Here is a 144,179-nt window from a genome sequence, read left to right as displayed (position 1 = left end):
AACACGCATGCCAAACAAAGTGAAAGGATAGTGAAGAAAGTTGGTACGATCGCCTTCATAATTGTTGCTCTATCTCAAAGTTTGAACTTGAAGTGAACTGAACACACAACTGACATCCAAGTGTGTCGGTTCTCTGCTTATCGTGATTTTTTATACTCTCCTTTGCACTAAATTTGAATTTATAATGGCGTGTTGAGAGTTTGATTTTGGCTACGACACTCGATGAATATGGTGCTCAACAACCACTTGAATATTTGGTTTGTGTGTCTGCTTTGTTCGCATGGGCAACAATCTGCAACTGCGCTGTTCATTCATTCAAATCTCCTTTGTAATGCTCAAGCATGTTGTTTTGATAATATTGATCAATTTTGTGTCGAGGAATTTGTTTAAAAGGATCTAATTTCATGATCAGATACAAGTCAATTGCAATAAATTGTTTAAATACCATCTTTATGCAAACTAGCAAATACCTGCACTAAAAGGAGTGGAGGTTTAGTTTGCGTCCACACTCCCCCTTGTCTGTATTGTGTAGTATCTTCACAATGCTTTCTTATGTTTGAGACTTCCGGAGATTCCTTGCAAAGATAAAGCAATGATAGGAGCACATGAGGGTGTTGCATCTCGAAGGCAGCCAGCCAGCACAAGATTTGATAGTTCAAACGATTTTACACGTCAAGACTCGTTCACGACGTACCGTTTTCGTTATAGGCATTTACATTTACATTTCTTAAATTTGGCCATAGACATCCACTCGCAGAGTGTGAATACTCATTTGGTGCTATGTTAATGTATGTACGCTGCAGGTCTGTGCTATATCACAACAAAGTTACCATTTAAGTATATTAAACTTATTACTAGTTTTAATATGCCATATAAGATTCCTCATTAAATCCCTGTAAAAACATGGGCTCGTACTTATTAACAGAACAACTTCCAAAAGCAGTAGTACAACATGGATGACTATACACTAGTATGTTTTCAGTTATCTTTATGATAATATTCAAATTCTCAACGCTTCGAAGAAAAATTATTTCACTACTTATGATTTTTGAACTCTACTTATTATACCATTCTTGTTTGATACATATATCACGAAACAATGGAAACGTCATGTTGCCTTCTACATCTAGCTGCACGTTAAAGAGATTTGACGCATGATTTGACGCACGATTAAAGATCTTTGTGCATGCAACTGAAGAGTGTGATTTTGATACAAATATGTCATTTTAATGCTATTAATTGATAAATGAGGAGATGAAAAACTTTGCAAAACTGAGCCTAGTCGCATATGGGTATTGTGGAGCGTTTTTCACTCAGATAATGAAAAAATTTGTGAAAGTTTAAATGTTCCTTTTCAAACTATTTGTAATACAATCCTCATAGGCTTTAATCTTGACTCTGTAATTTCATTGGATGACATATACGATCATCGCAACAAACGTAAGAACTCACTTTTAATGTATTTCCAGATATGCAGTGCCAGAGTAAAATCTGCTGGAATATACAAATAGAGACTTGAAACAAGTACAGTTTCTGTTTGTTTTATTTGTAACTGTTTTTTTTAGTTGTTTTCATTATTGCTGGTATTATTAGTACTTTTCATTATCAGTTATGTTGTTTGGTGATGTAGATATAAGCAAAAACATTACATTAATTTACAAGTCTCTTTAACTGTATTGCATGTAGTTTATATTTATTTACCAATGACCAGTCTTTGCTAACAACACCTTCCATTATCTACATGAATTACTGATCAGCTTATATCAACATAACAATAGCTACTTATGGTGACAATGTTTATGATCTTGTGCAAGAACATATCTTTAAGAAACATGCTTTTCCTTCATATATGTATCGCTAAACAAATATCACAAAATACAGAATACGGCATGTGCCAGTCACGAGTCCAAAATAATCGCGTCACCGGAAATTTGAATTTTATAACGAAGCATAAACTGGTGTTGCGTGAGTAGGAGCACGTCCTCTATTTGCTTGGCGCATGCAACAATAACGAAGTGAGGACTGAATGAATTCCAACCGCAAACTTAAGTTGTTTTTTCCGCCTTTTACTTAAGTGCTCATTTCCAAAGAAAAATATTCGTCTGTTTGAATATACTTCCTGTCAACGGTAAGAGGACAAACAATACAGTTTACTATATATGTTTGAAGTATTCCTTGACTAGGCGATTTCGAATGAATCGATAACTTGCCATTAATAACTCAAAATTGTGATTTTTTCAACTGATCAAATAATCTTCTACTTCACGTTTGCCCCGCTTTATTGACTACTGTCCTTCTAAAAGTAGGTTCCAGACAATGAACATTAAAGTGTTCATAGTCTGTACAGACGTAGAATAAAGCGAATGAAATCTTGATACCATCTGTGTAATGTAATTTTGTACGATATAAAAGATATGAGAATAAGTTGCAAAAAGAGATCAGACTTCTACCCAAGCGTCTACCTTCATATGAGATGTACACATGTGGATACCATCTGCAAAATATGGTAATCGTCCTTAAAAGAGTTTCAAACGATTTACTTAACTAAAGTAAAATAATAAAAGTCTTGGGACTTATTATTAAGAGATGTTATGTTCAAACATGCAAAAATTTAGTTTTGTTGCAATTAAGGAACGGAAGTAAATTGATCAACACAGATTTGATGAATACGTTTGGAAGTGAAAGGAAATGTCTAGTTGGAATACATTATGAAAGTATCTTAGATAATCTACATCATTGATCGATACAATATATGAGAGCTGTTACATTTTGAGCAGAAAAAAAGTCTGGCCCTCCAAAAAGAAGACACTTTATACCGATGACAATACCAATGTTGCATTTTTAGCCGCCTCCAAAGCTTTTTGGATACCTAAACCATGCGATGCTACTTACCATTTTTGACATGGAATGGGTAGAGCTACAAAGGAAAACGAAAACAGTTAAAGTTCCCGACAATGCTCAACAATGTAGTCTATGTGAATTTGGTTTAACTCATACAACAGGCGGTGAGTTATATGCGAACATCCGACGATACTTCAATAATGTCAATGAATTAGACACAATAAATTGATTGGTCTATTGCTGTGTTTGCATATCCTGTGCAAAGCTGATCTTAAACTAACCAATTAAATCAATCAATCAATTAAAGAGAATTTGCAAATCAATCATTTACAAATTATAGAGGAAAAGTTAAAACGCTTTTTTTGATTTTTTTGTTTCGAATTGTTATTTATATGCTTTTAAGTTCCCCCATGCAAAGGTCTGCGAAAAAGCCTTTGCACACCTAGTCAACATCTTTTATTTCTTAAACAATATATGACAAACTTTTCTTGTCGTCTTCACTTTTTCCACATTTACTTTTCGCACTGAACTCGTATGAAAATACGATTGTTTAGGTAGAAAGAAAGAAAAATATCTTTGCCCATAACACTAAATGTTTGAAGTGTTTATTGCGTACATTATTGATGCAAAATGCAAACCAACCTGAAATAGATTCCTGCTATCGTAGCAGGTTGTATATTCTTTATATTAAAAGGCAATGAAGTTTTTCAACGTCAGAAACAAAATCAATTGTTAGGCTTTGCAGAACAGTTAAGCTTTTAAAGCAAATGAAGATGTCGTGATGAGCGAATCCGGTATAGTGTAAATGCAGCCTAAAGAGCCCGTTGTTGCACCACGGCAACAATCACCAATTGAAATGTGTGCAAACTCTTAAAAAAGGTCCGGGTACTTGAGGGCTAAGGAAGAAAGATGTTACACAGAGGGGATTTAAGAGTCAATTTTTGCTTCCATAAATTAGTGCCAAACAATAGTGCTACAAAAGAGAAAAGTGCTGGTGTGCTTGCCTCAAAACCCATTTGACCACAGAATATTTCAAGTGTAGAATGAGGAAGGATGTACTTAATTAAAGTTTTACAGCGTTGTTGGCTCAAAACAGTAATATTAATTCAGAAACTTTTACGAGTAATTTTCTGCCGCAATTACCTTAAGCAGATTACTCATTAGGCCAAGCCTACAGGCCGCGGCTTTTGAGAGGCCTGTTGTATATAGACATAGTTAGTTTTTAATTTTTTCCACTGCGTAATACTTAAATGCTTTACTTGACCATTTGTGCTGTTAAAAACTTTACGATCTACTGTTCAAATGCAGACGCTCAGAACTCATGAATTTGTGGATCTTCCCAGTTTTAGTTTTATATTTATTTCTTCTTGTCGATACTTTGAGTTACAAAAATAAGCTGGGAAATGCAAAGGCAAGGAGCGCAAGGAACTCAAATGCCATCTAAAAACTGAGCTTAGTCGGAGGATTAGTTATCTGATTTAAAGACCAAAAATTTTATCTTTGTCTACAGGCCTTGTAATTAGTAATCCGCCACTAGTTTCTATAAGGTACTTAAAACTTAAAATTTTTCTTTTCCGCAACTGTAGATAAACACATTTAGTGTATAAATTTAATTGCTTAATGTAACAGCATGCACCTTAATTTCGGATTCATTTCTTTGTTTTGTGATATGTCGATGTGGACATAACGAAACTATAATGCAAATTACGTTTTGTTATTCTCTGTCAACATCCGTTTATCAAATATCGAGAGAAAGCTGCTAATTTCATACATGTCGCCTTGCCTAACTCAAAATTCACGACAATATAATTGATTCTCTGCGTTTCAATGATTTTGGCCCGATGAATTAATTAGGAGACTTATACAAATGGCTTCTTGCCCAAATAATCAAGAATGTAGAGACGAAGACTTGACAAATAATACCGCTGTTAACAAAACCTCTGACCATCCAAATCGCTACAACGTCGTAAAAGATGACGAAATATCCCTGGAAAATTGTTATGACAGTCAATGTTTTCCTGAATTTACAAATGTTAAAGGGGTTCCTACAATGTTGTACTCAAAGCAATGTTATTTTCATGGGAAAAGCAAACGAGACAAGATTGGACCTGAACCTTAGATGGATGAAATAAACCATATTATTTCTAATGACTTTAATACACGTGAGTCGATTGAATAAGAAAGAACATGAACACAGGATTGAATTAAATCTAAATTTCGTCGAATTATATTTTTAATATGCCAAAGTACATAAAGAAATGATGGAAAATGAAAGATATTAAGCAAACTCTTTCAACAATTACTAAAGATATGGAGGAAATGATAGCTGGGATTTTTCAGATTTTTGAGAAGATGAATATAGATAAGCATTTCACTCAAACTGTTGCTTACAAACAGAGCATTTTTTACATAGGAGGATATTATGACGATAAAGGAACATCATGTGATCTTATATGTGAATTGCAGGTTACTGGTATTAAATCATATAGTTTGAAAGTGTTGTGTCATATGCCTGAATCACGGTTGAGCCATGGAGCTGAGATCATTAATGATGAAATTTTCGTCTTTGGAGGATATGGAAAGGAAGACGAAATTCTCTCTAGCTTGATAAAGATTGATCCAAGATCTCTTAAAATTAAAGCAATGCCTCCATTTCCTCAACCATTAGCTGAAAAGGCAGCAGTTCGATGAAAAGTCATGTTGTTCTTTTTGGAGGCTACGATGATCGAGAAATACTTAACGATGTTATCATGGATGGCTGTAAGTGAAGGTAAGATCACTTTGTTACCCCCCATGAATGAAAAATATGGAGATTTTGCTTAGCTAAAACGGAAGATACAATTGTTATCATGGGAGGTCAGGTTGATGAGCACAGATATCTTAAATAAGTGGAGATTTTTCAAATAGGAAGAAGTACGATATGATCATATCTTTCTTTAATGAATAAACCACGATATGTAGCCATTGCTGAAGTTTTACTTCCTTGGTTCAAATTCGTTTAGAGAGTAAAATTATTTGTGACTGAATAGTACAATATAACATGTAGAATAAAAGATGGAGCAAGAAATCAGCTACAACCATGCAAAATATCATTAGATCATATTTACATAAGTTTTAATTGATTTTTCTGTACGTACAGTGAAATTAAAATTTTATCTAACTCTTCTCATCAGTGTTTATAAAAAATTATGACAAATGATAATTTACATATTTTAGTTGTGGCAAATTTGTTAAATCATCAATAAAGGGATCGGAAACATGTCTTACAGGTTTAAGGCCGAATTTTCATACAATAATTTCAATCGGTGCAATCATCTTAATTGATGCAATCGTCTGGTGTGCTTCTTGAAGGAAGATTTACCTGAAGTGATGAAACAGTCTGCCTTCTTATAAGGCTGGAGTGGATGCAGATCTTATACTACTTGACGTTATATGGTGAGATTGCAAATTTTCTAAGGTTTTTTATTGAACAAAAATTTTGTTGTGGATTATTCAATGGTTTTTTGAAACGTTTACTTGATAAATCTTTTATTAATAACTTATTCGTTTGTTCTTTTATTTTAGTTCCTAAAATTGTGTTTCGCCTGGAACGATTAAAAAACCTTTCAGGTATGTAATTTTATAGCTTTATATGATTAGCTAATCTTTATAGAGATTCAGTTGCATTAAGAGAAATATAAAACGGTGAATTTTAAATTATCGTGTATTGATGATTGTTTACACGAATATTATTTGTATATGCACACCATAGGAGTAGATTCCATTTTCAAGACAATGACGTAGGTAAATATTTTATTGACTCATGAGAAAATATGGCCGTCAAAGATATTGAATTGACCACTAGGTTGAAGGACAACAATTAACAATTGCCTTCATATGAAAACGTACATAAGCCCTAACACCAACAAAACTTAGTGCCAAAGATTTTCCTTTGAGATATTTTATATATGACAAATAAAAACATGAGCTGCCACTATAATTATCTTTCTTTATAATTGCCTCGCATTTTCCAGGAAGTTCTATTTAATTAAAAATATAAGCATCGTCATACCTGAACTTTTGAACTTCTTATCCTATATAGGTTGGTCGGGCAACGCTTGCATTTAGGACAGTGGATGTTTCAGAAATGACCTTTCACCAACGATATTTAATTCGATATACACACTTGCCTGGTTAAATACATTCTTGATTCAGCACATGCACGGAAGAAAATATATATGTTAATACACGGTAAGGGGATTAAAGAACGTAATAATACACGCTAAAGGGAAGAGAAAATATTTCATTAATATGAACTTGCTTCTATGAAGAAAGTATAAATGCTAAATAGATTCAATTTTAATAATTTTTCACACGCAGCGCGAAGCGCAGAGTATTCTTGATAAGCATAATTTGTCATAACGTGTTGAATGCTTTGGCAACGATTTCCCTAGTTTATAATGTTCGGCGTATTAAATGGCAAATATTCGATTGTTGTTTTGCTACTAAAGGAAATATTTTATTAAAATAAACTCCCGTCTATAAAAAAAAAGAATAGATGCTGAATACATTCAATAATTATTTACTCAACAAAAAGCGCAGAGTATTCTTGATGAGTATATTTTGTCATGGCATTTTAGACGATTTTGAGAAATATTTCCCTAATTTATAATATTTGGCGAATAGAAATAGAATGGCAAATATTCGATTGATGTTTTACTGTTAAAGGAGTGGTTACACACTACCTATAACATAGACAGTGCGCTAGTACTAAAGTCTCTCAAAGAAATAGAACACGGAAAATTATGCATACATATGGATTAGTTACTGATTAAATTAAACAACATTTTCATGACGGAATTTTTTTTTTCCAATACGAGACATTCTCTATTGCAGCTAAATTTTTTAGCTTTCAAATCGCAGGTTATTTTGTATTTCTCTTTTTTAGATAAATTTATCATTCTCATCAATTATGTATAAATGTGAGCTTAAACTAATTCAAACATAAATAATTGATGAGGATAAGAAATGACATTTAAAAAGGAAAAAAAGCACAATACTCTGCAATTTGAATGCCCAGAGTTCACGTATCTTTTAGCGAAATTTCCCGAAACTATGTCAGCTTGAACATCACGTGCCAATTGTTTTTTTGGGAAGTCATTTTAGTGCACAAGCTATTTGAAAAGTGCTTCTTCGAAACACAATTCTTACTCTAAAAACAGTTATTATTTGCAAATATACCATTAGAAGTCCAATCAACTATTCCACCAGTGATCTCTTCAGTGAGGTTTTCCTAACTGCTCAGTTTTTATACACCCTTTATATTTGAAAACAAATTTAAGTTATGTTTGATTTCATTTACGTACTGTCAAATAAATTCATCTTTCGCAAAAATGTAGTTTCTTCACGATCTTTATTCCTTCACGACGTAATATGGAATTTTTCCAGAAAAATACAAGACAATTTAAAGTTGAATTCATTGCTATCGTACTCCGACTCCAAAGATTAAGATGAACTTCATTTATATTAAGCAATAGAGGATCGCGTGACAGGCAGAATTTGTATGCTAACCAAACTGTAGTAGGAAGTGTGAAAACCACCAAACATACGACAAGCACAAAAGTTGGTATTTCTTTATGATGCTTTCGTTTTCTTATATTTTCAGTTGTTATTGTGCATGGAGTTCTCCTTTCTTTTGATTTGGCAATTTTATACATTTCAAAGTTTAAGTAAACAAGAATAACTGCTATCAAAGGAAGACAAAGGAATAACATGCCTGGTATTATTCTGAACCAAGCTAAACTTTCTAGTATAAGGATCAAACACTCCAGAATTGCTGTAAAACCTACCAACCTTTTTTTCGTTACTTTATTTTGATGAAAAAATGGAAATTTGATAGCCAAGAATCGTTCGACGTTTAGTGTCAGCAGCAGCAGAAGTGAAAGAGATTGCCCTAAGAAAATTACTCTACGAAAAATGATTTCTTTTACTTGATAACTTCCTCCATGTAATTTGGAAATAGCGACCCATTCAATAAACGGATGAGCAAGAACAACCACATGTAAGTCAGCACATGACAATAGAAATATTGCGAAATAACAAAATTTTTTTCGTAGTCGACATGATCTCCATATACTGATAATAACAACACAATTTAGAAAGAGTCCTGCCCAAAAAAATACAAAATTAAAAAGCAATAATAGAATAGTGCTTGTTAATAGAGCTGAATCCATTATTTGAAAACAAAATATTGTTTGACCAAGACTTCACACAAAACACTTATGTGTTCATATGCTCAAATTTACTCTATAAAAAATTTGCATAATTACTTAATACTTAAAAGTACTTTGAATTTAAAATTAAGCAGCTTTTATTTTATTTTGCTCGCTGCTGCTCGCTGTGACTACCCCTAGATCCGCTACTGGAATTAACAGGCAAATTTTGTATTTATTGGTGCGCGTAACGTATTTTATACGTTATTTAATACGTTATACGAAGAAGGCAATCTTTGTAGAAAAACGAAGACAAAAACAGAAACAGATGCATCAGACAATATTTTACCATATGAAATGTAAATATATTCAAAAATGTGCAGCAGTAATTTGTTTTCACTCACCCTAGATTCGCCACCGGCAAATCATAGTATAGCAATTAAAACGGAAACAAAATCGAAAGGGGGCTAATAAACGATGTGTTGCCATTGAACCAATTTCTAAGATTAGAAATTAAGCGTCCTTATGCATCAAGTTGTCCTATTTTTATCTAGCTGATTGTGTATGATTAGTCAAAATGTTTTTAAATGACAGAAAATGGAACTTAAACATCAAGTTCCGATGTTGACCTATCAAAACAAAAAATACTGCTTATCACAACAAATATAGATTAGCATTACTCTTAGATAAGAATTTATTCCACTTGGACGCATGCAGATGTTGACAGCTTTTAGAGTTATCATTGTTAAGACCTTTTTACCAATTTTATTTTATTTTGCACAAAGAAATTTACTTTTCCTTAATGCAAATAGCTGTTTTTCTGAGGAATTAGCTTTCTATCAAATAAAGTTCTTTCTTCTGTATCAACTCATTAAGCAGTAGCAGATCTAGGGATAGTCACAGCGAGCAGCAGCGAGCAAATTAAAGCTGCTTAAATTTTAATTCAAAGTACTTTCAGAAAAGCACTATTGGTTTTGAATTTCTAAAGAATATAATTTCACCAATGGACTTGTCTCTGAGCTAGGGCTTAGATATGTAAATATATTCCAAAATGTGCAGCAGTAATTTATTTTGACTAACCCTAAATTCTCCACTGTCATTACGTAAACTAAAATGTTTGTATTGTATTCTGTTCGCAATATTCGCCATTAGGTCCGTTTGAAATGTCGCATTTTTTAAAAAAAGCCGAATGCATTAATAACAAAAGAAACTGAAATAAAATTCCTCATTGTCATGGGTAAAATTGCATTGGATTCATTGGACTAAATGCGATATTTGAAACGATCTTAACTCTGCTTTCTATTTTAGTGATTATGCATAATTTTTTCATTTAAAATTCATACCCAAAAAGATTTGGAAGACATATGAGGACTCATTTGTCGTTCAGTAGAGAAGCCAGCCAATCGTTTATTCAAGCAATGCAAATTTTTTCAGGAAAGTTATTATTCCTTCTTTAGAAAATTAATTCCATTTATTGTTTTTTCAGTGATTGAACACAAAAATATTCGCATTGCAGAAGTAAAAAACGTGCTGGCTTCGTTACTGTTGTCCTTTCATGCTTAAAAAGTCCTCTCGTGTCCTCCCATTCATTTATGCCAATTATCTTGTGCGACAATTCGACAAAATGTCTGCGACTTTACAACGTGAAATGTTACTTCCATTTTGGTGATATGGAGTATTATTCCTCATGCGACATGGCGCGCGACACTTGTCGCACGCAATGTATAAAGTAGCCTTAAGCCACTGAAGTTTTCAAGCTTATTCAGGGTGACGGCAATTCGTCGTGACTTGTATCCATCAGTACTGTAACAAGATCAAAAATTGTGTGGACCCATATTCACTATATGCATGGTGCTGATTCGCACTAAACATTGCATTTCAAAAGGACTCAATACAAAATAACGTGCATCTATACAACTATGAGCCTCTGCAACTATCGACTTTCATACGTCATCGGTATCCACGGTTGAACTTTTAGAAGAAGGCAAGACTGTGGAGATCTTTTTACATAAGATGAGTGTTGAAAAGTATTGTAATGAAAACAATAATATCACAAAGCTTATTTTAAATTGCATTGACTGCATTGATGGACTACGATTGGCTGTACTGATAGACTGCGTATATTGTGTTTTATCCTTGTCAAAGGTATTGTATGTATGATCACGAAGGAATACTTTATAAATAATGTTGAGTATATACCAGAACCTAAGAAAGGTTACCTTGAATTTTTAAAGATAAACCAGATGAACTTAAAGAAAAAGAAATAAAAGGCCTTGACGAAAGTAAATAAATGTCTGATGAACCTAATCTTGAAAGTTATCTTGTTTAGATAATCATTTAGATAATTGACACAACCCAAATGCATCTTGTCATTGAATTCGTAGCTGGCTTAGTCAGAGACATAAAGAAAGCTAAGAAAGACGAAGATTCGAAAAAGCACTGTCATTATACTGATTAAATAAATATTTTGTTTGTACTCCCAATGTGACTGTTATAAATCATAACGATTTTTTTTATGAGAAGCCGTTTACCTTAATTATAGCTACATTTTAGAATTCTTCATGCATTCTGAACAACAAATTGCATTCAAAATGTATCGTAAATTAAAGATTTCTACCTATGACGAAATATATGTTTGTAAAGGATGATCGTCCAGGTTAATAAAGTCCTGAGAAGGACTGTTTTTGTTGTTGTTGACTGACGTTTCGACAACCTTAGGGGTAGTCATCTTCAGAGTCAAATGAGGAGTAAACGTCAGGTTAGCCGTATTTGTTATCTGGTTCTTACGTCATTGTATTGTGTGTACAGGAAATGTGTATTGTCATTGTGGATTAGTGTGAAGTGAAATATTTTATTTTTAGTTGTGATGTGTGATTTAGGTGTGACGTATTTAGTTGTAATGTGTGGGTGTCAATTGTGTATTGTCATTGTGAATTAGTTTGAAGTGTAGTGTTTTTAGTTGATCGTTTGTTTGTATTGTGAATAAGTCGTTTGTAAGGTGCCGGTAATTGCTGTGATCTGTTCAGGGGGGTTTGTTCCAAGTTGGTATACCAACTTTCTAATGTAAGCCGTTGTCTATAGTCAGTACTGTAAGTGATGCATTTTGCCGAATCCCAGTCAATGTTGTGCTTTGTGATTCGGTGATGTTCGGCAATATGATTAGTTTTGTCTTGTTTCTTAGTAGCTCGTTTGTGCTCAGTAAGTCTTATAATTAAGTTCCTGCCAGTTTCCCCGATATAGGAGGCGTGGCAGTCGGAGCAGTTTATTTTGTAAACTGCACCTTGTCGTTCGTTGGGTTGTTCTTTGTCCTTTATGTTCGTTAGTGCTTGTCGTAACGTTGTGATTGGTTTATGTGCGACACGTATGTTGTATGGTCGTAAGATACGCGAGATAGTCTCAGACGTACCTTTGATGTAAGGTATCGTTGCTGTTGTCACTGAGTTGTTCGTTTCGAAAGCACAACATTGACTGGGATTCGGCAAAATGCATCACTTACAGTACTGACTATAGACAACGGCTTACATTAGAAAGTTGGTATACCAACTTGGAACAAACCCCCCTGAACAGATCACAGCAATTACCGGCACCTTACAAACGACTTATTCACAATACAAACAAACGATCAACTAAAAACACTACACTTCAAACTAATTCACAATGACAATACACAATTGACACCCACACATTACAACTAAATACGTCACACCTAAATCACACATCACAACTAAAAATAAAATATTTCACTTCACACTAATCCACAATGACAATACACATTTCCTGTACACACAATACAATGACGTAAGAACCAGATAACAAATACGGCTAACCTGACGTTTACTCCTCATTTGACTCTGAAGATGACTACCGCTAAGGTTGTCGAAACGTCAGTCAACAACAACAAAAACAGTCCTTCTCAGGACTTTATTAACCTGGACGATCATCATTTACAAACATATAACGATACTCCCGGGTTCAAACCATTTACTTTATGACGAAATACATTACTTTGTTTTTGCAAAAATAATCTTTACAAGTCTGAAGCTTTGGTTATGCAGTAACATGCATAAAATTTTCAAATTAATAAGCGACTTCACAACTGCCGTACGTTTTCAAAGGTTTTCAAAGTTTTGGCATGCAAAAATTAGATCTGTGTGCTCTTTCATTTGTGGAATTGACAATTGTATAACATGACTATTTCTCAATGAAGGCAATGCAACTATTGCAAAGACAATGACGAAATCAGATCAACTAATAAATGCTTCTAGAAGGTTCCGTATAAAATAATGCATGAAGAAATACTTTATGATGTTTGTTTCCTTAACATCTGTTTTTGTCAACGCATTGCTCAAATTTTTTTTTGAATGCAGAAGCGTAACAAAATGTCGGTTTTATATTTGCATTATGCTTGGCAATCATAGCATTAAAAGAATTAATTTTTTTCCATAGAATGAAACTCTTCTAGATAAACGGGTAGTAATTATTTTTTCCTTATAACTATCTCACTTTATTTTCTTTAATTAATCGACAATTGAATAACTGCTTTCTCTCTTAAGCCTATTTTACTGGTATTTTTTACCTACATCTCCAGTGCAGTTTATCCTTCTAAAATGCTTAACTCTATTAATGTTTCTTCCAGATTAAATATTTCAGTAACTGAGCTCCCTCTCTCGTGCATGTTTTTTGCATTTTTCCTAAACATTAATATTCTTACTACTTAACAACACTATATCAAAGAAGAAACTTTAATTTTCCGATTACGTTCAGGTAAAAAAATGAAAATTGATTAGTTCAGAAATGCAGTTCCCCAACGTCTTTAGTCCTTCACGACGTAATATGGAATTCTTCCAAAAAAATACAAGGCAATTGAAAGGCGAGCTCATAGCCATTTTAGTCAAAGTCCAAAAGCTAAGATGGACTTCCATTATATTGTACGGTGACGAGCGTCTTACGTGAGTAATGTAAGCTGACCAAGCAGCACGAGGAAGTGTGAAAACCATAAAACATACAACAAATATGAAAGTTGGCAATGATTTCTGATGCCTTTTTGTTTTTAGACTGATATTATCCGTTGATGTAGTGGATGCAATACTTTTTCTTTCGATTTTGTAATTTTATATCCTTCAAAATTGTGGTAGAAAAGGATAACTGAGATCAAGGTATCGGAAATGTATAACGTGCCTTTTAAAGCACGAAAACAAACTAGACTTCCTGATAGAATGAGAAAACAGTTCAGAACTGCCGTGAAACCTACCAACCTTTTTTTTTGTGACATGTATTTTGATGAAAATATGGAAATTTAATCGCCAAGAATTGCTCGACGTTCAGTGTCAACTGTATTACAACTGAAGGACTTTGCACCAATTAAATGATAATTTTACTGACGAAAATTTTAACGTTATCTTCACGTAGATTCCAATAAATCATCCACGCAATGGACGGATGAACAATTACGACCACAGCCAAGTCAGCACAAGACAAGGAAATATCTTGAAATAGCAAATTTTTTCCCTTAATTGTGATGACCTCCGTATACTAATGATAACAACAGAATTTAGTAATGTTCCTGCATAAAAAAATACAAAATTAAAAAGCCAAAATAGAGCGGTGCTTTTAATTGAAGAAAAAGCCATTAATTGAACACTAAAATTTCTTTCACATTGATGCTTCGTATAGACAGCTCACATGTAGAATTTGTTTTTAATTCATATGTTAAGTTTGAGTTATGAAATTTGCAAAACTCGTGGTATTCGTTATTGATTTACAAACAGAATGAAAAGAAAGTAATTAGTGATTCTTGCGTTCCTGTAACATATATATTTTACAATTGCAAATCTTTGTGGGAAAGCGGTGACAAAAATTGAAACTTGTTTTAGCGATGTTTTACCATGTGATCAATATCCACATGCAAATTACAACCGAACAAATCTTATGCAACTATATATGTCTTATTTTTCATGTAACTGGTCGTTTAAATGCAGAATAAATCAAATACTCAATAATTGAACAGAATAGAGCACAAGTATGAAGAGCGCTTCGTATGAAATTTAATTAGCTAAATGTGGGATGGAAGATTGTAATTATACAATACAAGTATTCTAAAACATTTCAAAAACTTTACAGTATTGATTGCTGGACCGATTGTACCAACAATTTTAGTTTCACAAATGAATTGTATCTCTTCCACTTTGTTAGTGGCCTTCTCAATTTTGCTAATATTTAAGTCATTGAGATAACTAAAATGCTAAAATGCTAAAGATTTGATGATCGGTTTGTCAAGACGTGCCATTTGCTAAAAAGTTAAACGCACAATTTTTTGAACACAATATAAATGGCAAATTAAAGCTGCAATTGCGGAGAGGTTGCTCTGCTCTTAATGTTTTCTTTAAAATGTATGGAGTTCCTTAATTTTTAAATTGTCATGATTAAGTGCATTACACATACAAACTTCTAATTTAATAATGGATATAGAAATGAAGTAATTTACACGAGAAAAGGTCCTGCTTACGAAAACAAGGTTTCTGTTCAAATGCAACACAAGATATGCTTTATAAAAACAACGTCTTCTTCAGGTAGATACCAACCAAATATCTATACAATAAATAAGAAAATGATTGTTCACTGTTATTACAGGTGATGCATGCTCAGGCAAACTTTTTTTGTCAGGAGGAATCCTACATACTTCACAAAGTGTGTACAATGGAAAATTTAAAAATGTCCTGAAGACTATTAGTGCGTCTAAGTATTTTTGCGTCTTAAACCAGTATATATAACAGTAAAAACAATAAAAAAGTAATCTGGCAAACAGGAGGGCAATATGTAAAAGTCTTATTTTTAATCGGTTGCAGAAAGAACATAAATTCAAATTTGCGCAAAACAAATTTAATTTAATTAAAAAAAACAAAGTTAATTAAAAGGTATAAAATTTCTAAAGCTGTTCCTCATTGTTTCAAAATTTTAGAAAGTTTGATAAAGGTTACGTGCGCCGAGCAACTTGTCCAAATTTCACGTTTTTAACGCGTTTATTCATTCTCCCAATGCGTTTTATTTATCATATTTCCGTGCTCATTAATTATTGTTATTCATTTTCGGTACGTTATTCATACAATCATTCATGCATGTAATCATTGTTAATAAAAACTTGTTTCTTAACAATGGAGTTAATAACAAAAATGTCAATAATATAACAATTACAAAAATAACAATTTAAACATGTTACAGAACGAACTTAATGCTCATCAGATTGGATGCATTTGAAGTGCCATGTTGGAAATTTTACTGTTTAACATCATTGTTAAGTATTTTTGGTGGCCTCATAAACAGAAGCCTGCTCGAAGAACTAAACGAGAGCAAGAGAAAAACAGCTGCTAATCGAAAATTAATTTTCTTATGGTAGTTTGTCTTACGACAAATGAAAACAGTCTAATAAGTACTAATATGCGAAGACTTTATTGAACACGACATTTCTGTTTTCAGTAAATTGCAGATTTGAGAAGGCTTTTTAACAATTAATTGCTTGACGATATTAGCAACTTAAAGCTCATTTGTTGAAGATGTCATAAAATTGACGAAACATGGATGAATTAAAAAAGTTTGTATTTTACATTCAGGTTGTAAATTTTAGTGTGCTTTTATGAAATTAAAAAGGAAAGTATAATAGAGAATGGAAAGAATTGCTACAAAAATAAATTTCTTAGGTTGTGTTTAATAGATTGGGAAAATATCATTTTTTGGTGAATTATTTACTTCTTGTTTGTGTGTCTTAGAACGAGGCACCTAGATAATAGAAAAACACATTGGAAAAGTGATCGCATAAGAAAAAGGTAGCTTACATATCTTAATTTTATGTTTTGGACTTCAAAAAGCTCCATGCTGACTAAGTGGTACAAAAATTCTACCAACACTCTACTAACTTTTTGAAAAGTAAATGTTTTCTTCCTAAAGTGATGCATGCAACCTTTTATTCGTATTGCAAATGATGTCTTAACCGTGTATCTTTAACTGTAACGACAACAGTTAAATGTTATCTATTTAATTAAAAAAATCAAATCAAAAAGAATCTTTAATATAAACTGTAAAACAGTTTGTAGCTTGTCACGTGATAAAATGTGATTGGCTAACAGTAAAAAAATTAGATGAGAACTAACAAACATATTATCAGATTCGAGCTCCAATTTGTTTGTAATTATCTGCTTGATCAGAGTCTTCATCGCTACTTGTATTCATCAATTCAATAGCTACCGGTAAGGCGGAAACGACACAATCTGCATACAAAGTTTTCAATAATTTTCATTTATTTCTTGACGTTATCGTCAAGGATATAGTCAAAGCGTTAGTTTTCTTACAACATGTGTAAACTCTCCCTAATTTTCAGGAAGATTAAGTGACTGCTTTCTGGGCTTGACTATTTTCTTCAATGTTTTGTTATTAAACATCTCTTTGCTCGCTTTTTCACGTGAAATCTTTAGTCCATTCCATGTTTTCAACATTCAACATGCCGCAAAAATTCCTTCAGTGATAACTCGCCCTGCAGTTGGGCGGCTACGATGTCAATCAATGTCAATCTTACAGTGCTTGTAAGCTGAGGTAAAACTCCATTACAAAAAGCTGTGATATAACTATATTATAAACAATTCTGCTGGAAATTTTGCACCATAAAAGTTTTTCCGCAACACGGCGTGAATACGGCTAAACTACGGCAAAAATACACAGCACAAGCTTGGCACAAACATAACGCGATTATGGCAAAAGCATGACGCAATTGTGGTGCAGTGATAAATATAGTGATGAAGCTTTGAATAGTGAGAATTGCAAACTGGCTTGAAACTTGAGATGTCTAGAAATACCAGCATTATTATGCTAATGATCAAATTTCCATAAAACTCATTTTTATTCATTTATAGCAATAACTAACGTCATTGTAGTTTACTCTTTCCAAAAACGTAGTTTTGTGACGATCTTTAATCCCTCAAAACGTAACACGGAATTCTTCCAGAAAAATACAACGGTATTGAAAGACGAGTTCATCACCATTATCGTGCTACTCCAAAGTTCAAGATGAAAGAGCAAATTATTGTCAAGGGTTGACGCTTGTAATGCGTTGTTTGTGTAGGCGGACAAAGCAGCACGAGGAAGTGTGAAAAGCATTAAACATAAAACGACAAGAAATGTTGACAATGTTTTCTGAGACTTTTTTCTACACTTGTTCTTTGATGTCGTGGATGGAATTCTTCTTTTGACTTTGCAATTTTATACATTTCATAATTTAAGTAGACTAGAGCAATTGAGATTAAAGGGAGACCAATGAATACCGTGCTTCGTATAATTTTAAGCCAAAGTAGAATTTCTAGGAACAGTGGCAAACACCCAAGAATTATTGTGAAAGCCATTAGTCTCTTTTTGGTTACTTGCGTTTCGTGAAAATATGGAAATTTGATTGCCAAGAATCGTTCGACGTTGAGTGTCAACAGCATCAGAGCTGAGAGACCTTGTACAAAGAAAAAAACTTTAAAAAAGATGATTTCGTTGATTTTATATTTCTTTCCTTGTATTTGGGAATATGACATCCATGCGATGGATGGATGAACAATAACGACCACAGCTAAGTCAGTACATGACAATAGAAATATCGTGAAATAACAAAGTTTTTTTCGTAGTTGTGATGATCTTCGTATACTGATGATGACAACGGAATTTAGAAATGCTCCAGCACCAAAAACAAAAATTAATAAGGCACAATAAAGCAGTGCTTGCTAGTGTTGATGAAGCCATTATTTAAAAATGATAATCTCTTCTGCAAAAATTCCGAACAGATTAAAACCTGCAAAGCTTGTTGTGTAATTATATATGTTGTAATTTGTGTTATGAAAATTAGCATATTTTTATTGATGTATTAATACAATGTATGAAGGTTGATGATTGGTTAACAAAAAAAACAAATGACGAAGAATTGATTAATTCCTGATTTTTGCACCCACACACGCCATAAATTTTAAATGCTTAGCAAAGATTAATGCAGTCAAATCTAAGACATGCAGAAACCAAGACAGTTGTTAACAACACTGCGTTGCCATGTTACCATTGTCCAAATTGAAAACATTATTAAACAAAGAAACAGCGAAGCACGATAAGATTGCTATGAATTATTTAAAGCAGCCAGATGAATCAGCTGTCAAAGTTTGAAATGTCTAAACTATCGTCACTATACTTTTAATTTGATGAAAATTAAATTGTCTTACCTACCGTTCGAGCATACCTGCACGTTCGAGCAAATCTACACAAAAAAACGAGACAGAAACTGTGATAGGTGTTAATAATGTTTTGTTGCCATGTGACCGTTGTTCAAAACTAAAACATAATTAATTCAATGCATTTAGCAATCTTATTTATATACAACTGAGTGTGCATAGACGCAAAATCACTCAAATGACCTATAAATGAAAGAGAGCAAGTTTTAAATACCTATAGCTGCAGTTAAGGCGGCGTTAAAAGAAAAATATTTCCTTATAAGAAAGCAAAAGAAGACGAATATGAATTTAATAAATGAAGAAACAGCAGAACATGATAAACTACGATGAGAGTTGTTTAAAGCAGGCAGCTGAATCAACTGGCAATGTTAGAGTTGTCCGAACGATCGTCACAATATATAGTTTCATGCAATTCAAATTAAAGGACTTATCTTCCATTAATGCATATCTGCCTCCCTGAGTTAATAGCTTCTCATGAAATGAAGTTTTCATTTCACGTACTCATAAAGATAATTAAAATGTTTTTGTTGACAGCGTTCACAAAATTTTCATGAGATTTTACACGGTGAAATGTGCTGACTATTTTCCCCCAAACATATCAAAAGGGCTGCCCAACCTTCCCAAATTTAATTGGTCTTTCTGATGCGTATGATAACGTTAAGTGAACTTTCTTGCCAGCACAATATCTGTTTTCTATGGTGCAGTACTCTATATACTTTAGTATTGTAAGAGTATCTTTTTTCCACTATCACTGTTTCTGGCGCACGATTTTCTATTTAAGGGTTTAAATCAATAAAGAAATTTATAACATAAGTATTCTGTATTACAACGAAAAATTCTTATTGCATTTATGAATCATTTCCGTGAATGTAATTGAAAAGTGGCAATGTTCAATGAGCATGATCTTTAGCATAACAACAATGACAAAAGTATCCAATTAAATAAAAGTAAAAATTGCCCTCCAAAAAATTTCTTCACAATGAAAGATACGCTACAAATTTTACTAAGAGAGTCAATTAGAGAAATCAGATTTCTTCGGTAATTATGGCTGAGAGAACATATTGATATGTGTCTGTTATTTATTTGTGATATTGTTTGGTTGGTAAAATGAATGAAGCTGATGGTTCTTGGCAATTGCGTATTTTTCTATTGAGATAAAACTAAAGGGTTCAGTCCTTGCCCTTTGGAATTGAAACCTATCTGTTTTTTCTGCATTTTTGCTGTTTATAATTTCCTTTTTCTTTCATGCAAATCAAATACCTTAAATGCTTTCACACATGAATTTTTAAGCATTCTTTTATTAAGTTTGCTTAGCTTCATTAAAGCTACTGGTTGCTGTTTTTCTTTTAAGAAATTATTTATTTTTTCTAAAATGACTATCACTTAAACAACTATAGTCTATAAGTCTTCTGTCTCACGTAAGCCTACTTTTACTGTTCTTTTTAAAGAGAAATGGCAATACATATTTTTTATAATCATTACAGTATATTACCCAAAAACATGAATCAAAACAGCAAAATTCGTAATTACTGTCTTTTGTGTGGGAAGATTCGTCTCTTTTTGAATAAAATCATGACTTGTTCGTCGCCATCTTGTAAAGATTTTTGTTATTTTTATTTCTTCATGTTTTAGCATAATGACCTCACAACAGGGTTAGGGCTTCGCTGCAAATACAAGCCTTGTGTAAACATATAAACATATAGCCATATATTGTCCGGTTTATGGCGGCAGTAGCTGCACTGAAAAATCCTTTTATCCAAGATTTACAGTCTATATCTAAACAATACAATATTATCAGTCTTATTTTGGTATTAATACACCGTTTTATAGTCTTTATATTTATAAAATTTTAATTCGCAAATACAATTTGAGAGGATGAAGAAAATATGGTGGAAGACAAAGCATTGTATACCTCAAGTTCATGGAATAATGACTGCTGGATTATCGGCTCAGTTGCCAAACAGCACATGACCTATAATAAGAGCAATTTGATTGAAAATTTTCAATTTTCAAATCCATCAATTGTTAATCTTGGAGATAATAGAAGTATTCTTGCATATGGTAAAGGGGTTTGCCTTATAATAGCTGATGCAAATGAAAGACCTCAGATGATAAGTTTGCGAGATGTGCTATATGTACCAGGTCTTGGTAGGAATTTTCTTTCTGTAAGAGCCACGATAAAGCTTGTAGCATGTGTTACTTTCAGAGATGATCAATGATCATTTGTAACTAGACCTCAATGATGACATCGAAGTCATGGTTCACAGTTTAGTCACCAATATCCCGGCAACATCAGAGAAGATAGCTGAACTCAAAGCTGCTACCAAAGAAGATGAAACCCTTCAAACTCTTAAAGAGACAATCAAGCAAGGTTGGCCAAAACACCGACAGTCAGTACCAACATGCATCACACCGTACTGGAATGTATGATATGAACTGAGTGAAGCCGAAGGACTCCTATTTAAAGACAACAGACTCATCATCCCATTATCCATGAGGAAAGATATGCTACAATTAATCCATGAAAGCCATCAAGGCATAGAAAAGTGCAAGAATAGAGCTAGATCAGTGATATACTGGCCAGGTATGAATAATGACATTATTACTGTTGTATCTAACTGTACCGTTTGTGCCACCTTTAGAAGCCAGAACCAAAAGGAACCCATGATACCACATGAGATACCTGAGCTCCCCTGGCAGAAAGTAGCATCTGATCTATGCGAATACCAAGGTAAAACCTACCTTGTGATTGTAGATTATTTCTCAAAGTACATCGAAGTCAGTATGTTACCAAATAAAACTGCAAAAACTGTCATCACACACACAAAGTCAATTTTTGCACGTCATGGTATACCACAAGAACTCATATCAGACAACATGCCATTCAACAGCAGAGAATTTAGAGGGTTTGCAGAAAACTGGGGATTCAAAGTCACCACATCTAGTCCCACATACCTACAATCCAATGGGCTTAGTGAAAAAGCTGTGCAGACTGTCAAGAGGATTCTAAAAAACCTCAGACCTCTATATTGGTCTCCTTGAGTACAGGACAACCCTGTCACCGGTATGTCATATACACCATCACAACTACTAATGAGTAGAGCAACCTGGTCCAAACTACCTGTATCAAAAGAATTGCTACAACCCAAGCTAGCGACAGATGTTGCAAAAGAATTGAAACGATGCCAACAGACACAAAAACACTATTATGACCAGAACTCCAGACCATTGTCGCCACTCACGGAGAATGAAGGTATAAGGCTACGTCAGAACAACACTTGGGTCCCAGCCCAAGTACTATATCCCGCAACAACACCTCGCTCTTACAGAGTTGCAACACTGAATGGCCAAAAGTATCGACGCAACAGACGACATCTCTTGAAGACAGAGGCAACAGCCGATTTCACCACAACAGCCCCACCGAGCACAGATGATGATAACCAGGCTGAAGCAGAAACCACTGTTGACGAACCTGGAGCATCTTCACCCTTTCCTACACTTAGAAGGTCTACAAGAACCAGAACAATACCTACTAAATACAATGACTATGTAATGTCTTGATTACAAATATTAACACTTTATAGACTGTTAAAAAAAATCTCTTATCTTCCTGGTATTCCATTGAGAGCCTAGTTATGTTTATAATTTTGTCCTTTTGAAAGAAGGGGGATGTAATGATAGTTGCCCTTATGGGACACCCCGAAGCTTGTAGGAGTTGGTTGTTAGTTCAATATACAAGTTTACGCGACAACTCTCGTGCTTTTTGTAATACTTTACTACAAATGTGAAATCTTTAGATGTACAAAGTTGTTGGCAAGTGTTATAATGCTGAAAAAGCTGTATGTTTTGAAAATCATTGAAGGTGATTATGTGAATGTTGCAATTGATGATAAATTAATGTTATGGCATTATCGTTTTGATTATCTTGGAATGGACAATGTTTCAAAATTGCTGAATAATAGTATGATTATTGGCATGGATACTACGCATAAGGAAGAATCTTCGTGTGAGGGATGCATTATAGTTAAGTATCATAAATCCAAGTATCTCAAAAAGGAACCAAAACGTGCAACTAAACCGTTTGAATTTGTGCACTGTGATGTTTGTGGACCGATGTCAACAAATTCACTTGGTGGTTCAAAGTATTTTGTTCTTTTTATTGATGATTTTTCAAGGTACACTTATGCCTATTATATTAAGAGCAAACATGAAGTGTTGGATAAGTTTAAATTAATTAATGCAATGGTTTTAAACGTCGCTGGTTGTTCAGTCAAAGTTTTACGGATAGAAAATTTTGGGGAATATTGTTCCAAAGAATTTAAATAATCTTAAGCAGAAAGGAATTACACATCAAATTACTGTGCCATATAATTCCGCACAAAATGGTGTATCGGAACGAATGAATCGTACACTTGTAGAATCAGCCAGATCAATGTTATCACAAAATAATATGCCGCTAAATTTTTGGGCAGAAGAAGTGAATACAGCTGTCTATCTGAGAAGTCGAAATCCGACATTATCACTTAATGGAGTTACACCATTTGAAGGCTTGTTCAATGAAAAACTAGATGTTTCTAATCTAAGGGTATTTGGATGCCTAATTTATGCTCGTGCATGCCTAATTTATATTCTTCCTCCTCCTAAAGGGAAGAATATAGTAGGATGTCGTTAGGTATTCAAAGTAAAGCGAAAGGAGAATGGATCTGTGGAAAGATTCAAAGCAAGATTAGTGGCTCGAGGTTACTCTCGGGACCGCTAGCTACGACACTGGCGACAGACACATATCAAAGCGTTTGGTTGGGGAAGGGAGGGGCACTGCCCCCTGCTCCCTTTAGTTACGCCACTGTTTGTAATTGCTTTGATTGATAAGATCAAAAGGATATAATTAGGTGGCAATCACGAAGGAATTGTTATCACAGTGAGTCCTGAAAACTCGCATTTCAAAAATGTGACTTGCCGGAAACCACATTTTTCGTAAAACACAGAATAAGTAGCTTGTAGTGATAAGGGTATCATTCTTCGTGACGCACGCGCGGGAGACCATCGCAATGGTTTACAGACCTAGTTGTGGTCACCGTCGACGCCACGCACACGATATTTGTAGATCGAGCAACAATATCAGTAAGAATGTTTTAGTGATTTTGCTTTACACTGTCATTTTGGATGAAAACGGTTTGTGCTATTCATTGTTGGTCGCAACAGTGACGGATTTCAGACACCAGAGACAAAGGGGATAAAGGATAGGTTAGTAGAATCGTTTATTTTGCTTTAGATTTTAGTATCGTGCCACCTAAAGGACTTTCAATGAATGAAATCATTCAGTGTTTACGCATGTTAACAGATGAGCGATCATATCAAATAAAATAAACACCAAAATACAGAAATAAAGCAATAAACCACGCAAGCACCTCATGTAATATCAAGAAATTTTACCCAAATTAAGACAGGAACCATTTCCTGTTAAAACAATACCTAATGAATTAAATGTAAACATTTCGTTTGGGGCAATTATGTAATTATGTCCTCCTATATCATTTTAGAAAATTGTTTTGGTGAAACATCAAAACGTTAGACTTAATATGTAACCAGCAAATAGTGTAATTCTTGCGAATAAGTTGTCTTTTATAAATTATTCATGTTGTATTATATGACAGCGTAGATACGCGTGAAAGGTCAAATTCTTATATTAAAGCAAAACTCTCGATAGAATACCACTTCATCATCCCGCTTTTGTCCAAATTTCACATCACGAAAACAGTGGATCAAAATGATGAGTCTTTGATTGCGAATATTTTGAATGTATCAATTTCATCGTGAAGAACATGGCAAAAGGCATTTGAAATAATAGAACATCTGCTTTTCAAAGATGTCTTTGTTGTATTGTTCGACTAATTAAAACGACTTCATTCTGTTGCTTTTGTTGAAAGCTGACATGTTGTGGTTAAGGTAATTATTTGAGAAGAAACTATTTTGGAAAAACTCGCTGAGCTTTGTCTGTGGTATAAGTATGAATTTTCATTTGAAGTTGGCGTATTTGTTTGAATTTCAGATGAAAAGAAAACGTCTCTACAATGACCAAATGAAACTCCGTCGTTGAATTTACCTTAGTCACTGTTGGGAGCACCCTTGCTTTTAAAAGCTCGGTTGATTTTACAATTGCACTCAAAATATTGAACGAAATGACTTTATTTATTGTTTAGTTACTTGTCGCAGCAAGCATTCAGACTAGCTCTGCAGAGTGAGACTAAAATTGCCTTGATATCGAATTTTTCCTTTGCAAAAATTTCTTTTTTTCATGCAAGTTTCTGTAAAATAATCTATACTGACATAAAAAGAGCAATTAACTCGAGCAGATTCTAGTGAAAAACTGGACAACTACACATTGTCCCATGTTCAATTTTAAATACCCACTTCAGATTGCACTTCACCAAATATAAGAAAAGTCCGCGAAAATGCTTTCACATATAATATTTTGTCAGGTACTGACGATTTACTTGCTCTATTTCTGCTTACGATGACAAATATAAAAATTGAATTAAAATCAAAAGTTCTACAAAGACGAAACAATTGGATTGGTTGATATTACAGCGAAGTAATTTGATTGGTTTGTTTGTTGTGAACAGTTATTGCAGAATTCATTACAAGCAACAGTTTTTTTGTGTATTATGATCTAAGATTTATCATCTTTCACGAACACGCTCATTTCTAAATACCTTCTAGAAAATGAGTAGGCTAACTTCTGTACAGGGCGGGGGTAGGAAGTATTGATCAGTTTAAACTCTATAGTATTTTATGAGAAAGACATGATGAAACGCTTTCACAATTTTGAGCAGAAACTGTCAGTTCAGAAAACTTTAACATGAAATATTTAATGAGATGTTTTCGTTTTACGCAATGCTACAAGCAGAATGTCATATACAGTTATGTTTAATCTGTCTTGATCGATGCGTTACCCTAAAGTCCAACGTCCGTATTCTAGGTCTCTCACACTGGAATTTACTAAGTGGGGCTTCGAAATCACCCAGTTTTCGAAGACAGTATCTTCACTCCAATGATTGCTTGATTTGAAATATTTTAGGAAAAATGAGTAGAAGTGAGTATAACTCCTGCAGCATAAGGATTCTGGACGTATCAGGAGTGTCGTTTACTACCAAAAACTAACAATAGCACTTGCACGTAACGTTTGGTTTTATTGACAGTAGATGTCAACTAGATATCTACAGAAAATATACTTAGAATTAGATAGGAAATGAACAAACAAAACACAGAATATGAGTAGAGTACCATTACCGATTGTTCCCGCTTGTATCCAGATTGCAATAATTGATTAATTTGTATAGCTTCGAAAAAGAGCTAGAAAGTATTAACAGATTACGCGTTCGTAGGTTTACATTAACAATAACAATATTGTTTCGACTCTTGGGGACTGGCACTAGTGTCAGTTACAGTGAGTGTGAGTAAAATTTTAGAATGGCATAAGTAAAGAGATCATTATGTATGTCAATGATGATTGTAAACACTGAGATGATTATACGTAGTAACGTCAGTGAAAAATGTGAGAACCGAGATGATCAAAAATAACTATATAAAACTGGGCATATCATAGACTTTTGACATTGTATGAATATATTTCTATTTAGAGTATAACAAAGATGGAAAAGTGTCTTGAATATCTACCACTTAAGAGCTTTCACTCGCACGGACGTTTGATTCTAATTGTCTTTGGTGTATTTGGCACAATAGTGCTTTGTATTTCAATTGGTATAAATGTTGACAGCAATAGCTCCTTTTATTGCTATAACGAGGACATATCAAAGAAGGAACAAATCTCTCTTCTAAGAAAATCCGAATCCGATTGTTGGAGGCAATACAAAGAGAGGCTAACTTTCAACTACCCAATATTTCTTATCGTTACTTTGAATTTCGCTATTGTTTTACTTGTAAGTCTCATTTATGGATATTTGGTAAAGCATAGAGTTGAAAAGTACGGCCAGTTTAATCTAACAAGAAATAGAAATCATGTTAACGAAGCTCTTCTTCCAAGAAGTGGTCAATACAATCTTCGTTTGAGAAAAATCGGATTTCGTTTTTCCACGTTTTTCATTTACGTCGTTTATCTAGTTATTCGTCTAGTAATATTATCTGTCTTTGTGGTAGTACTATTCCAAATCCATTTTCCATTCGAATACTTCTGCTCATGGCATCCTAAAGGAAAAGAATCGTCTTCGTCGAATTACAATGTTTCTAAGTCATACAACGGCACATTACTTGATTGTAAAAATCCTAATGGTGGTAAAAGTGAAGCCTTGATGCAGGTTGTTGCCTGTGTGAATGTAAGTGTGACAATACTGACCATTTTGGAGCTTTTTTATCTTCTCTACGTTGCCTTCAACGATAGCTTTTTTCGAACTGAGCAAGAATTTTGTACAGTGTACTTGCTTCGGGAACGTAAAAGAATCCGAAAGCTATTAAAAAATATTAAAACCTCACCAAGCTTCGACAACGTGCTCCAAGTTAAAGACGATTTTGGTGAAGATGTGGAATCGTTGCGAAACTTAGATGAAATTTACGTCAACGTTGTGATGCAGACAGAAAGAGAGCGAAAGGATGCCTATCCAAACACGTTCAATAGGCATGAAATTTTTAGGTTTAGTCTGAAAATTTCTTCTTCATTCAAACAATTGAAAGGAATAATAGACATTTTTATGCCAAATGATGGTGGAAAAAGACGATCTTATCTACGATCTATATTAATTATCGGAAGACCAGGAATTGGTAAGACTATGTTGACAAAAAAACTCGTGTATGAATGGAGAAACAATTCTAAAGAATTTTGGAACGATAAATTAGTCCTTTGCATTCAAATGCGTGCATTTAGCAACGAAAAGGTCACTCTTAAAGAAATGTTGAGTTGCTGTATTGGTGTGGCAGTTAAGCAAGTGGAAGAGATTTACAATTTTACGTTGCTTTATCCAAAGAAAACCGTGCTTATTTTTGATGGTCTTGATGAGCTTACTGTTGATGGTTGTCCAGGAAACAATGTACAATAACTGATTTGGACGAGAAAATTCCAGCGTTTTCTATTTTGCGTATGTTCATCGATGGTAGGTTGCTGTATGGTGTCACCGTGTTAATCACATCGCGTCCTACGGCAGAACGTGCATTTAATGACCTAGAATTTGAAAAAACCGTGGAGATTCTGGGGTTTTTTGAGAGCCAGATTGAGAATTATGTCTTGAAATTTTGTGGTGAAGATACTTATTTAAAAAATTTGATTTGGAATATTATCGAGACATCTCCTGAACTGTTAAGCTTGTGTTATATCCCCGTTAACTGCAACATTGTGTTTTGACTTTGAAGGAAAGCGTGGAAAGTGATGCAGTTGATATTCCTAAAACTATAACTGAATTATACAAAAGAGCAATTAAAGTTTTACTATGGAGGCACCATCCACTGTGTAAATTAGGCTCAATTGGGCGTCCAAAGGGCTACCTTGTTCAAAAGTTACCGAAAGTATTTGGCAAAGACGTACAGGAAATGAAAAGCCTTGGAAGAAAGATAGTTGAGGAAGGAATATTAATTTTTGTGGAACCAAGTATTAGTGACTTTCATCATTTGGCCAATTGTGGCCTTCTACATCAAATACCGGACAAAAGGCGCAATCTTCTCTGTTTTTTACATTTGACTCTTCAAGAGTTTCTTGCCGCGTGGTGTATTGTTGACGATTGGCATTGCATCGCGAACTTTTTGGATGATCATGTGGAAGATTTTCAATGGCACTTGGTCATAGAATTTATTGTTGGTTTAGTCGGAGACCTAAAGAGGGAGAAAAAAGTCGAAAGTATCTGCCATATTGAAGAAAGGTAAATTTTATAGTGACAAACAATTACAATAATCACATTCATGTTTGTATATGAGGATCGTGCAGGTCAGTGCTAGTCCTGAGAGCATCAATACTAACAGCTCTTCTCAGCACTGCACTATCCTGAACGATGAACATCTAAACTCACGTGACGATACTCCCAGGCTCAAAGATTTACTTTCTTACAATAATAACGATAGTAATGATGATACAAGAGTGACAGAAACCATTACCAGATTAACAATATCTTTTGATATCTTGGGAAGTCAGGTGATTCAAATCACGTTTTCTATTCTTTGACAAAGAGGCATGCTTATTGTCTGCGTCAGCAAATATTATTCCTCCACAAAATCGATTTTTTATCAACCAAACATTTTATGCCACAAAAACAAAAAATGTAAAATGAAAATGATACTTATTTACACACCACAGACAATTGTTGTCCTTTTTACAAAAATTGAGGACGATTCGTGAAATGACCTTGATGCAATGAAAACAAGCTACAATTGCAGACTAAAGTTTGTATGATTTTTGATTGATCGATTTTTGAATCCTTTTTTTCTGTCTCATTTCTTTGTACGAGACACATATCCACATACCCTCAAATTGAATCTTGTGGTGGACTGAATGTACAACATATTTATCAAGACTTCATAAATTTGCTGCTTAAAGTAAAAAACAAGAAAACAGCATACTCATATGTATGTCTAGTATCTTGAGCTATGATATACATCATGCGTCACCAAATTCAGAACACAAGAATTTTATTTAGTTACCAGTTCATTGTTGTAGTTGTTACGTGCATTTATAACATTGTCTTAAATCATGAAATGATAGCTCATTCAACTATGATTGCATTTTTGCAGCTTGCAGTTGCAATAGATTTACTAACTTCTCACTATAAGCTATTTGCTGTCCTTCATAGATTTCAAAAGTGGATCATGCTTTTACAGTCTTATTCTGGAGATAAAAGGCTCGCTTTCCTTGGCATCCAGTGCTTGTACGAGTTGCGAGATGGAGATGTGATTAGATCAGCTTGCACAAAGTTGAAGCATGGCTCTCAAGAAATCTTTGTCAATAATATTACTTTTACACCTGTTTATTCTAATGCCTTGTTTCAATTTGCAACTGAATGCGCTCATATAACTAAACTCAATTTTCGCACCTGCCAATTGCTTGATAAGTATAGCTGTAATGGAATTGAAACGTTTTTGTCGAATGGGGCATCCTACAATTTGACCTCGCTGTCTTTTCATGGATGCAAGTTTAATGATAACTTTATGAGTCATCTAACAAAGGCTGTAAAAAGTAAAAATTGTAAACTGGCAGAATTGGACATTTGTCATAGCAATATAGCAGATCAGGGTGCAAAATATCTCAGTGAAGCTTTCAAAAGTGAAAATTGCTATCTTATTAAATTTATTATTCGCCATAACAATATAACAGATGAAGGTGCAAAATACCTTTGTGAAACCTTTGAAAGCAATATTTGTAAACTCAGTAAATTAGACATTGGTCAAAACAGTATAGCAGATGTTGGTTCCTTCCATATAAGTCAAGCATTGAAGAGCAAGAACTGTAACTTGACTGAATTAGATCTTCGTCAAGATAGTGTAACAGATGAAGGTGCTACGTTTTTAGGCTAAGCTTTAGAAAACGAACATAGTCGTCTGATGAAATTGGGCATTCGCCATAATAATATGACGTGTTTAGGTGTAAAAGACCTTACTAAAGCTTTAAAAAATGAGAATTGCAAACTCAGTGAGCTAGACATCAGTCATATTCAGTTAAAAGATAATGGTGCAAAATATGTCGCTGAAGCTTCAGAAAGTAAGAATTGTCAATTGAGAAAGTTAAATATTAGTTCCACTCAAATAACATTGAAAGGGGTGATATATCTTTGTGAGTCTTTGATAAATCAAAATTGTAAACTAATAGATTTAGACTTAAGCCGAATTAGATTTAAAGATCGGGAGCAAAGTATCTATGCGAAGCTTTAAAAAGCGATGGCTGCAAGTTTGCCAAAATGAACATAAACTTTAATGAAATAAAAGATCTAGGAGCAAAACATATTAGCGAAGCTTTAGAAAATGAAAATGTTAAACTTACGGAATTGGGTGTTAGTTGGAATGAGTTGACAGATGAAGGGACAAAATATCTAATCGAATCTGTTAAACATGAGATTTGTAAGCTAGCGAAATTGAACATTAGTGTTAATAAGCTAACTGAAAAAGGTGTGAAATGCCTCAATGAGGCTCTAAAAAGTGAGAACTGTAGACTTACTGAATTGGTGAATTTTAGCGGTTTAGCCATTAATACGTAAAACACTTCATAGAATATATAAAAACTAACAATGGAGATATTTGTGACAAATATGGCAGCTAAGTTGTGGTAATGGTAGAAAAGACTTTATTTACAAAAGTTCAAACAATTAAAGCTATGAAAAGTACGTGTATTCTGTAAATATTATTTTGTAAGTAGTTATGTTAGAATAGCATTTGTTTATAGAGGTGTAAAACACGTAAAAGAAGTTTTGAAGAAATTGCAAATAGAAAATTTTTCCTTAAATTTATAATGATTAAGAGTTATAAACCAAAAGTGTTAGACGCTTTATAAAATGCAGTCAAGTTTAAAGTTTTCGATAAAATTGTCACCAAAGCGCTTTGACCAATTTCAGAGAAACACAACAAAAATTTTCCTTCTAGACATGGGTATATCATTGATATTAAGACTACGTTTAAGTACTCTGGATCGGTCTAAAAACGACGCAAAAAATAACAGAAACGGGTTGCGTTTAGCTATATACCGCGTTGGAGAAGAGTTTGTTGAAAACGTCACTTTTGGTGGAGCATTACGACCACACTTTCTAAACGTGATCTATGGTGGCCTAGCGCTATCATCACAATTTTCCGTGTGTTAATGTTATTTTCAGTTGTATTTTCATTTCAAAAACAAGTTTTACATAAAACTTTACTTTAAAATGTTAATTTAAAATTAATTTCATGATATAAATACGAATTTTATTTATTTTCATTCTGAAAGCGTAAATGGAATTTAAAAGCACTTTGTTGTGCGTGGCCCAGCGCTATCATGTCATATTGCATAATTCTACACTTGCTAAGACGCCACGCCTCCTATCATGCATGCATTGTCGCGACAAAACAGGAAAATAACAAACATGAGATCTCTAAAATGAAACGCGTTAATAAGAAATTAAAAAGAAAGAAGACTGGGCCGAATTTGAAAGAGTTGGAAGGCCAAGAAGCTAGAAGGCCAAGAAAAAGTCTCGTGCAAGTGGTAATGCCAAAGTTCCCAGTGACGTATGTCGCCCACAGTTTCTGTTGGATTGAAGAAGTACGATCCGTTGGATACGAGAGGCTTGGTGCCTTTTGAAGATTACGATGAACTATCAACTTTTTGGACTCCTAAAATGATTTTTCTATAACCCTCTCTACGAGCTTTCAAGCTTTCAAGTAAACTACAACTTCCTGTGCACAATTTTCAATACACCATGCAAATTTTTAATTTTACAAATTTAGGCTCTTTCTGTGTCTGGAAATACTTTTTATGATGTTGATTACCCATTTTCATGCTGGTCCAAACAGCAGTTCAATGTTCTACGGGGCTCAATGATAGACGCAAAAACAGCGGCTTTTAGATTTATTTGGGGGATTGATATATACAAAAACAAACGATGCAATGGTATCGTTGATTTTTTTGTTTGCTTACAAATCATCTAAATTGTTTTGTATTTAAATCCATCTTTATCTTTTAGATTTTTACCATGCAAACTATCTTCACACACCTGTTTTTCTTAAATCATACACTCACTCAATTCGTTCCTTTTTTGCTCTGAACATTTTCCCGATAGATTCCTCTTATCGCCAGCTATCATAAACACTTCTGCATTCGTCCTCTTTCCCATCTAGCTGACTTTTTGAAACTTTTTTAAAATCATGCACATTGTAATGTCTTCTCCTTTCGATATTGACGTATCAAATACGCATAATAATAGGCTTCAACGCTTATGCTTCATGCTTTTAACAGTTCTTTATATCCAGCTACTAAAACTATTTTTGCCATTACTCTTGTTGATTTTATCTCGTAAACATAGCTTTCATTATCTGAATCAACGCACCTGAGTTACAAAGCTGTGTTATCTGTTCCATTTAATAACTCATTCCTTCAATCTTACATTCATCTTGCCAACATATGTTGCCTAAAATTATTTGTTTAATTATATGAGATGCAGCCTCTCTTCAGTCTTTGCTACTATTTTTTGGTTATCTATACATCTTATTTCCTTCAGCAACTATACTAGCTTTAACTTTAACACCTTAGCTAACACCATTTAAAACATCAAACTGTTCGAAATCAAAAGCTTAAGATTCACAGAATATTCCAGATATTAAGATATTTCATTCATGTTGTGAAACTGTTGGCGAATCATTTATCTGCGCTTTTCTTCTAAGTATATAATTATATTACATATAACTATTATATTTGATTTGGTAATGTAATGAAATCGTGAGTTTATTGCTCATATTTTGTCTTAGATTATTGTATTATAGTATATCATCTCAGTCAGGCGTATTCAGACGTGTATAATGAAATCAAATAACTTAAACATTCGATATTTCGTATTTTTTGCATAATATAACCATAAATTATTGTTTATTGTAAACTGATTTGAATCAGCAAGCTCGTAGTTTTGATAAGATAACCTAATTGATTTTGGATGGTTATATTTATTAAATAAACATCAAACTTAGCACGTAATATTTCGAAAGTTACCTTTGTATACTTTTCAATCATTAATTGACATGCAGCGAACATAGATTTAAAATGATGGAGGACATGTATAGCTCAATGTATCTCGTATGATCACATAGCTTATTCTTTTCAAAAAAGAATGAAAGAACCTTAATGTATTACTTTAGACATCATTCAATTCCTATCATGTCAATATAGAATGGTTAAAGTCTATAACTATATGTACATTAGCATGCTGTGATGTATTATTAATTCAGGGTGGGAAAGCTGTCATAAACATTCAGGCATAACATAAATGAAATATTTTCATATATCGCTTTAAGCTCGTGACATCCTTTGATTCTTGATAGCAACTCAACTTCTCGTGCTTTAATGTTCCCTATGAAATTCTTTTGTCAAAGAGCGCTATCGAGCGTTACTTGGAGAAGAAGTTTCATCTCCCTGTCTACATTTATTGCCAATTTATAGCTGCTTAATCTTCAGTCATCAAATGTTTTTATTGTTTGTCAATACTCTAGATATTTTCTTCATCAGAGATTTGTGTCAATACTGATCAGTTTAATAAGACGTGTTTTCGAACCTGTCTCTCAAAGATTTTAAAGTCAACGAAGATTTCGAATAATGAAACTTATAAAGATGTACCAAAAATATCGGCAATAGCATTTCAAAAGAAATAGCAACATTACCAGGAATTAAGAGTAAGTTATTTGCTGTCACGGTGATTCGGTTTCCTGATGATAATTTCCTGATACCCACCACTTTTCTTGCAATAACCGGACGTTCATTATGATTTGTTCTTGTTTCATTTTCGAATGTTAAAATTATTTTATGAGAACTACATAAGAAGTTATCCTGACACGACTTTTATGATGTAATTTTCAAGATTGACGTTCAGTTAAAAATATGTTATTAATGTATCGCCAAATATACATTCATGGAACAATTTTAGCCGTACTTAGCTTGAGATGTTGTGAAATAATGTTCTTCTAAATCTTGTTTCAAGGCCGATCTATTTGACAAGACCTGATTTTTTACATGATTTCAAAAACATTGGAAACTCAACTAAGACAATTAAATTATGACAAAGTATGTCTCTATATAAAAATGACGAAAATGACAACAAGTAACAAATTACCAGGAAAAAGAAAGCTACTCTTAACGACAGAGTGCTTTGGTTTTCATTTATTTTAATTAATTTGTGCTAAGCTTGATTATTATTATAATTGTTGGACAGTAATCATAACATTTTAAAATCTGTTTCAAAACTGTGAATAGTTTTGTGATGTACCCAAACAAAAATTATGCTGATACGAAATTTATTGGTTAACACACTTGGTGCTACCCACGCATTGCCTTAAATATAGGACTCGATTCCGTTTTACTTTAGTCTTCATCCTTTGATATAAAAGTGGGTAGTAAAGAAGTTTATTGGCCTGGCAAAATATAAAAGAAATTTGTTAGAATCTCTTCAAGAAAATTACGAAAATAATTTGAGCAGAGGTGAGTAAAATGCTGTCCTAACTATTCTTTAAAGTATAGGTATGCTGTTAAGAACAGCGAACAAATAAAATAAATTCATACATCATCTCTAAAAACCAACAAAATACAATAAAGGAACAAGTCAAGTAAATAATAACGATATTCGGGATATTCGGGAATGAAATTTTAGAAGGGTTTTATCATAGGTATAGTCTGACTACAAGTATTTTGTTCTAGGCAATTTCTAGCGAAATCGTCATTCTTCTGGAAGGAATTCACAAAAATATTTTGTCTGTAAAAGGAATATGAGTTGTGGTTAAGTCATTTCTTTCAGTTGAGGAGAATAATATGATATTTTGGTAAAGGGTAGCAGCTTCTAACATTGTTTTTGTTTTTCGATGACTTACACAGTCACTATTTGTAATTGGTTAAGTATATAAATCATTATTTTGCTCTATGAGTGTGATAAAAGCTTTGGATGATTGCCTCACAAAAATTCCAATCATTTTCTTTACAAAACTTTCCAATGAATTTATTATAATAGGGTATCATGCGGTTGATTATACAAACGTAATAGTTTAACGCAATCTTTTGTCTGAGAAAGAGAAAGCCTAGAAATTAAATCATGTGTTCATGTCATTTAGTTAAGTTGTGTAAAAAGATCATAATCAATATTTGTAAAGAATAGCAGCTTTTAGTATTGTCAACGTTTTTTTATTATTTAGCGAATTACAGGTTTATTCATAATCACTAAGAAGGCATAAATATATTTTTATATATGTCTGTTTTAAAAGCTGTGGAAATGGCTTCTTAAAAATTTGCCATCATTTTCTTGATAAAACTAACTAAATTTTTGTTATAATTGGGTATCATGCATTATGCAAACGTTTTTTTTATCCAGTCTTCATCCACAACAAGAAAAAGCTTAAAAATTAAATCATGAAAATATCATGCTATGGCTTGGCAACCAAATATAGGAATATATTACTATATATGGACAGAAATATAATCAGTATCAAATGTTAATATTGATTTTACTGTTGTCAAATTGTTTCGGAAAATCTAAAGAGTTTTTACTATTGTTTTTCTATAAAAAGAAACATATCGATGGTAATATAAACAAACAGAATAGATAAATACACAGTGCAAAATTGGTAAACAGAAAGGCAAAAGTTTTTTTAATTATTATGGGTTTTTTCTACTTATTCTAAATACAATCAGTTTATTTTCATAATCATGAAAGTATTACCATGACTACCGTAAATACCATAAATACCATAAATACGTGCTTATTAACATGTACATTCTTTCTCCGTGTCGACAACACTTCCTTATGTATCATTGCCACGAGAAGTCAAACAACATTTACAAGCTATAAATGTACGCAAACATTAGGAAATATAGAAACAAACAACTGTCCTGTATTGATATTTTATTGTTGTGTTGATTGGTGAAAAATAGTTTTACGAGGTATTTCGATGGTTTACTGTTTTTAAACATCATGTGAAGTTGTGAGCATTCTTGGCTTGTTTCAATTATTGATGTCTTCATGAAAAGATAATTTTCTCTTATTTTCCAGGAAAGATTTTTGTAAGATTAAGCATGGATGCAGACCTTAAGGAGACCAAAACTAGTGGCAACCTTTTTGATCCTACGGTAAGATTATTGATGGACGTACTCCTAGGTAAAGCCGTCCTTTATACGTTAGTAATTCATTAGAGAAAGTTTGCTATTATACTGCACTTGTGTGATGCTGTTTTTAGACTGTTTATAGCAAAAGCTTAAGTGAGGGAGTGTGAAATTTGCTCATGTTTAATCGAAGTCATGAATTTGGTATAATTACACTTATAACTTACTTATAATCAAAAATATGATTCCGGGGGAGATCTAGGGTAAGAAAATAGGCATGATACAAAACGAGTGCTAGACATGGGAAAGTGGAGACATGTTCCAACAGTATTTTTAAAACTTAGACCTTCGGAAACACCATTTCTTTTAGTTTGACTATAATCTCGTAAAAAAACGCTAAATTTTCCAAAATCATTCATTTAAAAATCATTTTAGTAACCCTTGTCCTAGTTACTATTAATATTGTCGTGTTTGGCAGAATTCTATTTTTAACTTTTGACAACGATTGATTACTCTTTTTATTCGTAATAGAAAGGGAGAAGAAAACGAATTTTGCTAAAAAAATAGAACACAGAAAATAAGAACAATTAATGCTTCAAGTTTAAAAATTATGCACAATTAGGGGTAGAGATGTATTTAAAAATAACAGGAATAACACATGCATCGTTAAATAATGAAGAAAACTATTAAGCCCTGATTAACCGTGCTTGAGGTCTTTAAGGAAAAATAAAGGGACCAAATTTTTTTTGTAAAGATCATTTTTTGCTCCAAGATGACAAAATTATATAGTTTGGTGTAATGTATCAGCTGAGCTTTATAAGTATTCATCACTTGCATCGGTGAGCTGATCTCCGAAAAAAATCGCCCAATTTTCTATAATTCACCACAAATTGTTAATTACGATGTTTGATTTTTAACTGTTTTTAATTTGCTATACATACCGGACAAGAAAAATTACAGTGCTTAAATTGACAAATAATTTAGTTTTCTAGTTGAAACCAATTTCAAAGTATATAGCCTATTAAATGGACAGTGTAAACAAAGTTATAACCAGTAAAAGAATATTATGACTAGTGCATTTCCATGCATCGGTTGCATCATGCAGTACATATATGCCAGTAAACACAAAAATTATGAATTCCTTTGGTGTTTACCCTCTTCTTGTCTTCTGCAGTTATATCTATTAAAGTTTTTGACTAAAACCATTTTTAGCCGCAAATGCGGGAAGCAAAAAATCTTCAAATCTTTAATATAAATGGAAAAGGCTTCCTGAAAATGGAACTAAACAGTGATGGGGGATTTACGGTGACGGCTACAGGGACAGTCAACGACCCTTATGGTAACTCTGTTTTAGCTACGGTTTATATGTTAAATTTTTAAAGTAACTTGCTTATTACGGTTTCTAGTGACAAATCAAATCACCAATGACAAATAAGTCAATTTTCTCTCCTGTTGCATTGATCAATTTTAATAAATTATAAAGATAAATTCATCGTTTTTCAGTTTTATGACTTCAAATTTTGTCGTTATGTTTTTTAAATACATATCAAAAGAAATTAAAAATGAGTTAATAACATCCTTAATACAATCATTTTAATATATTTATTTTTGGGTAGATGCAACATTCTTTCAGTATGAAAATGATATCGTTATGCATAATGAGCATTAAAAAACGTGTTTTTGTCGACAGTTAGCATTGAAATATCTAACTACTGCATCTTTATAAATATTCATCTAAATTCATTAAACTGTTGTATTTGTTTATAAAACGTTCTAAAGATGTGGAAGAGTGGTTAATGTTCTTTCCAAGATAAGGAAGCTTATTTGTTCACGATAAAATTTTGTTTTATAAACATTTTAATTTTGTATATATTTGTTGTTGACTTGCAGCAAAATGGACAATTCACTATTTGGCTTCTGTGAATGAGTCATGTCAGGAGACATTTATTGAGAATGAGAAATGTTCTGAAGACCAGGGCTCTCCGTGCGTTTTGCATACAAAGAAATTAGCCGAATCCGAGGATTTTATTCTGAATGGATCAGTAAGTAGTTAAGTTTATTTGTGTCAATCATTCATTGATTTTTTAATTTGAAATGCAAGGTAGCGTATAAGAAATAGAAATGGTCATTTTCAAATTCAAAAATTCCACTGACAAATTTTTTAGTAGTTAATTTCTGCAAAAAAATTTTACAAAAAAGCTTCTCTATAAGGAATTTTATAATAATAACTAATTAATGGATGACGAGCGGCTACAGTCTTAACTTTTGAAACATGATTGTTGATAAAGTTTAGCAACTACTATGATTATATAATAGTTTTATTATTTTATATGCGCGTATTTTATGTAGTGGGACCTTGTTTTCTTATATATTTTTTGAATGGTTATGTTTTCCAAAATTATTATTTGTTTTAGCTGTAGTCGGCTCTAAAAATTATTTTAAAAGAACTGTTTCATTCTTTTAAAACCCTTATGTTATTTGGCCATTCACCATATTTTTAAAACAATTTTAAAATTTTCTTCACGAGGATATCTCTTTATATTTTACTAATTGTATCTGTTTATCTTTAAAGTGTTTTAAGCAATACAAAGTTTTTGCTTTGTAGAAAATTGACAGAATACCTGCTTATCTTGAGAAAGATCATCATTCTATTGGATTTCGCAAATGTGCAAAAGCGTGGGGAAGCAAAATAATGCGTTTCTCGTCTTTGTATGACACTGATGAAAAGCCATTGTACATTGGATTTGACAAGCAAGGCCATTCTATTCCTCTTAATAAAGTTAATCCACATTCGCCAGATTTTCAGTCGTTATTTGAAATACAGTAAACTCAGCCATCGATTTTCTACTTTGCACACGTATACGCACAAATCGTTATAATTCTTTTTTATAATATGCACATAATTAACATATTTAATGATCGATGAATTTCGTTGTTCTTTATAATTTTTAATTGTATTTTATTCACATTTGAATACAATTTTAGAGTCAAAAACTGTTTCCATATCAATTAATTTCTGTGTTCGCTAATAAACGAAGTTAAAATTTGAGCCAATAGATACTAAAAAGAAAAATAATTTATATCTCGTTGTATAAACCTTATGTAGTTTTAAAATACATATGTAGCCGTACAATTAGCATTTTGTTTTGATTTCTAGTTTATGTTTTTCTGTTTACAGTTTTTTTTATAAATGAACAGAAATAAATAAAAGGCGCAATGCTATTGACTGAAATTTTAACATCTGAAAGTGAAACTGTCATGTTCACATGATATATTCCCTAATATAGCAAAATAGCATAGTTTTTGTGAAAAATATCAATATTAGATAGCTTAGAATCTCTTTTTTGCGCTTTCCACCAACTTTTCGGGCACTCAAATATCTACTGTTCCTACGACATTTTAACGTAGTAGACAGATTCCCATTCTCATTAGGTAATTACTTCTAAGGTTGCTCAAAAGACCAGGGGACAGGGGCTTTTTTGGAAAGAAATCTTTGGTAAAGACGATATTATAAATGCCTCTTAACCATTCGATGAAAGGCAATCTGCTCAGCGAAGTATTATTGCATAGTAGTAGACGATATGAAACATATTTGCTACTTGTTGGAAGCTATTACCAGTTGTTTTGCAAAGGATGACTCGTTAACGGTTTGAAAAGCAGACAAGCTATGTATACTGCACAGGAGTTGAAGCATACCTCATCAACCGTTTATGTTTAATGATACAGTCAAACTTTAGAAATGATAAATTACGTTCAGTGGATAATTTTTCTTATAGAAATGTATTTCAACAATTTGTTTGTAAACATAGTTTTTATTATTAATCTGGTAAATCATGCCGGCGTTGTTTAAAATTTTCTAATCTTTTTTTGTGTTTTCACAACTTCATTTTATATACTTCCAAAATATATAGCGACAAGCATGCAACAACCAAAATGAGAAAATAATTGGCAAATACGCTCTACTTTTAAGTATGATTTTATTATTTGAATTAGTCATTAAATAAAGTTGTGATTTCGCCCGTAAATCTTATGTTATTTTTATTTCTCATATTGTTATTATAGCTTTTAACTCAGTCGTATTTAGACGTGTTTAATCAAATGCAATGATTTAAGACACTCAAGATTTCAAAGTTTTTTTATAATTTACGGAACAATAAATTATTGTAAGGTGATTTGAGTTAACAATTTAATACTTTTAATAAGATAATCTGATCGCAAGGGCGGATCCAAGCTGGTGCAACTGATGCGAGTGCATCAGTCATAAAATTGAATAGTTAATATTTCGCAACATTATAACTTACAATCAATACGAGCAAAATGCAAGAAATATATCATATTAGAACGTTTATAGCTTGTAAATGCTTTAAATACTTTAACGCTGACAATATATTGACAGCAGATGTACATTGATGATTGAGAAATATTGTTTAAAGCCTTTGTAGATTGTTTACATGTGAGTATCATTTTGATTATGGCCGCATTATTGAAAAATGGGACGCTAAATATGGCGTTTTTATGTGTCGAAATTTTTATCGAAACTTTGTTTCATCTTCCAGCTACACTGAGCTGAATTTGTATTACTACGTCACGGTGGGTAGATAGTGATGACTACGTCACGGTGGGGGAAAAGTTCATCAGTTGGTGCAACAGTCCTGAGTCTCTTTGGCCGAGTGAACCACCTAAACTTCACGAATTTCATAGTTTTTTGGCTACGTCACGATGGGAAATCACTCCTGACTGTTGCACTTAGCCCACGAGCACTAAAATTTCATTCTAACTAATGCACTTGAGCCAGCGTTATAAATCTTCAAACCTTCAAAATTATAATTACATGACTATGGCATTTGGCTTATTCATATCATAGAATAGAGAATATATAGAAGTGCAACTCGCAGTGAAACGCGTGGCATATTTTCTGTGCGCATGCGTTAGGTCCGCCATTACTCTGGCCAGTAACTTAACGCTGGCGTACTATAAAATAATATTAGAAAAGTGCGATTTCGGGATAATAATCGCCTAAAACGCAAACTGTTTTGGAAGATCATGGAATTTTGTGACAAAACGTGAAAGAAAAAAGGTGAGAGACCATTATTTAATTGCTGGAAAGTCCGTAAAGATTTTTTATTGGTAAAAATTACATGTTTCGATGTAGGGTGTAAGACTGATAGGTGTAGGTTATTTTACTGCTATAGAGTTGTAAGACTGATATCTTGGCTAATGCAATAATCATATATTCACGTTGTAATCCTTTGAAAACAAATGATTTTAAAAAAACTTAACTCGGCAATTCATAAATATACGAATATTGATCTCCCCAAATTGTCAATCTTCACACGCCGATGTGTGTGGTAAAGAGGTGGAGTCTGTTGAATATTTGGCGAGTGGTTCTATTGTCTTGGCGAAAAGAATGTATAAGAAACGGCATGATGGCGTGAGCTTAAAGGGTTTATTGGGAGCTGGATAGAAGATATCGAATGGAGTTTGGTAATGTTTGGTGGAAGATGTTCAAAATAAAGTGAGGATATAAAAGAAAGGTAAGGTGAAATTATGGTGGGATAGAAATGTCAAAACAACACAGAAAAATGGAACATATGCTTCCATATGTTGCTGTGTTTGATGGAGTAGCTCAGGGATGGACTTTAGTGAGTTTTTCTGTTCCGTGGGATAAAAATAGTCGGTGCAAAAAAGGAGTAAATAATGTTTATCTATTCTCCTTTTGCAAAAGAAATTTTGAAAGGCAGTATTATTGAGTTTTATATTTTTAATAACTGGTATGTTTCGACCTACTAGCCATCTTCGGTGCGAATAAATACGTTCTTTACAATGTGAGTAAGATACATAATATAAAAATATGATAAGTGATGTCATCTAAGTGAAGCCTTAAGTGTTTCTTAAAACATTATGTAGCACTAGCAATGCTCCATTGTTTTCATTGGTAATTATAAGAAAATAAAAGTATCTAGTTAGACACACTAGAAAATTGTCAAGAATAGTTTTTTTCTATAAAATGTTTCTTTGTATGAATTTTTAATATGCTGTATATCAACTTTTTGGACTCTTAAATGATTTTTCTAAGACCCTCTTTACGGGCTTTTAAGTAAATTACAACTTCCTGTTCACAAGTTTCTATACACCACGCAAATTTTTAATTTTACAAATTTTAGGCTCCTGTTTCTGGCACTAATTTATGTGATGATGATTACCTATTATCATGCAGGTGTAAACAGCAGTTCACTGTTTTACGGGGCTCAATGATAAACGCAAAACAACGGCTTTTAGATTTATTTTGGGAATATTGTAATATAGATACAAAAACAAACGATGCATGTGTGTCATTGATTTTTTTGTTTGCTTACTCATCATCTGAATTTTTTGTATCTATACCCGTCTTTGTCTTTTAGATTATTACCATGCAATCTACCTTCACACAACTCTTTCTCTTAAATCATACACTCACTCAATTCGTTCCTTTTTTGCTCTGAACAATTTCCCTACAGATTCTTTTTGAGTCTTCTGATCCATGAAGCTTTTTATTTTGACAATTTGACTGGAATCGTATTAAACCTGAGTATTTCACATACATGAAATGTTGTCCCATGTCACATATTGTCCCCTTTCCTAACTGAACACCTCATGTAGAGATGTAAAGGTGTGTTAATCTACGGCTCATACCAGATTGTTTGCCATAAATTCCAAAGGGCTATTGATGTATGAAAAGCATTTTCTATAAAGTAAAAATGTCTTTCTATGTATGCAGGTAAACCTTGAAATTTGGCAAAACAGCAAAGTATTTTTCATGATCACTAGGTAATTTCTTTGATAATCATTATAATTTCTAAACTAAATTATTTCAGATTTACATTTATACGAGCTTTGATCATATGAAAATATATTTATCATAACCAGTAAGCATGACACATGAATCAATTTTAACATTCATATAATTATATAATTAAAGACATGTTGATTACATTCTGTTTGTATTTGCAAATACGATGCTACTAGTGATTGCTATATAGCACACCTTGCATATATTTACAGAGGACAATAGTCTAGTGAAATGCCTAATAAACATTTATGGCATTAAGCTGTCCTTAACTGCAAATTTTAAGTTTTGGCAGAAAACAATTTTGAGTTTTTTCTCAAAAAGTGAATTTGCTGGCATTGATGTCGAGATGGGTAAAGGGTTACAATAAACTTGCATGGTTTGAAGTCTGAGCTTTTCTATATCCATGAACTGTCACTTGTAGTACCAAATTTCTAACTTAACTCATTACATAGAGGTTTGAATGGGGGTCTCTTGGAGGGTCTATGCCTGACATCTTGGTAGAAATTTTTAAAGACTATATCTGTTTTTGAATAGCATTATTGTAAAATAAATTTTACGTCCCTAAACATGCTAATATCGGACCAAATTTTTTTCTTAAAGATCATTATTTGCTACAAGACGACAAAATTATTTAGTATGGTGTAACGTATCAGCTGAGCTTTATAAGTTTTCATCACTTGCTTCGGTGAGCTGATTTCAGAAAAAATCGCCCCATTTTCTATAATTTACCACAAATTGTTAATTACGATGTTTGATTTTTAACTGTTTTTAATTTGCTATAGATACCGGACAATAAAAATTACAGTGCTTAAATTGACAAATAATTCAATGTTCTAGCTTAAACCAATTTCAAAGTATATAGTTTATTAAATGGACAGTGTGAACAAAGTTATAAGCAGTAAAAGAATATGACTAGTGCATTTCCATGCATCGGTTCCACTATGCATTATATGTGTGCCAGTAAACACAAAAATTATGAATTCCTTTGGTGTTTACTCTCTTCTTGTCTTCTGCAGTTATATCTATTAAAGTTCTTGACTGAAAACATTTTTAGGGACAAAAGAGGGATAGAAATTTTCCAATCTTTAATATAAATAGAAAATAATTTCTGAAAATGGAACCAAACAGTGATGGGGGATTTACGGTGACGGCTACAGGGACAGGAAACGATCCTTATGGTAACTATGTTTTAGTTACGGTTTAAATGTTAAATTTTTAAAGTAACTCGTTTCTTACGGTTTCTAGTTACAAATCAAATCACCAATGACAAATAAGTCAATTTTCTCTGCTGTTGCATTTATCAATTTTAATAAATTATAAAGATAAATTCACCGTTTTTGAGTTTTATGACTTCAAATTTTATCGTTGTTTTTTAAATGCATATCAAAAGAAATTAAAAATGAGTTAATAACATCCTCAATACAATTATTTTAATATACTTATTTTGGGTAGATGCAACTTTCTTTCAGTATGAAAATGATATCGTTATGCATAATGAGCATTAAAAAACGTGTTTTTGTCGACAGTTGGCATTGAAATATCTAACTACTGCATCTTTTTAAATATTCATATAAATTCATTAAACTGTTGTATTTGTTTATAAAACGTTCTAAAGATGTGGAAAAGTGGTTAATGTTTTTTCCAAGATAAGGAAACTAATTCGTTCACGATAAAATTTTGTTTCATAAACATTTTAATTTTATATGTATTTGTTGTTGACTTGCAGCAAAATGGACAATTCACTATTTGGCTTCTGTGAATAAGTTATGTCAGGAGACAATTATTGAGAATGAGAAATGTTCTAAAGACCAGGGTTCTCCGTGCGTTTTGCATACAAAGAAATTAGCTGAATCCGAGGATTTTATTCTGAATGGATCAGTAAGTAGTTAAATTGATTTGTGTCAATTCTTTCTTTCATTGATTTTTTTAATTTGAAATGCAAGGTAGCGTATAAGAAATAGAAAGGTCATTTTCAAATTCAAAAATTCCACTGACAAATTTTTCAGTAGTTAATTTCTGCAAAAAAAATTACAAAGTAGCTTCTCTATAAGGAATTTTATAATAATAACTAATTAATGGATGACGAGCGGCTACAGTCTCAACTTTTGAAACATGATTGTTGATAAAGTTTAGCAACTACTATGACTATATAATAGTTTTCTTATTTTACATGCGCGTATTTTATGTAGTGGGACCTTGATTTCTTATATATTTTTTGAAAAGTTTTGTTTTCCAAAAATACTATTTGTTTTAGCTGTAGTCGGCTCTAAAAATTATTTTAAAAGAACTGCTTCATTCTTTTACAACTCTTAGTTTATTTGGCCATTCACCATATTTTTAAAACAGTTTTAAAGTTTGTCTTCACGATGATATCTCTTTATATTTTACTAATTGTGTCTGTTTATCTTTAAAGTGCTTTAAGCAATACAAAGTTTTTGCTTTGTAGAAAATTGACAAAATACCTGCTTATCTTGAAAAAGATCATCATTCTATTGGATTTCGCAAATGTGCAAAAGCGTGGGGAAGCAAAATAATGCGTTTCCTGTCTTTGTATCACACTGCTGAAAAGCCATTGTACATTGGATTTGACAAGCAAGGCCATTCTATCCCTTTTAATAAAGTGAATCCACATTCGCCAGATTTTCAGTCGTTATTTGAAATACAGTAAACTCAGCCATCGATTTTCTACATTGTATACGTATACGCACAAATCGTTATAATACTTTTTTATAATATATGCACATAATTAACATATTTAATGTTCGAAGAATTTCGCTGTTCTTTATATTTTTTAATTGTATTGTATTCACATTTGAATACAACTTTAGAGTCAAAAACTTTTTCCATATCAATTAATTTCTGTTTTCGCTAATAAACGAAGTTGAAATTTAAGACAATAGATATTAAAAAGAAAAATATTTTATTTCTCGTTGTATAAACCTTATAACCATTTTTAAATAGTTTTAAAATGGATATGTAGCCGTACATTTAGCATTTTGTTTTGATTTCTAGCTTATGTTTTTTTTTATAAACGAACAGAAATAAATAAAAGGTGCAATGCTATTGACTGAATTTTTAATATCTGAAAGTGAAACTGTCATGTTCACATGATATATTCCCTAATATATAGCAAAATAGCATGGTTTTTGTGAAAAATATCAATATTAGATAGCTTAGAATCTCTATGGATCCACGCTTTCCACCACTATTTTGGGCCCTCAAATATCTACTGTTCTTACGACATTTTAACGTAGTAGACAGATTCCCATTCTCATTAGGTAATTACTTCTAAGCTTGCTCAAAAGACCAGGGGACACGGGCTTTTTTGGAGAGAAAGCTTTGGTAAAGACATTATTATAAATGCCTCTTAACCTTTCGATGTAGGGCAATCTGTTCAGCGAAGTATTATTGCATAGTAGTTGGCGATATAAAACATATTTGCTACTTGTTGGAAGCTATTACCAGTTGTTTTGCAAAGAAAGATTGACTCATTAACGGTTTTTAAAACCAGACAAGCTATGTATACTGCACAGGAGTTGAAGCATACCTCATCAACCGTGCATGTTTACTGATACAGTCAAACTTTAGAAATGATAAATTATGTTCAGTGGATAATTTTTACCTATAGAAATGTATTTCAACAATTTATTTGTAACCATAGTTTTTATTATTAATCTGGTAAATCATGCCGGCGTTGTTTAATATTTTCTAATCTTTTTTTTTGGGTTATCACAACTTCATTTTATATACTTCAAAAATATTTAACGACTAGCATGCAACAACCAAAAGGAGAAATAATTGGCAAATTCGCTCTACTTTTAAGTATCATTTTGTTGTTTGAATTAGTTATTAAATAAAGTTGTGATTTTGCCCGTAAATCCTATGTTAATTTTATTTCTCATATTGTTATTATAGCTATTAACTCAGTCGTATTTAGACGTGTTTAATCAAATGCAATGATTTAAGACACTGAGTGGGAATGAGTGTCACACTGAGTGTCAGAGTGGGAATGTTTTCTCGAACATTCAGGCATTACATAAATGAAAACTTTCTGGTATCGCCTTAAGCACGTGACATCCTGTAATTCTGGATAAAAATGAACTTCTTGTGCTTTTATCTTCCTCATAAGATATTAGGAATGCTGAAAATGTTTGCTTTGTTCAACTAAACTCGAAAAGTTATAAATTTTATAAGAGATGATGGCCTTAAATTTGATCAAAAATTTGTTTTAATGCTGATCCTTTCAATAAGAAATGTTTCTTACATAAGATCGCAAAAAAATTTTGCCAATAAAATTTCAAAACAAATAACGACATTACTAGGAAGATTAAAATATTATTATGTCACAGTTGTTTTGTTTTCAGGTGTTTCAATTATTTTGGTGCTAAACCAGCACGCATCTTTCTTGCAATCACAGGAATTTACTTATGAGTAGCCAGTTTTATTTTTGTATGTTAAAATTGTTGTATGACAAATTCATGAAAAGTTATCCAGACAAGACTCTTATCAGTTGATAAACTTTTTATAACCGTGCATGATTTTTGTAATCACTACCAAACGCGAGTCTATTTTAAAAAAGTTTAATCGCTTGATCACAATGTAGTTAAGAAAAGAAAGATGCTTGCTTTATGCAGCTGTATCAATTTTGGAACGTTCCAGAAATTCAATGTATTTATAAAGAAAGTTAAAATGTTGGAAAATTTTAGAAAATATGAGTTAAGTGATATTTTCATAGTTTTTCCGCAAACAAATTAAGGATGTGATTTTTAAGATTGATGTGCAAATTAATGCATTATTATGATGTACCCGCCAAATGTACATTTATGAAATAATAGTATTGTTAGCTTTGCCTACGATATTCCTAAATGATGTTTCTAAAGATCTTGTGTCATGGCCATATTCAAGGAGATCCGTTTTTATTTTTACCGGATTTCAAAAGCATTTAAATGCAACAAAAACAAACAAAATTTAATAACAAATAGCATGTCTGCAATATATGAATATTTGAATATATGAAAGTCGACAATAACAACAACTAACAACATTACCGAGAAAAAGAAAGTCGTTTATGAATGACACAGTGGCTTGTTTTTTAGGATTTGAATTAAATTCGTCCTACGCGTGCTTCATTATTGTAAAAAATGGACAAAAGTTATAATGTTTTAGTTTCATTTTCAGAACTTTAAATAATTTTATGACAAACCTAAAAAGCAAATTATACTGTCACAATCTTATTGGTTAACAGATTTTATCCTGCACACGCATTGCTTTTTAAATAACGAACTCACGCTTCTTTTACTTCAATCTTTATCCTTTCGTTAACAAGTGGGAGTAAAAAGATTTTTGGTAAGGCAAAATAAAGAAGGAAGATTCTAAAATCTCTTAAACGAAAGTACGAAAGGAAATTTAGCACAAGTGAGTAAAATGCTTTCTTATTCTCTAAAATGTAGGTGTGTTGTTAAGGCAAAAAACGTCGTTAGATTGGACAATTTATATTGTTTAGTATGCAATTGTAAATATTTCATTAATTCATTAAAAATCAATTACGAAGTATGATTTTTGTTCCGAAACATGATTTTTCGTCACAACAAGGCTAAGGCATCCTTCCTTCTAATTTTTTTTGTTATATTGTTTTGAATACTTTACCCTCGTACCAATTGATGTTTATTACTGATGCATTCAATAAGAAAAGTACTTTTGACAACAAATATTAATTATCTCACTATATACCATTTGCTTGTTTTTTTTGTACGCCGTCTGCACGGGATCATTGCAGAAAAAAATTTCAAAATTTTGTGCTTAAGATACAAAAACATTTACGCAAAATACAATTTAACTTAAAAATGAATTGATATAATAAATTTATTAAAAAACTTCAGTACTGAAAATATAGATCTTCACGAACTTGGGCATTTTAAAATTTTCTTCAGGTTGGCTAAGCTTCATTCTTGACTTCAATCGACTTTTAGCTTTTACTTTAGTGGCTCTAGTTTGACTCTACAGAAAGGTCCCTTACTACGCGTTCTAACGTTTGTTACGTACTTCCAACCATTGAAATCACATGACGCTATTTCTGCGTAATAGGTTTGAGATTATTTGAATTCAACAAATGACTTCAATTTGTTTAAGAGGTTTAAAAATAGCAAACCCTAGTCAACAGATTCGAATAATAACGTAGTCAAGATTTTCAAATATTAGTTTCTCATACTTGGAGGATATTGCAGAGAAGAAAAAGTTTTGTGTAATTTCTGATAATTTGATCCAAGAAGTCTTTAAACATAAAAAATGCCCCCGTTACCTCATTTAATATATAAGTATTGATCGCCCACAATTATCAATCTTCCTACGCCTATGTGTGCGGTAGAGGGTGGAGTCTGTTGGACATTTGGCTAGTGGTTGTACTAATTTGGCGAAAAGAAAATATAAGAGAAGGCATGATGTAGTGGGCTTAAAGGGATAATTGAGTAGAAAATATCGAATGGAGTGTTCTAATGTTTGGTAAAGAGATGTTCCAAATAAAGTGAGAATATAAAAAAATGGTAAAGTGGAGTTATGGTGGGATAGAAGTGTCAAAACAACACAGAAAATGAAACATAATTATCCAGGTGTTGCTGTGTTTGATGGAGTAACTTGGGGATGGACTTTTGTGAATTTTTTTGTTGCATGGGATAAAAATGTAAGATGTAAAAATGGATGAAATAATGTTTATCTATTTTCTTTTGCGAAAGAAATTTGAAAGACAGTATTATTAAGTTTTATACTTTTGATGACAGGTACATAGAATAGAGAATACATAGAAAGGCAACTCGCGTTGGTAACCTTTAATGTAAGCGTGTCGCGCAGTTTGCTTTGCGCATACTGGAAATTTAACGCATTTTATCTGGTGTCCTACATCAAGTATCGCAAAATTACGTGATCATAATGTCGTCGATTGATTGGGAAAGACATCAAATTATAAAATTTTCAATGGTTAAATAATTGAAAAACTGCTGGTCTTTAAAGGTGGAAACAACTGAATTTATATTTTCTATGAAATATCCTACTTATCTATCGTATTAAAATGTACTGTCCGATGGGGTAACGAAAATCGTTTTCTAAGCGACTTTTTGTGTCATAGAGTACGGCTTAATAAGCTATTGCACAATAGCGATTCGCAAAACAATGGCGTAATAAATGCTCATTCTTACAAACAGTTTTTTAGCATTTTCTGATGCTAAGGCCTACTGGTGTTTAAAAAATTCCACACTCTAAATTTCCAAGTGTACAGCAAACACCGTATAGATGTAAATTTACACAACTTTTGTGTAAACGGACAAATTACACCTCTGCGAGTGTTATGTTACCTTTTGAGGTGTATTTTGTTCCAACAAAAGTGTTAGGTTTACACTGATTTGGTGTAGATCGTATATTACCTATATCTGGTGTAACTTTACACCAGACTTTGATCAATAATCACTATTAATGTGTGTTATAACACAACAATAGTGTCATGCTTCTATGGAAAGTCGGCTTTCGCTTTATGGAAACACTTGTACAAAAATATAAAAAATTAAAAGCACTAAATTTCATTTATGGAAAATAATATACTTGTATGTTACATGGTTTATTAATTTTCACAATCTGAGAGGTCATATCTCATTCTTACATATTTTCTCGAGAATCCATGTCTATTTATTGTATATACATCCAACGGATGATAGTCTATTAGATCATCATATTTAACCGTCTCAATATTGTTGAGTATTGCTATTTCGTATGAGTGTAGGTTTTTAACATATTTCAATGTATGCATTTGTTTACAAATAAAAAATGCATCCCCATTAGCAATGACTATATCTTCGATCATCAAGATACATGGCAGTATTGATTGCTTATACACAAGTGCAGCTCGTTTGTGGTACTTGACTCCATGAATTGATATCCAATTAGCCCTGAAAGTAGACAGTGGTAAACTTTGAGTCACGACAGTCGGTAAATCATTTGCGGGCAAAACAATTGATTTCATAGGAACTTAGTACGGCATATCTTGCATAATATAGTCCCTCCCCCCCAATTATCGATTTTCAAGTGTGGCCCAAGGCAGTGAACTGGGTACAAGGTACAACAAACAACGTGTTTAAGATGGCGGAGCAAACCTATATAAATGAGGTGAGAATGTATGCAGTGTACACTATGCAACTTTTCAATATTCTTGATTAAAGGAGGTCAATTAAATGTTTTTGATGTCCAGGAAACTAAAGATGATTGTGTGAGACAAGACAATCCTCAAGACTTAGGACAAGAGAGTGATGAAAAAGGTTAGAAGTAGCACACTGACACAGCAATAGAATGTTTTCGCCTTCAGAACAAAAACACAACATTGCTGCTCTTTTGTTTTCTACATTGTCTATAAATTGTAGGTCAACTTTAATTTTGCATAGAACAAGTTTTATTGCGGGAAAAATAATTGTTAATTTCAAATCTTATTTGTATTAGGTATGACAGTTTCCATGCAACAAACCATGGAGATTGAGAAAAATAAAAAAAATAAGAAAAGGAAAAGAAAGGCAAAGAGAAAAAGCAAGAAGAGAAAAGATAAAAAAGTAAAGATGGATGATGAACAAGAATGTCATTCTGACGACACTATCATCCTGGAGGTTTGTGCTATTCGATGATGAAAAGGCCAAGATGAGGACAATTACTTTTGTACACAGTCAATATTATAATAAAAATAAAAAAGAGTTTCAAAATTTTAAATACTTACATGTACACCTTTGTCTCTGGAGTGAAAAATCACAGATACGAGAAAGACTAAGATATTTCTCAGGTGAAATTTCTTTTAGTTCGATAGTTGAACCTGTTGGTATGAAGACACAGTATTGTATTGCAAAAACTTATCCACCATCTTAATATTTAAGAAAACAAACAAATAATCACCTAATCCAGTTTCTTCGACTGGTTTCAAATAGGCATCTTCTTCACACAACCAATAGCACTGAAGACGTTGATGCCTTATTGCCAAAGTCTTGGACAGGTTATTGAAGTTCTTCATTCCATGTGCCAGTTGTGTAAAATAGCGATGTTTGGCCTCAAATCTCATGCACCACTGACGAACAAGTGGCCCATTCCTATGATAAAATGCGTGTATGAATTTATAGAAATTCTAGCATTAATCACACAAACATAATAAGTAAAAAGCACCATTTATACTAGCATGTTCTGAACAGCAACACAAAAAAAACAACATTAATGTCAACATAGCAATGTATTTTCTTTATGGAAACTGCCTAACTTTTCAGTAAAATTTTATGAAAGGTCAGTAAAGGGTGGAAGACACTATAAGTCACTATTGAAATACCAATTTGTGCAATAGGGCCTCAGAACAACATAATTATATTACCTTCTTATTTGAGCAGGATAGTGAACCATAAAATGCTGCTTTGGAATCAATTTAGTATCTGGATAAAGATGTCAGAATTCTTTCAGATAGTCTTTTATAAGGACTGCCAGATAATAGGTTGTCTCCTTTCGAATGACTGGTGCAATGACGATGTCAACAAGCTTCATCAAATCACCGAACAGTTCCCAGTCAGGGTTATGTTCAGGCACAAAGTCATAAATAATCAGAGGCAGCAGCCTGGAGAGGCACCACATTTGGGAAGCTGTGTAAATATTAAAACCCATGGTGATCATTGATTAATTATTGAGTAATATCATTGAAAAAGTCACACAGCAGTACCTGACTGACACATATTGTAGTCTGACAAGGTCAAATTCTTGAGCAAACTTGGTTTGTTCCTAAAGTCATTAGGTCCATATGGAAAGCCTTTAATTCGCCGATTAAGTTCATCAAGAGTGAACATTTTCTCTTTGAATATAAACTTTCTTAGCATTACTTTCAAATGCAAAGGCCAAACTCCCTCAAGGATGTCATGCATGATATCTGAAGGAAGACCATCAACCACATGATAATATTTCGAACAATTTAATAAGGACTGTGTCTTGACACCATAAATAGAAGCAGAATTTGGATCAATTCTTGAAAAGGCAGCATGCCGGTCATACATCTCCCTGGAACGCATGGTAAACTCTTCTTCTGTGAACTAAACAAGACAACAGATTTTTTTGAAGTTTCAGGCGTCATAAAAAGATGATAGCCTTACTCAGTTATAATGCCAAAACCTGACTTAAGCAGTTCATTTTCACAGTACTTTCAAAACATGACATTAGTCAATTTATAATTTTGCTGTGGCTAAAAATGCAAAAAAAAGTATAGCAAGATCCAACATTTCCTCTAGCTGGTTATGCCTTGGCAGTAATATGCTGAAATTTAATAGAACTACCTTTGTTTGAAATTCATCCAATATACCCATACAAAATCGACATGGCCTTTTTGCTGAAAAGCTCTCCATAAAGCCTCCGATACCATTGCTGCCAAGGTTATCTGCTAAAACCAAGCTCAAGGTACCTTCAAAAGATCTAATGGACTGCCCTATATTTAGTTGAACCCCATTTTCCTGTAAAGGGAACGTTGAAAGGTCAGATTGTTCTTTTCTGTTTGTTGATACATAAATTATCAAAAAGCTGCAACAAAATGAAATTTCAACACTTACTGATTCTAGCAATGCCACATCAGCCATCAAAGGCTTCAAAACTTTTGCCATACTATACTTTTTTATCCACTTCACTGGGCACAATATGGCAAGATTCAACATTTTAAGGGATGATCTGTACTTTGGATGTATATTTCCTAAAATCCAATAAAATCCACCTATAGAAAAAAATCAGAAGTACTTTAGCATTGATGGGCATGGAATAACATAGCCTTTTATTGCTATACCTAGCTTGTGCACAGTTGCCTTTGCTCCTAAAGGATTTGCTACTTCAAAGTCATCATAGTAAAGAAGAATCTGAAGAGCCTTATGGTTGACTGAAAACAGTGGATGGCGACCAGCAATTGCTCCAAGACCTTTATTATTGGAATATACTGAAAGGAGTGTTTTTTCACTTGGAACTGACCATTCACTTCAGAAGTTACCACCTCTTCTCCAAGCACTATTTCAATTGGGTCCTACAAAATAAGTAGATAATACATTTAGGTAGTAATTAATACATTATACTATCATGTTCTTATAAGAAGTATTAGAATACTTTAAATACGTACCACCATATTTAATGTTTCCCTTAAATACTTGTTTCTATCCTTTGATGTCTGCAATACTTTTTTTGATGCAGAAAGTGAGGGTGGTGACTCAAGTAATTCTTCGAAACCTTCTATATCTTTAATGTCAACACTGGAATGCTCGATGCATAATTTAACTTGCTTTTTAAAATAGTCCTCGTTTTGCTCCATTAACTGATAAGTATTTTCAAGCACTGCATCCGTTGCAGTGTCACCAAGTTGATTGAATTCCTGTGTCTTCAAAGCAAACAATGCCATTTCCTTGACTGAAATATACGTATTATGTTTGTTGTTGCAACCCATCTCAATTGAGTCCAGTGTCGAGTCTGCCACTAGATGGTCATTGTCTTGCGTAATATCGCCGTTCATATCATTGACTTCACAATCAACTGCATAATCAAGGTCACCTTTATGTTTTCGACGCATATGAGATGTTAAAGACGATATCAGTGAATAGGACCGACAACACGAGTCAAACGGACATTTAATCTTGAAATTGGGTTCATGAACATGATAATCTCGAACATGACTCATATATCTCTTGAAAGAGGCAAATGATAGATGCGAGCAATGTATGTTTATACATTTAAATTCTTGCTCTTTTCTTCTGGCCATTGAACATATCTGAAGCAACGACTGCGAAAATTGCTTTGATTATTAATCACTAAATGGATCAGCATTTACCGTGATTAGCCATAGGCGGCACAGAAATCAGTTTGAATTCTGTTTCTTTATAAAAATCGATTTATGTAAATATATTCCTTGCACATAGCTGTTGTCACAAAAATAACTGCATGGCTCAGAAATAAGTCCGACCTCTGAGTAGAATGTAAATCATAATTATTCCATTTTTGATCCCAGTATCATCATAACCGCCGGCACTTTACCATAAACGTGTCGTGTGCAGTAGGCCGTTGGCTCTGGCACGAAAATGTGGCTAGAAATCAAATTCCGTAGCCCCCATCGCGGTGCTAAAATATGTCATCGGTTATCAGTAGAGTTGAATGCGCTGATTTCAAATATCTTTGTTCCCACACGCCAAAACGCGCTGTTTTTTCATAATGCATGGCCAAAGTTTGTTATTTTCATCGGCATAGCGCCATTTTGAATTCCGCGGTATGTTTGATCTTTTGACAATCTTACTTGAAGTAAGGGGGTGTACTCGAAAACCGTGGACATATAAACAACTTAAATGTATAAGTATATGCCACGAACCTATCTAATAACCTCTACCAACGATACGATTTTATTCATTTCAAATGTAAAACTGGTTGATTGTGATCGTGAGCGCTTGAGACAATTGGAAAATATCGCGAAAAGTGAGTAAACTTGACGAGAAACAGAATCAAATTTCAACAGTAGCATAACGTATCAAATGTTGTTTATGTTTTAATGTAATACTATTTGGTATCTAAAGATGATCTAAAGCTCAAGAGCTAGCTAAAATAGGAATTGCACAAAATAAGTATGAGGTTGTTGCGACAATTTCTCTTAAATAAATCAGTTTTTTTACATTACTTAGATTTAGTTTTCCTCCAGATCAGTATCCAGATTATAATCTGAGTCCTCTTCCCTGGATTCGTTTGGACAATTTGTGCAATCAACACATTGGCACATTTCAGTGCACTTGTAGTTAGCTTTCATACAGGAGCACCTTAAGTTTGAACAACCAGTTCTACATTTACAGTTGCAATCTTTAAGAAGTTCATCTGGAGCACATTTGCCCGTCATCCATACCACATCAATATTACCTTCTTCATCAATCTTCCATCCATGGTAAACTGGTGAAGGTGCACCAATCTCTTGGGTTGTTGCCCTTTTCCATATTGCGGTCTGGTAGTTTGCACGCTTAATATGTTGTAAGAGACAATCCTTGTTTGGAGGCAAAGCTGCGTCTGAGAATTTACCCATCCTGAACATGTCATATCTTACCTTGTTGACAGAAGTGGAATCCTTGACCCCATATAACATGCATGTCAGTGACTCCAGGTTTTCTTGAACAGCTTCATCGACTTCAAATTCATTACCAAGTTGCACAAATGTGGTCAGACATCTTCGTTATTGAAAACCGTTTTAAGGAAGATATCTTACTTCGACCATAAAATGAGCTAGTAGAATCACATCCTTAAAGGCAAAAAGAATAATTGATATTTAAACTTGCAAAAGTTGTTGTGTTTACGAAAACTATGTGCATTTTACTTCATACCCACTTTCGGTGAAACGTTTTAATTAAACTGAATCCCAATTATGTAAAAGATGGTTATCAAGTAAAACTTACCTGTATATGCATGGAATCCAATTAACGCTTTGCTCTTTTTCGCCAATCTTTTGCTGCACAAAACCAATATTGATGATACGTGTCTTCTCATTCACGCCAGTTTCTAGAAACAAATCGCATTGGATGATGTGGCAAAAGAATAGCATAAGAACGAAGACGTCTGTATCTGGGCTCTTTATTAGGACACTGTCACATGACTGAGACGCGTGATTTGCATGAAGTAGCATTCTGGTGTCAGCCTCTTCATGGTCACAAGATAATGTCGCTATTTCTTGAACGATAATGGGTCCACTATCAATTCCTGGTTTAAGGCGATGGCACTTGTCGTCATGGCAAACGTAAACCACAATACCATTAAACATCGTCGATTTGTATGTACACCACTGCTCAAATAAAAAGCGAATAAGTGCTTCTTTGTTTCCACCATGTTTGAGAAACTTGATCCATTGTGCTGGTAGTCTCTGATCAGCACCATATATATTCATATTGTATTTGTTTTTTTCTTTATTCTTCTTTCGGCTCTTGCGACTTTTGTTTTATCACAGAAACGAATATAGCATTCCTTATGAAAACGCACATTTGCAATTTCTTCTCGCACTGTCTCTCTGTCTGGACCGAGCGACCAACGTTTGACTCGTTTGGAAACGTTTGACGCAATTTTATTAGGTTCCCCATCCAAATGAATCCACTTTTCAGAATATTCACTTATTTTATCGATTGTATGTGCCGTTAATTGACACAATTCGCCTGACTTACCATTAAAATGAATGAAACATTCATCCATTCTCTTGATTTGCTCTTTGGGACTTGCAGAATTGTTTTCAGAAAACAGTCAGAGTTAATAACGATTTAATTTAATAATTATCCTTATAAATACTTCAGCATTGCGCGTACTTCAAGTAATAATGTCAAAAGATCAAACACACCGCGGAATTTAAGATGGCGCTTAGTCGATCAAAATATCCAACTTTGGTTATACATTGTGAAAAAACAGCGCGTTTTGGCGTGTGGGAACAAAGATATTTGAAATCAGCGCATTCGACTCTACTACTTTCCGTTGAAATATTTTAGCACCGCGATGGGGGCGACGAAACGAAACATTTTCGTGCCAGAGCCAACGGCCTACAGTGTGTATAGCCATTCACAATTTGACCGTTTGTTCTGATTTAACTTGAAAAAGTATTTCGTTCGTCCTAAATCTGTTGAAAATGGGGTCTACACTTAAAGAAACATTTTCCGTTGAAGAAGTTGTGAATTGGCTGGATTTAAATGGTTTTCAAGACATCAGCCAAACGTTTTGTGGTAGGTATTGACTTTGCAATTGCATCATTTGTATTTAGTATTTTGATTATTTTACTACTGCAATAAGATTCCGAATTCGGTTCAGTTTGGGAAACTTTTGTGTTGCGCTGTACTATTGCGATGTCAACCGAAGGTACCATGTGCTATTTTACCGCTATATTTTATTCCTCATCGTGCGAGTTCTAAATCCGTGACTTTTAATATTCGATCGATCGTTGCTACTTGAAAACAAATTCTATATTTTGATATCAAAATTATACTTAGACGAGGGCATTGATGGCGATGCAATGTCCTGCTTGACGGAAGATGCCTTAAAATCATTGGTTGTCAGGATTGGCCCCAGGATGAAGTTATTGAAAGCCATCAAACAAATGAACACTAGATGCTCGACTTCTACATCTGAGTCTGCTAGTGACTTATCTACATGTGATATGCTGGCGAAGTGGCAAGACTCCAATTCTCAAGGAAATGCATCAAATCCTGGTGGGCAATCTGGTGTGTGTGAATCACTATCAAGTGCAAGGTAATGAATTGTATTAAAAGACACTGAATTGTAAATATATCTATCATGAGGATGCCTGTGTGTGTGTTTCATAGCAGTGACAACTCAGTAGCTAAAGGCAGAAAACAATGGACATCGCCGTTTGTTCTTCCTGACTATTTCCCGCCTTTGGTTGAAGAAGCACTTGCAAAGAAATTGAGAATGCCAAAGCAAGTTAGATGCAAGTTCATACAAACAATTTACGACAAAATTTGCCTATTTACTGTGTAAGTTCATTCCATCATTTATATTTTCAGCAACTTTCTCTTGATTTTATCCTGCTGTGGTGTATTATGGCATATTTGTGTCATCGAGAATGGCTTTTGTTGTATAGTTCTCCCACTCCAGACCAAAGGCGAGATGTTTGTCGTGCAATAATTGCAAAATACCCTTTTCTTTCTGATGCAAGTGGTGGCTATGTAAGTCTTTTATTTATAATTGTATATAGTCTTTTCTTATTATTCATCATGTTTGTATAGTTATAATAAAGAAAAAGACATAACAAAAAACGCTGAAATCTGTATTGTTTGTCCATAAACTTGCATACTGATGGCTTGAAGAATTTTATGACAGGTTTCATACAGGCAATTTTAGTGAATTACTCATATGTGATTACCTTTTTAGGAAATTTGGTATCGGTACCTTGGTGAGAAAGTTAATAATGAATTAAGAAGTGAAAGAGCAGACCCTGTTGTCCTATCTAGAAAAAGAAAAAATGTTGATGGCAGTCCAGCTGCAACTATATTCAGAGCAGCTGTTCGACGAGGAATTGTGAACTGGGCACCTCCACCAATAGATGGCGAGGACAATGTCTGTTCCCAAGCACATGTTTCGTGGATGAAGAAGGAATTGAAAAGAAAACAACCCAACCTCACTTTGGTAAACAAAAAGATGGAATTGACATATTCCTTTAGGAGGCGTATGATAAATGAGGAAAAACATTTGCTGAAGGATATTATGGAACAATATCCTTTCCTGTTTAAAAAAGCCCATGTATGTATTATTCAATACAAATGCATGTTTTGTACATGTTGTTGTGTAATCCTCCTTTGATTTTTATAGCTAAAATCTGAGTACAGTCGTTTGATGGCAGATAGCTCGGCTGCTGATTGTATTCAAGGCAATTTGCTAGAAGTATCACCCAACATTATCAGAGTAGCAGAGCAAAGGAAATTTGTTTCAGAAGAAGCTAATAAGCTGCTGCTTCTTTGTAAACCTACAAATGACTCTAGTTGTAATGATGATGAAGAGAATGAAAATATTTTATCTGCAGGTAAACATGTCTCACTATGTATGTATAGAACATGCTATATATGTACTGAGTTATTATTTAGTCATTTTGACTTGAAATATTTAAATAAATCATCTTTTGTGCCCATCTGGTCATGCTGTTTTCCCTTGAAAAAAAATTTGTCATGCCTTTGTTTTTCGTAAAGTGCAACTGATCAATTTAATATCTGTTTATTTTTAATGCATGTTTTATTACTTTGCATAGAGAACAAAACTTTTGTTGCAATGTGTTTGTTGCCTCATTTACTGGAAAGGTAAACAAAAACTAATAAAAGTCCTGAGTCTTACTTTTACCAGGTTAGTATTGATTGCAGAATATGGATATTTGTATTGAAACTCAAATAATGCAGTGCCTAACTGCTTGATTAAATTTTTTGTCTATTTTCAGTTTGGTGAAACAGAAGAAGTTGCCATGGCAGCAAGACCTGGAATGGCCCCATTTTTGGTTATCAGTGGCTCAGTGGATGATCCCCATCCGGATGATATAACTGTAGTTGCCGAAAACCACATTGTAGCAAGGTCTGCAGGAATTCTGGATGCACTGGAGTCAATGCTTATATTGTATTACGTATGTAATATTCAATACCCTAAAGAATGTGTCAACACATTTCATTTCCTGCAGAGAAATATCATGAAAGTGTTTGACACCCAAAAGGTGCCGACAAAGGTGTTGGTGTTAATGTCAGAGTTATCGCAACTATGAACCAGAATGTGAACAATAAAATATATGGTTATAGTACAGGATTTAATGATATAATGTAGTTTTATTTAAAGTTTTGTTAAGGTTTTAAATAGTTATGTAAGTGGGGGTTACATTTAATAACTTTGTAGTATTTATTATGCTGAAATTTACTTTCATGATACATTTATATGCTATTTTGCTCTTTGTTTTGTTTTTCAGAGCGTTGTCAATTCAATTTAAGAATGCACTGTCTAATGTATATGTTTACACTACTCTAACTATGCTTACACATTCGTAGTGTAAACATACACTAGAGATATTACACCATTAGAGTGTATTATTACATCCCATTTGTATATTTACCTTTGAGGTGTATATTTACACTCTCTTGATGTAAAAAATGAGGCAAGAGCAAATACACCCGATGGGTGTATTTTTACAATGTCAATTTACACCTCTTTGGTGTTCCTACAGAGGCAGAAATTTACACCATTTTTCGTGTTCACAGTACACTTCGAAATTTAGAGTGCACCGACACCTGCGCTCTTTGTGTGGACTGACAATTTCTCATTAAATACATCTTTAAGCTTTATAATGTCCTGCAGACAAGTAGAAAATAGGGAATGTCTGATTTGCTATGTTCAAATGCCTTAAAGTTTCAGAACAGCCTGTTATCGTCCAGTTCAGTCCTATGAAAGAGCATTAGTGCATTTAAGACTATTGCGGAGTTTCAAACACTTCATAAAATAAAAACCTGACACATGCATTGGCATTGTCTATTATGATATTAGCTCTAACTGCTTAGCTTCTGGTAGTAAGTAAGGACCAATTGCTAAGGCATGCGATTGTCAAGATGGAGTGACTTGGACCGCTTTTTTTTGGTTCACTTTATTTTTTGCTGCATTTTTAGAATACTCGGCCAGTATGATGTCTAAGTCAATGGCACAGTTTCCAGATAAAAAGGTGAAACATCTACAACTTGCCTTATACCCAATTCTTTAAGGGCACTATTAATTAGAAAAGGTTTTCATAATTGAATGACATTTAGAATTTAATGTTGCTAAAATCTAATGTTCTATCAGACTTTTATTAGTTATCATTCATAAAAAATCGTCATGAATGATTATTGAATTGATTGGTTAATTACTTTACATAGTAAGTTTGGCAGTACCATGTTGCAACATGAAATGTTGCGGCGTTCATACAAGTAGGTTTCTCCGTCATTTCCGTAGTTATATCTTCATAACTACACCTTGAACAATTCGAAATTATAATTTAGAATGGACAAAAGTGCAAGAGATTCTACTTCATACTTTCGTACACATAACCGTATTTATAACTCAATGCCCTACTATGAAATGATTCATTTTTACCAGTAAAAAAGCCTTTACGTACTTGTTAGCAATGAAATAATGATCTCTCACCTTGTTTCTATCATGTTTTGTCACAATCTTCCATGATCTTCCATAATATTTGACGTACGAGCGACTAATAATCCAAAACCGCACTTTTCCAATATAATTTTATAGTACGCCAGCGCAATATATACACCATGCAAATTTGTAATTTTACAAAGTTTAGGCTCCTTCTGTGTCTGGCAATACTTTTTGTGATGATGATTACCTATTTTCATGCAGGTGCAAACAACAGTTCAATGTTCTACGGGGCTCAATGATAGACGCAAAAACAACGGCTTTAGATTTATTTGGGAGATTGTAATATCGATACAAAAACAAACAATGCCATGGTGTCGTTGATTTTTTTATTTGCTTACACATCATCCAAACTTTTTTGTATTTAAATCCATCTTTATCTTTTAGATTTTTACCATGTAAAGTACCTTCACACACTTCTTTCTCTTAAATCATACACTCACTCAATTCGTTCTTTTTTTGCTCTGAACATTTTCCCGATAGATTCCTCCTATCGCCAGCCATCGTAAACACTTCTGCATTCGTCTTCTTTCCCAACTAGCTGACTTTTTGAAACGTTTTTCAAATCATGCACATTGTAATGTCTTCTCTTTTCAATATTGACGTATTAAATACACATAATAATACGCTTCAAGAAATTGTTTGAATTTTTGTCAATTTTTACTCATAGTTCATGCTTTTAACAGTTCTTTATATCCAGCTACTAAAACTATTTTTGCCATTACTCTTCTTGATTTTATCTCTTAAAGATAGCTGTCATTATCCGAGTCAGCGCACCTGAGTTACAAAGCTTTTTTTCTTTTCTATTTAATAGTTCATTCCTACAATCTGACATTCATCTTGCCAACATATGTTGCGTAACATTTGTTTAATTATATGAGATGCAGCCTCTCTTCAGTCTGCTATTATTTTTTGGTTATCTATACATCTTATTTCCTTCAGCAAGTATCCTAGCTTTCACTTTAAAACCTTAGCTAACACCATTTAAATCATAAAACTGTTTGAAATCAAAAGCTTTAGATTCACAGAATATTTCAGGTATTAATACATTTCATTCATTTTTGTGAAATTGTTGGCGTATCATTTATCTGCGCTTTCCTTCTAAGTATATAATTATATTATACATAATTATATTATTTGATTTGGTAATGTATTGAAATCGTTAGTTTATTGCTCATATCTTGTTTTAGACTATTGTATTATAGTATATCATCTCAGTCAGGCGTATTCAGACGTGTATAATCAAATAAAATAACTTAAAAATTCGAGATTTCGTATTTTTTGCATAATATAACCATAAATTATTGTTTATTGTAAGGTGGTTTGAATCAACAAGCTCATAAATTTAATAAGATAATCTAATTGATTTTGGATTGTTATATTGATTGAACAAACTTTAAACTTAGCACGTAAGATTTCGAAAGTTACCTTTGTATATATTTCAATCATTAATTGACATGCAGCAAATATAAATTTAAAATGATGGAGGACATGTATAGCTCAATGTATCTCGTATGATCATATCAGCTTATTCTTTTTAAAAAAGATTGAAAGAGTCCCATCATGTCAATATAGTATGTTAAAGTCTATAAATATATGTACAATAGCATGCTGTGATGTATTATTAATTCAGGGGAGGATGGCTGTCATGAACATTCAGGCATAGCATGAATGAAATATTTTTAGATATCGCTTTTGGCTTGTGACATCCTGTGACCTTGGATGGCAAAACAACTTCTTTTGCTTCAATCTTCCCTATGAAATTCTTTTGTCAAAGAGCGTTATTAAACGTTACTTGGAAAAGAATTTTCATCTCCCTGTCTACTGGTATATCAAATTTATAGATGCTTAATCATCACTTATTAAATGTTTTTATTGTTTGTCTATACTCTAGATGTTTTCTTCATCAGAGATTTGTTTCAATACTGATCAGTTTAATAAGACGTGTTTTCCAACCTAGCTTTTAAAGATTTTAAAGTCAATGAAGATTTCGAATATTGAGACTTATAAAAATGTACCAAAAATATCGGCAATAGCATTTCAAAAGAAGTAGCAACATTACCAGGAATTAAGAGTAAGCTATTGCTGTCACGGTGATTTGGTTTCCTGATGATAATTTCCTGATACCCACCACTTTCCTTGAAATAACCGGACGTTCATTATAATTTGTTCTTGTTTCATTTTCGAATGCTAAAATTATTTATGACAAATTCATGAGAAGTGATCCTGACACTACTTTTATAATGTAATTTTCAAGATTGACGTTCAAATAAACATATGTTAATAATGTACCGCCAAATATACATTCATGGAACAATTTTAGCCTTACTTAGCTTGAGACATTCTGAAATGATGTTCATCTAAATCTTGTTTCAAGGCTGACCTATTTGACAAGACCTATTTTTTACCTGATTTTAAAAACATTTGAACCTCAACAATGTTAGTTAAATTATGACAAAGTATGTCTCTATATAAACATGACAGAAATGACAACAATTAACAACATTACCGGGAAAAAGAAAGCCTTATTCGTTGATAGAATTTGTGCTACCCACGCATTGTTTCTTAAATACCGGACTCGATTCTGTTTTACTTCAGTGTTCATCCTCTGGTCAGAAAGTAGGAAGTAAAGAAGTTTTTTGGGTCTGGCAAAATAAAGAAGAAATTTGCTAGAATCTCTCAAAGACAATCACCAAAAGAATTTGAGAAGAGGTGAGTAAAATGCTGTCTAATTCTTTAAAGTATAGGTATGCTGCTACAGACTCGTCATCACATATCTTTCTTCTGGAATGAATTCAAGAAAAAATTTTTCTGTAAAAGGACTTTGAGCTGTGTTTAAATCATTTCTTTCAATTGCAGACAAAAAATACCATAAAACATTGGTAAAGAATAGCAGCTTCCAACATTGGTCTTGTTTTTTGATGACTTACACAGTCACATTTTATTCATAATCGGTTAAGTATGTATATAGTTGTTTTTTTTGCACTGTGACTGGAATAAAAGCTGTGGATAAATGACTAATAAAAATACCTGTCATTTTCCTTACAAAACAACCTATAAATTTATTATAATAGAGTATCATGCACTCGATTGTACAAACGTAATAGTGTAATGCAACCTTTTTTCCTGAGAAAGAGAAAGCTTAGAAATTAATTAATGTCTTCAAGTCATTTAATTAGCTAAGTTGTGGAGAAAGATCATTATCATTATTGGTAAAGAATAGCAGCTTTTAGTACAGTCAGCGTTTTTTTTTATTTTTTGCACAATTACAGGTTTGCTCATTTCATTAATTATGCATAAATACATTTTTTTATGTCTATTTTAAAAGCTGTGGAAATGGCTTCTTAAAAATTTGCTATCATTTTCCTGATAAACTAACTTAAGAAAATTTGTTATAATTGGGTATTATGCATTCTGCAAACGTTTTTTATCCAGTTTTCCAATCTTAACAGAAAAAGCTCAGAAATGAAATAATGAAAACATAATGCTGCAGGCACGGCAACTAAATATAAGAATATATTGGTATATATGAACAGGAATAAAATCAGTTTAATCCGTAAATATCATGATTTTATGATGATTAAACTGTTTTGGAAAATCTGGAAGGTTTTTTGTAATGTTTTTCTGTAAAAAGAAACGTTTCCAAAGGATACTATAAACAAACAGAAAAATGGCAAACTGAAAGGGAAAACTCTTTTAATCATTTTATCTTTTTTCTACCACTCTACTGATGTGAAATACAATAAGTTTCATTTCATAACCATAAAAGTATTGCCAGAACTACATATACCATCAATATACGTATTTGTTAACATTCACACTCTTTATACGTCGACAACACTTCCTTTTTTATCTTTAGTATGAGAAGTCAAACAACTTTTGCAATCTAAATTTACACAAACATTAGGAAATGAAAAAAAAAACAATGTCCAAAAGCGCAAGGGAGCACAATGATGCGTTTCCTGTCATTGTATCACTCCCATGAAAAGTCATTGTACATTGACAAGGAAGGTCGTTCTCTCCCTCTTAATAAAGTGAATCCACATTCCCCAGATTTTCAGTCGGTATTTAAAATACAGTAAACTCAGCCATTGATTTTCAACACTGCATACGTATACGCACAAATCGTTATAATTCTTTTTAACAATATGCACATGATCAACATATTAAATGGTCGATAGATTTTGTTATTCTTTATAATTTTCGATTGTATTCAGCAAATGTTAATATAACGTTAGAGTCAAAATTTGTTTCCACATCAATTATTTTCCAAACCAAATTAATTGAAATTTAAGCCAACGAATATATAGCAAAAAGAGAAGCAATCTATCTCTCGTTGTGTATATTTTATTACCACTTTTGAATAGTTTTAAAATACATAAGTAGCAATACAATTGGCATTTTGTTTTGATTTCTGGCTTACGTTTTTCTGTTTTTAATTTCTCATCAACAAAAGTAAAAATTAAATAATATCACTCCATGGGTATCCCAAATAGAATAAAACACTCGAAAACGAAATGAATAAAACATAATTGGGGCCAGGTTTTATTTAATACAACACTGTTATTTTTGCAACAGGCAACAAATAAATAAAAGTTATTTTTGTGAGACGTACTACCGATGCCATGGTAATAAAAAATAGAAGCTTGGAATTTGTTCTTTAGCTAGCTAGAAACGTCATAACTTGTTCTTAAAAAAGGAAATCAAGCACGTTGTATCTTTCGAAAGGAAGAAAGGAATTTCCACAAAGCACTTTAATGATATCTGGCATGTAAATAAAAGCATTACAAAAGAACTGAAGATAGCAAGCAAAGAGAAATGCATTGAAATAATCAATGATTGGTTCAATGGTATTTGCTGACATTTATATGAGAGTGCTCAATCTAATATAATTGGTTGTGAAGAGCTTATTGTTGCTAAATGGATTGTAGAGTGAGATACATGGCCAAAAAACAAGATTACCACCCTGATACATAATTTACATCGTGTGCTCATGGTCAGATCCAAGAAAGGAATGGATACCTATAGGTAATGTATGTTAATCTAGATAACGTGGAAATTGAAAAGTAATAAAATTGCTGTTTGTCACATCGCTATATTCTCGAAACACTTTTTTACAACTTTTTTAGGAACTGTTGCATATGATAATATAAGCTCTATTCTACTCAAACTAAGCATTTTGTAAGATATAAGCAAACTTATACCAGATAGCCAGACTAGTTGTATTGGAAGCTTTCATTCCACCTTCAACAATTGGCATCTAAATAACAATGCGAATAAATATATTTTCTCATCCACCGAGGTAATTTTTTCAATTTTTTCTTGATATTCATGTTATTGTTGTGCTTCATTTAATGAAAATGTCCATCGTCAGTCAAAAATATCAAAGGATGGCCAAATGGTGTACAATATATTTTTCCTATGTATAAGTTGAGTGAAGAAATAGTGCGGAAAAGATCAGTGAAGACTTTTTATGGTATGCAAATTTTTAGAATGTGTTTCAGCTTATTTATGGGTATTAAAATACATGGTAACCAATTTTTTAACATACTAACTTGTAGAATATGTTAAACAAGTTAAGAACGTTTTTTTCATTTCTAATGAACAAGGACTTTCAACTATAATGGAAAAGTATAAAGAAAAAACACCAAACATTTCTGCAGCCAGTTTCCCACCAAACGATCAATTTCAGAGACAATAAAAAAGATGTTGAGAGATGGAATGGGAAAGTGGTTTTGTTAAACTTTTTAAGATATAATGATCAAAGTTTTTTTAGTGGAATAACAAAGGCAAAAGTTTAAGGACCTGACAGATGGTGCGGATCAAATTTCATATACTAGAAAAGAAATCACTCTCTAATGCACTTAATGTAAATCCCCAATGAAAAGATATCCTCCTTGTCAATGCCACACTAAAGAATCATAAACTGATGTAAGTCATAGGGCAGTGGTCAGACACAGCTAGGAGCCTGTATGGAATGGACAAAAAAGGAATCTTCTTCCATCCACCGGCTTGGGGGCTCACCTTAGGCAAGTGATAGTACCCTCTTAGCCTCCCAATCTGAAGTGGTACTCCTTTACAGTGTGATGGTCACAGTATTTATAAAATATTGAAAGGTATGTATGCTAGTCAGATTTTAAGATAATTATCTTTCACAATCATTTAACTAAATTTCATTTTCATAGCAACTTTTTTTTTTGTAATTGATTGATGAGCATATGCCTTTTTCTGATAAAGTGCATTCATGTGGAAAGACCTCATAAGATAAGTTCATGTGGCTTACTACTCTCCATTTTTACATTTTCCATATGCTGTGGTATGGTTTCTTATATTTTTTATTTTGTCTTTTTTCCAGAGAGCGACATTGTAGAGAATTTCTTTCACTTACTCTATGAGGAAACCACTCAGTAGATGCCTCTTTACTGTATCCTCTCGTCTCAAACCAGTAAACTGCATGTCCACTTATCTAGTGCATACATATATCTCCTGCTTGGTCTTCATCTCGGCATTTTTCCTGGCAATTCTAAATTCAACAAAGAAAGTCAACAGTCTCTAAACAAATCAACGGACTTTAAAGTTTGCTCCTCTGATGCTATGTATCCTTTTGTGTTACGACTTGGATATATCTTCCAAATAAAGTGATGAAAACAAGCAGGTAAATGATGAACGTTCTTCCATCCCATAGATCTGCAAAACCATTGCATCAACCTTCTGCTTGCAACAGCTTGCAAGTAACTGAAATAAATAAGATTAGACAAATCACTGTTGATGAAACAATGTTAATGAGAAACTTCTTGTACAATCTTACTATCTTAAATATTTTATGAATGCGATGCTTGGCGGAGATAAGCACGCCCATTTCTGTCTCTTAATAGTGGCCCAACGTTTTCTAAAACAGCCTCGTGAACTAAAGGCTCAAATTTCGCATGTTGTATTATGCACGATACCTTCTCAATGCTGCCATTGAAAGTCATTTTCTGTAAAGCTGGTCCTATTACCTTACAACATTTGCACTCCAGTACTCCTTTTAATAATTCGGTATGGCAGCAATGGCAAGTACACCTAAAACGTGGGAGCATTGTGATTCATGGACTGGTTTTAGGTATACTATAAATAGGAGAAAACATGAAGTAATGGAGCATATGTGAAAAACAACTATTGAGTGTAATTGTAGTGTCACTTCGTTCCTCTAATGTGGAAAGCAAAATTCCATCAGGATCGTCTGGAGTGCGTACTTTATCATGAGCTTCTGCGAGGGGCTCGTTATCGTACGCAAAGTTATTTGATTGCTCAACATAACCCACTGATACTGAAATCGAATCAGAAACAGATTCAGACATCGATAGCGAACTGTCTGAGCAATGATTTGAAGCCATATGTCTTCAAAATACTTTTTCTTGTTCATTCTGTTGTTTTTTATCGAAATTTGTGTATTTATTAGTTATTGAAACAAGAAAATCAATACATGTTTGTAAATGTAAATTTTAATACATGTTTGTAAATGTAAATGTAAATGTAAATTTACTTTACAAGAAAATCAATAATACAATCACCTACGATAATATAATATCATATCGACGGAACAGACGTGTTCAACTATCTACGTCGCAAGTGTCAATATGGCGTAGTAAAAAGTTCGGAAATAGCACTAGAGGCAAATTTAACGAGCTTATATTTATCTTTTCGGCTCCATCGATATTTCGTAGTTCTGCAAATAGTCCAAACTTTTAATTTAGCTAATAAAAGAGTGATGGGTAAAATTTGTCACATAAGCACTTTAAATATGTTTATGCATGCGTTTTATGATGAAATGTAGAGGTTTAGAGTAAAAAATTTGTAATGATTTTTAAAGTATGGCATAAATAATCTGTTGCATGCACATAATTAAGGCTGTAAATAAGTTATTTTTTAAGTTTTCTTATCCTGTTCTTTACAAAAAATGCCATGGAAACCCGTCTTTCCTCACTATTCCGTTCTTAACCAATTGACTGGAATAGTAGCAGCTAATATGCGCTCTGCAACACGCATGGAAACAAAATTTAAACTTTACGGGTTCTGAGCACAATCGAGTATTCCTTTTTTTGTGGTCATAATATAAAAAACGCGAGAGACATCGGTCTTACAGTTGGACAGAGAAAACATTAGACGCAAAAGACCATAACATCAAAGTTAGATTGAATATACGTGAGCATAAAATGGTTTCATATTCTTTAGATTTCACGTCACATTTAAGCGTAGCATTTAGAAACTTCAGGAACTTTTGTGATTAGTTAACAAAAGTTTATCTAAATTCGGCTTTTTAGCTTTGATAAAATTTACGGCATTTCATATATAAGTGGAACAATTTCATCCTTATACAAATAAATATAGTTCGTAATCATGAAAAATGTTTAAACTTTCATTTTTAGCAGGATTTTCGTTCAAAATCCGAATCAATTCGATTAAAGCATACCATGACAAGATTCCCATTAAAGCCAAACATTTTTTATTGTCTATACTCTGGAACATGGTGTTGATACGTTTACTTGAACGTTTAATATTTTGCATGTATTTATTTCATTATTTCTGAGGAGATTGGCTTTGGCTAATCTAACACAAGTGGCATTGACGTCGTTAGATTAGATAATTTATATTGTTGGTTATTTGTGAGTTGACGTGTTTATAAGTCCTGGTAATGAAGTAAAGTGCTTGTAAAAGGTTTGTGAATTGTGAAATCTAGTTTTACATAAGACTATTAAATGCTTGTATCTTCACTCAACTAGAACACAGATTTCAATAAATAAAATAAGTTTGTTGTTTCGGGTTTTTTACTAAAACAAATTCGTTTTCTTCGACGATGATCTTTTTGATCAAAGATTGTCTGGGTACTCCTCAATTTCTAAAAAAAATTTTTCCACTGCACTATGTATGTAAAATTTGTTGAATAAAGCCATATGAAAATTGCAGTCGTATGCAAATTTAAAAAAAATATTTGCATTTTCAGTGTCAAAAAACAGCAGGGAAGTAAAGCTATTATATTATTATTTGACGCCACGGTTTCATTTCGAAGTGTTGAAATAGTTTTGTGGTAAACGCGCCAGAACCAATCTAAAGTCACAAAAATCTAACTGGATACCAAAGTTTGTTTAGTTTAATGTCTATTCATTTGTCCCAAAGACGTCCTACCTGTTCGACACAGGAAATGCATTAATTGAAACAGTGTTATTAAGCAAAGGTCAGTGTATTAAATTTTTATTCTCTAAATTATACATGGGCTGTTATGGTTGTCAATAATAATGATTAGAGCACAGTATTGACGTATTTGATTTGTTTTTAAGATTACGTAACTAAACATTGTGAAGATGCAGTAAAATACTCAAAAAGTATAAAGCAAGTGGTAATTAAAGTCGCCACGACTGTAACAAAATATAATCAATTAAGCAGAGCTGAATTATATGCAGAAATTTGCAGAAGTTAGCTCATTTCTTATGATACGCTCACTTTAAATCATCATAAACAGAAGTTACTTTGTGAAAACGTCAATGAATTTTGTAGTCTTTATCTTGTGAAGACATGCAATGTAAGTAATTAGATATTCAGGCATCTTATAATTGATACAAGTGCACACTGTTGGTTCGTTTCATGGTCATTCAAATATAGCTAAGATTATTGTTGGTGTTAAGTCACTCTAAATGAGTACCATTATTCTTGATGTCAAATACACTTGACGAAAAGCCGTTATTACGTAATTATGTATGAAAACTTAGTATAAGATTTACCGTAGGAGTCAGAATGTAAGTACATTGACATTTAAGCATTTACTGTTTAAATGCAGGTTACAGAGATGGAAAAATACCTTGACTACATTCCTCAAACGAGTTTTAATTTGTTTGGAAGATTACTGCTCTATTTATTTGGCGTTTCTGGTGCCATATCTTTTGTTATTTCATCATATTTGTCAGCAAAAACCTCATTTCATTGTTACAATGACTTCACAGCAAGAAAAAAACAACCAGCTCTTATCCATTATATTGAATCCAACTGTTGGATAAAGTACGAAAAGACCCAAACACTTTCGCTGTTTATGTCAGTTCTTATTAACTTTGGTGTTGTCTTTGTTCTCAGTATCATTTATGGATATTTGGTAGAATATCACAACAGAAAAATTGATCAACCTAACACAACAGGTTATCAAAATAAAGATAGAAGGACTTCACCAACAAATCATATTCAAGGCGACACCAGTAACCTTCAAGACAATCGTTCATCTCCTCAAGTACGGCGCCGTTTTGTACATGGTAGTGGTGAAAGTGCTCCGTCGATTAGAAATGAATTCCCATCAACGTCCTGTTCATCAAACATCACTGAATCCTTCGTCATTCAGCTTAATGAAGATTCCCAACTATCCCCTAGCGAAAAAACTCCTCAGTCCGCTTGTGTGAAAAAATCTACGTCTACGTTTTTTATTTACATCGCATACTTGGTTACACGGCTTGTGTTTTTGTCGGTATTTGTTGCCATTCTTCACCCAATCAAATATCCCATCGACTTCTCCTGTTCTTTTTATTCAAAAGTAATGAAAAGATTCTTGTCAAATGAGGATATTGATTGTATAAATCTAAACGGTGGTAAAAGTGAAAGGTTAATACTATTTATAGTTATTGCTGACGTCATTGTGATATCACTGACATTGTTAGAGCTGTGTTACTTAGCCTATGTGAACTACATTGACCGTTCTTTCAAAACAGAATTTCGTTCAGTTTACTTGTTAGGAAAACGTAAAAGATTTCTAAAATGGCTTAATAAAATCAAAAATGACTTTCACACTTACAAAGTATTTGAAATACACGACGACTTTGGAGATGATCAGAACTCTTGGCGAAACCTTGATGACATTTATGTCAACGTCATAGTACAAGCAGAACGACAGCTAAAAAATGCTTACCCAAACACCTTTAGAAGGAATGAAATCTTTCATTGTCATCTTGAAAGTCACAGTGACGCAACACACCTGACCAAAGCGACAGAAATTTTCAAAGTAACGCAGAAAAAGGAAGATCAGTCGTATCCACGATCACTTTTGATTATTGGAAGACCAGGAATTGGTAAAACTATGTTAACAAAAAAACTTGTGCATGAATGGAAAAGCAGTGTCGATGAAAATGTGAAGAACATTACAGACGAATGTGAAGAACATTATCTTTTGCAAGATAAACTCGTTCTTTTAATGCGATGCCGTACTTTTAAGAAAGGCGACATTACCCTCAAAGAAATGCTCGGTGATTGCGTTGGATTTTCAGATAAGCAGTTTCCAAAAATTTACGATTTTATTTTGTTAAATCCAGGAAACGTTGTCCTTATCTTTGATGGTTTTGATGAGCTACCGTTGGATAGTCAAAATCTTAGAACAGATGGCTCCATTTGTGCCGATGCAGAAATGCCGGTGTTTACACTGGTGTGTATGTTGGTTGAGGGAAAATTGCTGCCAGGTGTCACTGTGCTCATAACATCGAGACCCACAGCTGAATATGCATTTAATTGTATTAAGTTTGAAAGAACTGTGGAGATCTTGGGCTTTTTTAAGAATCAAATTGAGGAGTATGTCGAGAGATTTTGTGGTGAAAATAAGAGTACTGCTGAGTTGATTTTGAATTGCATTGATAGCTCCCTGGAACTACGCAGCTTTTGTTACATCCCCGTCAACACTTACATTGTCTGCCTGACACTGAAGGAATGCTATATAAATGATGCAAAGGATATACCGAAGACGATCACTGAATTGTACAAAAGAGCTGTAAAAATTTTACTGTGGAGACACCATCCACGTTGTAAGGATGGATCAATACGAAAGCCTATTAGAGGTTATCTTGTTAAAGATTTACCGAAAGAACTTGAGAATGACGTACAGAAAATGAAAAGTCTTGCTAAAAAGGGAATTGAGGAAAGAAAGTTAATTTTTGAGGAACCTAGTTTTGGAGATTTCCATGATTATGTCAATTGTGGCTTATTACATAAGATACCAGATAAACGACGTGATCTTTACTGTTTTCTACACTTAACGCTTCAAGAATTTCTTGCTGCTTGGTGCATTGTTGACGATTGGCAGAATCTTGGAAAGTTTTTGGATGATCATGTGGCAGATCCTAAATGGCATTTGGTGGTAGAGTTTGTTGCTGGCTTAGTTGGAAGCATGAAGAGAGAACAGAAAAAGAGAAAAATGCGTGAATTTCAAAGCAGGTATACAGATTACATTGATTTAACGAATATTTTTATCGTTAGCAATCATAACCTATGTTAATACTCTTAGATGTACGAAATGCACTTGCTTGGTTTTCTGTACGCTATAACCCTCATTTTATACAAATTTCTAATTTAATGAAAGAGATCTAACTAATGTGCTATGGTAATACTGCATGTAGCTTAAATGAACAGTCGATCATACAATTAAATGCTGAAGTTAATGAAGATGAACACATTTTTCATATTAAAAGAAATAGTTGGTTATCCTTAGTAATATAATCTGAAAAATTTATTTCTCTTCCAGCAGACATCATCTAACATATGATTAATATAAATTTTTTTGCACTTTTGATACTTGCCAGATTGACAATCCAAAAAATTAGTAGCAGTACTTTCTTATAAATTAAAGCCAAGTACTATTCATATTACATTTAAACATGCTTATAAAATCTACTAAGCAATTAGCATTATGTGTACATTTTTTTACGATTGCAGACTTGAAAAGTGGGTGACATGTCTGACTCGCTGTGAAAGTGATCAAACGCTCGGTTTTCTCGGTGTTAAGTGTTTGTACGAGTTGCAAGACAGAGATGCATTAATGTCAGCTTGTACAAACATATGGTCTAACAGTGGAGTAATCTTTATGCCCGGTGTTTCATTCACGCCTGTTGATTCTAGTGCAATATTCGACTTTCTATCTGAATGTGAACACATAACTGAATTACAGTTTAGTGATTGCAAAATGCTTGATAATCATAGTTGTCTGAGAATGAAAAAATTTTTATCATCAATGACAGCCTGTAATGTACTTTCTTTAAAGTTACACTCATGCTCTGTAAATCATAATTTTTCGAAGTATCTTAGTGAAGCTTTGATAAGTGAGAATTGCAAATTGACTAGGTTGGTTATTAGTTCTTGCCAACTGGAAGATGAAGGTGCAGCATTTCTCAGCAAATCTTTGAAAAGTGTAGACTGTAAATTAACTGAATTGGATATTAGTGACAACAGGCTGGCAGATAAAGGTGTTATACATCTTAGTGAAGCTTTGGAGAGTGAGAATTGTAAACTTACTGTGTTAAATCTTAGCGATAACAAACCTACAGAAAAAGGTATTCATCGTCTCAGTGAAGCTTTGGAAAGTGAGAACTGTAAACTTACTGAACTGTATATTGAAAAAAACGAACTAGCAGCTTTAGGTGCTTTATGTGTTAGTCGTGCTTTGCGAAGCAAGAATTGCAAGCTTACAAAATTGTATATTTGTGGTAACAGGCTAACAGATGGAGGAGCCGTTCATCTTAAAGAAGCTTTAAGGAGTGAGTCTTGTAAAACTAGTGTTTTGTATATCTGTGATAACAAGCTAACAGATCTAAGTGCTCAGTATTTTAGTGAAGCCTTGAAGAGCGGAACTTGTAAACTTACTGAATTAAATATTAGCTCTAACAAACTAACACAAAAAGGTGCCAAATATATTAGTGAAGCTTTAACAAGTGAAAATTGTAACCTGATGAAATTGAATATGAGCAAAAACAACCTAGGCAATGTAGGTGCAAAACATCTTCATGAAGCTTTGACTAGTGATACTTGTAAACTAACCGAATTGAACATTAAATATAATAATATTGCAGATAAAAATGCAAAAGATCTTAGTGATGCCTTAAAAACTGAAAATCGTAAACATACTAAAATGAACATTCGTTCTAATAAACTTGCAGAATATAGTGCTAAATCTCGGAATGAAGTACGAAGTGCATTAAAACTTTCAGGTAAATATAACAGCTCAAGGAATGTAGGATATTAAATCCAGTAACTGACGTTAACGGGGAAAAATAGTTAAGGCTAACGTGTCCATTCCATTTTCATACATTATCATATGTTTTAAGCTGGTTTTAAAAGCATAATTGCCTCTCAAAAATTATATACGCAAGCTCTTTGATGGCCAATTTTTGCAATGAGGTGGCAGAGGAATTTTTTATAGAATGACTAATAAAGCGAAATAGTTGCCAAACTCCAATTTACTTGATCAAATAAATTATCATTTTCATTATGAAGTCGTGAAATACAAGACCTCCTTCATACGTTACCAAGTTAACAACATCATCGTTTGGTGTCAAAGAGCAATAATCACCTTCAAACATTTGATAGTTTAAAAGGTTAGACTAAAATTTTGATCGGTTGATATTAAAAATCCATTCAGGGCTTGAAAGACATGAAAATTGACCAGCTTTGATAGTTATTCGGTTGTGTGAACGAGGCTTGATTTCTTCATAAATTATAGTGTAGTAATGCATGACTGTTTTCATAAGTATTTATAAAAAAGATGTATTTAGTCAGAGATAATTGAAAATTGTAAGGAACAATATTTTTTCTATAAAAAGTTTCTTTGTATGAATTTTGTAATGTGCTGTATATCAACTATTTGGACAATCAAGTGAATTTTCAAACACGTTCTTCATGAGCTATTGAGCTTTCACGAAAATTACAATTTCCTATGCACATTTTTTTGAAAACGATGTGAAATTTTTAATTTTATCAATTTCATGCTTTTCTTACTTTTTGATAAATAAGTAAAATTATTGCGTCTAATACACTTTTCCTCCCAAGTCCCCTCAAGCCACTGTACCTAAGCTCATTTTCCACAAGGCAAAACTTTCCGCACGTAAAATCAAATTTACAACATGATTGGTTTTCAAACAATAACATCCCTCTCAGACCCATTTATCCTCCATTAATCATTATTCGTATAAAAAAGAACATTACCCTACTGGTTCACGAATAGGTATATTGTATGGTCTTCCTAAAATACATAAATGTAACATCCCTCTCAGGCCCATTCTTTCCTCCATTAATAAATATTCGTATAAACTAGAAAAGTTTATAAGATCATATCTACGTTTGAGTGCTTGTTGTTCGTCTTTTGTCAAGTTGTTGTCACGTATAGAGGACGATTGTAAAGTGGAGGCTATCCTGCTTCTGATCTCGTCTTTGGTTGTCTCTGACAAGTCTCTTTGATACGCCAGGACAGCCTCGACACTTGATACTATCGTCTCAGTCGGGATTCGTCTAGGTGTTATGAAATGTTTTAGTCCGTAAGATAGTAGTCGCGTTTCAGTTTCGTCTATTGAGCGGGAAGAAATATTCCTCACCAGTTATCGTCATGTTTATGTCTTGTACGTGTTTTAGTTTGTTTTAAACGTTCAAGTTTTTGTTGTTGTTAGATTTGGTGTTGTGCTCTGTCTTGTTTGCTCGTTTCACTGCAATAGTTTGTATCGTAGAAAGTAAAGTATCACTTACTGTCGTTGGTATGAGTTCTTTCAGTTTGTTCAGTCTTTGTTCTTGTTGTTTGATGTAATAGTTGATTCGTCTGTGACAGTCGTTAATCCGTGCTCGTATCAGTCGTCTGCTGCCGGATTTTACAATCTGAATAGCCTCTTGTGTATTCAAAGGGGACTTAATTCTAAGTCCTGCCGGAACGAGACTAAAATCCTTGCAGCGGTGGTTGAACCAGAGTTGTTGGCGTATGCGTCTGACGTTGCTTAAAAAACGTATGTAGTCGATAGCAAGTTGTTCACTCTGTTGTCTAAATGATCGTAATAAGAAAATGGTTTGAGCCCGGGAGTATCGTTACATGTTTGTAAATGTAGAGCGTCCAGGTTGGTATTTGACGAGGTAGTAGTCCTTAAATACTTTTATTTCACGAATCTGGATTGTTGCTGGGCAGCCAAATTTTTGACTGTTCTGCAATTTTTGATATGTTTTGGTGGCGTAATTTTGCTCTGTAGATTTTTTTGTTTGTTCCTCCTCGCGAGACTTAAAAATGGTCATTTTGCTTAGCCTGTTGCTTAAAAATGTGATAACTGTTTGATCATCTCGATGTAATACAGCGTTTGAAATCTGACCTTTTCTGATTCATGTATGCAGTGCCTAGCTTCTGATCTCTCTATTGAAAATGGATTTTGTAAAAACGCATTTGGTACAATGCCTTTATTATCTTCGAAAACGGGTGGAGCTATAAAAACACGTAAAGATGATTCTTAGGTCCGTTAGTACTTTTTAATAACTAGCGTAAATTAAAATTTGTAAAATAAACTCCAATGAACACTTTTTTCCGTTACATATTGTATTTTTGCAGTGCCGTACTTTTTGATGCTATGGACTGTATGCTATTGAAAAGCGTTATGGTCTTTGCGTTTGTTGTGCGTTTGCGAAAAAACAAATGATGTCAACGATAACAAAGCGTAAGATTCTAAGATCCCCTCCAAACTTTCATCTCCTCCTTTATATTCTGCCAGCAAATAATGCTCTTGTTGTCCAACACTACTGAAATATGTCCTGATGAATTCAATTTCCTTGTTCCGCATATCTGTCGCAGCGATGTCAAGTGTTGAGTTCGTATTACTCGCCCTTATTCCACTTTTAACAGTAAGTTAAACAGGCGAGGACCATTGATGAACGAATAAATTGGAAATTCAGGGCTCTGACAAACGTAAACTATCTACATAACAATCCCACATTTTCAAATAAATGAACATGCTCTTCAGTTTGACACCATGCAGTCAAAAGAAAACCCGGCTTAAAAATATAACTAAAAGCATGCTTTTTTATTAGTAGTTTAATTATCATGCCTGGAATGACATACATACATACTTTTATACACACATACACACATATATTTCCACGTTTAAAAAGAGAGACAAACTTTTTTCCTCGATTTGGATGTCGAAATTTGAGATAACTGTTTTACAGTAGGTATTTTATAGTTTAGCGTTGATTCCGTTAAATACTTTTTCAATGTTACTGCCAAGTGAGAATGAATATTGCAACCACAATGTGCTTTTTTGTGATTTATATTTTTACACTTATGATGCGAGGCTTTAATGTTCTAGCTTAACTAGGTGCAGTTATACCACACGGATAACGTACCTGAAACTGTACTTAAACTTAAGTGCATTTGCGTGACTAGTAATGTCAAGTGCGTGGTTTTAATTACGCGTATGTTTAAAACTACGATTGGCTATTTCCTCTGATTTTTGTGGTTAATTCTAGACAAAATATTTGCACTCTTTATGTACGTCAGTATACAATAGTATGGACGTGTATAACCCGACTAAATGTAAATGACATATCTATAAAGGTTTTATTGATAAAACAATTTCCACAAATACATGTTAAGATTATGGGTTATGAACATTTTACAAATTTTGGACGATATCTTAATACAAGATGTAAAAACAGTAATATTAATAACTAAATATTTTGCTGCGTACGTTTGCTAGTGTAATTTTGGCAAAGCTTCTTTAAAATATTTCATGAGTTGGTTGAACCTGCGTCCCGTGTCGTATGCTGTATAATCAAAGAGATGTATTAATATTTAATTATTGTTCTTTCACTGCGTGAGTTTTAAATCTACTATTCTAACTGGTGGATGTCTGCAGGCTCAGCCTCCCTCTCCGCCCGTGGTAAATCGAATCCCTGGAAATTATCCTTTAGATGCATTGATAATTAAATGAATTACCGTGAAAAACAATATGGCGACGAACACAAATGGTCTTGAGCATTGAATGTAAAGTTTAAATAATATGGTGTGTGCAAAGTGCTGTTGGTTTTTGACGTACTTCAAACTAAGTTCGTAGAAAGTCCTGGAAGTCTAGCTCACCAAACTTGCTGAAGTTTCCAGATATGACATCTATAAATATCATTTTAGTTTATCAATTGTTATCAATGTTATGTGCTACTCCACATTCCAGTATCAGAGTGGCACTGTGGCAGTGCACTGCTGTAGTTGAGATGCCAGCCTATAATAAATGGTCATATAGTGGAGTGCCCTAAAATATTTGCTTACGTAATAAGTTTGGCTTGTGTTCTCCTTGAAAACTTTGACATTAATGACATTGACATATAGAATTTTTGATGCGTTCTATCAATCTAAGGCTCTGGGCATTAAACTGCCAGACATGGGCAGTCGATTTGACTGCTATTACATGTAAATTTTGCCATAGTTTCTTAAGGTTTTTATAGTTTCTGCTTTTCTTTTTTTTAATTCACTCAAATTGATTCTCCAGCCATTAATCTTATAAATGATTTCTTCTAATGTAGTCAAACACCGATATATATTAATTTGAAATGTAATCGCTACATTAAAGGGAGCATTAAATCATTACTTTACTTGAACCTATTACCACGCATATATTTTTTCTCCATCTGTAACAAGATTATTCTTTTTTCGATTTATCGGTGTTTGTTGATTATGAAAGAAATTTTTATAGAAGTCACTGTTTACTCTATTATGAAAAAGATACGTGTTAATGAAATTGTTGCAGTAACTTGTCTTTTTTCCATTTTCGTAAAGTTTACCCATTCATATGATAATTTTGGAGTCAGATGAATAAACAGAACGACGCATTTAAAATGTTTATCTTCGCTCATGGAATGCACGAGGGTTTTCGAAATTGATCCCCTTAACCATGATTGTATTTGTCAAAGAAGGTCGCGCTCTTGCTAAGGGCCAGTTTATATATATATGAAGACGGGAAGGAAACTTGGCGTTTGCCGAGACGGGAAGTATTTTATCTCTCGCTTTTATTTCTTCTCGGAGAAAAAAGGAAATATAGAGGATTAAAGTAATGCAGCATGTCTTTTCCTCATACCTTTACTTGGCAATTTTTTTGAAAAGTTTGCACGCATTTCGTCCAGTAATTGTCATATGGCACAACTGCCATATAAAGGGTTAACGTAATCAAAAGCCATCGTCTTTGCCACGTACATCGACCGAGAAGATCAATCAATCTTGCGTCCCGCAAGCCGGACGGTAGCGGCAATCGGGTACATTAACAACGTTGAGAAGTATGCAATCAACTAAAGATAGGTGTGGCAGGTATTGCCAAAGCTGCAGCCGTGCTTACTCTTCAAAAGTACCTAGTATAAATTTTCGAAAGAAAGTTTAGGCCGATATTTCGTCATCTCGCCCCTATATTCTGTAATAGCTCTTATGTGAATAGGCCGAAAAATGTTCTTTCATTTAACACGCAACGGAATCTAAGGAAAAAAGAAAATGCCCTCTTTCCGTTACATCTTTTGTACTTTATGATATTTTTTAACGCTTCTGAAATATGTTACACAGACTTGTAAAGGAGTTTTTTCAGGCTGTCAAATGTAAATGCAATTTCAGCTTATAAAGCTGCTCGAATTTATTTGTTAGACATGCTTTGTACTTCAACGATCTTCCTATATTTTGATAGAAAATTGTCAATGTTTTTGCAGCTTTGTACACTAAAGTGCGACCGCTGACAGTTCTATTTTTTGTAAAAAAAAATGTGATTCAATTCTAATAATACCTATAACTTTAGACAGTATGAAGCCCAAACCACACATTGTTGAGCTCTCAAAAATAGCTGGTTTATAAGGACGTTGATTATTGCATAAGCGGCAGGGGTCTTTATGTAACATTATTTACAGTAACGCTTGGTATAAATCGTGAGGGGAAACCCTCAGCAAGTGCAGTATTTTTTCAATTATTTTCAAGAGTACAGATAACACTTAGGAAACACAACCATTGGCAAGGTTTACTGAAGACAATCGATTTTAACGATTGTATTTAAATTCTTTATTGGAGAGTTGTTAGAATATAAAGTTAATACTTACTAAATACAAAATTAAATTCTAAATTTATTCTATCAAAAAGCAATCTGCGACTTCGAGGTCATTAAAACAAAAATTGTTTTTTAAAAAGAGCAAATACCATGGGAAATGGTCAAAATAATAACCTAATTGTTCTTTTAAGAACTGTTTAAAACCACGACACAAACCCAACAGTTTATAAAAGAACTGTTTTAAAGTTAAAAGGCACTTAAAAACAGTCCTTTGCAATTGTTGGGTTAGTGTTCTTGTTTTAAACAGCTCTTTTAGAATTGTTGAGTAAGTGTTCTTGTTAAAAACAGTTCTTTTAGAATTGTTCAGTTAGTGTTCTTGTTAAAAACAGTTCTTTTAGAATTAATGAGTAAGTGTTCTTGTTTTAAACTTCTCCTTTAAGTACTATTAGGTTATTATTTTTACTATTTCCTATGGAATTTGCTCTCTAAAACAATTTTTAAACTTGTCACCACGACAAAGTCCTTATTTTATCATTAAAACAACTGTATTTTAGTAAAAGCTCTCGATTATTTAAACCATGAAAACTTTCCAATATTCGACCAAGAAAAGAGAAAAATATGTCGTTATAGTGAGGGCTGAAGGCTTGTCACTATAGCTTGAGGATTCGTGTTCTGTTGGGTTTCTGCTTCGGGATATCTTCCTCTACAAATATCGATAATCTTCAGCATTGCTCTCTTGTAGTTTTTTAGTCGAAAAAGCCAGAGTATTGGTAAAAACACAAACGGTGATGAGGATATAGGTAAACTAAATAAAGCCGCGAGGGACAAAGCATCAGACCTAGTCTTATTAAGAAAAATTATAGCCATTACAGACGCAGGAAGTGTTGTTAAAATAAAAAACACAACATGTATGAATAGCGTCATTACCATCCTCTGATTACGGTAGTCTCTAGAATGCTCCCTGTAAACTGAGTGTCTCCGACGTAAGGCGAACGTCAAATTGTTGTTCCTTGCGTACAGCGATCGAAATATTTTGTGGTAGAGAATCGCGAATATTATCGATAACAACACGAGTAAAACGCCTAACACTGTCATGATCACTTTAGAAAAATCTTGTTGCTTGCCCTCGGGCAAAACGCAAACGGGAATGACGATGACAACGAATGTTCCAAGTGCAGCCAGTGCAAGGCTTTGCACCAAATATCTTCGAATTTTTGGAGCTACTATCCTGTATCGCACAGGAATAACAATCGCACCGTAAATATTAATTATGTGTAAAAAATTACCCAAAATGTATAAAAACGAGGCAGACACATTCGCATGAAGAAACAACTCGGGAGGAAGCTCTCCATTCGAGAATTGCCAGAAGCTCTCAACGAACAACGCACAAACTAAACCTAGGTTTGTGATAGAGTTAAAGGCCAATAATATTGCTGTAATGGTTCGAAGTTGCTTGAAAGGGTCTTTGATAATGACAACAAGTAAGGTGAAGTTTGCCAAAATACCTATGGAGGACAAAATTACCATAAAAGTTGTCACAATATTCTGTTCAATACTATATCTTGACGATAATTGAATGGTGCCGAATACGGTTATGAACGTTGGTGATTCCTTCGCATTTACTGCGGTAAGATTCATTTCATAAGATCACACTCCTCTGCAGTGAAAATTTACGATTGTATCATCTTTCTCCGTTTTCCAATTTAGGATTCATTAGCTGCCCGATTCTTCTTCAACTGTTTCTATCATGTACTTTATGCTTTCTAGTTGGTTTATCCAAATTCAATACCTTTGTACGCGGTTATATATGAAGATCCTCGATTGGTATTGAGTAAGATGTAGGCCAATTTAAGCTTTAGAAGGTTTAATTTCAAAGTTAACCTCTGGTACGCACAGATCACAAGTAGGAGTTATGTATCAATGATGTTATGTTACTTATAAATAATGTTTATAAATGTTAATTTACATACACTGAGGTTTCGTGATTATATCCGGAGCGTGGACGGATTCCGGACGAAGTATTGACGTATTTTAAACGATAGCTACAATATAGATAACCGCACCTTATGAACTTAGTCACGTATAATGTCGAAATAACTTTACATAAGAAAAACAACGAAAGAACTTCACGAAAGTTAATCAGTTGATCCGCCATTTTGGGATGCGAGGTTGGCAAGTTTTTATTATATGCAATTATGTACAGGTACAAAACATTGATGCTACCGAATAGATTACATAAAAGATATCTTCACTAAATTACGTTGAGTTTCTTTATCAATCGTTCATTATACAATTTGAATGTTATTTTGTATAAAGAAAAATATCAAAGCGTATTTACATTCCTAGAGTGTTGACAAAGAAAGTTTGTTTGACAGTTAGTTATTGATATTGACATCGAACTGTTAGCTGTTTCCAAGGTGATCCCCTCCTTTCTCGGCCGAAGTATACACAATTAAGATGTACAACTTTAGCAATAAATAGACTCGTACAATTACTACAACCGAATACTATTTTGCAGTTTTGGTATATTTCGAGACTTCTGCTTGCTAAAACTTCATCAATTCTTCCTAACCTGTGAGACGTCTCATCGAGGCCTTAGAGTTGTGCGGGCATTTTGACGTTCATCTACTCACGAATGTAGTGTAGCTCGTCATATGTTCTCTCGATAGCCCAACCTTCACACTTGAGGCCTTTCATTGACTGTCGTAGATCATTATCATTTAGACGCTTGGAGTGCACACATTTCGATTTCAGTGAAACCAAATTTCATTATCTTGGAAAATATGGTGATAGATGTATACTAAGTAAATACAAAGTCTGCGTAAGATTACGCAGATTATGACGAATTATTCAGAACGTGGGTACTATTGATGGAAGACGCTTCGATACAACACGGCGTACATCATTCAACTTTTAATTAGTCCAGCACGAAAATCATTCGTTAACTATACTTCTTTCTCTAGTACGCAAGTCAAAAGGAATACAATCCCAGAAATAAGGCGAGCTTCTAGCCATTACGTTGGTGGGAATATTTAATTTCCACATTTCAACATATTTTAATTAAGATTGATGGGATCTTGTCTATTTTCTGAAGCTAATTGCTGAAGCAAGAACATAAAATAAGCAGTAATAAGCTTAGACTCATTTTTGGTGAAGCAGGTTACATAGATAAAACAACAGTGGACTGATGCAAAGAATGATTCAAAGAATTCCCATCAGTTTGGGAAATAAATCATTGGCAGATTCCAGCATTTGCGTTAAAATAATCTTAGGGAGGTTTTTAGGCTTTCGTCTTGAATGCCAGCCAGTCTATGTGGAAACAAAAGCTTTTTGTTTTTTACAAGTGTGCTAAGGCAACAAACTTAATGAGTCACATTAGACTGATTTACATTTTCGAAGAAAACTCGAAAAATATGTTTTCAAAGCTTTATGCCAAGAAAATAATTTAATTTATACATTCTTATAAATAAGAATATGAAAAGTTTCCCAATGTTTTGTAGGTCGTACTATCGGTATATATTGTAATAACCATTAACAAGGCTCGTGTATTTCAATCAAATCTAATTTCAAACCTGCTCAGACGCACTGCTACCGCTACAAACTATGGCTACAAATCTGGTATATTTTAAATTTGACGTTCTAAAATGAGTCAGATATATAAATCTTTACAATTAGAACAGTTAAACGTGTACATGCTTACTCTCAAACAGGAATCGATTAATTTATTTCAAAGACACTTCAGAGTTTGAGTACAAATTCTTCATTGTTCAACGATGCAAGCATGAAAATTCAAATTTTTTGTAAAACTGTCTGATCTTGACTTGCATTCTGAGTTTGATGATATGCATTCAGTTGAGTTTTTTCTTCAATTTTCTCTCCTCTCCAAAGACATAGAATCTTCAGCATTCCTCTGTTGTAGGTTTTCAGTCGGAAAAGCCAAAGTAACGGTAAAAACACCAAGGGTAAATATGAGAAAGGAACGCTAAAGAGAGCCGCAAGGCTCAAAGCATCCGAACTCACATGATGAAGAAAAATTAAAAAAATTACGGGGCTAGGGGCTGTTGTTAAAGTGAAGAAAACAACGTGTACAAAAAGCGTCATTGCGATCCTCTGATTACGATAGTCCACAGAATGTTTTATGCTAACTGTATACAGCTTTCTCCGACGTAACGTCCACTTTACTTTGTCGCTTTTAGTGTACAGTGATCGAAATATTCTATAGTAAATAATCGCAAATGTAATAGATAACATCACGATCAAAGCACACGTTATTGTAATAACTGCTGTAGCAAGATCTTGTTGCTTGCTCTTTGGTAAAACACTAACAGGAATAGCAACAACGAGGAATGTTACCAATGTAGCCAGTGTAAGACTTTGCACCAAATATTTTCGTATTTTTGGTGCTACTATCATGTAACGCACAGGAACAACAATGGCACCGTAAGTATTAATTGTATGGAAGAGATTACCGAAAATATACAAAAATGACGAAACTATTTTCACGTAAAAAATTAACTCTGTGGAAGCGTTCCATCAAACCAGTTTACCAAGTTCTCAACAAATGAAACACAAGTCAGGCTAAGATTCGTAAAGGAGTTGAAGGCCAATAATATTGCTGTAATGGTTCGCAACTGCTTGAACGGGTCTTTGATAATGACGACAAGAAAGAGGCCGTTGACAAGAATACCTATCAGAGACAATATTACCACGAAAGTTGCAACAATATTCTGTTCAAGATTGTATCTTGATGATAAAGAAATAAGGTCAAACACGATTATGTCTGTTGTTGAGTCGTTCGAGTTTTCTGCTGTTGAATTCATCTTGAAGTGGTTGTACTCCATCGAAGTGAAAATCTACGATGGGATGACCTTTCTCGAATCGTTTTCGTATTTACGATTTTCTAAACCATCCAAAGTCTTCTTGTACCTGCTGTATATTTTGTTCGTGATTGGTTTATATGAGTCGAGCACCGTTTGCTTGGACGAAACAATGTGCGAAGCTCTTCAATTGATATAAAGTAAGCTGTAAGCTGATATATATTGCGCTTGGAAGTATATAACGATTATTCAAAATAATGATACTGGGCATGAGTTCTTTGACGTTAATGATGAGACTTCCGCGGTGTGGGAGACTTAAAGCATATATTGACTTGCTGTTAAGCCCGCTGCACGCTGGTGAACTCGAACAAGTGCACGAGGCAAGTACACATGTGTGCGGTTGGCTTTAGAAAGTGCAAATTATAAATTTGTGCAACCGCCCCTTAATAAGATACGAAAATACATAAGATACAAAAAAATATAATGAAAGATTTCGTTAAAAGATCACATGAATGAAATTGCTAAATTAACTGGTACGGTTAAATCGGGACGATTTTGCAGACAATAAGAAAGTGTTCATTATTTTTAGACTTGGTTCAAAAATTAAACTAATTAATTATTTAATCAGACATTTTTCTTTGGCGAGAAACGTTTGTATGAACAACAAACAAATCTTAATATTACTTTATTTAACATATTTATTTGAGACGCCGTGTGAAGAAAGTGTTGGGCTCGTATTATTTTTCAAATTGTATAATCTGCACACAAAGAATCGTTAATAAATGTATACGTACATGAGCTTTGAATGCTATTTGAAGACCTAAAACTCTTTCTGCAATCATCACATATTTTTATTCAGTGGCAGATCAACGGTAAGTCAAAAATAATTACTGCAGCACATTTTGGCATATGCTTCCATTTCTAATCTCCTTAGATGCATACCATTGGTGAAATTATATTCTTTAGCAATTCAAAACCAAAAGTGTTTTTTGAAAGTACTTTGAATTTAAAATTAAGGAGCTATAATTTATTTTGACTAACGCTGGATCTGCTCCTGGTTTGATTAAGATTCACTATCATTTCGCAGCCTAATAACTCCACAGTTTTTCGCGAGGAGAGAGATTTACTCCAATGTTTATTATTGCGAGGAGAGAGATCTACAGACATGCCCCAATGTTAAAATTAACTGTTGTGAATACTCAAACCATATATGTATATTCAAACGTGGTGGGTAATTTGCGTTTCCTGCTGTCAAATATAGGGCAATTTTTCGTGTAAATAACGAGCTTTAATTCCCTAACCATACATGCCGCATGTACACACTACAATATACACTTTTGAAAGAACAGAGGTAACTTTTTATGAAAAAATAACAATCGCTAGTATGGTACTTCATAACGTATTATTAACAGTGATATTGTATACTGTTGTGTGCAAAACGTGTACCCGATTAAATTAGGGTGTAGATAAAAAGCGGACCCGGACGACGGACGCGGACGGCGGACGGCGGACGCAAAACGCGCAAATAAAATGCTTTTAGTCCGTTGCATGTGCCTTATCGTATTAAACTTAGATTGAAGAATGAGCATGAGATTATCCTTCGGGAATTCGGCATAATTTTCTAGACAAGAGAATCTATTTTGGTGTTGTCATATAGTTAGGTATTAACAAAAATTATTTATTATTCTGCTGATCTCTGATGTTTTTTAAGTTTGACTTAAATGCAGTGCAAACAAAAAGGTCACCTCAAAATTAAGTTTCAAATAAATTATGTCGAAGAAGATGAACGTATAACATTAAATATACAATTTCAAACTCTTCACATATTTTGGGTTCATTGCCTATTCATTTCTGCATAATTAAGTTTTTCAAAATTTAGCTGGAAATATCATCGTACAATCATTAAAAACAGAGCTGCACGAAACTGTTTCAACTGTTTGAATATACCTATGTCTCTTAAAAGCATCATTTAGTTTCATTTTTATTTTAGCTTTTTCAATGTTTATTTTTCGACGTAGAATAAGAGTATTTTACGAAAGGACTAAAAGCATTTTATTTGCGCGTTTTGCGTCCGCCGTCCGGGTCCGCTTTTTATCTACACCCGATTAAATTAGGCAAACTTTGCGAGTCAATTGTATATTATAAACATCTCCTTATTTTTGCGAAAAGCCTTCATTGTTCTGCCAAGGCGTGAATAATTAAATTCTTTGTATAGCTAGCTTATCTTGACTTGCCATCGAACTTTGATAATTTGTGATCAATTGATTTTCTACTTCGGTTTGTCTTCCTTTCCAGAAATATAAAATCCTCATCATTGCTCTGTTGTAGGTTTTCAGCCGGACAAGCCAGAGTATCGGTTAAAACACCAATGGTAAATGTGGTATAGGAAAACTAAACAAAACCGCAAGTCTCAAGGCATCAGACTTCATTTGGTAAAGAGAAATTACAAAAATCATAAATGGAGGAAATGTTGCAAATGTAAAGGACACAACGTGTACGAATAATGTCGTTACCATTCTCTTATCACAATAATGTTTAAAATGCTTCGAACGTAACGTAGACGTTTGCTTGTCATCTCTGGCGTAGAGCGATAGAAATATTTTCTGGTAAGAAACTTGTAAACGAGTTCACAACTTGAAAGTCTTTCATCTAAATGAGAATTTTCTATTTGTTAGTTCATAAGGAAAAGTAGTAAATTATCCTATTTAGGCACTGCATATTATATTTTAGTAGAATCATGCCAATATTCAATTGCAAATGTTTAAATTTGATTGGATATTCCACTTGCTGCCTATTTTTTCATTAGATACCGAGTAGCCAAAAAACATGGCTGTTAAACTTGCCGTTTTGCGTTTTATTTAGGTTTCTAACAATAAACTCTATTGTTTTCATCAGGAAGCTGCTATAGAGAAGACTGAAGTGCCACTAAATATACGTTTAAATATCTTGAGATGAAATAAACAAAAGTCAATTAAAATATCTAATATACACCGGGCAACAGTGGTATGCTTTCTAATACAAACAATGTCAACAATAATAAATGTACAAAACAAAAATAATAATGGAAAACTATAACAACCCTTAATTTTTTATGAATACTAGTTTAATTCTACTACAACAATTAGAGTATTTGTTAAGCACAAATTTTTTAGTATATAATATTATAATAAATGTAATTTACTGCGGCGCATTTGCTTTTTGCTATACATGGGCTACATTATTTGCAGTGACTTTTAACAATATTATGTTGTCCATTATTTAATGATACAACCTGCATTAAGTCATATAAAATCAACTCATACAAACTGCATCTAATCCTATTTACAATTGTTTATACCATGTGGTGCGACTTTCATTCAGGAAACAACCAATGCAATCGAGCACAACCACTCTGGAGACAAAAATGTCCAACATTTAAATGTTTCTATTGAAACGAAAGAGCTCATGATATAAGTGTTGATAAAGACAAAATACTTAAATTAGAACATTCATCGATTTATCTTATTACCTTAGCGCAGCATATATTGCCATCAGGACACAAGTTAAAAATTGATGCCCGCTCATTTTAATAAATTAACAAATAAGACAGCTATACGACAAAAATTAACTTTTGATTAAAAAAAGGTTTAGAGACTGGCGTCTGAAGCCCTCCCCCTTCCAAGATGAGCGCTAAAGGCAGTTGAGTATTATTCCCTGGAAAGTTGTGTAGATAAAGTTGAAGAGAATGCAAATGTACCAACTGACCCCTAAAAAATGATGGTACATAGCCAATGGGTATATATTTCTAATTAGAATCCGGGCAAAAATGTAATGTTCAACTTTCCTTCTTTTTTTTCTGCCAATCTTTGTGTTTATTTAATGTATGTAAAACAATTAAATGTATTCAATATTTACAACTACCAAGAATTAAATGATAATTTTTGCCACGCTGTTTTTCACACTGCGAGTAGTGAATTTATTCCTCTTTTCATTCTCAAACTTTTTTCCTATGGGTTTCCTCTTTTACCTCTACCTCACCTTCACTCTTTTTCTTGTGTCGGCTTGCAGCATTTGTAAAATCTTTTTTCTTAGTGTAAGATTACCTTAGATTAAAAAGTTTTAATCCCACAGCTCTCATTATACATTTTGTTCTTAATTCCTCGTTTTTTTTATGCTGTACAGTGCTCCAGCAGTCTTTCAAAGCATGCAAGCATTTCTGTTTTCGTGATTGATCATGTTTTTCTCACTTTGATCATGTTTTTCTTGCTAAAATAAGAGTATGACAATAATAAGCTACGTTATATTTGCACCCAATACAACACTTTACACAAATATATTTTTGGGTGCTTAGTGCATCGCTCAGTAACAACAAGAACCCAATAAGTATTAGGTGTAGCTATGTGGCAAAGAAATATCCAAAACGAAGTCAATAATTTCGCGTAAATGTTTAAACCTGTTGGAACCATTGCATTTAAGAATTTTCTAAAGTTCTCGGCAAAATATAAGCCCATGTTGGGCATATTTTAATAGAATTTTTTCTTTTTTGACCTCTACGGAGTTGTGGTAAAACATGTTCTTCATTAAATATGCAACAAAGTATATCGTCAATTAAAAAGATGGCTTAGTCTGTTTGATGTTTATGCATTTCCGTCATACTTTGGCATGTTCTATTGTGCATATTTTAATGACAAGTGATTTTAGACAATCAAACAAACATATTGGAAAAGGTTTTTTTTCGTTACATATTGTATTTTTGCAGTGACGTACTTTTTGATGCTATGCACTGTTTCCTTACCATTTATTGAAAAGCGTTTGTGGTCTTTGCGTTTGTTGTGCGTTTGTGAACAAACAAATGATGTCGACGATAACAAATCGTAAGATTCTAAGATCCTCTCCAAACTTTCATCACCTCCTTTATATTTTGCCAGCAAATAATGCTCTTGTTGTCCAACACTACTGAAATATGTACTGAAGAATTCAATTTCCTTGTTCCAAATATCTGTCGCAGTAAGGTCAAATGTTGAGTTCGTATCACTCGCCATTATTCCGCTTTTAACAGTAAATTAAACAGGCGAGGACCATTGATGAACGAATAAATTGGAAATTCAGGGCTCTGACATGCGTAAACTATCTACATAACAATCCCTCTTCAATTTTCAACCTGGTTTTCAAACCTCACTTGACATCAAATGTAAAATCTGCCAAATTGCACACGTTTGCCATTTTTAAGTTGTCGTCATTACACTAACACCCATAATTTTCAAACTGCAGTTGTCTCTTGAAGAAAACCTACAAGTTTAGCTTCCTTCTTGAGCGTTCACGAGCCACATTTTTAAATAAATGAACAGCTCTTTAGTTTGACAGCATGCAGTCAAAAGAAAACCAGGTTTAAAAATATAAATAAAAGCATGCTGTTTCATTAGTAGTTTAATTTTCATGCCTGGAATGACATACATACATACTTTTATACACACATACACACATATATTTCCACGTTTAAAAAGAGAGACAAACTTTTTTCCTCGATTTGGATGTCGAAATTTGAGATAACTGTTTTACAATAGGTATTGTATCGTTTAGCGTTGATTCCGTTAAGTAATTTTTCAATGTTACTGCCAGGTGAGAATGAATATTGCAACCACAATGTGTTTTTTTTGTGATTTATATTTTTACACTTATGATGCGAGGCTTTAATGTTCTAGCTTAACTAGGTGCAGTTATACCACACGGATAACGTACCTGAAACTGTACTTAAACGTAAGTGCATTTGTGTAACTAGTAATGTCAAGTGCGTGGTTTTAATTACGCGTATGTTTAAAACTACGATTGGCTATTTCCTCTGATTTTTGTGATTAATTCTAGACAAAATATTTGCACTCTTTATGTACGTCATTATACAATAGTATGGACGTGTATAACCCGACTAAATGTAAATGACATATCTATAAAGGTTTTTATTGATAAAACAATTTCCACAAATACATGTTAAGATTATGGGTTACGAACATTTTACAAATTTTGAACGATATCTTAATACGAGATGTAAAAACAGTAATATTAATAACTAAATATTTTGCTGCGTACGTTTGCTAATGTAATTTTGGCAAAGCTTCTTTAAAATATTTCATGAGTTGGTTGAACCTGCGTCCCGTGTCGCATGTTGCATAATCAAAGAGATGTATTAACATTTAATTATTGTTCTTTCGCTATGTGAGTTTTAAATCTACTATTCTAACTGGTGGATGTTTGCAGGCTCAGCCTCCCTCTCCGCCCGTGGTAAATCGAATCCCTGGAAATTGGCCTTTAGATGCATTGATAATTAAATGAAGTACCGCAAAAAACAATATGGCGACGAACACAAATGGTCTTGAGCATTAAATGTAAAGTTTGAATAATATGGTGTGTGCAGTATGCTGTTGGTTTTTGACGTACTTCAAACTAAATGCGAAGAAAGTAAGTCCTGGAAGTTTAGCTCACCAAACTTGCTGTAGTTTGCAGATATGACATCTTTTAATATCATTTTAATTATCAATTGTTATCAATGTTATGTGGCACTCCACATTCCAGTATCAGAGTGGCACTGTGGCAGTGCACTGCTGTAGTTGAGATGCCAGCATATAATAAATGGTCATACAGTGGAGTGCCCTAAAATATTTGTTTACGTAATGAGTTTGGCTAGTGTTCTCCTTGAAAACTTTGACATTAATGACATTGACATATAGAATTTTTGAGGCGTTCTATCAATCTTAGGCTCTGGGCATTAAACAGCCAGACATGGGCAGTCGATTTGACTGCTATTACATGTAAATTTTGCCATAGTTTCTTTAGGTTTTTACAGTTTCTGCTTTTCTTTTTTTTAATTCACTCAAATTGATTCTCCAGTCATTGATCTTATAAATGTTTTCTTCCAATGTAGTCAAACACCGATATATATTAATTTGAAATGTAATTGCTACATTAAAGGGAGCATTAAATTATTACTTTACTTGAACCTATTACCACGCATATATTTTTGCTCAATCTGCAACAAGATTATTCTTTTTCCGATTTATCGGTGTTTGTTGATTATGAAAGAAGTTTTTATAGAAGTCACTGTTTACTCCATTATAAAAAAGACACGTGTTAATGAAATTGTTGCAGTAACTTGTCTTTTTTTCATTTTCGTAAAGTTTACCCATTGATATAATAATTTTGGAGTCAGATGAATAAACAGAACGACGCATTTAAAATGTTTATCTTCGCTCATGGAATGCACGAGGGTTTTCGAAATTGATCCCCTTAACCATGATTGTATTTGTCAAAGAAGGTCGCGCTCTTGCTAAGGGCCAGTTTATATATATATGAAGACGGGAAGGAAACTTGGCGTTTGCCGAGACGGGAAGTATTTTATCTCTCGCTTTTATTTCTTCTCGGAGAAAAAAGGAAATATAGAGGATTAAAGTAATGCAGCATGTCTTTTCCTCCAAACTTTACTTGGCAATTTTTTTGAAAAGTTTGCACGAATTTCGTCCAGTAATTGTTGTCATATGACAACACTGCCATATAAACGGTTAACTTAATCAAAAGCCATCGTCTTTGCCACGTACATCGACCGAGAAGGTCAATCAATCTTACGTCCCGCATAAAGGACGGTAGCGGCAATCGGGTACATTAATAATGTTGAGAGGTATGCAATCAACTAAAGATACGTGTGGCAGGGAGGGGTTTTTTTCTTAATCGGATATTGCCAAAGCTGCAGCCGTGCTTAATCTTCGAAAGTACCTAGTATAAATGTTCGAAAGAAAGTTTAGGCCGATATTTTGTCATCTCTCCCCTATATTCTGTAATAGCTCCTATGTGAACAGGCCGAAAAATGTTCTTTCATTTAACACGCAACGGAATGTAAGGAAAAAAGAAAATGCCCTCTTTCCGTTACATCTTTTGTACTGTATGATATTTTTTAACGCTTCTGAAATCTGTTACACAGACGTTTAAAGGAGTTTTTTCAGGCTGTCAAATGTAAATGCAATTTCAGCTTATTGAGCTGCTCGAGTTTATTTGCTGGACATGCTTTATACTTCAACAATCCTCGTATGTTTTGATAGAAAATTGTCAATGTTTTTGCAGCTTTGTACACCAAACTGCGATCGCTGACAGTTCTATTTTTTGTAAAAAAAAATGTGATTCAATTCTAATAATACCTATAACTTTAGACAGTTATGAAGCCCAAACCACACATTGTTGAGCTCTCAAAAATAGCTGGTTTATAAGGACGACGTTGATTATTGCATAAGTGGCAGGGGTCTTTATGTAACATTATTTACAGTAACGCTTGGTATAAATCGGGAGGGGAAACCCTCAGCAAGTGCAGCATTTTTTCAAGTATTTTCAAGAGTACAGATAACACTTAGGAAACACAACCATTGGCAAGGTTTACTGAAGACAATCGATTTTAACGATTGTATTTAAATTCTTTATTGGAGAGTTGTTAGAACATAAAGTTAATACTTACTAAATACAAAATTAAATACTAAATTTATTTTATCAAAAAGCAATCTGCGACTTCGAGCTCATTAAAACAAAATTTGTTTTTTAAAAAGAGCAAATACCATGGAAAATGGTCAAAATAATAACCTAATTGTTCTTTTAAGAACTGTTTAAAACCAGGACACAAACCCAACAGTTTCTAAAAGAACTGTTTCAAAGTTAAAAGGCACTTAAAAAACAGTCCTTTGCAATTGTTGGGTTAGTGTTCTTGTTTTAAACAGCTCTTTTAGAATTGTTCAGTAAGTGTTCTTGTTAAAAACCGTTCTTTTAGAATTGCTGGGTTAGTGTTCTTGTTAAAAACAGTTCTTTTAGAATTGTTGAGTAAGTGTTCTTGTTTTAAACTTCTCCTTTAAGTACTATTAGGTTATTAATTTTACTATTTCCTATGGAATTTGCTCTTTAAAACTATTTTTAAACTTGTCACCACGACAAAGTCCTTATTTTATCATTAAAACAACTGTATTTAAGTAGAAGCTCTCGATTATTTAAACCATGAAAACTTTCCAATATTCGACCAAGAAAAGAGAAACATATGTCGTTATAGTGGGGGCTGAAGGCTTGTCATCATAGTTTGAGGATTCGTGTTCTGTTGGGTTTCTGCTTCGGGATGTCTTCCTTTCCAAAAATAGATAATCTTCACCATTGCTCTCTTGTAGTTTTTTAGTCGAAAAAGCCAGAGTATTGGTAAAAACACAAACGGCGATGAGAATATAGGTAAACTAAATAAAGTTGCGAGGGAAAAAGCATCAGACATCTTCTTATTAAGAAAAATTATAGCCAGTACAGACGCAGGAAGTGTTGTTAAAATAAAAAACACAACATGTATGAGTAGCGTCATTACCATCCTCTGATTACGGTAGTCTCTAGAATGCTCCCTGTAAACTGAGTGTCTCCGACGTAAGGCGAACGTCAAATTGTTGTTCCTTGCGTACAGCGATCGAAATATTTTGTGGTAGAGAATCGCGAATATTATCGATAACAACACGAGTAAAACGCCTAACACTGTCATGATCACTTTAGAAAAATCTTGTTGCTTGCCCTCGGGCAAAACGCAAACGGGAATGACGATAACAACGAATGTTCCAAGTGCAGCCAGTGCAAGGCTTTGCACCAAATATCTTCGAATTTTTGGAGCTACTATCCTGTATCGCACAGGAATAACAATCGCGCCGTAAGTATTAATTATGTGTAAGAAATTACCCAAAGTGCATAAAAACAAGGAAGAAACATTCGCATGAAGAAATAACTCGGGAGGAAGCTCTTCATTCGAAAATTGCCATAAGCTCTCAACGAACAACGCACAAATTAAACCTAGGTTTGTGATAGAGTTAAAGGCCAATAAGATTGCTGTAATGGTTCGAAGTTGCTTGAAAGGGTCTTTGATAATGACAAAAAGTAAGGTGACGTTTGCCAAAATACCTATGAAGGACAAAATTACCATGAAAGTTGTCACAATATTCTGTTCAACACTATATCTTGACGATAATTGAATGGTGCCGAATACGGTTGTGAACGTTGGTGATTCCTTCGCATTTTCTGCGGTAAGATTCATTTCATACGATCACACTCCTCTGCAGTGAAAATTTACGATTGTATCATCTTTCTCCGTTTTCCAAATTAGGATTCATTAGCTGCCCGATTCTTCTTCAACTGTTTCTATCATGTACTTTAATTTATGCTTTCTAGTTGGTTTATCCAAATTCAATACCTTTTTACGTGGTTATATATGAAGATCCTCGATTGGTATTGAGTAGGATGTAGGCCAATTTAAGCTTTAGAAGGTTTAATTTCAAAGTTAACCTCTGGTATGCACAGATCACAAGTAGGTGCTATATATCAATGATGTTATGTTACTTATAAATAATGTTTATAAATGTTAATTTATATACACTGACGTTTCGTGATTATATCCGGAGCGTGGACGGATTCCGGACGAAGTATTGACGTATTTTAAACGATAGCTACAATATAGATAACCGCACCTTATGAACTTAGTCACGTATAATGTCGAAATAACTTTGCATAAGAAAAACAACGAAAGAACTTCACGAAAGTTAATTAGTTGATCCGCTATTTTGGGATGCGAGGTTGGCAAGTCTTTATTATATGCAATTATGTACAGGTACAAAACATTGATGCTACCGAATAGATTACATAAAAGATATCTTCACAAATTATGTTGAGTTTCTTTATCAATCCTTCATTAGACAATTTGAATGTTATTTTGTATAAAGAAAAATATCAAAGCGTATTTACATTCCTAGAGTGTTTACAAAAAAAGTTTGTTTGACAGTTAGTCATTGATATTGACATCGAACTGTTTAGCTGTTTCCAAGGTGATCCCCTCCTTTCTCAGGGGAAGTATACATAATTAAGATGTACAACTTTAGCAATAAATAGACTCGTACAATTATTATAACCGAATACTATTTTATCTTTTGCAGTTTTGGTATATTTCTTAACATATTCTCTTCGAGACTTCTGCTTGCTAAAACTTCATCAATTTTTCCTAACCTGTGAGACGTCTCATCGAGGCCTTAGAGTTGTGCGGGCATTTTGACGTTCATCTACTCACGAATGTAGTGTAGCTCGTCATATGTTCTCTCGATAGCCCAACCTTCACACTTGAGGCCTTTCATTGACTGTCGTAGATCATTATCATTTTGACGCTTGAAGTGCACATATTTCGATCTCAGTGAAACCAAATTTCATTATCTTGGAAAATATGGTGATAGATGTATAGTAAGTAAATACAAAGTCTGCGTAAGATTACTCAGATTATAACGAATTATTCAGAAAGTGGGTACTATTGATGGAAGACGCTTCGATGCGACATGGCGTACATCATTTAACTTTTAATTAATACAGCACGAAAATTATACGTTAACTGTGTGCTTCTTTCTCTAGTACGCGAGTCAAAAGGAATACAATCCCAGAAACAAGGCAAACTTCTAGCCACTACGTTGGTGGAAAAATATAATTTCCACATTTCAACATATTTTAATTAAGAATGATAAGATCTTGCCTATTTTCTAAAGCTAATTGCTGAAGCAAGAACATAAAATAAGCAATAACAAGTTTAGATTCATTTTTGGTGAAACAGGTAACATAGATAAAACTACAGTGAACTGATGCAAAGAAAGATTCAAAGAATTCTCATCAGTTTGGGAAATAAATCATTGGCGGATTCCAGCATTTGCCTCAAAAAAATCTTAGGAAGGTTTTAGGCTTTCGTCTTGAATGCCAGCCAGCCTATGTGGAAACAAAAGCTTTTTGTTCTTTACAAGTGTGCTAGGGCAACAATCTTTCTGGATTGCGGCAGCATTTTCTGGGGCTGGATATTGTTTTACAAAGCGATCTAGAATATCGCCATATTTACTCTGGCAAGACTCCCAGTCAGTGTTCTCCATGGATTTTGCGGCTTTGTATTCAATTGTCACCTTCAATAACAACTCGACTTCATCGTCGCTCCATATAAATGATTCAGATTTGCTACCCTTGTTTTTTATGGCTTTTCTACCTGAATATGACATGTTTCAACAGTTTCAAATCGAGAATAATAAGAGAAAGCTGGAATTCCTGCGAGCGCAAACAGGCGTAGCGCATGCTCAGTAACAAATATCGCAAGATTTCCGGAATGAATCCGAATACGTATCAATATGAATCCGAATCCGAATCCGCATACGTGTCGACCCCGTCCACACGTATGCGGATTCCTTTGAATCCGTAAAATTTTTTCCGGATACAAAAATATCTCCGTCCACACGTTGAGACTACATAGTATTCGTATTGATTTCGCCCGTTCACACGTATTCGGATTCATTCCGGAAATCTTGCAATATTTGTTACTGAGCATGCGCTACGCCTGTTTGCGCTCGCAGGAATTCCAGCTTTCTCTTATTATTCTCGATTTGAAACTGTTGAAACATGTCATATTCAGGTAGAAAAGCCATAAAAAACAAGGGCAGCAAATCTGAATCATTTATATGGAGCGACGATGAAGTTGAGTTGTTATTGAAGGTGACAATTGAATACGAATCTGAATATGAATCCGAATCCGAATCCGCATACGTGTGGACCCCGTCCACACGTATGTGGATTCCTTTGAATCCGTAAAAATTTTTTTCCGGATACAAAAATATCTCCGTCCACACGTTGAGACTACATAGTATTCGTATTGATTTCGCCCGTCCACACGTATTCGGATTCATTCCGGAAATCTTGCAATATTTGTTACTGAGCATGCGCTACGCCTGTTTGCGCTCGCGGGAATTCCAGCTTTCTCTTATTATTCTCGATTTGAAACTGTTGAAACATGTCATATTCAGGTAGAAAAGCCATAAAAAACAAGGGCAGCAAATCTGAATCATTTATATGGAGCGACGATGAAGTCGAGTTGTTATTGAAGGTGACAATTGAATACAAAGCCGCAAAATCCATGGAGAACACTGACTGGGAGTCTTGCCAGAGTAAATATGGCGATATTCTAGATCGCTTTGTAAAACAATATCCAACCCCAGAAAATGCTGCCGCAATCCAGAAAGATTTCCCGCATACTGAGGAACAGATTTTTCAGGGAATTCTCACTTCAAAACTTAAAATGATTCGCAAGAAATACCGACAGGCCGTGGACTCTGGCCGAAAGAGTGGGCATGGCCGTGTAGTGTTATTGTATTTTGAACTGTGCGAGGATATATGGGGTGGATCTCCTGCAACGAATAAGATTACAGAAGCCAATTTTTTGACGTCATCGTATTAGAAAATATCCGGATTCGACCGTCCACACGTATCTGAAATGTTATCGGATTCAAAAATTTCCACTCTGGAGAGCGGATTCAAAAATATCCAGATTTGCATGCGAATTCGACGTGTGCGTGTGGACGATAGCTGTATCCGAAAAGAAAAATTTTCGGATTCAAATATATCCGCATACGTGTGGACGGGGCCTTATAATGAGTCACATCAGACTGATTTACATTTTCGAAAAAAACTCAAAAATTCTGTTTTCCAAAGCTCTATGTCAAGAAAATAATTTAATTTATACATTCTTATAAATAAGAATATGAAAAGTTTCCCATTGTTTTGTAGGTCGTACTATCGGTGTATATTGTAATAACCATTAACAAGGCTCGTGTATTTCAATCAAATATAATTTCAAACCTGCTCCGACGCACTGCTACCGCTTCAGACTATGGCTACAAATCTGGTATATTTTAAATTTGACGTTCTAAAATGAGTCAGATATATCAATCTTTACACTTACAACAGTTAAACGTGTACATGCTTACTCTCAAACAGGAATCGATTGATTTATTTCAAAGACACTTCAGAGTTTGAGTACAAATTCTTCATTGTTCAACGATGCAAGCATGAAAATTCAAATTTTTTGTAAAACTGTCTGATCTTGACTTGCATTCTGAGTTTGATGATATGCATTCAGTTGAGTTTTTTCTTCAATTTTCTCTCCTCTCCAAAGACATAGAATCTTCAGCATTCCTCTGTTGTAGGTTTTCAGTCGGTATAGCCAAAGTAACGGTAAAAACACCAAGGGTAAATATGACAAAGGAACGCTGAAGAGAGCCGCAAGGCTCAAAGCATCCGAACTCACATGATGAAGAAAAATTAAAAAAATTACGGGGCCAGGGACTGCTGTTAAAGTGAAGAAAACAACGTGTACAAAAAGCGTCATTGCGATCCTCTGATTACGATAGTCCACAGAATGTTTCATGTTAACTGTATACAGCTTTCTCCGACGTAACGTCCACTTTACTTTCTCTCTTTTAGCGTACAGTGATCGAAATATTCTATAGTAAATAATCGCAAATGTAATAGATAACATCACGATCAAAGCACACGTTATTGTAATAACTGCTGTAGCAAGATCTTGTTGCTTGCTCTTTGGTAAAACACTAACAGGTATAACAACAACGAGGAATGTTACCAATGTAGCCAGTGTAAGACTTTGCACCAAATATTTTCGTATTTTTGGTGCTACTATCATGTAACGCACAGGAGCAACAATGGCACCGTAAGTATTAATTGTATGGAAGAGATTACCGAAAATATACAAAAACGACGAAACTATTTTCACGTAAAAAATTAACTCTTGTGGAAGCGTTCCATCAAACCAGTTTACCAAGTTCTCAACAAATGAAACACAAGTCAGGATAAGATTCGTAACGGAGTTGAAGGCCAATAATATTGCTGTAATGGTTCGCAACTGCTTGAACGGGTCTTTGATAATGACGACAAGAAAGAGGCCGTTGACAAGAATACCTATCAGAGACAATATTACCACGAAAGTTTTTACAATATTCTGTACAAGATTGTATCTTGATGATAAAGGAATAAGGTCAAACACGATTATGTCTGTTGTTGAGTCGTTCGCGTTTTCTGTTGTTGAATTCATCTTGAAGTGGTTGTACTCCATCGCAGTGAAAATCTACGATGGGAGGAAGTCTTCGTGTACCTGCTGTATATTTTGTTCGTGATTGGTTTATATGAGTCGAGCACCGTTTGCTTGGACGAAACAATGTGCGAAGTTCTTCAATTGATATAAAGTAAGCTGTAAGCTGATATATATTGCGCTTGGAAATATATAAGGATTATTCAAAATAATGATACTGGGCATGAGGTTCTTTGACGTTAATGATGAGACTTCCGCGGTGTGGGAGACTTAAAGCATATATTGACTTGCTGTTAAGCCCGCCGCACACTGGTGAACTTGGCACGCATATTTGTTATTCGTGACAAGGCTTATGAATAACAAAAGTTATTCAAAACTTCCGCGCACTCTGGAAAATTTTGTCGATCACACTTGTCACGAATAACAAGTGCACGAGGCAAGTACACATGTGTGCGGTTGACTTTAGAAAGTGCAAATTATAAATTTGTGCAACCGCCCCTTAATAAGGTGCCATTTACACGAGCCCGGGTTGACTGTTGACCCGGGCTAGCTCATCAACCCGGGTCAACCCATCTACTAATAAATCATTACTAGCATTTACACGACCGCCGGGTTAGCACGCCAACCCGGGGCACCCTTTGGAAGACCAGGGTTGACTCGGGTTGGCAAAGTATTGAAGCGTGAAAAATTTGTGAAATACTCGTGTAAAGTAGGGTTGAAATTGACCCGGGCTCGTATAAACTGACGATATATCTGAATTTGTCACGTGTCCAATGTTATATTTCTTTAACGCGCAAAGCTGGCATATAAACGACTACACGTGTTACATTCAAATTTGTTTACAAGCTTTGGCGAAACGAACGTATTTTATGATCGTAATAAATGAATACGTAAAATATGGCAGAAAAGTCGAAAGTAAACTTTCAGTGGTCATCAGAGATGGTCGAGCAGTTGATCATTATTATAAAAGATTATAAAACGCAAATGGATTATAAAAAGATTGATTTCAATGCTGATGTTGTGGCGTTGTATTCGAATGTTCGCGAACAAATGGCCTCAGTATTTCACCAAGAATTTTTTGGGCCAATAGATGTGCCTGATGCACCAAAAGAAAAAATGACCAAGGAAAAAGAAAAAGCGTTCAATGCCGAAGTATCAATGGCCAAGTCGCAAATAAAGAAAGGTTACAACAGAATTAAAGAAAAAATCCGTGCTATTAGGAAGGCTTACAATAAAGCTGTTATCAATGGCACTAGATCTGGTTCTGGAAAAGTTGTCCAAGAACACTATGATCAATTGGCTGAAATTTGGAAAGGAAGTCCGGCTACAGAAAAACTTCGTTTTGGCATAAGTTCCAACAGCTGTGAAAGTCTTGGACCAGAAACATCATCCTCTGGATCATTAGGAAATGACAGTTTCAATGATGAATTGAATGCCACGCTCGATACGGATCATGATGAAGAGGAAGATGAAGACAATGATAATGAGCAAGAACAAGGTAGCAACTTATTTATCTTTGTATCAATTATGTAAATATTCTGCAACACATGCATTATTTTATATAGATGTAAATAATTCCAAAAAGAGACCATTGTGCACCAGAAAAATTATTGACAACAAGAGAAAACATCTGGAAAAACCCCTTTCAGCTGCCAAAAGAGATGAAGTTCTACTGCGGGCAGCAAGGGAGGATATAGAACGAAAAAAAAAGCAGATGGAACATATGCAGGAAAGTCAGAAGGCTTTAGTAGACATGGCCAAATCTATGTCAGCATCCCTTGACAGCTTGGGGAAAAGTGTCAGTGATGGTCTTGGTATGTTGGCTATGGCTCTTAATCCAAATGCCTTTCAAAATGCATCATTTGGCAGCATTCCACACACACCTCCACCTATGCCGGGATTCTATCAGTCACCTCATGGTATTGGATCAACTATTGCTCAACCTCATGGTCTATATCCCAATCATACCACAGGTTTTCCTCATAGAGGTTACTGTGACACAAATGATGTTCAAAGTTATGGCTCATTTATTGAACATGAAAGGTGTGGCTCAAGTGACTCAAATGGCTCCACAAATTTTGGAAAAAATTAAGAAACAATTATAATTGTAAAGAACAATGACATGACTGTTATTTACACACTTTATTTTCTTTTTATATTGTTTCCACTTAACTTTAAATTACTAGTCGGTTACCTCTTTTGATCCCTAATTACACATTAAACATATGTTCTTTAAAATAGTTTGTTATGGTTGTGCGTATTGCAGAACCTGTTGCTGTATTGTATGTTAGTGACCTATCAGGAGTGGCATGGTGCAAACAACATTGGTCAACAACATTCAACTGTATTTGATGTTCAACTCCTTCACCAATTATCTTAGCTCCTTTTACTTCACAAAAATTGTGCAATACAAAACAAGCATGAATTAAAGATGGTACATCACTTAACTTTACTTTTATTGGTCGATTTAGAATTTGCCATCTTGCTTTTAGCCGACCAAATGCACACTCAATTTGATTGCGTCCACCTCTCAATATTTGGTTGAATATAGCTTTTTCATTGAAGGCATTTTCAGCATATTCCTTCATTACATTGGGCAAAAGGGGGTATGCAGGGTCCCTAAGGACAAGTGGAGGGATTCGATCTGTGCCAGGAAGAACTGCACGGTACACCATAGGTAGGGTCTTCTCAACAAACATCTTGTTTAAGTTAGAGTTTGCAAACACTCGAGCATCATGAACACTTCCTGGCCAGTTAATATCCACATCAAGAAATAAACCTCTGTAGTCACAAAGGGCTTGGATATTGAGACTATATTTCATCTTGTAACAAAAATAGTCTTGACTATTTTCTGTTGGTTGTCGTAAAGGAATATGGGTGCCATCTAAACAGCCAAATGCTTGGGGAAGCCCAAAACGTGTTTCAAACTTTGAGATGAGTGTTTTCATTTCATCAACTGTTGATGGTAATCTCAGATACTTCGGGGCAACTACTTTGTTTATATAGAAACAAACTGCTTTCACAGTTCTTGACAAGCAAGGCAGTGACACACCAAAATTGTTGCAGGTCATTCGGTACAATCCTTGATCTTTCAGGTAATACAATGTCATGGCAACCTTTTTTTCGACACAAATAACATCTGCACGAAAATTTCCTTGTTTTACCTCTAGATAGGGCCTTAACATCTCAACTAGTTCCATAAACTGCTCTCTGTTCATTCGTAAATTCAAATTCCATTCGTCTTCTATTAGTCGTCCACTCCACAAATTTTCCCACCAGCGATCTGTTCTGCCAGGATTAACCCATCTACGACGTCTTCTCCGAATAGTTCTTTTCTTTAAGTGCTTTAACAGGCGTACACTTTTCATCGTATCAAATAAAAGCATGTTTTGAGAAGCAGCTATTTGCTGCTGCTGAAGAATAATGAATAATAACATGACCCCATACATTCTTACTATAGCTGACAGCAGAAGTAAAACAACAAAGGTGGATATTATTATTTTTTTCCGTCGCTCATTTGGATCCATGCTGTGATTGTTTTCCTCCTTGATCAATCTCGCTTCGCGCCAAATAAATATGAATAAAATAAGCATAAATTACTGCATCAACCCGGGTTGGCAAAAGCTGACCCGGGTTGGCTAAAATTGTCCTCAACCCGGGTCCATGTAAACGCACTCGTAAAATCATTCCCTCTTGCGCATTGACCCGGGTTGCTTTTCAACCCGGGCTCGTGTAAATGGCGCCTAAGATACGAAAATACATAAGATACAAAAAAATATAATGAAAGATTTCGTTAAAAGATCACATGAATGAAATTGCTAAATTAACTGGTACGGTTAAATCGGGACGATTTTGCAGACAATAAGAAAGTGTTCATTATATTTAGACTTTATTCTAAAATTAATAAACTAATTATTCATTTAATCAGACAATTTTTCTTTGGCGAGAAACGTTTGTATAAATAACAAACAAACCTAATATTACTTTATTTAACATATTTATTTGAGACGCCGTGTGAAGAAAGTGTTGGGCTCATATTAGTTTTTAAATTGTATAATCTGCACACAAAGAATCGTTAATAAATGTATACATACATAAACTTTGAATGCTATTTGAAGACCTAAAACTCTTTTTGCAATCCTCCCATATTTTGATTCAGTGGCAGATCTAGGGTTAGTCAAAATTAATTACTGCAGCACATTTTGGCATATGCTTCCATTTCTAATCTCCTTAGATGCATACCATTGGTGAAATTATATTCTTTAGCAATTCAAAACCAAAAGTGTTTTTTGAAAGTACTTAGAATTTAAAATTAAGGAGCTATAATTTATCTTGACTAACGCTGGATCTGCTACTGGTTTGATTAAGATCCACTGTCATTTCGCAGCCTAATAACTCCACATTTTTTTGCGAGGAGAGAGATTTACTCCAATGTTTATTATTGCGAGGAGAGAGATCTACAGACATGCCCCAATGTTTAAATTAACTGTTGTGAATACTCAAACCATATATGTATATTCAAACGTGGTGGGTAATTTGCGTTTCCTGCTGTCGAATATATTGCAATTTTTCGTGTAAATAACGAGCTTTAATTCCCTAACCATACATGCCGCACGTACACACTACAATATACACTTTTGAAAGAACAGAGGTAACTTTTTATGAACAAATACAATCGCTAGTATGGTACTTCAAAACGTATTATTAACAGTGATATTGTGTACTGCTGTGTGCAAAACGTGTACCCGATTAAATTAGGCAAACTTTGAGAGTCAATTGTATATTATAAACAGCTCCTTACTTTTACGAAAAGCCTTCATTGTTCTGCCAAGGCGTGAATAATTAAATTCTTTGTACAGCTAGCTTATCGTGACTTGCCATCGAACTTTGATTATTTGTGATCAATTGATTTTCTACTTCGGTTTCTCTTCCTTTCCAGAAATATAAAATCCTCATCATTGCTCTGTTGTAGGTTTTCAGCCGGACAAGCCTGAGTATCGGTTAAAACACCAACGGTAAATGCAGTATAGGAAAACTAAACAAAACCGCAAGGCTCAATGCATCAGACTTCATTTGGTAAAGAGAAATTACATAAATTATAAATGGAGGAAATGTTGCAAATGTAAAAGACACAACGTGTACAAATAGTGTCGTTACCATTCTCTTATCACAATAATGTTTAAAATGCTTCGAACGTAACGTAGACGTTTGCTTGTCATCTCTGGCGTAGAGCGATCGAAATATTTTCTGTTAAGAAACTTATAAACGAGTTCACAACTTGAAAGTTTTTCATCTAAATGAGAATTTTCTACTTGTTAGTTCATAAGGAAAAGTAGTAAATTATCCTATTTAGGCACTGCATATTACATTTTAGTAGAATCATGCTAATATTCTATTGCAAATGCTTAAATTTGATTGATATTCCACTTGCTGCCTATTTTTTCATTAGATTCCGAGTAGCCAAAAACATGGCTGTTAAACCTGCCGTTTTGCGTTGTATTTAGGTTTCTAAACTCTATTTTTTTCATCAGGAAACTGCTATAGAGAAGACTGAAGTGCCACTTAATACACGTTAAAATATCTTGAGATGAAATGAACAAAAGTCAATTAAAATATCTGATATACACTGGGCAACAGTGGTTCTCTTTCTAATATAAACAATGTCAACAATAATAAATGCATAAAACAAAAATAATGATAGACAACTATAACAACCCTTAATTTCTTTATAAATACTAGTTTGATTCTACTAAAACAATTAGAGTATTTGCTAAGCACAAATTTTTTAGTTTATAATATTATAATAAATATATTTTACTGCGGCGCATTTGCTTTTTGTTATACATGGGCTACATTATTTGCAGTGACTTTTAACAATAATATGTTGTCCATTATTTAATGATACAATTTGCATTAAGTCATATAAAATCAACTCATACAAACTGCATCAAATCCTATTTACAATTGTTTATACCATGTGGTGCGACTTTCATTCAGGAAACAACCAATGCATTCGAGCACAACCACTGTATAGACATAAATGTCCAACATTTAAATGTGTCTATTGAAACGAAAGAGCTCATGATCTAAGTGTTGATAAAGACAAAATATTTGAATTAGAACATTCATCGATTTATGTTATTACATTAGCGCAGCATATATTGCCATCAGGACACAAGTTAAAAATTGTTGCCCGCTCATTTTAATAAAATAACAAATAAGACAGCTATACGACAAAAATTAACTTTTGATTAAAGAAAGATTTAGAAACTCTCGAACTTAGTTGAAAAAACCCCTTCATTTAGACTGACTCGAGGATAGCAAATCTCAATATTTTCTTAGAGAGAAAACATTAAGGGTATAATATTTACTTGATGAAAAAATTAGATGTGATCGAGGATTTACAATTCAAAGTTGCGTCATATTGTTTTGCTTTTTCACGCTCTACGCTTACCTTTACACTTAAGAAAACCTAGCACTTAGCCTTTTAGCTACCTTTACGGTATTAAAACTTTGTGCATGTGACTTTCCAAGAAATAAATGGTATGAAAAGGGACTTTCTAACACGCAGAAAACTAATAAGTATACTGAACTTTGGAGAAAACTGATCTTTCCTTTCCTGTGATCACGTCTCCTTATATTTCCAAAAAGCAATGGCGTAACACAACTGCTGGCGGCCCTCCATCTAATAGTTATTGGTGGTCTCTGTGTTCCATTTCTACTAGAGAATATGTCGAATAATCGTAATCACATGAATTGACTTCACGTAGATGCATAGGGGTATCTGGCGTCTGAAGCGCTCCCCCTTCCAAGAAAAAAGGTTTGAGCGCTAAAGGCAGTTGGGTATTATTCACTGGAAAGTTGCGTGGATAAAGTTGAAAAGATTGCAAATGTACCAACTGACCCCTAAAAAATGATGGTACATACGCCAATGGGTGTATATTTTTAATTAGAATCCGGGCAAAAATGTAATGTTCAATTTTCCTACTTTTTTTTCTGCCAATATTTGTGTTTATTTAATGTGTGTAAAACAATTAGATGTATTCAATATTTACAACTATCAAGAATTAAATGATAATTTTTGCCACGCTGTTTTTCACACTGCGAGTAGTGAATTTATTCCTCGCTTCATTCTCAAACTTTTTTCCTATGGTTTTCCTCCTTTACCTCTACCTCGCCTTCAATTTTTTTCTTTTGTTGGCTTGCAGCATTTTTAAAATCTTTTTTCTTAGTGTAAAATTACCTTAGATTAAAAAGTTTTAATCCCACAGCTCTCATTACACATTTTGTTCTTAATTCCTCGTTTTTTTATGCTGTACAGTGCTCCAGCAGTCTTTCAAAGCATGCAAGCATTTCTGTTTTCGTGATTGATCATGTTTTTCTTGCTTTGATCATGTTTTTCTTGCTAAAATAAGAGTATGACAGTAATAAGCTACGTTATATTTGCACCCAAAACAACGCTTTACACAAATATATTTTTGGGTGCTTAGTGCATCGCTCAGTAACAACAAGAACCCAATAAGTATTAGGTGTAGCTATGTGGCAAAGAAATATCCAAAACGAAGTCAATAATTTCGCGTAAATGTTTAAACCTGTTGGAACCTTTGCATTTAAGAATTTTCTAAAGTTCTCGGCAAAATATAAGCCCATGCTGGGCATATTTTAATAGAATTTTTTTTTTTTTGACCTCTACGGAGTTGTGGTAAAACATGTTCTTCATTAAATATGCAACAAAGTATATATCGTCAATTAAACAGATGGTTTAGTCTGTTTGATGTTTATGCATTTCCGTCATACTTTGACATGTTCTGTTGTGCATATTTTAAGGAGAAGTGATTATAAACAATCAAACAAACATATTGGAAAAGGTTTTATACTTTTTCGCACGAATTTAACAATGTTGGAACATGGGTTATAGCAAAGCAAATATTTAAGGTCAAATAATACCATTAATAGAGCATTATTTGTGCAGTATTATGGCATTGCAAACAAAATATTAAATAATATTTCACAAAGTTAACCCTTGTAAAGTCAATGACATCACGACTTTGAAAATTTATAGCATTAGTATTTGTTGTAGCTATGAACAAAGAAAATAATTTTATCCAAATATTCCATTCGATAAATGTCATATGCTCTCAACAAGCAAAGCACATGTTTGTCTATGTGTTCCGTGCATCTAAAAGAACATATGTTTTGGCAGAAATAGTTGAAGATCAATATTATTGAAAATGCTGCAAATATCTAAATCCGTCTTATATAATGAGTTAAACAAGAAAAGCTGGTTTTGAAAAAAATATATAATACACTGTAAGCGTCACAAAGATTAATCTTCTAGGATTTTATAATATAGCTACAAAGTGTGTGTAGAAAAAACTCGTATATTTGTATAGCTATGAATTTTGTTTAAGACATCACAAAAGCTGTACGGAAAACTAGAAAAATTGCATGCAAAATTTTGACTTAATTGTTGATTCTCTCAATTGTTGAAACAATGAAAGGACTCCACCATTTATTGTAAGTGCATTTAATAACAGACTATTTTCTTCCCCATCAAAGTATTAAGTGTTTTGGTAGCTAATGTCTTATGTTATTAAACATTTTCAGACACTGGTGCCGTTAATGTATGCTACAGCTCTCACAGATGAGAAGTATGCTGGGCAAGCTTCTCGTCAAATGGACAAAGACGAAAGACCACCTCTACCGTACCATGGAGGGACTGTTGTGTGAATAAAAACATGGTTTTTGAATTTATAAATAAAGATATGTCCCTCCGTCGGCGAAACAAGTCATAAAAATGTCCTGGTTTGTTTCAAGTGTTTGTTTAATTTACGAGTTACAGACCCTGAAAAACAGCAGAAAGTTAATATTTTCATTAGGTATAACATTTTTCACTACATGCTATACCATGAAAGGTGCCAAATTAAAAATAAGACTCAGGGAGTAACTCCAAGGTTTCTTATTTAACCATATCATTTATTGGTGTTCGTATTCAATAAAACGTTGCTTCTGCCGTTCGAAGATGTATATTTAAAGCTCAATGTAAAGTGAAAGTTTGCTTATTTTAGTGGGTGGTCGGCCATCTTGAAATGAACAACCAAATTATTTAGATTTCTTGTGTGACGTCGCAACAAACAGACTTTGTCGCAAATGAATATTGTTTTTATAGCAACTTGACAAGTATTCTTATATAATACCCAAAACTTAGTAGTTTTCACTGCTGTTGCAGCACTCATAATGGAAAATATAAACAAAGATCTTTGGCGTGGCTTATATGTTCGAGCCTATGCAGATGAAATTGTAGAGAGTAAGAATTCTGACTCAGAAAGTTCTTTGTCAAGCAAAGTTTATTGTCATAAAGACAACTAAGGAGTTTGAAGCCATGCATAATTGCCATAAATCATCACTAGTTTGGTGTTAATGTAGCAACTACAACTTGATGGAAAAAACGATGGAATGCTTTTGCTGTAATAAATAAGCTGTTGAATATGACACCAAACTTATATCGGCACAGGATTCAGGGTCGTCTTTCTTAACTGAACTTTCTCCTTTTTATCAAAACATATCGGCAATCGATATCAGCAAAACTTATCATTGAAATAGATGCTTGGCAATATATCAAAGAAAACATTTGTTTATGCACACAAAATATACCGTCGAGTTGCATATCGAAGATGTTTGACATGGATTTTTCATATACTTTGCAAGAAATGCCGAAGGCCATTCCATTGCATATGAGGGAAGCTCTCGAGTCGTCTAACGGACTTTTCACCCATTTCAAGTTTGCAAAATAAATTGAAACTAGATTTACTTAAGATACTTGAGATTTCATGGTTTAACGACTACAACTTTTCATACACTGACGATTCTTATTGCTTCAAAAATATTGGCTTGTAGCACATTTCCCAAAGCCAAGACGTACTACGTGATTAAGTTCGTCATCGGGCAGATATAATAACATTATTATACTTATAAACTTTTTTCTATTTATAGTATTCGCTCTCACGAATATGTTCATACACAAATTTTCTACCATAGTGTAAAAATAGAGCGTGAGCAAGCTCTGATACAACACGTATATTGCACATACATAACCTGTTCTTCTTTACATTTATTTCAAAATGTAAAATATGTGTCAAAGTTGCTTTCTCAACAAATAATTCACCTTGACTTTACAAAAATACTCTTATAAAATAAAGTGTATCTAAGTATGCTTCCCACTTGTGACGTCATGGATCAATCTATGACGACAAGTATATATACAAGCATCACATAATTGTTTTTATCTTTGGCAAGAACACCTGATAGTTTAACCATTGGCAAGAACAGAACTTTATTGAGGGCTCACTGAGTAAATTGTTAGGTAAAGTCTTTTAATGAAATATAACAATTGTATATGTAAAGTGCTAAGCTTTCACATTTTGTATTTCTCATTTCTATGAGTAAAAAGCGTAGCTTTGCTTACAATTTTGACTTTTGAACACTACAATATGGGGGGTTTATACTATTAGAACGGACACTAATTCATGAATATGACTTTCAGTAACCCATGGAGATCATAAACATTGAATTGATGTAAAATCCTATATTCGCAAAGGAGAAAAAGTTAATGCTCTGAACAATTATCTGAAGCTAGCGTTCAATTAAGTTTTTTTATCAGTGTGCTTTTCTTTTAAGAAGCAAGGATCTAAAGTTAATTCTCCTCACATAATGAAGAAAAATGATCTAAATTACACGCGCAAAGAACACAACGTTCCAACAGGGGTGAAACAAGAGCGCCATTACTAAATAATCATTAATTAAAGTGAGAAATATACAAAAACTTGCGTAAATATTTGTCAACAAGTGAAATGCTAATTAGGAATAAGCACAGCTGGTTTTGATACTGCCTTATTTGCAATTTTTGGAATTCTTTGTGGCACGCGTTTTCATACCACTAATAAAATATGTTAAACATCGCATGAATATGAGGATCCACTTCCAAATGATCAAAAAATCTGCTTTTATACACAGCATCTCTCTTTCAAGACGTTAAAAGAAGAATAAATCTTTGTTAGCTGAAGTCACACTATGGTACATACACAGTTTTCCCAAAATTTTTGTTCTTCGTATGTGTGCGGATTCCTTATTTTGATCAATTTCAACAAAGTCCATCCTGTAGTTGGTGCTGGTAATTTTAGCGAAAAATGCAATTCGACCCAACTAAATCAAATAAATTGGCCTAAGAATTTTTCTGATTTTTTCCAAACCACCAAGGCAAGTATCTATAAATTCAAAACTTTTATATGATTTAATCCTTGCTTTCATTTGTGTTGTTGATCGCAAAAAACGTATTGTTGTCATTTTATTCTAAGATCAAATACATATTTTATGAAAAACCGTACCTTTCTTACGTTTTTAAATATCATTTTGCTTTGAAAAGTAATTTAATCAACAATTAAAAGAACTATTTCTTTTCATCATCTACAGTTGAGCAAGGCAAACTCGATATTGAATACGTAAATAGGCTCAGAGTTTTGTCCATGCAGAATGGTCATAACATGCTCTAAATTTTTTAGAATAGAAACATAAGTCGTGGCCAGAGATTTGCCAGGCGGAAAGCGAATTTTCAATATGAACATAATAGCCCAACATAATACTTTTAAAAAAGCCATCACAATAATCAAATAGAGAAGGATTTATTAATTACGTTTCGTCTTTAACTTAAGACATCTTTAGATTAATTGAATTAATATATATACACGAGGTTTTAAATACAAGCATATAATATGGGGTGTTAAATTACATGTGAGAGGAGTAGGAAGTTTAGATGACGGAATCAGTGAGAATGGCGGTATATTAAAGAAGGTGAAGGGGGATTGAGTTGCCTTGGGTGTTAAGAGAGGGTTTAAGTTTGGATATAAGAAGGCTTTCATGAATCATAAGGTCATAATTGTCGGAGGAGGAAGAGAGAATTGAGAAATCATTAAAATCGGCAAGGTGAGATGTATTTCTTATATGAGAAAGAACTGCAGATGGTGGTGGACATAAGGAAGGCTTCCCTGTTAAGGGAGAGATTCCCAAGTGTTCTGATATTCTGGTGTGTAAATGACGCGTGGTTTGACCCACATACGATGCAGAGCAGCATCGACACTGAAATGAGTGTTGTATACTTAACAGGGAAGCCTTCCTTATGTCCACCACCATCTGCAGTTCTTTCTCATATAAGAAATACATCTCACCTTGCCGATTTTAATGATTTCTCAATTCTCTCTTTCTCCTCCGACAATTATGACCTTATGATTCATGAAAGCCTTCTTATATCCAAACTTAAACCCTCTCTTAACATGCAAGGCAACTCAATCCCCCTTCACCTTCTTTAATATACCACCATTCTCACTTATTCCGTCATCTAAACTTCCTACTCCTCTCACATGTAATTTAACACTCCATATTATATGCTTGTATTTAAAACCTCGTGTATATATATTAATTCAATTAATCTGAAGATGTCTTAAGTTAAAGACGAAACGTAATTAATAAATCCTTCTCTATTTGATTATTGTGATGGCTTTTTTAAAAGTATTATGTTGGGCTATTATGTTCATATTGAAGAAACATAAGTCTTTTTGATTTAGAAGTCTTTACGTACATTATAATATTTCTGGATTTTTATAAATTGCAGAAAATTTATTCACCTTTACCTGAATATGAAATATCAGTCACAACGGTGGTAGGATGAGTCACCATCAAAATAAAGCCAGTTTAAAAATGAACTGCTTAAGCTGTTCTCTGTTTTATTGTGTTAAAAGCTAGTTAAAAACTGCATTTTTCATACATAGCAATGTACGATGCAAAATTCTTCAAACTTATCGATAAGTGATTGACTTATGGAATTTATGGACTTTAAGTTTTTAAATTGGCCTCTAAACCACTGGAAAAAGTAAAAACTCACATTATTTGACAAATCTTTTTTAATTATATTCAGCAATAATTTGTAGAACTGCTTATATCTATTCAAGGTAAAACGTGAGCTTGGACTCCATGCTGCATTAATAACAACGATGGTAGTGTCAGTGATTGGTATTTTCACTAATGGTGCTCTTATTTTTGTCATTCTGGTTGATCCTCTTCACATACTGAAACGAGGACGGTGGATAACTATTTTGAACTTAGCCATAGCAGATTTTACCGCATCTTTATCAGAATTCATAATGCTTGTACTGTCCGAATTTTTTCAGATGCAAGTGTCACATGAGCTTTTTCGGTCTGTTAAGTTTTTTTCGACTTTGGGTGCTACGGGCTCATTTTTTCAGTTGGCATCTCTCACGATTCAAATTTACGTGATCACCAAATATCCAATACGCGGCCGGCTTATGTTATCACGGAAAAAAACTTACGTAATATGTGCTACAGTTTGGTTGGTTGCTTGTGGCTTTGCAATATGGGAGATGGTATTTATTGTATTTAACCTGGATTTTTCCCAAAAAATGATTTTATACATCACGCTTTGTTCGGTTTTGGTAATCCTTATTGTTCTTCAGTTCATGTTAAAATCTGTTATAGCAAAGGAAGTAATGCACAGTCAACAAAACACGCGTATGAATGGTCACCAACATAACAAAAACAACCATCTTCAAATTGCAAAAATAATGTTCCTCCTAAATATGTTTTTGTTTGTTACAGCGTTCCCTTATGTTGTAGCCCATACTTTGGAGGTCATTTTTAAGCTAAGGAAAGCAGGAAGCAAATCTTTCGCGCTTTTTCGATACTATTATCTACCATTAGCCATGCTAAATTTCGCAGTTAATCCAATTGTGTATGCATTGAGGCTGGTCAATTATCAAAACAGTTTGAAAGCTTTGTTTCAAAAGAAGAAATTTGTTTCGACTCCCGTATAACAAGGACATCATCGTAGTGCTGATGTCATCGCTTGCTCACTGGTTAAAAATGTACACTAAAATTTAATTGCTTTTACTTGTACTAGAAAAATTATGAGGTAAGAAGCGTTTTGGTAAGGCAAAGGTGATACTTAGGCTTAACAGCATTTGCTGGAATTCGGGCTTGTGCATTTGCAATGTTGGGATGTAAAGTATTTCTATTTTTTCAAGTTAAGTAGATTACTCTCTGCATTTAATTACGTTTCACCTGCGAATGGCATTGGTTTGTACTTAAAATTGGCATTATTTTGTGAAACATTGTCTTGTGTAATACATACAACTATATAGCTCTCTCGAATTTTATTGCAACGTTATTAGTTATATTAAATGCCCTTTAAAAAAATATCTTGTACAAATTTGGTTTTTGTTTTATAGTTGGTATACACGCAATTGCTAGAAAATTATTAAATATTTCCTTTATAATTTTTTTGATGATCTTTATTTAATTCGTAAAAAAATTATATATGTATTATCAGGAGTTGAAGGGTAGTTGTTATCTTACACTATGTTTTCCAATGCGAGTTATGAACTTTTCCCCTCTCTGTAATCTTCAACCTTTTACCTTGTGCTTCCATTCTTTTATCTCTTTCTCACCTTCACCCTTTTTCTTTATCGGCTTTGAGGCATTTTTAACATTTTTTCAGCAGAAAATGACCGGATTGATTTATAAAAGTTTCTTTCCCACAGCTCACACCACACAATGTTTTTCTTCTGAATTCTTCGTTTTCACTAGTACACCCATGCAACAGTGCTACTGCAGTCTTTCAAAGCATGCAAGAATTTTTGTTTAGGTGATTGATCATTTCTTTCTCGCCTTCTTCAATAATAAGCCAAAGCATTCTCAATTGTTGCTCTCAATAGCTTCATCGCCTTTCCTGCTTGCAACCTCCTAATTTGAGCTGATATCAATTCGTGGAGTTTAGCTTCCTCCAGTTAATTTCTATGCATTTCTGTATTTGATGGTTAATAAATAGCGCACTTATGTTTTTCCATTCTTCCATGATTATTTTGATTGTAAAGTGATGACTAATTTGTGCAGTCATATAATGAAAATTAGGTGGTCTGCACATTAATATTTAAAGGTAAAGAGGAACAACTTTATGAGTTTCGTCCTGTCTCGCTAAATTGTGTACGAAAATGAGCAGTGACAAAAAAGTCTTGAACTTTGGTATGCAATCCTGTGTGATTAGTTATATTGCATGCTGCTCGTCGTGTTTTTGTTTAGCATACCAAAGCTTTCTTTCCTCTTACTTTTGACATAAAGTTTATAGTGCACTGTGCAAGTTTAATTTTATATCATTAATCAACTAAATTAATTTTTAATTTTTATATTTATCGTTTTAATTTTACGGCCCGTAAAGCTCATGCTGAGTGAATCTGTATGCTAATAGTTAGTGGATTCTGTATACATATGACATATTCATCAAAGAACTCTGGTTGCATTAAAACAGAAATCCATTCAATAGCATCCCCAATATTAAAGTAGTGGTCCATTTTAATTTCTTTAGATCATGTTTTCTGGTGAATATGCAATCCATATTCACAAAACTAGACAATGAACAAATGTATAACTAGGGTAAAGGTTTTTGACCACTCCAAGAGTATCACACTTTAACGGGGATTCCTCTAATCTCTAAAGTTTAAAAGTTGATTTAAAGTTTTCATTTATTTTTTATCCCTATGAATTTGCCCCTGTATGTGCAAAGGCTATATATAAATTGACATAGCTAGGTCACACATTTGAAATCATATTGTAACTGACGTCGTAGCAAAGAGATTAACAGCTTCTGGTTTTTTTTTGTGCTAAAAAACAAAATTGGTAAAAGAGTGCTTTGAAAAAATAGTTGAGAAAATTAAGATGTGCATGGGATATTGAGACACAAGCAAAGTGATCCCCCAAAATTATAATATTGTTCATGTTGTGCTAGCAACTACAAAATTAAAAAATAGATTGTTGAGTAATGTTGAGTTGCCAAAAATGTGTCGGTTGTAATGAAACTAAAGATGGTTAGTTTTGCAGTTTATAATTTCGTAAGACACATTGACTAACTAAAGATTATCTAGACATGATATAGACCACAGTTTGCCTGTGCAGAAAAGTTGTTTCCTTTATATTTTTACTGATGATGTTTTCTAAACGCTCATTTTACATCTTCGTCTTTGTGATTGAAAGCGCAAAGTTAACACACCTCAAACAGCACTCAATAAAAGCCCTCTTCCAGCTCAGTATGTTCTTTGAAAAATTTTATTGAATTTTCACGCTCAGCGTTTTTATTTGACAGTAACACTTTTGTTAGACATATTTAAGGACAAAAAAGGAACTCAAATAGAGCAAGAAAGAACAATTTCAATTTGTCTCCAGTTGCGTGCAAATATTGCATGCATGTCTGTTTACAAAGCCCTCAATATCCAAACTTTAACGATGTTTACGTTAGTAATGATGGCATAATTAGCAATTTGTGAGAGGGTGAATGACTGGCAAATGTTTTATACAGCAACATGTTCTTTTTTAAGTAGCATCTCTCATTCGTGACGTGAAAGAAAAAGTTTGTTATCTGAGATCTCCTTATGGGACCTATCTCACATCATTTACAAAATGCTTATCTATTTTGCGTCAATGGATGCCTTATTTTGATGTGTTTGAATAGTCTATTTTACATCGAGACTCTTGAAAAATAAAACTCCCTAAATCTCTACGGAGCAAAAATGTACATTTTACGTACGTTGCTTAGTAAATAGTGTACAACTCAATTAAGCATGGAGTGAGTTGTTTTAATAAAGGTATACCAAAAAATGCCCCGTCGTTGTAAAATACACAATTTTTGTTGAATAGGCATTGATGGGATTTGTTGAATAGGCATTGAAAGGAGGCAATACTTCATGCTTAAAAATTACAACTGTTTGTTAAGCGCCACAAATCATTCCTGTTGAAATTTTTAAATTAAGCCAAACTGGTTGTTTTAATTTTAAATGATCAGCGTAGTTGTTATAACAGCATATTGTGAAATTTCTCGAGTAGATTTATCTGGTGATAAGTATAGAATCATTCCCACTTTCAAAATATCTAACGCCTCACTGAATCCCGATTAGCCTTTAGGGGCTTTCATAAGAACAGACGCATTCAACATCACATTCAACATTGTCTTCAACATTGTTGAATCATGTTGAAACTTACTTAAATTTGTTGGCCAAACGGACAAAACATGCCATTCAACATCATTCAACATCGTTCAATATGTTTCAACATATTTCAACACATGTGGCCAAACGCACTCAACGTGTTGAGCTCAACAATCTTGATTGATATTGAATGCAATTTTGTATGCGTTTGCCCCGGCCTTAAGAATTGAAAATTGTAACTAAACCGAGTTTTTCCTTGCTTCTATCAAGGCAGTTAAATATTTTGGCGAATAAATTACTTGCACAGTTTATGAACAATTCAATTCAATTGCCATTGGTAGAGGAAAAATCAAGAATGATTTGTACAGAGGAGCATTTTTGGGCAAAGCAAGAAGTGTTCTTTTTATTTTTTTAATTAAATGCAGTCAAATTTCAATTAGTCACGCACTGTAGCCGACTGGGAAACGCTTACACAATAATTTGTGGAAATGCGTTTGGAAATTTGTCAAGGTCATCATGCTCAAAAAATAAACACCAGCGGGCTTGGGAAGTCGTGGGCGTCAGGGTATCCGTACACACACAATTATAGAGAATGGGTGGGCCTTATCTGAAGTTCCACCTATAAGTTTAACGTCGTGCTTTATTGTTTATGACATAATGCATGATGGTTTTTACAGGTGTATCAAATTCTCAAATTGTTGAACAAGAACTTAAAATTTCAAACGATTTAAATATTAAAGAAATATTTGAGGAAATTGTAAGTAATAAGTACAACAAAAAGGATTTTGGAGGATATTTTGTTTGCTAGAAAATAAAGAAAAACTGATTAAAAATAACAAATACAAAAACAGTTTTGTTACTTTTCTGATTTTCTTGCGTTATCACATTGCGAACATAAAAACCTTTGAAATGATGAAAAACCCCTGATATACACATACGTTCATGGTGTAGGTGACAAAATAATTGTATTTTTGAATAAATTAACTGTTAAGTATACACTAACCAATCAAATTTGTTTGCCATATTATACCATAAGATTAAATTTTCTACCACGTCATCTGCCTTGGTCGTGTAAAGTTGTATGAATAGAGCATATGCGTGCATATGTTGGCCATTTGTGTACGTCTTGTTGCGAGAAACGCCTCGGTCAGTAAACAACGGTGAGCAAAAATTTCAATTCAATTCTACTCATCAAAGCGCATTTTTCTGCCTGATGATTAGAGAGAGATTTAGGTGGAAAGGTAATCTGTACCAATTCACATGCCTTGTTTATGGATTATCTTCCGCTCTACATTTATTTGCCTGTGCAGAAAAATTGATTTCCTTTATATTTTTACTGATGATGTTTTCTAAACGCTCATTTTACGTCTTCGTCTTTGTGATTGAAAGCGCAAAGTTAACACACCTCAAACAGCACTCAATAAAAGCCCTCTTCCAGCTCAGCATGTTCTTTGAAAAATTTTATTGAATTTTCACGCTCAGCGTTTTTATTTGACAGTAACTTTTGTTAGACATATTTAAGGACAAAAAAGGAACTCAAATAAAGCAAGAAAGAACAATTTCAATTTGTCTCCAGTTGCGTGCAAATATTGCATGCATGTCTGTTTACAAAGCCCTCAATATCCAAACTTTAACGATGTTTACGTTAGTAATGACGGCATAATTAGCAATTTGTGAGAGGGTGAATGACTGGCAAATGTTTTATACAGCAACATGTTCTTTTTTAAGTAGCATCTCTCATTCGTGACGTGAAAGAAAAGTTTGTTATCTGAGATCTCCTTATGGGACCTATCTCACATCATTTACAAAATGCTTATCTATTTTGCGTCAATGGATGCCTTATTTTGATGTGTTTGAATAGTCTATTTTACATCGAGACTCTTGAAAAATAAAACTCCCTAAATCTCTACGGAGAAAAAATGTACATTTTACGTACGTTGCTTAGTAAATAGTGTACAACTCAATTAAGCATGGAGTGAGTTGTTTTAATAAAGGTATACCAAAAAATGCCCCGTCGTTGTAAAATACACAATTTTTGTTGAATAGGCATTGATGGGATTTGTTGAATAGGCATTGAAAGGAGGCAATACTTCATGCTTAAAAATTACAACTGTTTGTTAAGCGCCACAAATCATTCCTGTTGAAATTTTTAAATTAAGCCAAACTGGTTGTTTTAATTTTAAATGATCAGCGTAGTTGTTATAACAGCATATTGTGAAATTTCTCGAGTAGATTTATCCGGTGATAAGTATAGAATCATTCCCACTTTCAAAATATCTAACGCCTCACTGAATCCCGATTAGCCTTTAGGGGCTTTCATAAGAACAGACGCATTCAACATCACATTCAACATTGTCTTCAACATTGTTGAATCATGTTGAAACTTACTTAAATTTGTTGGCCAAACGGACAAAACATGCCATTCAACATCATTCAACATCGTTCAATATGTTTCAACATATTTCAACACATGTGGCCAAACGCACTCAACGTGTTGAGCTCAACAATCTTGATTGATATTGAATGCAATTTTGTATGCGTTTGCCCCGGCCTTAAGAATTGAAAATTGTAACTAAACCGAGTTTTTCCTTGCTTCTATCATGGCAGTTAAATATTTTGGCGAATAAATTACTTGCACAGTTTATGAACAATTCAATTCAATTGCCATTGGTAGAGGAAAAATCAAGAATGATTTGTACAGAGGGACATTTTTGGGCAAAGCAAGAAGTGTTCTTTTTATTTTTTAATTAAATGCAGTCAAATTTCAATTAGTCACGCACTATAGCCGACTGGGAAACGCTTACACAATAATTTGTGGAAATGCGTTTGGAAATTTGTCAAGGTCATCATGCTCAAAAAATCAACACCAGCGGGCTTGGGAAGTCGTGGGCGTCAGGGTATCCGTACACACACAATTATAGAGAATGGGTGGGCCTTATCTGAAGTTCCACCTATAAGTTTAACGTTGTGCTTTATTGTTTATGACATAATGCATGATGGTTTTTACAGGTGTATCAAATTCTCAAATTGTTGAACAAGAACTTAAAATTTCAAACGATTTAAATATTAAAGAAATATTTGAGGAAATTGTAAGTAATAAGTACAACAAAAAGGATTTTGGAGGATATTTTTGTTTGCTAGAAAATAAAGAAAAACTGATTAAAAATAACAAATACAAAAACAGTTTTGTTACTTTTCTGATTTTCTTGCGTTATCACATTGCGAACATAAAAACCTTTGAAATGATGAAAAACCCCTGATATACACATACGTTCATGGTGTAGGTGACAAAATAATTGTATTTTTGAATAAATTAACTGTTAAGTATACACTAACCAATCAAATTTGTTTGCCATATTATACCATAAGATTAAATTTTCTACCACGTCATCTGCCTTGGTCGTGTAAAGTTGTATGAATAGAGCATATGCGTGCATATGTTGGCCATTTGTGTACGTCTTGTTGCGAGAAACGCCTCGGTCAGTAAACAACGGTGAGCAAAAATTTCAATTCAATTCTACTCATCAAAGCGCATTTTTCTGCCTGATGATTAGAGAGATTTAGGTGGAAAGGTAATCTGTACCAATTCACATGCCTTGTTTATGGATTATCTTCCGCTCTACATTTATTTGCCTGTGCAGAAAAATTGATTTCCTTTATATTTTTACTGATGATGTTTTCTAAACGCTCATTTTACGTCTTCGTCTTTGTGATTGAAAGCGCAAAGTTAACACACCTCAAACAGCACTCAATAAAAGCCCTCTTCCAGCTCAGCATGTTCTTTGAAAAATTTTATTGAATTTTCACGCTCAGCGTTTTTATTTGACAGTAACTTTTGTTAGACATATTTAAGGACAAAAAAGGAACTCAAATAAAGCAAGAAAGAACAATTTCAATTTGTCTCCAGTTGCGTGCAAATATTGCATGCATGTCTGTTTACAAAGCCCTCAATATCCAAACTTTAACGATGTTTACGTTAGTAATGACGGCATAATTAGCAATTTGTGAGAGGGTGAATGACTGGCAAATGTTTTATACAGCAACATGTTCTTTTTTAAGTAGCATCTCTCATTCGTGACGTGAAAGAAAAAGTTTGTTATCTGAGATCTCCTTATGGGACCTATCTCACATCATTTACAAAATGCTTATCTATTTTGCGTCAATGGATGCCTTATTTTGATGTGTTTGAATAGTCTATTTTACATCGAGACTCTTGAAAAATAAAACTCCCTAAATCTCTACGGAGAAAAAATGTACATTTTACGTACGTTGCTTAGTAAATAGTGTACAACTCAATTAAGCATGGAGTGAGTTGTTTTAATAAAGGTATACCAAAAAATGCCCCGTCGTTGTAAAATACACAATTTTTGTTGAATAGGCATTGATGGGATTTGTTGAATAGGCATTGAAAGGAGGCAATACTTCATGCTTAAAAATTACAACTGTTTGTTAAGCGCCACAAATCATTCCTGTTGAAATTTTTAAATTAAGCCAAACTGGTTGTTTTAATTTTAAATGATCAGCGTAGTTGTTATAACAGCATATTGTGAAATTTCTCGAGTAGATTTATCCGGTGATAAGTATAGAATCATTCCCACTTTCAAAATATCTAACGCCTCACTGAATCCCGATTAGCCTTTAGGGGCTTTCATAAGAACAGACGCATTCAACATCACATTCAACATTGTCTTCAACATTGTTGAATCATGTTGAAACTTACTTAAATTTGTTGGCCAAACGGACAAAACATGCCATTCAACATCATTCAACATCGTTCAATATGTTTCAACATATTTCAACACATGTGGCCAAACGCACTCAACGTGTTGAGCTCAACAATCTTGATTGATATTGAATGCAATTTTGTATGCGTTTGCCCCGGCCTTAAGAATTGAAAATTGTAACTAAACCGAGTTTTTCCTTGCTTCTATCATGGCAGTTAAATATTTTGGCGAATAAATTACTTGCACAGTTTATGAACAATTCAATTCAATTGCCATTGGTAGAGGAAAAATCAAGAATGATTTGTACAGAGGGACATTTTGGGCAAAGCAAGAAGTGTTCTTTTTATTTTTTAATTAAATGCAGTCAAATTTCAATTAGTCACGCACTATAGCCGACTGGGAAACGCTTACACAATAATTTGTGGAAATGCGTTTGGAAATTTGTCAAGGTCATCATGCTCAAAAAATCAACACCAGCGGGCTTGGGAAGTCGTGGGCGTCAGGGTATCCGTACACACACAATTATAGAGAATGGGTGGGCCTTATCTGAAGTTCCACCTATAAGTTTAACGTTGTGCTTTATTGTTTATGACATAATGCATGATGGTTTTTACAGGTGTATCAAATTCTCAAATTGTTGAACAAGAACTTAAAATTTCAAACGATTTAAATATTAAAGAAATATTTGAGGAAATTGTAAGTAATAAGTACAACAAAAAGGATTTTGGAGGATATTTTTGTTTGCTAGAAAATAAAGAAAAACTGATTAAAAATAACAAATACAAAAACAGTTTTGTTACTTTTCTGATTTTCTTGCGTTATCACATTGCGAACATAAAAACCTTTGAAATGATGAAAAACCCCTGATATACACATACGTTCATGGTGTAGGTGACAAAATAATTGTATTTTTGAATAAATTAACTGTTAAGTATACACTAACCAATCAAATTTGTTTGCCATATTATACCATAAGATTAAATTTTCTACCACGTCATCTGCCTTGGTCGTGTAAAGTTGTATGAATAGAGCATATGGGTGCATATGTTGGCCATTTGTGTACGTCTTGTTGCGAGAAACGCCTCGGTCAGTAAACAACGGTGAGCAAAAATTTCAATTCAATTCTACTCATCAAAGCGCATTTTTCTGCCTGATGATTAGAGAGAGATTTAGGTGGAAAGGTAATCTGTACCAATTCACATGCCTTGTTTATGGATTATCTTCCGCTCTACATTTATTTGCCTGTGCAGAAAAATTGAGTCTAACAGGATAACTTTAATTCGAAATTCAAACTCTCCCCTTCGGCGCTGGAGGACGTATCTTGGTGGATTAATAATGCATATGAGTCCAAAAACCATCTGAATCACGACAAGATTGACCAAGTATTTTATACGGACGCCTCTACCAAGGGATGGGGCGCAAGAATTAACAAACAGTCCATTTGAGGCGAATGGTCACTTGCAGAAAAAGAGTCGCATATTAATAGTCTGGAACTCAAAGCAATACTGTTTGGGCTACAATCTCTCTTTAAAGATCTAATCTACACCCACATTAAAGTAATAACCCACAATACCAATGCTCTTGCAAATATTAACGATATGGGGGGGCTGCCACTCTCACAAATGCGATAAAATTGCAAGGAAAATATGGGCGTGGTGCAGAATCAAGGACATATGGCTAACAGACAGCTATATCCCTGGGAAACTTCATGTGGTGGCTGATAAAGCTTCAAGAACATTTGACGATTCCAAAGAATGGAAGCTTGATGCTGAATTCTTTCTTGAAATAACAGAACATTTTGGGTCCCCAGAAGTTGACATGTTTGCTTCTAGACTAAATTATCGACTTAAACCTATGTCTCGTGGCACCCAGATCCATAGGCGTGGGCTATTGACGCTTTTTGCATTGATTGGAGTAAATTGGTTCTATATGCTTTTCCACTTTTTAGTGTTATACCACATGTTTTACAAAAAGTAGGAATGGCCCAGGCACGGACAATTCTCATTGTGCCGAATTGGCCAACTCATCCCTGGTATCCGATGCTGGCAAGATTGATGATTCATCGACCATTCTCCTACCCAAAAACAAAAGCAATGTTAGCTTACCATCCAATCAAACAAAACAACACCCACTTAAAGGGAGACTGAGACTGATAGCTTGTCTCTTATCCGGAGATCACTCTCAAGTAAGGGCATTTCACCACAAGCTCAAGCAACAATACTTAATTCCCGGCGGCCAGGAACACAAAAACAATATCAGGTGTACCTTAACAATTGGCAACTCTATGTTAATAAACGGAATGCAGATCCCCTTCATCCAACTTTACAGGTAGTTCTAGACTTTCTACAGCACCTATTTGATCAAGGGATGAGTCACAGTTGCATAAACACTGCTCGAAGTATGTTATCTTCATACGTTATTACTGAAGGGAATTCTACGATTGGTACACATCATATGGTTAAGAGATTTATGAAGGGAGTGTTCCATTCTAGACCAGCACTACCAAGATATCAAGTAACCTGGGACACCTACATTGTTTTAGAGTATATAAAGACATATCCCGCAGTAGAAGATTTAACTCTACAAAAGCTAACTCATAAGTTGGTAATGCTCTGTGCATTAGTCCCAAGGCAGCGTGCCCAATCACTCCACCTCATGAACCTCATAACTGTAAAGAATGAAGAGGATCATACACCTTCTATATCGACCAACTTGTCAAACAATCTGGACCAACCCGCATTCAACCTACTTTAGTGATACCAAAGTTCCCTGCCGATCACCGACTACGCGTTGACTCAGTCATGAAAGAATATATTAAACGCACTGCTCCAATTTAGGGTCAGGAAAATCAACTATTTTTTTGCACAATTCGACCCTTTCATAAAGTATCAAAGTCATCTATATCTCGTTGGATAAAGGTCGTCATGCAAGCTGCAGGAATTGATATAGAAAGGTTCAAAACACATAGTACACGAGCCGCAGCCACCAGTAATGCAAAGCAATGTGATGTTTCGATAAACTCTATACTGAAAGCTGCAAGTTGGAAGACTTATTGCGTTTTTTATCGGTTTTACAATAAGAACGTTGTGTCTCAACGTGGGGTGCGGAGTTTAAGAATGCCATTTTTTCAGCGTCCTAATAAAAAAGACATTGGATAAGAATTTTCTTTAGTTGAATTTGGCAGGAAGTTGAGAACTCACATGCATAGTGCAATAGAAGGAAGTACTTTGAATTCATATTTGTTACTATTTCCGGGTATGTTTGAGGCATCTCCAATTAAAATATGTTTATAACTTAATGTCGTATTTGCGTGTAGGCATGAATTGTGTCCACATGACTTTCAAATCTCGTATGATCTCTGTGGTAGATGCTAATAAAATTAGGAAATTGAACGAGACTTACCTGATGTTTAAATTCGATTGTGATTCTATTAGCATCTACAGAGTAGAGATTACACGCGCACCCATCATGTTACTGCCTGCTTGCATATCGTCCATATGCACATTTAGGTGGTTCTTGTGGCCACTATCTTTGAAATATGACCAATTTGGGCATGCGTACTATCTCGTTTAATCTCTGCTCTGTAGATGCTAATAGAATCACGATCGAGCTTCAACTTCAGGTAAGTTTCGTTCAATTTCCTAATTCTATTAGCCGAAGTTTCATCCCGCTTATACAAGACAAGTATTGCTGTCGACAGTCGCTATGCTCTCATTCAATAATTGTACCCCGAAATGAAGTTAATGTTTGAGTCATCTGACATAGAACTTTGCCGAGACACTGTATTACTTATAAAGGATATGACTGCACAAAATTCTATTCAATATCAGAAAATAGAATTATTGATTACTAGCGGAATTTCATCACACATTGGCTGTACAAAGCGGTCAAAGCTCTCATTGTCCGAACTTTGACGATGTTTACATTTGTAAATACGTCAAGGTATCTGTAAGTGGGTGATCATATGTAAATCTTATGTAAATACGTTAAGGTATCTGTAAGTGGGTGATCATTTGTAAATACGTCAAGGTATCTGTAAGTGGGTGATTGAATTGCAAATGATTTAATTTAAATTAAAAACATATTCACTCTTAGGCAGCGTCTCTCACTCAAGATCTCACTGTGATCTCTCACTATGTTACCCTTCTCGCAACATTCACAAAATGTCTATCCATTCTATGTGTATGGATGCCTTATTTCGACGTGTTTGATTAAAGTGTGTCCAGTGGTTGGTGACGATTTTTTTAATTTTAGCGAAAAATGTAATTCGACTCAACTATATGAATTAAATTGCACCAGGGCGCTTGATTTGCGCAACCAAAGCGATGTGAGTATACATATCAATATATTTATTTTCTTTTGCTATTTGTTGTACAAGTTTGATCTTGAATGTTTTGTTGATTACAAAGAATGCGTGGTTGTCGTTTGTAGTTTACTTTATTCTATATTTACCACCGCTCGTAGGGAAATGTAATTATTTATTTTATTATGGCACTATATATTACAGAACTAAGAAAGTCGGTGAAGCAAACTTGATAACGAATACGTTAAAAAGCGCAGATTTTTTGTGTGTGTTAGTAATAATAAATACATCGAACCTCGATACATCTACTTTTTGTTACCGTTTGCAAGCGACCGCACAAACTATTTTACGAGTTATTTACGTGCTTAAACGTCACGTTTTGCTCGTCAAACATACAAGATTTCTCCTACAAAGTAAATAGTTTGGAATGGGTAAGTTGTAAAACATTAAATCTTCTGTTTTAATTGGCATTTATTTATGTTAAATCATAAAGTGATGTTTCTATTTACAAGTTCTAAACGTACATTCAAGCTGCAATTTGAACATATTAGTTGATACATGTAAGTTTACCAATCTTACATGCAATCTGCTGGGAAACTAAACGGTACAATAGCTACCTTAATACTTATGCCCGAATTCTGCCGTGTGTATGTTAAGACTTTTCTCAAAAATTACAGGGGGATAGAAGCAATTATCCGTTACAAGTTAGTACGATTAACACTACTTAAAATACATTGACTTTAACACTGTTAAGCCCGATTTATGCTGCGCGTGGCCAGCACGTTGAAATGCTGAATGTGAACTATTTATATCATTTTGCAAACAAACTTCTTCGGACGAATATCCTCCGAAAACGTTGATTTCATTAAAGAGCTGTTAAAATCTAAGATTTTTGTTTTCATAATTACAAACCACCTCGAGTCTCGGTAAACATTGGGACTAGCTCGAGAAAAACAAAACTCGCTATTTCCTTCGGGAGCAAATATTGTCTACCTGTCTTAATGAAGAAATTAAATATCATCGAGGGATTTCTATTAAGAAATAAAAGATGTTTACTGTGTTTGCAGACAGGCGCGGATCCAGCTCCTTAGCTGACCGATGCATTGCGAGCGCCAAAGGCGCGAGCCACCGCTAGGGGGGTCTGGGGGCATGCTCCCCCAGAAAATTTTTGAATTTTCACTATCCGAGAAGCATTTTCCAGCGATTGTATTATATTACATATGAATACAAGTATAAGTGCTGCATAAGTAATATCACATCGCGTATATTTTATGATGATTGTTCGTCGTTCTGAAATGAGTACACTATTTACATTTAAAACATGTGCTAGATTATAGAATACCCGTCCACTCACTATCTACTTATATAATATACCTTGTTGAAGGCTTAAGCCTGTATGGGTGCCTTTAAAAATGGACGGGTATTCTATAATCGCTCCAAAACATGCAAGCATAAAGGTAAATTTACTTACTTTAAAGCTCTTAGTTCTCCACTTTGCCAATGAATTGTCAAGTGCTTAGGTATTAACATTTCACTTGACATATCTCTCCCATTTTTACCCTTTGAAAAGGGATTCCAAGGAGAGGATTTTGAAATAAAAGTAGCAGCTCTCGTTTCATAGGTTCGACGCACTCCATTAATATCAAATGACTTCTCTTCTCGAAGCAGAGTACACAGATCGTGTTTGATATTCTCGACAGCCATGACTTCGATCGATGATTGCGAGTTATATCAAGTGATCAAATAACAATGCATTCAACTTTGAAGTTCAAAGTTGAATGCATCGGTGCCATGTGCCCACAATCACAAAATTATGGAAAATGCATCGCTCAGCGGCAAAATCTACCGTGACGTGAGGCCCTAAAACAATGGTTTTGTTGATGTCACAGTAGATTTCACGCGGAAAAGGACTCGGGACCGATGCATCGCAAATCTACTGTGACGTAGCGATGCATCTTCCATCTACCGTGACGTGCTGGCAGAATACTATTAAATTACTTACTAATTATGTATTCACGACAAAATTTCGCTAAATTTTATCGACTTTTCTTTCGCTATTTGTGTCATGGAATACGACAAAATTATCGGAGAACACAAATGTTATTTCTAGAACAAATTTTAGCTTAAAACTGCTAAATCTATAAGTTAACTAAACAATATATCACTGTCAAATGTGCGTTTTAAATAATTCGAAAATAATATTTGCTATTTATTTCATTAAAATGCAAACTCGCAGATTTTAATATCTAAATATTTTGACCGATGCATTCGCATCGGTTGCATCGGTCTAGATCCGCCCCTGTTTGCAGAGGCTTATGCAAACCGAGGAGACCATTGGGAGAGCTCGAGAGCAGATCAGTTTAAGCCCGAGACAGAAGGTCAAGGGTTGCACATGCTCAAGAGCTCTCACAAACGTCTCTGAGGTTTGCATAAGCCAATGCAAACACGAAAAGCATCTTTTATTTCTTTTATAAACTAACAATAACGCGAAGCAGAAAAAGTTAAAGTAAACATTTTAATTTTTCTTCTAAAATGTATTCATGATCAATTTGCAAATTCTCTTTTACTGATTGATTGTTCTCATTGATTTGATTGGTTGAGCTCAAATGTGTTTAGCACAGGCTAATACAAACACAGCTCTAGACCAATCAGCGCACGCATTTCATTGTGTATATTTTATACATTTAATTAATGCATGTTGTCGTTTTCAAATTTTTACGTTCTACGATTGCCTGTATGTACATCCTATTTAGCGTCTCCTTTAGTGTTAAACAATTACTAAAGAGTTTCCATATGCGGCAATTAAAGCAAAATTTAACTGGAAAAGCAGTGCAAAACTTAGTGGATCTGGCCATTCACCAAACTCTAGAAACTATTTAGTAATTGTTTTATAAAACAACAACTGGAGGGTAGTGTCGTCAGCTTTATTTCAATAAACGAATAGATGTAAGCTAAATATTGTCCCAAGCGTATGAAGCCGTAAAATTAAGTAAATAACGAAGTCAACACCATGAAAACGTAGAATTACAGGCAGGTTATTGATTTCAAGAGTTTAGTAAAAATCACCAATCTTGATTTAAGTTCATATTTACATTGCCAGAAATTCACTGCCTGAATGTCAATTCGGGCAGCTAAAGAAATCATGTTTGTATTTATTCAAGGTGACACGTGAACTTGGACTGTATGCAGCATTAATATCAGCGATGGTAATTTCAGCAATTGGTGTCCTCACTAACGGTGTCCTTATTACAATCATTCTGCTTGATCGTCTTCACAAACTGAAACGAGGACCGTGGATTACCATCTTAAGCCTATCCACAGCCGATTTTATGGCATCTGTGTCAGAATTTATGGCTGCTGGATGGGACGACAATTATTTTGAAGCACAAGAGCCAGAAGCAATTTCTCCGTATGCTCTTTTCTTCTGGAGCTTTGGTGTCATAGGGTCATTTTTGCACTTGGCATCACTCACAGTTCAAACTTACATAACTATTAAGTACCCCTTACGCAGCCGACAGATTTTGTCACGGAAAAAGACCATCATAATATGCGCAATAGTTTGGTTTGTTGCTTGTGGCTTAACATTTTGTGCGATTGCATCACATTTCACTCAAGACTTGGAGGAGTTAATGTTAATATATATCACGCTTCCTTTAGTCTTGGTGATCCTTATTTTCCTTCAGGTCATGTTAAAGTTTGCCATAGTTAAAGAAGTAATGCAAAGTCGTCGAAACACGCATGTGAATGTTATCCAGCATAACAACAACAACCATCTTCAAATTGCAAAAACAATCTTCATGCTAAATATGCTTTTGCTCGTTACAGCGTTCCCTTATTTTGTACCCAGAACACTTGAGTTCATATTCCTTCTTACTAAAGTACAAAATGGATTTCCTTGGCGTTTTTGGTACTACTATAAACCAGTAGTCATGCTTAATTTTGCTGTCAATCCAATTGTATATGCATTGCGGCTTACCGATTATCGAAACAGTTTAAAGGCTTTGTTTAAAAAGAAGAAGTTTGTTCCTACTTCAGTATAGCAACGACACCATTGTGTTGCTTTATATCAGTTACCTTTGAAAACATGACATGTGCACTGTTAAAAATCGTATATAGCCTACTGTAGCGTGATTGCTTTTATTTGCACTTAAAAGAAAAAACTTCCAAGAAAATTTTCAGTGGACTGTTGGTTTTGATGAAATCCAAAGTATACGTGACTAACATAGAATGTTGAAAAATTTGATATATACTAAATGACTTTCTAAACGTTAACAATGCTAAGCAAAAATAGCTATCTAGTAATACAAAACATTTGCGTAAACCTGTAACTCTACTATACCGATCACGAGCCCGGGATATGTAAGTGTTTGCTAAAAAGAGGAGTGAAAAATTTTCGCAAATGTGATTTACCAAGTGATTGTTGCTTAGCACGTCTTAGGTTTTAGGTCATTTAGTATTGAGATCTTTAATACCCTGACAGAACTTGCCGAAGTTTGTAGGCATGAGTCTATGCCCGAGTTTGCATTGAGTAAACCAATTTATCAGTTTTTAATTTTGCTATCTTTTCCCTCGTGTTCTGTGTGGTTATTGAATCTTCTCTATTATCAACTCTGTCCAAATTTTCTCTTTCAATCCTATTCATACGTCTGACTTTACCATTCTTCTTAAATGATGCCATGTACAGTACTTTTGGGAAACTGTGTCTGAGAAGGATGCAGCCACAATCAATAATTTACTATGTCGTTAAAAAAATGAAAATGTCTATGAAAGGTAGCCACTTCCGAAAATTGTTTAAAAGGTTGTCACATGTTTGGAAAAGCCCTCCAATCTCAAGCCCTTTTTTCGAATCATATCATCTGAGTTTTGCATTGTTCGAGTTCAATTTTACTTTTTAATACTTATTTTATCCTTAATAAACTCATAAATCTCATGGTAATTGACACAACATACATGTGATTTCAATGGATCTTGTATTTGATGCATTCACTAACTACGATAGATATAGAGAAAACAGAAATCTTCTAGAGGGTTACCAACATTACATTCTCAAATTAACAGATCTTATTTTGTAAAGAAAAGCTGCGTAAATTATAGTTCAAAAAATATTGCTTTTTAAATATCCCAACGTGTATAAGCTGTGCTTTTACTATTCTCTGCTCACTCTTGTCTATGAATTGTTACTTGTAAATTAGACATCCTTTACGAGAATTCAAGGACTGTTGCTTTTGGTTGAAAGCAATTGAAAAATATTCTAGTAAGAGAATACCAAACAAAATAGTCAACACAAAAGTAAACTACATATATTGAGGTCACAATGACTTTAGCAACATTCATGTACATGCATGTTGTTTTTTCATATATAGCCAAAACACAACGAGTGATGATAACGAGCAACGTTATCATCATTTTTGAATACATTTGTGCAGCCAATATATTAAGATCTTATAAAAAGAGCCATTAACATGATCGATCGCCAAAATAACTTAAGAGTTCTAAAACGAATTGTTGTGCAGCAAAAAAAACACACTAATCAAATAGTTTTATATAGGACTGTTTTATAAACTAAAAGACACGATGCATTTTGGCAGATTATTTGGTGTCCAGTGTCAACGTGCACTAAATTGATGATTTTATTTGTCTTAAGTTGATTTAACTGTTGATTTAATCTAATTTGTTAATTGGTCTCGAACGTTATAAACACTCTGCCAAAAAGCATCATTTAGCTAGTTTTTAAAACAGTTCTTTTTAGAACTATTGCGATTGGGGTAGTAGCTATTTTGGTTCTAAAACAGTTCTTTTTAGAACTATTGTTATTGGGGTAGTAGCTATTTTGGTTCTAAAACAGCTCTTTTTTGAACTCTCGAGTCATTTTTGCCATCCATACACCATGGAAATTTATCTCTTTAAAACAAGTTTTAGATTTGTCATCACAACAAAGTTTTCACTTCACAAATATATTCTTTTTGGCGCTTATATTATGCATCGCTCAGTAACAGCAACAACCCAATAGGTTTTTTGTATGCAACAAAGAAATATCCAATACGATGTTTCGCGTAAATATTGAAACCTAGAGAAACCTTTCCATTTAACAATTACCAGAAGCTCTCGACAAACTATAGAAACCCATGTTGAGCATAAATAAATTCAGTGTGAGGCTTATGGTAAAACGTTCTTTAATTAAATACACAACAAAGTATATTTAACGAAAAAAAGTTTGCCCAATTGCCCCGTTTGGAAGTTTTTGCATTTTATATTGTACTTTGACACGCAGCTTCTGCTCTGCATATTTTAATGAGGGGCCGTTTATATGGTCTCGGGTACTAGGGTTACCCTACTACCCGAGACAAAGTTGTCTAGCGTTTACATGAGAGATTGCACGCTCTCTTTTTAACTCGTTCCCAGTTCACTCTACACTCAACAAAATCCAAGATGGATAACGCAGAAATTGTATTTTCTATATGCCCCATAATTTTGAATATAGTGTCGGTTCTTTCCATGTTAGACGCATGTATTACATTGCTTACTGTGCACCAGTAAATGCAGCAAGATATTCTCCTGTGCTTGGGCACAGCTAAGGAAAATCTTCATGTTTTGAAAGCAAAACGAAAAATTACAAGTCGACGAGGAAGATTTCGTTCATGCTGGCAGAAGCCCGGTAGGACAGAGCGATGGTGGAGTAATCTCTGGCTCGGTGAACTTGATCTCCAGGAGTGGAACTTGAATCTTCGCATGAGCAAAGACGATTTCATGAAATTGGTTCAAGAACTCGAACCTTTTATTAAACCAAATTTTGCAACTCCTAATTGGACAGCAGTTTCAGTCGAAAAAAAAGTAGCATTAACTCTATATTTTCTTAAAGATACTGGCTCTATTCGAATGACTGCAAACTCCTTTGGAGTTGCTACACCAACTGTCTCCAAAACTGTCAACGAAGTCTGTCGAGCAATCAGCAAATATCTTGGTCCCAAGTACATCAAGTTACCACAATCTTCTGAAGAAATGAGAGAATTGATCATAAGGTTTGAATCAAAGCATGGTTTCCCTCAAGCCTTTGGATGCATAGACGGCACCCACATTGCTATCCAACAACCATTAGAGAACTCTCACGATTATTTTTCTTACAAGATGAAATATACCTTGAACATCCAAGCGGTTTGTGACTATAGAGGGTTATTCCTTGACGTTGACTGCCGATGGCCAGGGAGTGTGCACGATGCTAAAGTTTTTAGTAACTCTAAAATAAACAAAATGCTGAGAGAAAACAAGTTGCCTAGTGTTTATCGGAATTTAGTTCCAGGCCACGACAAGGTATCATCTCTGCTTCTTGCGGACCCAGCTTATCCATTACTGCCATATTGCATGACTGAGTTTGAATGTTGCAAGAGTAATGACGAAGTCATTTTTAACAATCTGTTGAGATCCTCAAGGAATCAGATTGAGTGTGCCTTTGGACGATTGAAAGCTAGATGGCAAAAACCTAACACTCTACTAAACCTGAAGAATGAAAATGTTCCTTATATGATATATGCATGTTTTGTTTTACATAACTTTTGTCAATTACACGGAATTCACGACGATGATGGTGTTTTGAAGCAAATTAAATATGATAGGGAAGTACAACCAGATATTCAGCAAGACTTGATTTTCTCTTGTAATACTGCTGAAGGAATATCTACCAGAAAGACAATAGTTGCTTTTCTAAAGGAACACACTGAACTCTAATTTTTTACTTGAGTTTTAATAGTGAATAAAGCTAACAAAAGTATCTGTTTTTAATTTCTCTGATTCGATACCTGTACAAGTCAGCCAAAATCACATTACATAACAATCATAAGTAGAACTGAAGTTTTGTTTCTGTGCATAAACAATACAATAAATTTATAAACTAGTCCTCATATAGCTATTAAACAAAATAATAATCTTCCCCAGCTAACATATAAGTTACTGCAACTAATGCAATGTTTCATGAGTTTCACTTGAATAAGAGAAAGATGTGTTTGGGGTGGAAAATTACAATGGTTGATTAAAATCATATGGAAAACATGAGGAATAATTTCTTCTAGGTTGGGAGAAGCTATTTGCAATAGACAACATTGCTTGGGTCATTCCTTGTGCCATTTCTTTCAAAGTAGAAGACATGGTTTCAATTGCACGAGCTGTTGTTTTAGATGATTCCTTAAAACATTCAAGCATTTCTCTTCTCATTTCTGTGTCTTTCTTTGCGGCGTCCATCAGCTTCTGGTCTCGTTGTGCTGCTGATAATCTCTTCTCTAGATTTTTGCGCTTATTGTCTATTAGCCGTGGCACATTTGAAGATGATAGATCAATTTTTCTTTTTTGTGCAAAAGCACAAGAAAATGTAGAGCCAATATTTTCTGCATATAAACTATCCAACTCTGATTCACTGTTTTCTACATCTGCATCTAATGTACTCAAAGGTGTTTCAGGGCGAGAGCAATCTATTTACAAAAAATAAGTAACCACATAAGAAAGGAGCACTACATTGGATTAGACTCTTGCACAAAAGAATGACTGGTTTTTATTGAAAGTTATACCTACCACAAAAGATCAAATTTCTGTATTTTGTGACGACAACTGAACAGAATCTTGTAGCAGAATATTTAAAATTGTTTATTATTTATTACCTGACAGTTCTTTCCCAGAATAATTGATACTTTGTGTATCCACTCCAAAAGATAGAGAATCTGTAGAAGGAGAGCCACTCCAGATTATAGCAAGTTTGTCAAAATATTCCAAAACGATTTTCCCACTACCACTTCTACGGCCGCTAGTAATTGCTTTCGAGTAGTCTTGTCTAATACTTTTTATTTTCTCTTTTATACGAAGGTAACCAACTTTAATTTGTTTTAAATCCAAATCATGGCCTGCCTTATACTGATCGTATTCGTCTATTGTCATTTCTTTGACAGGTTTTTCGGGTTCACACGCTTGTTGGGGACCAAAATCTTCTTGATATGATTTGACAAGAATTTTCCTCGCTTCCTCGTACAGACGTACTTTGTCGGCATTGAAGTCAATTGAGTTAAATTCGGACATATTTTTATATTCTTGCAATGCACTTATTAATGCATCAATCATTTGGGGAGACCAAGACCATTTTTTTGACTTCTTACTTGAAGAAGCTTTGCTTGCACTTGCTCCGTTATTCCAGTTGCTCGTATTCGCCGCCATATTGCTGCAATGTTTACATTACTTTGCGAATGCGTTATCCAAAACTTGTCCCTGGTGCCAGGGCCAAAGTGTTTATATGACAAAAAACTTGTCTCGTCAAGTAGGGTTACCTTCTTTCCTAAACAGCGTAACCCTACTCCTAGGGTTACCCTGTGCGAAAGAATTTCTCATGTAAACGCTCGCTGCTAATCTAGTATAAAATTATAATAACTAAGCCCTCCCAGGGTGTCTCGGGCAGTAGGGTAACCCTAGTACCCGAGACCATATAAACGGCCCCTGAGAAGTGCTTCAAGCGATCAAACGAACATATTGAAAGTTTTTATATTTTACGCTCATATAAGCGTTAAAGAAGTTTAAACATGGGGTATGAAAAGCATACATGTAACTTTATGTCTTAAGGCCAAATAAAACTATACAGGAAATTTTTCTGTGAATCTTGCCCGTCGCCCAGGCAATATTCCTTTTGACTATGTCGAATAGCAGTGGCGGATACAGGCCAATCGTTTACCTCCCTCAAAGTAGCATTACTATGAGTGCTCGTTTTAGCGCCGCAGCGCTGTAACTTTTTTTGATCGTAAGAGCAGCGCGGTAACAGGGGGCGGCGCTTAAAAGAAGCAGTGGCAAAACAAGGATTTCGGATTAAAGAAGCACTTAATACAATCAATAATTCTGACTGTTTCGCTCAATATCAGAGCTCATCAGCATGCCTAGGCATGCTTCTAAAAAGCAGCCAGACATGGACAGTCAACTTGACTGCCATTTAGTTAAATGGTTGCGAAACTTTGCCTTAATGATGCTATTATTTTAAGTTTCTTGTTTTCATGTTTGATGTTTGATTGTTGTTAATAATGACTATACGAACTTTAATCTTGTGTTATCCATAGCAAATCTGTCGATAACTTCTGACGTTTCGGGCACAATTTCTTGATGAACTCTCATCATGGCCAAACCGTTTAGACGCTCTGAAACCATCGTACTTCGCTTATAATTTTTCAGTTCGCGCTAAACTGAGAAAGAGCGTTCGCATTCGCAAGATGTGATAGTAAGGGTTCCAAGAATACGAAGAATAATTTTGATGTTTTCAAAGCCTTCAAATTTTAAAGCTTTTAAAGTTGCTGAAATTGAGTCTGGAATGGTTCCTTCGTAATCAACCCAATAAGTTTCCCAAAGCAAAATCTCTGAGTCCAAAGCCAATGGATTGGGTAGGTCATCGTGATAAAAATTGGAAACAACTTTGAATTTTTCTTTCCAATTCATGCCATTGTTAAGAAGAGAAATCATTTTATATGGTACAATGCTAAGCCCATTGTACACATTAACGCTATCAGTATTGAAACGAGCTTTCAACGCAGAGTTTAGGTGGTCAACAAGTGGAATAGAAAAAATTCTTTTATAGTACTCAGATGTAGTTTTATAGGGGACATTAGCTCGTGTTGTCTGTCTTCCCACTGTCCTTGGCTTTGCTTCATCAATATCTAATTCTCGAGCCAGTGAGAGACTCTTCATACCATGTATCGTGATACTTATCAATGGAATTCTAACATTAACAACAAACGTTTTCAACGATGTAATAAGATGTAAACCATCCATAATGTCAATACTCTTCCCTTGAAGAAGCTGAGTAACACCAATTGTAGAATCAAACACATTTCTACAAATAACCAGGGCAACAACAAAATCAAACTTTTTCAAAAGATCAAGAAGTTCAGAGGCATCCGAAGAAACATTGAGACTGTGATCTTTATCTACATTTTTCTTCATTTCTCTCAACGTTTTAAAAACAGGAATAAGAAGCTGCTGGAAAGTATCTAAGCCGTCGATTCTCTCAACCCACCTAGTTCGACACACATCTATTAATTTCTTTTTCCTACCGGCTGATAAAGAACCATGAAGGTCAATATTCTTTTCTAAAGGTATTTGTCGTGTAGGGGAAATATTAAAAAAATCAGAAACTTTTTTAACTCTATTGAGCATCGATTTTACATCCATTATATTAATAGACTCACAAATCGCTAAATTTAATCTGTGGCTGTAGCAATGGGTAAAAAGAGCCTTATCATTCAAACGACGCAAATGAGCAGCCATCCCATTAATATGACCAGCAACAGCACCTGCCCCATCATATCCCTGTCCTCTACAATCAGCAATAGAAAGACCAAGGTTGCCTAAAGCATCAAGAACAACCTTAGCAAGCTGCTCACCTTTTAAGCCCCATTTACAAGGAAGAAATCCAACAAACTCCTCCCTAATATCCATATTTTGGTCGATAAAACGCAAAACAAGAGACATCTGTTCAGTATTTGAGATGTCTCGAGCCTCATCAGCAATTACAGAGTAGAACCTGCTTGCTTTTAAGTCAGAAATGATTTTATCTGTTATTACTTCACCACAGCATTTAATAAGCTTGTTCTGGGAAGTTTTAGAAATATACGTCTGATTCCTACCACATGAATTCAGATGGTCCTCTAACACCTTGTCCCCAGCACGCACTCTAAAATTAAGAAGTTCAACAAAATTCCCAACACCACCTGCAGAAAAATTACCAGTTTCAGGATGATAGTGCCCATCATCACGATGACCTCTAAAGGCTAAGCCCAAACGACCACATGTTAAGACCGTATCGGTAATTGAACTTAATTTAGCCCGGTTACCTTCAACTTCTTTCTTAACCTTAGAATCAATAATAACATTAATGCCTTTTGTTTTACCAGACATGTTAGATTTGAAGGCAGAATAAACTGGAAAAGTAGAAGCATGCAAACCATTCAAACCATGAAAACTCATTTTGCCATCACTCTCTTTGCCATCATGACGTTTTAGCATTTTGGATGCATCTGTCCAACGACGAAGTGGCTGAGAGAATAGGTTGGAAATTTTGAGGCCTTATCTTTAAAATTATCACCAAAAGGACACATGGCAAACAAAAACCCCCATCCAAGGATGGAGAATAACATAAACATTCATACCTTTCTAACCAATCATAACGAAAAGATCTTCCATTCGTTTTTGGGAATTCAAAATTTTCATCTGGTCTATAAACATTTACTATGAGATTGTAAATTTCCCCATCGCTCATGCCTTTTCTTTTTCTCTGAAAGTTGCAACATCAAAATTAAGGGAATATGACAGTCAACAAGAGAAGAAGCCTCACTAAATGACACTATTTTATCAGAAGGGGGTTTTTTGTAGCAAGTTGCATCAAGAGAAGAAGACTTGTCAATACATAAGGTGCTAAGGCTAGACTTATCAGTTTTAAAATTACTGTTAGAAGGTTTATCAATGCAAGACAGCTGGAAGAATCGCTAATATCTTGGTGTTCTTGTAGAGAAGAGTTGTCAGGATGCTTGCGCTTTTGTTACACACTTTATGTTTTTCATTTTTGTTGAGCAAAGAAGAGGAACATAATGGTTTGACAAAAGCTCGCCAGACTTAACCTTGCCTTCATAGCAGAATAATATGTGAACAGCAACATCCTTCACAATTGCTTCATTTGCCGCGAGGGTTTACATGTCTATTAAAAGTAATTTGGGTCTTATGTCCCCACAATCTGGATAATAAGTAAATATTTCATTACCAATAACTGATGATAAGCCCAGAATACACAAGAAAGGTGACCAGGTACCATCATAACAATTTAAAATAGCTTCTTGCTTAATTAAATCCTCATTCTTTAAGCCGGAATCTAAGCATGAGGCCGATACTGATAATGGCAAAAGATTAACAAGACTAAGGTCATGGTGCTCAGTCACTGCCAAAGAAAATGCAGGATGTTTATTGTAAAAATCACAATGAAGGTATAGCTCAAGGGAAGTCAGTATTCTTAAAATACTTACTAAGCTGTTTTCTCCTACAAGCAGCAAAGATACTGAGCTGTAAAGACAATTCCCTGATGCTTGAGATCTACAAGGTTCAAAATAATCCCTCTTTGGTTTAAATTTCTTTTGTGTTGTACTAAACAGCGTAACTTTAAATATTAAACATCCAATAATGTTATATTACGTATTTAAAAACAGCTAAGCACATGTAACATTGCCATATAAAGTTATTCATTCAGATTCTTAATTTTCCTTACATAAATAGTATACCAGTATTTCAGTAATATTTATAAGTTATTATTCGCTTATTTAATTATTCGAATAAAATACAAACTTCGACTGGTAAACGAAGGATTTCTGCACTGGCAAGTAATGCAAAATATAAGAATTACAAAACATCAGATATTGACAAGCTTATTAAAAATTCAGATAAAGCATCGTAATCGGACAGAAGTAGAATAAAAGCTAAATTGAACAGCCATATCAACACATCGTTACCTGATTGCAGTGTAGATCTTTCCCTGCGATTTCTTACTGCTTGGAATATATGTCTCAGCGACAATATGCCGGTACAGTGAATTGCCCAGTTTTGATCGAAGCAAGTAAGATGAACATCTTGGCTTTGAATTCAACTGCCCGCGTAGCTCGTTGTACAGAAGCAACAGAGCTTCTTTGTTGTTGCTGTTCATTGCCTCTTAGGCTTCTAGAAAACAATCTCTATCCATTTTCAGAAGAAATTGCGTGCGGTAAATGTTAACGATACTAGTATCTCGAAAGTCGAAAGTCGAAAATAGTGAGGTACGCTCATTGAGTTCTATAAGACCTGGAGGAGAAACGTCAACCAAATTACTATAAATTATTAGCGCGCGGCCGCGTGGTCAAAAACATGGCGGATTTTGGTTGCCAAAGTCAGCGGAAAGACGCGGGCTCATAAAATGAAATTTTTTCCGCCCACCCGGATTTGACAACCACAATAGCGATTATATAAAATATCAATGCCAAACAGAAAAACTTTTAGAAATTTTACAACATGTTGCAAACTTGTTTGGTAGACGGATGCTGAAGTAATGCCAGAAAAGGAAACATTTCATGATACCGGTAAGCAACGTAAGATTGTTTACCATTTAAAGTGCTCAGTGTTTTGTTTTAAGTCAATACTTGAAGTGTGATGGTATATATTTTGTGAATGTTTTTACTTCTAACTTATAATTTAAGTTATGTATATCCAGTCTTATTTGTTCTTTACTTAATCGCTTGCTAGACGAGGCAAAGCAACCAGTTCTTATCGAGATATGCACGTCTTAAAACTCCTTGTTTCAACTGAGTTGAAATGGAGGATTTTTTCATGATATTTTTCTGAAAATATGAAGCAAATATTAAGGACAGAGCTGTATTGAAATCAAATGCAGTGCAAGATTAATTAATGAGCTCTTTGGTACATGTCGTACAATAAAAAATACCTGTATTAAACAGCTAGCCTGGACAATTTGACAGATTATGGACAATCATGATGATGGTGTGTAATGGTTTGCTTTATGCTAAAAGTTTTATGAATGCCATCTGGTGTTTCTGTAAATGAATTGTTTGTTACACAGTGTAGTGAACAGGTTAAGTACATCAAAATCAAGATAAAAAACTACTTTGTTCAATAATGTGCCAAATTTTGCTCCTACCTTGAAATATTTGCTCAAGCAAAGCTTATCATGACATGCATGAAACATTAAATACAGTACTGCATCATCTGACAAAGTCCATATGTTTTTCAATTCCAGGTGATTAAAAATTCACATAAGATGCATTGGTTTGCAATGAAGTTGAATGTGGAAGAAGCAAAAATTGATGACAAAGAACTTTTTATGTCTTTTGAAGAATTACGATATCATTTAAAAGAATAAGAGTAGCAATCTAGCAAAAGAAGCCACATCGGCCTTCAACATGAGACTTTTCCAATTATGTATAGTTATTTTGTACAAAATACTATTTTAGATAAACTTGATTTTTAAGTCATTTACTGATATTTTTACCAAAAGACAAAAACAAAAATTCCAAGGCATAATGTAAAATTCAAAAATTTGTCAAGTTGTTTGAACCTAGAAAAAATTAGTATAGGTAACTGTAATTTGTAAGGACACAAGAGAAAAGTAGTGCAAGAAGGTTAGCATTTTGAGAGTTAATAAGTTCTTGACATACATTACACAAGGCCATAATATTATAAATAATGTCTGTATAATAACAATTATACAACATGCTAAATATCTTCACCTACATTATAATTATTTAAACAGGTTTGCCTTCATGCAGCAATAAGAAAAGTGTTATGTCAGAGAAACCAATGCACTTTAATTTAAAAATCGTATTTTCAATGGGAAATTAATGTAGTTCTGTTCAATAGTAGATCCATGGTTGTCAATGACAATCCAGTTACTAATATCTTGGCTCAAAACAGAACCAGCAACATGATTATAGAATTTCTGAATTTCGTTCTTTTGCTCTCCTAGTTCGAGATATTTTCTTCATAAGTTCTCAGTAGATTTATCAGAATATCATAATACCTTATAAGACACCCAGAATCAATCCTACCAAAAAAAACTCAAAAAAAAAATACATACCTACTTATAATATATTTCCAGTCGACTTAAGTCGTAGGGGTAAGCTAACTTTTTCTAACTTCTTTTTGGACATTTTAACTAATATTTACCCATCTATTCAAGAAAGACAGTTGCACGAAGCTGTTAAAAAATAGTCAAAAACACAAGTATTGCGCATGGGATTATGCATTAAAGCTTAACGACACATTGACAGTGTAAAGAATGCCGTTTGATATTTATTTCTAACATAGCTAAAGCATTACTTGACAAAACATACGTTATTTTACAGTAGATTTACCTCATTTAAATGTGTGTGTCTATTTCACAAAAACCTGAAGCATTATTTTCAATATTTTATGCTTACGGTATCGTGGTTGTTTTCGCTGGTTGTCATTGATATAAGCAGTAATACAGTTCCTGATTCGGGAGGTAGCGAATGTTAAAAATTTT

General features: G+C 33.9%; 14 protein-coding genes and 3 long non-coding RNA genes across 20 annotated transcripts in view; 9 read left to right on the top strand and 8 right to left on the bottom strand.

Moving 5' to 3' along the window:
• The window catches only part of LOC124436619 (integumentary mucin C.1-like), a 2,529-nt gene extending 2,407 nt beyond the window's left edge, over positions 1-122 (bottom strand). Inside the window, exon 1 of the mRNA XM_046986585.1 lies at positions 1-122. This exon is cut by the window's left edge and continues 2 nt beyond it. Coding sequence (XP_046842541.1) covers positions 1-59 — 59 coding nt within the window. The 5' untranslated portion in view covers positions 60-122.
• Positions 123-4,580: 4,458 nt separating this feature from the next.
• LOC124436620 lies at positions 4,581-7,521 on the top strand. Its single transcript, XR_006945409.1, has 4 exons — positions 4,581-5,611; positions 6,058-6,276; positions 6,406-6,450; positions 6,923-7,521. It is a non-coding gene; the product is annotated as an uncharacterized LOC124436620 (long non-coding RNA).
• A 16,777-nt stretch (positions 7,522-24,298) lies between these two features.
• Positions 24,299-28,479, top strand: LOC124436618. The gene is made up of 2 exons (XM_046986584.1): positions 24,299-24,520; positions 26,917-28,479. The coding sequence occupies exon 2, from the start codon at positions 26,929-26,931 to the stop codon at positions 28,324-28,326; it is 1,398 nt and encodes a 465-aa protein (XP_046842540.1). The 5' UTR covers positions 24,299-24,520; positions 26,917-26,928; the 3' UTR covers positions 28,327-28,479.
• A 139-nt stretch (positions 28,480-28,618) lies between these two features.
• LOC124435884 (NACHT, LRR and PYD domains-containing protein 14-like) lies at positions 28,619-31,023 on the top strand (the record flags this gene model as incomplete). The annotated part of the gene is made up of 2 exons (XM_046985818.1): positions 28,619-29,139; positions 30,064-31,023. Coding segments are annotated over 2 exons (1,242 nt in total), but the record flags the coding sequence as incomplete, so codon positions are not given.
• Positions 31,024-35,267: 4,244 nt separating this feature from the next.
• Positions 35,268-40,152, top strand: LOC124437007. 3 transcript variants are annotated; one of them, XM_046987013.1, is made up of 5 exons: positions 35,268-35,411; positions 36,970-37,046; positions 38,232-38,358; positions 38,910-39,061; positions 39,625-40,152. In XM_046987013.1, the coding sequence occupies exons 2-5, from the start codon at positions 36,993-36,995 to the stop codon at positions 39,844-39,846; spliced, it is 555 nt and encodes a 184-aa protein (XP_046842969.1). In that variant the 5' UTR covers positions 35,268-35,411; positions 36,970-36,992; the 3' UTR covers positions 39,847-40,152. The 3 variants fall into 3 exon arrangements, with proteins under 3 accessions (XP_046842969.1, XP_046842971.1, XP_046842970.1); XM_046987015.1 differs by lacking the exon at positions 35,268-35,411 and adding an exon at positions 35,731-35,749; XM_046987014.1 differs by lacking the exon at positions 35,268-35,411 and adding an exon at positions 36,726-36,860.
• Positions 40,153-52,619: 12,467 nt separating this feature from the next.
• On the bottom strand, positions 52,620-56,144 carry LOC124436826. Its single transcript, XM_046986801.1, has 8 exons — positions 54,992-56,144; positions 54,668-54,898; positions 54,441-54,598; positions 54,171-54,344; positions 53,567-53,930; positions 53,228-53,489; positions 52,765-52,955; positions 52,620-52,684 (listed from the first exon to the last, which is right to left on the bottom strand). Exons 3-6 carry the CDS (start codon positions 54,540-54,542, stop codon positions 53,299-53,301), a joined length of 831 nt encoding a protein of 276 aa, XP_046842757.1. The 5' UTR covers positions 54,543-54,598; positions 54,668-54,898; positions 54,992-56,144; the 3' UTR covers positions 52,620-52,684; positions 52,765-52,955; positions 53,228-53,298.
• A 9-nt stretch (positions 56,145-56,153) lies between these two features.
• LOC124436825 lies at positions 56,154-61,296 on the top strand. Of its 2 annotated transcripts, XM_046986800.1 has the most exons (9): positions 56,154-56,328; positions 57,388-58,589; positions 58,854-59,112; positions 59,187-59,357; positions 59,465-59,549; positions 59,755-60,123; positions 60,193-60,403; positions 60,626-60,717; positions 60,809-61,296. In XM_046986800.1, the coding sequence occupies exons 2-8, from the start codon at positions 58,496-58,498 to the stop codon at positions 60,676-60,678; spliced, it is 1,242 nt and encodes a 413-aa protein (XP_046842756.1). In that variant the 5' UTR covers positions 56,154-56,328; positions 57,388-58,495; the 3' UTR covers positions 60,679-60,717; positions 60,809-61,296. The 2 variants fall into 2 exon arrangements, with proteins under 2 accessions (XP_046842756.1, XP_046842755.1); XM_046986799.1 differs by lacking the exon at positions 56,154-56,328 and having other exon boundaries at positions 58,188-58,589; positions 59,187-59,304; positions 59,388-59,549.
• Positions 61,297-71,526: 10,230 nt separating this feature from the next.
• On the top strand, positions 71,527-76,961 carry LOC124437286 (NACHT, LRR and PYD domains-containing protein 3-like). The gene is made up of 3 exons (XM_046987279.1): positions 71,527-71,749; positions 72,350-74,751; positions 75,250-76,961. Exons 2-3 carry the CDS (start codon positions 72,359-72,361, stop codon positions 76,550-76,552), a joined length of 3,696 nt encoding a protein of 1,231 aa, XP_046843235.1. The 5' UTR covers positions 71,527-71,749; positions 72,350-72,358; the 3' UTR covers positions 76,553-76,961.
• Positions 76,962-89,491: 12,530 nt separating this feature from the next.
• LOC124436663 lies at positions 89,492-90,361 on the top strand. Its single transcript, XR_006945421.1, has 2 exons — positions 89,492-89,763; positions 90,020-90,361. It is a non-coding gene; the product is annotated as an uncharacterized LOC124436663 (long non-coding RNA).
• A 5,186-nt stretch (positions 90,362-95,547) lies between these two features.
• On the bottom strand, positions 95,548-97,498 carry LOC124436662. The gene has a single exon (XM_046986634.1). The coding sequence runs from the start codon at positions 97,212-97,214 to the stop codon at positions 96,201-96,203; it is 1,014 nt and encodes a 337-aa protein (XP_046842590.1). The 5' UTR covers positions 97,215-97,498; the 3' UTR covers positions 95,548-96,200.
• Positions 97,499-100,794: 3,296 nt separating this feature from the next.
• On the bottom strand, positions 100,795-102,138 carry LOC124436661. Its single transcript, XM_046986633.1, has one exon. It carries the CDS (start codon positions 102,090-102,092, stop codon positions 101,040-101,042), a length of 1,053 nt encoding a protein of 350 aa, XP_046842589.1. The 5' UTR covers positions 102,093-102,138; the 3' UTR covers positions 100,795-101,039.
• A 7,242-nt stretch (positions 102,139-109,380) lies between these two features.
• Positions 109,381-120,567, bottom strand: LOC124436683. The gene is made up of 2 exons (XR_006945428.1): positions 120,111-120,567; positions 109,381-109,473 (listed from the first exon to the last, which is right to left on the bottom strand). It is a non-coding gene; the product is annotated as an uncharacterized LOC124436683 (long non-coding RNA).
• Positions 120,568-125,744: 5,177 nt separating this feature from the next.
• On the bottom strand, positions 125,745-130,056 carry LOC124436892. The gene is made up of 2 exons (XM_046986865.1): positions 129,606-130,056; positions 125,745-125,905 (listed from the first exon to the last, which is right to left on the bottom strand). The coding sequence occupies exons 1-2, from the start codon at positions 129,836-129,838 to the stop codon at positions 125,833-125,835; spliced, it is 306 nt and encodes a 101-aa protein (XP_046842821.1). The 5' UTR covers positions 129,839-130,056; the 3' UTR covers positions 125,745-125,832.
• On the top strand, positions 127,739-132,306 carry LOC124436891 (cannabinoid receptor 1-like). Its single transcript, XM_046986864.1, has 2 exons — positions 127,739-128,158; positions 131,296-132,306. The coding sequence occupies exons 1-2, from the start codon at positions 127,967-127,969 to the stop codon at positions 132,172-132,174; spliced, it is 1,071 nt and encodes a 356-aa protein (XP_046842820.1). The 5' UTR covers positions 127,739-127,966; the 3' UTR covers positions 132,175-132,306.
• Positions 132,307-134,671: 2,365 nt separating this feature from the next.
• LOC124435883 (putative nuclease HARBI1) lies at positions 134,672-135,856 on the top strand. The gene has a single exon (XM_046985817.1). The coding sequence runs from the start codon at positions 134,672-134,674 to the stop codon at positions 135,854-135,856; it is 1,185 nt and encodes a 394-aa protein (XP_046841773.1).
• A 2,472-nt stretch (positions 135,857-138,328) lies between these two features.
• On the bottom strand, positions 138,329-140,149 carry LOC124435882 (52 kDa repressor of the inhibitor of the protein kinase-like). The gene has a single exon (XM_046985816.1). It carries the CDS (start codon positions 140,147-140,149, stop codon positions 138,329-138,331), a length of 1,821 nt encoding a protein of 606 aa, XP_046841772.1.
• A 680-nt stretch (positions 140,150-140,829) lies between these two features.
• Positions 140,830-141,955, bottom strand: LOC124436682. The gene is made up of 2 exons (XM_046986653.1): positions 141,640-141,955; positions 140,830-141,226 (listed from the first exon to the last, which is right to left on the bottom strand). The coding sequence occupies exons 1-2, from the start codon at positions 141,828-141,830 to the stop codon at positions 140,830-140,832; spliced, it is 588 nt and encodes a 195-aa protein (XP_046842609.1). The 5' UTR covers positions 141,831-141,955.
• Between the last annotated feature and the right edge of the window lie 2,224 nt (positions 141,956-144,179).

The sequence above is a fragment of the Xenia sp. Carnegie-2017 genome, unplaced genomic scaffold (assembly GCF_021976095.1).
Source record: "Xenia sp. Carnegie-2017 unplaced genomic scaffold, XeniaSp_v1 HiC_scaffold_16, whole genome shotgun sequence".
NCBI lineage: Eukaryota > Metazoa > Cnidaria > Anthozoa > Malacalcyonacea > Xeniidae > Xenia > Xenia sp. Carnegie-2017.
This window is presented reverse-complemented; position numbering and strand designations above follow the sequence as displayed.

What these genes read in the sequence shown, in the direction of transcription:
- LOC124436825 (XM_046986799.1), top strand. Translation starts at nt 58,496, where the DNA reads ATGGGGTCTACACTTAAAGAAACATTTTCCGTTGAAGAAGTTGTGAAT. An exon ending in CATCAGCCAAACGTTTTGTG is followed by an intron (nt 58,590 to 58,853) that starts GTAGGTATTGAC and finishes AATTATACTTAG; the next exon opens with ACGAGGGCATTGATGGCGAT. An exon ending in AATTGAGAATGCCAAAGCAA is followed by an intron (nt 59,305 to 59,387) that starts GTTAGATGCAAG and finishes TTATATTTTCAG; the next exon opens with CAACTTTCTCTTGATTTTAT.
- LOC124437007 (XM_046987013.1), top strand. Translation starts at nt 36,993, where the DNA reads ATGGATGCAGACCTTAAGGAGACCAAAACTAGTGGCAACCTTTTTGAT. An exon ending in GACAGTCAACGACCCTTATG is followed by an intron (nt 38,359 to 38,909) that starts GTAACTCTGTTT and finishes GTTGACTTGCAG; the next exon opens with CAAAATGGACAATTCACTAT. An exon ending in ATTTTATTCTGAATGGATCA is followed by an intron (nt 39,062 to 39,624) that starts GTAAGTAGTTAA and finishes TTTGCTTTGTAG; the next exon opens with AAAATTGACAGAATACCTGC.
- LOC124436661 (XM_046986633.1), bottom strand. Translation starts at nt 102,092, where the DNA reads ATGGAGTACAACCACTTCAAGATGAATTCAACAACAGAAAACGCGAAC.
- LOC124436662 (XM_046986634.1), bottom strand. Translation starts at nt 97,214, where the DNA reads ATGAATCTTACCGCAGAAAATGCGAAGGAATCACCAACGTTCACAACC.
- LOC124436891 (XM_046986864.1), top strand. Translation starts at nt 127,967, where the DNA reads ATGTTACCCTTCTCGCAACATTCACAAAATGTCTATCCATTCTATGTG. An exon ending in ATTTGCGCAACCAAAGCGAT is followed by an intron (nt 128,159 to 131,295) that starts GTGAGTATACAT and finishes TATTTATTCAAG; the next exon opens with GTGACACGTGAACTTGGACT.
- LOC124436892 (XM_046986865.1), bottom strand. Translation starts at nt 129,838, where the DNA reads ATGGCTGTCGAGAATATCAAACACGATCTGTGTACTCTGCTTCGAGAA. An exon ending in GGAGAACTAAGAGCTTTAAA is followed by an intron (nt 125,906 to 129,605) that starts GTAAGTAAATTT and finishes GTTTTTGGGTAG; the next exon opens with GAGAATGGTCGATGAATCAT.
- LOC124435882 (XM_046985816.1), bottom strand. Translation starts at nt 140,149, where the DNA reads ATGCTAAAACGTCATGATGGCAAAGAGAGTGATGGCAAAATGAGTTTT.
- LOC124435883 (XM_046985817.1), top strand. Translation starts at nt 134,672, where the DNA reads ATGCAGCAAGATATTCTCCTGTGCTTGGGCACAGCTAAGGAAAATCTT.
- LOC124436826 (XM_046986801.1), bottom strand. Translation starts at nt 54,542, where the DNA reads ATGTTGAATCTTGCCATATTGTGCCCAGTGAAGTGGATAAAAAAGTAT. An exon ending in ATGTGGCATTGCTAGAATCA is followed by an intron (nt 54,345 to 54,440) that starts GTAAGTGTTGAA and finishes TTCCCTTTACAG; the next exon opens with GAAAATGGGGTTCAACTAAA. An exon ending in CTACAATATGTGTCAGTCAG is followed by an intron (nt 53,490 to 53,566) that starts GTACTGCTGTGT and finishes ATATTTACACAG; the next exon opens with CTTCCCAAATGTGGTGCCTC.
- LOC124436682 (XM_046986653.1), bottom strand. Translation starts at nt 141,830, where the DNA reads ATGAACAGCAACAACAAAGAAGCTCTGTTGCTTCTGTACAACGAGCTA. An exon ending in AAGATCTACACTGCAATCAG is followed by an intron (nt 141,227 to 141,639) that starts GTAACGATGTGT and finishes TGAACCTTGTAG; the next exon opens with ATCTCAAGCATCAGGGAATT.
- LOC124437286 (XM_046987279.1), top strand. Translation starts at nt 72,359, where the DNA reads ATGGAAAAATACCTTGACTACATTCCTCAAACGAGTTTTAATTTGTTT. An exon ending in ATGCGTGAATTTCAAAGCAG is followed by an intron (nt 74,752 to 75,249) that starts GTATACAGATTA and finishes TTACGATTGCAG; the next exon opens with ACTTGAAAAGTGGGTGACAT.
- LOC124436618 (XM_046986584.1), top strand. Translation starts at nt 26,929, where the DNA reads ATGGAAAAGTGTCTTGAATATCTACCACTTAAGAGCTTTCACTCGCAC.